The sequence below is a fragment of the Emys orbicularis genome, chromosome 10 (genome assembly GCF_028017835.1).
Source record: "Emys orbicularis isolate rEmyOrb1 chromosome 10, rEmyOrb1.hap1, whole genome shotgun sequence".
Classification (NCBI taxonomy): Eukaryota; Metazoa; Chordata; order Testudines; family Emydidae; genus Emys; species Emys orbicularis.
The window spans coordinates 64,906,727-65,050,905 of record NC_088692.1 but is presented as its reverse complement, the minus strand read 5'-3'; the positions used below and the strand labels follow the sequence as shown (position 1 = coordinate 65,050,905).

The 144,179-nt window shown below is 42.8% G+C and overlaps 2 protein-coding genes across 2 annotated transcripts; one reads left to right on the top strand and one right to left on the bottom strand.

The window, feature by feature from the left end:
• Positions 1 to 40,739: 40,739 nt before the first annotated feature.
• TEX9 (testis expressed 9) lies at positions 40,740 to 81,764 on the top strand. Its single transcript, XM_065412661.1, is given in 14 exon segments — positions 40,740 to 40,790; positions 40,793 to 40,838; positions 40,841 to 40,959; positions 41,449 to 41,540; positions 43,219 to 43,282; positions 47,286 to 47,362; positions 56,735 to 56,783; positions 58,196 to 58,278; positions 61,345 to 61,523; positions 65,304 to 65,386; positions 69,662 to 69,835; positions 77,449 to 77,583; positions 79,392 to 79,526; positions 81,687 to 81,764. Coding segments are annotated over 14 exon segments (1,365 nt in total).
• A 3,003-nt stretch (positions 81,765 to 84,767) lies between these two features.
• Positions 84,768 to 104,724, bottom strand: MNS1 (meiosis specific nuclear structural 1). Its single transcript, XM_065412500.1, is given in 12 exon segments — positions 84,768 to 84,866; positions 89,033 to 89,158; positions 91,236 to 91,493; positions 94,498 to 94,605; positions 94,696 to 94,912; positions 95,781 to 96,010; positions 98,319 to 98,421; positions 101,660 to 101,787; positions 103,926 to 104,153; positions 104,509 to 104,522; positions 104,525 to 104,576; positions 104,578 to 104,724. Coding segments are annotated over 12 exon segments (1,710 nt in total).
• Positions 104,725 to 144,179: the final 39,455 nt, after the last annotated feature.

Here is a 144,179-nt window from a genome sequence, read left to right as displayed (position 1 = left end):
ATAGGTGGCGTCAGCTTGCTGACAGAAGGCAAGAGTCGATGCTCCGGCTGCTGGAGCATCAAACTGATATGCTCCAGCGTATGGAAAGGCAGGAAAGGCAGCAGGAGCAGAGACCGCCGCTACAGCCCCTGTGTAACCAGCAGTCCTCCTCCCCAAGTTCCATAGCCTCCTCACCCAGACGCCCAAGAACGCGGTGGGGGGGCCTCCGGCTACCCAGCCACTCCACCCCAGATGATTGCCCAAGCATCAGAAGGCTGGCCTTCAATAAGTTTTAAAGTTTTAAACTGCAGTGTGTCCTTGTCCTTCACTCCTCCCCCACCCCTCCCGGGCTACCTTGGCAGTTATCCCCCTAGTTGTGTGATGAATTAATAAAGAATGCATGAATGTGAAGTAACAATGACTTTATTGCCTCTGTAAGCGGTGCTCGAAGAGGGGAGGGGAGGGTGGTTAGCTTACAGGGAAGTAGAGTGAACCGGGGGGGGGGGGGGGCGGGTTCATCAAGGAGAAACAAACAGAAGTTTCACACCATAGCCTGACCAGTCACAAAACTGGTTTTCAAAGCTTCTCTGATGCGCACCGCGCCCTGCTGTACTCTTCTAACCGCCCTGGTCTCTGGCTGCGCGTAATCAGCGGCCAGGTGATTTGCCTCAACCTCCCACCCTGCCATAAATGTCTCCCCCTTACTCTCACAGATATTGTGGAGCGCACAGCAAGCAGCAATAACAATTGGAATATTGGTTTCGCTGAGGTCTATCCAAGTCAGTAAACTGCGCCAGCGCGCTTTTAAACATCCAAATGCACATTCTACCACCATTTGGCACTTGCTCAGCCTATAGTTGAACAGGTCCTGACTACTGTCCAGGCTGCCTGTGTATGGCTTCATGAGCCATGGCATTAAGGGGTAGGCCGGGTTCCCAAGGATAACTATAGGGATTTCAACATCCCCAATGGTTATTTTCTGGTCCAGGAAGAAAGTCCCTTCCTCCAGCTTTTGAAACAGACCAGAGTTCCTGAAGACGCGAGCATCATGTACCTTTCCCAGCCATCCCACGCTGATGTTAGTGAAACGTCCCTTGTGATCCACCAGGGCTTGCAGCAGCATTGAAAAGTACCCTTTTCGGTTTATGTACTCGGTGGCTTGGTGCTCCGGTGACAAGATAGGGATATGGGTTCCATCTATCGCCCCACCACAGTTAGGGAATCCCATTGCAGCAAAGCCATCCACTATGACCTGCACGTTTCCTAGAGTCACTACCCTTGATATCAGCAGGTCTTTGATTGAGTTGGCTACTTGGATCACAGCAGCCCCCACAGTAGATTTGCCCACTCCAAATTGATTCCCGACTGACCGGTAGCTGTCTGGCGTTGCAAGCTTCCACAGGGCTATCGCCACTCGCTTCTCAACTGTGAGGGCTGCTCTCATCCTGGTATTCTGGCGCTTCAGGGCAGGGGAAAGCAAGTCACAAAGTTCCATGAAAGTGCCCTTATGCATGCGAAAGTTTCACAGCCACTGGGAATCGTCCCACACCTGCAACATGATGCGGTCCCACCAGTCTGTGCTTGTTTCCCGGGCCCAGAATCGGTGTTCCATGGCATGAATGTGTTACTGCCCCACTAACACCATGATTTGCACATTGCTGGGGCCTGTACTTTGTGAGAGGTCTATGTCCATGTCAATTTCTTTATCACTCTCGCCGCCACACTGCAATCGCCTCCTCGCCTGGTTTTGCTTTGGCATGTTCTGCTCTGCATATACTCCAGGACAATGCGTGTGGTGTTCATAGTGCTCATAATTGCCGCGGTGATCTGAGCGGGCTCCATGATCCCAGTACTATGGCGTCTGGGCTGAAAAAAGGCGCGAAACTATTGTCTGACGGAGGGAGGAAGAGAGGGGCGAGTGACGACATGGTTTACAGGGAATTAAAATCAACAAAGGTGGCTGTGCATCAGGGAGAAACACAAACAACTGTCACACAGAATGAACCCCGCAAAGATTGAACTCAAAACCCTGGGTTTAGCAGGCCGTTGATTTCACGGAGGGAGGGGGAAGCAAATGAATACAGAACAAATCTGGTCCATCTATCTTTTACATCTTAGGCTGGCAGCAGACGGTGCAGCATCACTGATAGCCATCGGCATCTTCTGGGTGCTTGGCAGAAGATGCTGCATTACGATTGCTAGCCATCATCGTTAAGATGGTGCAATAGGACTGCCGGCAGGACTGAGTCTCCAGGAGACAAAACATGTCTGCCCAGGTGCCTCTGACCGAACTCACTGAGGAATACGATGACGACGGATATCAGTCGTAATACAGCATCTGCTGCCAAAAGGCAAGGAGCTGCTGCTGTATAGCAATGCAGTCCCACGTCTGCCAGCACCCAGATAGCTGATGACGGCTACCAGTCATACTGCACCGTCTACTGCCAAAAGGCAATTAGCTGCTGCTGTGTAGCAATGCAGTACCACGTCTGCCGGCACCCAGATGACATATGGTGATGGTGAGCTGAGCTGAGCGGGCTCCATGCTTGCCGTGGTATGTCGTCTGCACAGGTAACCCAGGAAAAAAGGTGCGAAACGATTGTCTGCCGTTGCTCTCACGGGGGGGGGGGGAGGGGCCTGACGACATGTACCCAGAATCCCACGCAACACTGTTTTTGCCTCATCAGGCATTGGGATCTCAACCCAGAATTCCAATGGGCGGCGGAGACTGCGGGAACTGTGGGATAGCTACCCACAGTGCAACGCTCCAGAAGTTGACGCTAGCCTCGGTACTGTGGACGCGGTCCGCCGACTTAATGCACTTAGAGCATTTTATGTGGGGACACACACAATCGACTGTATAAAAACGATTTCTATAAAACCGGCTTCTATAAATTCGACCTAATTTCATAGTGTAGACATACCCTATGATTCTGAAAATAAGATTCAGCATAAACAATACAGTACTTTTATGATCAAATCCATGCCACCTATCCTGCATTAGGCTAAAATGCAGCTGCCAGCTGTCAAAGCAAAATGAATCGTTATGTCTACATTTGTTATACTAAGGATAGATGTTCAGGATATATAAATGGGCAGGGGGTGATCCCAGCATCCAATATTAATGAATATAGAATAAATACCATCTGTTTGTACATATAGATAGCAGTCTGGCGCATAATAAATTTATGGATATAACCTAACTCTGAAAGAGTAACTTACAGTATAACATAAGGCTCATCCTAGTAAATAGAAACATATAGGGCTTGATTGTGCCTGGCCTTAATGCAGGTATAGAATGGGGTGTGGAGGGCAAGGAGCCTTTCCCCAACATTGCAGCCCCTGGAAAAAGGCAAGCACAATCACAGGCCTTATGCCTGGAGAGGTACAAGGACTGCTTCCTCCTAGCATCCGCAGGGACGCAAGACACTCCCCTCCACTCTTACCTGTGGCGGGTAGGGGAACATTTCTCACTGCAGCCTCCTAAGGTATGTATGGGCTATGTTGCAAGTTTCTCCCCCCTGCCAGGCTGTTCCAAAGGGATTGTGCCTCTTGAGACATAACCCCTCCCAAATCTACCCATGGGCACGGAGGATCTCCACAGTCTCCAAAGCAGAGCTGTTGATAAGTAGCACAATCTTTAAGTTTAAGTGTTATTTATATTAACATACTGAAGAGCTTTGTATTTCCTGCCATTGCTAGCTACATGTTTTCTGGCAGTATATATATAGATCCATATATATAGTATATATATAGTATATATATAGACCCATTTAAATTCACATTAAAGTCAATGGAAAGATTATCTCATTGATGTCAGTACGAGTTGGATTGGGCCCTGTGCATAGAACAGCTACAGTATCAGGCTCTGACTGACTGTGACAGTGTTGGGAATATGTCTGTGTCAAATTGTGAACTTCATTTAGTGCTGTATCATTTATGACTGTAACCTGCACTGTACACTAGAACTCCCATTTTGTATTGATCATACTTTGTGTCCTGTGCTGACGGCCATTTGATTTGGTATACACATATCCTGTTTGTTATTAATAAAAAGGCTGGATAGGAGGAGGGGTTGTATCTCACCTTCTGAGCAGCAAACATAGGAAGAGTCATCCAGACAGCTCCCATGGACTTGTGGCTTTCTACATATTCTTCACCCCCCTACGAAACAAGGGTCTTGTGCATGTGAACCCAGCCTGATTGGAGCATGGGTTTTTATAGTGGAAGCTCATGACCAAGACTGTTTACAAGCAGGAGGTGTCCTGTGTGCGCACGGGGGGGGGGGGGGGGGGGGGGGAGGTTAGGTAAGACAGGTTCATGTAGACCAGTGGGTCTCAACCTGCAGCCCATTTGCTGCCCAATCAGCACACAGCTGTGGCGCATGTGATATCCCAAGGGCCATACGGGTAGTATATATATATTGTGTGGGTGTGGCCCACGTAACGCATAGAGCGCTGCATATGCGGCCCACAATGGTAAGTAGCTTGAGAACCACTGATGTAGACATTTGTGTTAAAAATCTTTTTCTTGTTATGATTTGATTCCTACTATTGCTCTGAGGTGATCAATCTGATACACACTGATTGGCCTTATTTGCTGAGGTCTTGAGCACCTGCAGCTCCCATTGACTTAAACGGGAGCTGTGGGTGCTCAGCACTTCTGAAAAGCAGGCCCAAGATGTTTTAAGTTGGTCATCCAAAAGTGGAGGCACCTAAAATCAGAGGTCATTAAGTCCTGCATTTTGTTGACCCCAAACTGCCATTAAACTCAGTGGGAATTTTGGGTATGCAAGAAATGCAGGACTGAGCCCTAATTGATATTAATAGCTGATACCTTAGTTATAATTTTGCTAATACTGATAAACATTATCAACATTTTGTTTGTATTGTATTGATATAAAGCCTGGTTGAATACGAGTGTCTCCAATGAAAATGTATGTATTTCATTAAGCCATTTTGGTGAATGAAAATTTAAAATAAAATAATATACATCTGTAGTCCATTTTGTTGTTCAGGATTTTAAAGTTCTTTACAAACATTACCATCTGGCTAGACATTTACATGGTTTCATTATCGTGGTTTATAGTCACACAAATCTATCAAAATCACTTCACACACCAATAAAATCCAGCAACTTCTGGCTCATCTTAAAGGAACAGCTCACAGTAAGATGAAGAGGTTTTTAAGGGCTGACTCACTCTGCTTTCCTTTGGTGTCCTTACTAATTTTTACTCAAAACTTTTAAGGATGAACTAAAAATTGAGGGTGCAATTCTGCCATCCTTAATTACGCCTGAGTAGTATCTTAGTCTGCGAGTAGTCCAACTGAAAGGTGATACTCAACATGAATGTGGGTTTACAGAATCACAGACGGGAAGGACCTCAGGATTCAGCCTCATTTGTTTTTAGTTTGGGTCTAGCTGAAGAACTGAAGATTTCTATTTACTGAGGTTAAATTCAGACACAATTTATGTTTAGTATGTCTGGTTTGCAAGCTTGCTAGGAATTTCCCTTAACACAGAGTTCAGAGAAGAATGAACATTACTTATATCTTACCAGAGTAAAATGCATCAAATCTGGGCCTACTCATTGCTGTTGCTTTCTGCTGCCACACAGAGGATCTGAATTCAAGTCCTGAACTTGGTGCTCTGTTTTCCAGACATGCAGGAGTTGAGTGCTTCATGGTCATGAATAAATCAACACAAGGAAAGGTAGGCTCAGGATGGAGTATCTCTCCTGTCTGCTAGACTGACAGCACAGGACCATTGGGGACTGGACTAGATGACCTCTCGAGGTCCCTTCCAGTCCTATGATTCTATGATTGTTTAGCCTGCAAGATGTGGTTCATTATCCATGGGGCTGAAGTCTTGCCCTCATCCCATCTAGGCACTGGATCCAGGGCCGGTGGAAGGATGTTTCGTGCCCTAGGCGTAACTTCCACCTTGCGCCCCCCCTGTCCCCGAGCCCTCGTCCTGAGGCCCCCCCCCCCCGCGGTAGCTCCCCCCTCCACCCTGAGGCACCCCCCGCGGCAGCTCCCCACCCCCCACCCTGAGGCACCCCCCCGCCCCAGCTCACCCCTGCCCCGCCTCCTCCCCGAGCACGCCGTCGCTGCTTCACTTCTCCTGCCTCCCAGGCTTGTGGCGCCAATCAGCTTAGGCGCCACAAGCCTGGGAGGCGGGAGATGTGAAGCAGCTATGGCGTGCTCAGGGAGGAGGCGGGGCAGGGGTGAGCTGGGGCGGGGAGTTCCCCTGCGTGCCGCCCCCCCCCCCCTTGCTGCAGGCAGCCCTCCTCGCGCTCCACTGCCCCAGCTCCCTCCACCTAAATGCTGGTGGCGACCGGGGCGGCCGAAGATCCGGCCGCCGTGGTCGCTGCCAAAGAAAATGGCGCCCCCCCAAATCCTAGCGCCCTAGGCGACCGCCTAGGTCGCCTAAATGGTTGCACCGGCCCTGACTGGATCCAGTTCAAAGCCAAAATTAGGCTTCCAAGAAAAAAACCAAGGTAATGGGGATGAATCCAGATGACAGTTGTGGGGAGCTGGCCTTCACTGACATTCTTGGGTTGGATCCTGATCCTACTGAAGTCACTTCCAAAACTCCCATCAGCTTCAACAGGAGCAGGATGATGGCCTTTATCCGAGACATTCCCAATGCATTCATGGTTTATAGCAAATCCCACTAATCAATACAAAAGTGACGGCAAGTTACAATATAACAGAGCCAACAAACTGGCTGCTATCCTATACTGAGGCCTCTTATTCTCTTCTTCAATGCTTAGCCAAACAATCGGCCGTAGCAATTGTTCGCCATTTGGTCCATTCCTGTGCGGCCCGAGAGTCCAACACTGTAAGAGACACAATGAACCAATGTAATAGGGATCTGCCTCTGGGCTGCATCCACCACTCGGTTGGTGGAATTTTATCCAGGATGTTACAAGCCACCCAGCGAATGCTGTTCACTGGAATGTCTTGTGGCATTTTCACGATTTGTCCGAAACATGTAAGACGCCATCTGTGGACAATGGCCCCAATAAACATCTGCATTATAAATGAAATCATTCCACTTTATGCCCAATATACGACATTGGCATTTTGTGTGGAAAGCCTCCAGCTTTGCCCAGTCTGAGCGGCATAGCGTCCATGTTTCGCAACCGTACAACAGTATGGAGAGGATACAGCTCGAATCGATCCTGCACTTGGTTGTTATGCTGAGATGATGTTGATTCCATATACGTTGTAAATGACCCATAGCTGATGCTGCGATGCCAATCCAATGGAGAACCTCCATGAGAGAGTTGGAGGAACTGGTGAGTATAGAACCCAAATAGCAAAAGCTGGAAACTGCTTCGACAGTTTAATTATTCAAGAGATTGGAGTCACAGGTGGCCCTGGTCCCAGATTTTGCAGCTTTGTCTTTGCAACCTTAGCTGAGTCCTCCTCCATTTGCTGGAGTGCCTCCCAAAAGCTGTTGGGGCTCTGTACTAAAAGAGCAACATCCTCAACATAGTCAAGGTCTGAGAGCGAGAGATCACTGATCTTAATGCTTAGATACCTGATGGAATGCTACATTATGAAATCCATAGCCTGACAAAAATATCACAGGGGCTAAGACACCGCCCTGCCTGACACCAGATACTGATGTAAAAGGTGCCGACATCTGATTCTCAAGACGTCCACGGGCAGTGGTTCCATTATGCAGCTCACAAAGCAAGTCCAGCAGAGTGGTTGGGACACCTACGCCCTTTGAGGACTTCCATAGCATGACTCAGTCAACTGAATCAAACGCAGCCTTAAGATCAACATACATCACGTGCAGAGGCTTCTTGAACTCACAGTGTATCTCTACCAACAAGCAAAGGAACAAAATGGCGTCTAATGTGAACCTGTTCCTCGTAAAACCTGACTGTTGGGGGTGATGCTTCCGATGTAGCAGGGGCTCCAAATGCGCCACCAGAACTTGCACACACACCTTCCCTGTCATGGACAACAAGGTGATCAGCCTGTAGCTCTTACATTCACGGTGCAGTCCATTGCCTTTGTAAAGTGAGATCACAATACCGTCCTTCCAGGCAGTTGGCAAGGTTCTAGTTCTCCACATTAGACGAAAGATGGCCAGAAGTGATTCTGTTATAGCAGGGGTGGGCAAACTACAGCCCGCGGGCCAGATCCGGCCCACGAGCCATTTTAAGCCGGCCCGCGAGCTTGGTCGGGAGTTCGGCCCCACTCCGGCGCTCCGGCCAGGGCGCTGGGTCGAGGGCCGGACCATGTGGTTCAGCCCCGCTCTGGCGCCCCCCCTGAGCCTCTCCCCATGCCCCAACCCCCTGCCCAGCCCTGATCCCCCTCCTACTCTCCAAACCCCTTGAACCCAGCCCTCTTGCACCCCAAACTGCTCATACCTAGCTCCACCCCAGAGCCTGCACTCCCAGCCAGAACCTGTACCCCTTCCCGCAACCCTGCCCCAGCCCTGATCCCCCTCCCGCCCTCCGAACCCCTTGGTCCCAGCACAGAGCACCCTCCTACACCCCAAACTCCTCATCCCTAACCCCACCCCAGAGCCCGCACCCCCTCCCGCACCCCAACCCCAATTTTGTGAGCATTCATGGCCCGCCATACAATTTCTATTCCCCAATGTGGCCCTCAGGCCAAAAAGTTTGCCCATCCTTGCGTTATAGGGCCAATAGCACATTTTAGCAGCTCTGGGGGGGATGCCGTCAGCACTGGCTGCGCATCTGTTTTTCAGTTTGCAGATGGCGCACTTCACTTCATCTAATGTTGGTGCATCAGTACAAGTGTCTGGGTCTGAAACCACAGTGGCTGCCAAATCATCCAGCTCTGAACAAGCGGCAGCTGGAGGGTGGTTCAGGGAGCCTCTAAGGCTACGTCTACACTACGGGGGAGGGGGATCGATTTCAGATACGCAAATTCAGCTACGGGAATAGCGTAGCTGAATTCGACGTATCTGATCCGACTTACCCCACTGTGAGGACGGTGGCAAATCGACCACCGTGGCTCCCCCGTCAACGGCGCTTACTCCTACCTGGGCTGGTGGAGTATGCGCGTCGATTCGGGGATCGATTATCGCGTCCCGAAGAGACGCGATAAATCGATCCCCGAGAGATCGATTTCTACCCGCCAATCCGGGCGGGTAGTGAAGACAAGCCCTAACTGAGGCCTCTAACTTTCCTTAAATAGCTGAGAAAGAAATTCAGCTATCAATCTCTACACTAGTCACCACCTTATGTTCTTCATCATTTTGTGCCTAGTGCATTTTCAACTGAATTGTTTTTTCATTAACTATTACATATAACATTTATGTAAGAGAATAACAGATACCAGTTTATGACCATGATGTGTTCTGAGTATAGGAGAGAACAGGGTAGAGTATAATGATACTGGCCTTTGCTCTGTGAGCTGTGGTTTGAAATGAGCTTTACTGTAGCAGTTCAGTTCATATCATAAAAACAAATACATGGTAGAAGAATTTGATGCATTATGCCATCTCAGAAGAGTCAAAGATAATAGTAAGTGTTCTCAATAATTATACAGTTCAAGGCAATTTTTGTGGGGTTTTAATATATTACAGCAAGAAATATCATTCCAATTCATTCTACAGACATAAGATTACACCTGGCATTATTAGAGTTGCGTGGGACCAGTGAATAAAGCAGATAAAGATAGGAGGGGAGCTCACCAGTTTTGGTGACTGTCATCACAGGGCTCAATGTTATATGCTGATGTGAATTGCATCATCTTCATAGAATCATAGGGCTGGAAGGGACCTTGAGAGGTCATCTAGTCCAGTCCCCTGCACTCATGGCAGGACTAAGTATTATCTCTAGATCATCCCTGACAGGTGTTTGTCTAACCTGCTCTTATACCTTCCCAAACTAAGGGCAGGACAGAGTAGCAAGACTTATGTATAAGAATACATGTTCAGCAAGCAACAGTCGTATAAAAAAAGAAGAGAGGAGATTCAAACAACTTGTTCAAAATCTGCTTCCTGTGTATATTTAGAGTTAGAACAACTTACTAGTTTGATTTCTATTAGCACTATAGATCTAACACAGGTGTGGGAGAGGGAGTTGGATCTTATTTGGTCTCACACAGCACTGGCAGAATTGTTCACTAAATTCCAATTGTAGGCCCAATTCTGTCTCATTTGTATCTGTGCAACCCAATGGCAGATGATACAGTTGCACAAGGATAGCTGAAGGCAAACTCTGGAGTGGAATGGTTGCAGAATCTTAACTGGTGATGTACAAGCCAGAAAGAAAACAGCTTGAGTCTCAGATGCCAAGGTGAATTTGCAGAGCAGGCAGTTAGAAAAAAAAAATCCTTTTACATATATACAGAGCATATGTGAGCTCAAGACATAGATGCAAACAGAGAACTCCATTATATTAATTTTTTTTAGAGAGTGAGCCTGCTCTGCTGACTTGTAATTGCTGCATTTATTTCAGATCTTCATGATATTCTGCTAATTTTTTGTTCCCTATGTTTTTTTTTTCTTTTTATGTATATATGTTTCTGGAAAAGTACACTCTACACTCATAATACATAGTTGTCTCTTGCTGGAGAATATTGCTATGTCAGTATCCTCTAACTATGCTTATAGCTATACAATTATGTATTGTAACATTAGTGACTGATGTGAAGTATTGCCAAAATGCTTCTCTGTCCATCCCCCACCTCCAAAAAAATTGTGGACCCGTTGACATAGTTCAATTTCTGAAAGTGTATGTGAATTCATGAAGAACTACCAGTCTAATAACGTCATGAAAAACAGTCCTCCCGATATTTGCATTATGCTGTTTCAGCTGGTGGTTTTGCTTTGCGAACATGGACCCATTCCTAGTGCAATTAATACCCTGAAGGTGAAATCATGGCCCCATTGAAGTCAATGAAAGTTTTGCCATTGACTTCAATAGGGCCAGGACTTTACCCTCAGTGTTTAGGCAGGTGATCTTACATACTGTATGCCAAAGAGGTTATTACATTACCACTTGTTATTGAAAGTCAAAACAGGGGTCAGGGAAAGGGCAGAGGAATCATGCTGAAACCTGTGATAGATGTTGTTGGATTGGAGATCAGAACAGAATGGCAGGCAGACCAAGTAGTGAGCCAACCAAGTAAGCATGTGTAGACATGAGCAAAGGGTTAGTGGACTGAAACAGATGTTTACTGTGTGCATTTTGTTATGCAAACAAAAGTAAACTACAAATAAAAGAGAAACACTTTTAAATTGCTTAATGCATTTATTTTCAAAAAATAGTACCTCTCTGCTTATGACAATTAAATCAGGTCCAGTTTTTAACCTCTTTTACTATAAACTAATCTTTGTTCCTTTGAGGTCACCTTTTTTAATGGCCTCTAAGGAAATCCTATTGGAAAGGAGCAGAGTAAGGGTGTGATCTTAACAGGTCCTGAATACCCATGACTGCAATTTAAATCAATAGCACGATGTGGTGTTCCATACAGCTTGCACCAGAAACGGGGGTGGGTGGAGGAAGAGGAGTGAAATAAGGATGGCTTTTGGGTTGTATTTCAAGCATGTGATATTGAGTTACACTGCAATCCCACTTTCATATCATCTAAGGCCCAAAGGGATCACTGTGATCATCTAGTCTGACCTCCTGTATAGCACAGGCCATCAAACTTCCCAAAAATAATTCCTAGAGCAGATCTTTTAGAAAAACATCCAATCTTGATTTTAAAATTTTCAGTGATGGAGAATCCACCATGACCCATAGTAAATTGTTCCAATGGTTAATTACTCTCAATGTTAAAAATTTATGGCTTATTTCCAGTTTAAATTTGTCTAGCTTCAACTTCCAGCCATTGGATCATATTTTACCTTTCTCTGCTAGATTAAAGAGCCCATTATTAAATATTTGTTCCCTATGTAGGTACTTACAGAATGTAATCAAGTCACTTCTTAACCTTCTCTTTGGCAAGCTAAATAGACTCAAGGAGTTCAGTCTACCAAGTCATGTTTTCTGATCCTTCAATCATTCTTGTGGATCTTCTCTGAATCCTCTCCAATTTATTAACATCCTTCTTGAATTGTGATCACCAGAACTGGGCACAGTTTTCCAGCAGCAGTCACACCAGTGCTAAATGCAGCAGTAAAATCATCTTTCTCCTACTCGAGATTCCCCTGTTTAGTCATTCCAGCATCGCATTAGCTCTTTTGGGAATTAATATTTAGCAGATTATTCACTATCACCCCCAAATCTTTTTCAGATCTCAACATGACTGAAGGTCAAACTCAAATTCAAAACTTCTAACACTTATTACCAACTTAATATTTTAATGCTAATAGAATTATCTTCTTACTGGGGGAGGGGCAGGCAATGGAAATGTACATGTGGCTTTAATATGGGTGACAGACCAAGGAGGTAAGTCAGGTTCTAGTTTCTTCAGTGCAAGCACATAACTGCTGCAACATCTGAAACCAAACCAGCATTTTCTTTACTGCAAAGGATGGTTCAGAACAAGTATGAAACCAAAAGTGACTGCCACATACGGGATGCTCGCGGGTTTCTGAGCAGAAGCATTGTCATAGTTGCTAGCCATGGAAAAGTATCTAAAAAAACCCCAACACATAACACAACTAATCTCTTAAAGAAGAGATTTGTAGCAGTTGCAGGCCCTGAAACATTAACACCTAATTTTCACATCTCTGCTTAGCTGGCATCACTAAATCCTTTGTCAGCTGGTGAAATAATTGAAAGCATCAGACCAAATTCTTCTTTTATTTACTTCAGTGTAAATCTTGATACCCACTTTGAGTTCAAAGGCAAAAATTCCATGGTTTTCTGTGGTTCAGGACTAAAAGACAAGTTTAATGGTATAAGCCCAAGCTATTTTTGAGTTTTAAAAGGATAAACTGAAAAAGAAGCCATGGGATTTTTTCCGCCATGCTAGCAAACCCAGACACAGCGGAACTGCCTTTTTTCAAATTCTCCAAAAAGATTAATTTTGGGCTGAGACTGAACAAGAGAGAAACAGGTGGATAAACACCTAATAGGAATTTTGACAGTATTATAAAGGGAGTGAAAACCATGTTTTCTAGGTGAATAACCACTTCTGACACTAGAGTGATAAGGTAGCAGACACCTCAGACATGATCATTGTTTAGACTATTAATTTCTTAGTGTATTTCTTGTTGGCTTCAAGAAATTCAGATGCCTTTTAAAAATGACAATAATTAGTTAATACTTTGTGTTTATATCAGAATCTTGGGAAATTATACATATTATAATTCACACAAAAATAGTGATCTTGTCCTACTTCTCAGCAAAGATCTGAATAGCAGATCCTTGTAGAGAGATCCCATACTAGTAGAACTCATTATTCCTACAGAATATTCAATAGTACGTTTACCTGTGAAATCATAAAAATCTACAATTTTCAAAAAAGGAGGGGATTCCTGAAAATCTGTTTGTTCACTCACTTGCTAATTTGCAAAATTTCCTAATTTTCAGTGGGTGCCTGTAGCAGGATTTCACCTTATCCAGCATTGGACCCTGCCACTGTCCGAGTCGACCCTGTCACAGTTTGCATTGGCTCAGTCACTCTGGCGCAAGCTGCAATGATGAAATTCCCCAGCACAGAAACAGCTTTTTGGCCTGGTCTCCAACACACTTTTCCCCGTAATGTCTCGCACTGCTTCAGCTCCACAAATGGTAACAAGTGTGGGAGTGCTAGTATGGACCAGTCACCAAGATTTCTACCACAATATCTGGATCCTGTTACACCATTGCTACCACAGTTGGTGCTACTCTAAAGAGAGATTTTATGAAAATGCTTGTGGATTCAAGACTATGGAAATCCATGGCCTGTTTTATTGGAAAGAACCTACAAGCAGTTAAACCAGCAGCCAGTTGAATAATCCTGAACTCTTCATGCCTCATCTTCCCCTGCAGAGTGGTCCGGGCTCCCCACTGTCTCCCTCTTTCTCACCAGGAATACATTTGCAGTTAATTTTAACATATGACAAAGGGTCTCCCAACATGCCTGGTGCACAGCATCCTAGGACTTGCTGCAACTTCATTTAATACAGAAAATTCCCATTTTTCTAGAAATTACAGGGAGAGGGAGGTTGGGAGTTGCATTGAAGGGGCTTGTTGGAGCGAAGGGGATTTGCTGACAATAGTAGTTAGTTAGTTAGTTAATGGAGATATCCCATCTCCTAGAACTGGAAGGGACCTTGAAAGGTCATCAAGTCCAGCTCCCTGCCTTCACTAGCAGGACCAAGTACTGATTTTGCCCCAGATCCCCAAGTGGCCCCCTCAAGGATTGAACTCACAACCCTGGGTTTAGCAGGCCAATGCTCAAACCACTGAGCTATCCCTCCCCCCCTATTTTATTAGAATAATAAAAGTTCTAATTAATATGAATTAGTTAAGTAGTTAACTTCTCTTTCAGATATGTTACAAGTAATGGAGGTAAACCTTCTTCAAATTCTCCTCAGTTGTTACTGTAGAACTAGATATTACATTCACTTAGCTATACACACTGTATACTGTTGTGTGTTGTGCAGTCAAATAACTGGAATCCATTAAAACTATGCTCCAGCTGTGCAATCACTGCCCCCGCAAAAATACAGTTTTACATGTGGTTAATGCCAAGAACAATCCACAGCTTCAATTATCAGAGCATCAAAATATGTTGTTTATTGCAGAATAAAGCATTTGCAGCAGTTTAAAATATCCAGTCAACAACACATAGCTAAATCTAGATAATAGAAATCCTGGAGAAATTTGAGCTAAATCTGTCTGGATTATAGTTGTGGGATTATCTGAATGCTAAATTACTGTATATGTTTTACTCACAAACATGAAACAAGATAGTACAGGAAGATGGATGACTATGCAGATCATAATAAAACCCACCCCTAACAGATTTCTTTACACACTGGGTAAACAATTCCTCTCAATTTATCAAGCATTCTGGATTGAATTAATGTTGTCATTTATTTTGTTGTTGTTCTGCTGAGGAATATGTTTTAGCTTGAATAGCTTTGTTAGTACCAGAAAAGCAACGAGGGCTTTGTTTGTGTGTCGTTGTTTACAATACACACAGACAACAGCATTAATTGGCTGCTTTATTAGTGTTACTGAATTAAAGAAAAATAACTATAGTTTTGTTTGTAATCAGAAAAACATACTACACATGATATTTCAATAAAAGATTAACTGTGACTGTCCCATTAAACATTCTTCTTCCCCTCCCCCCTTTATTTACACACAATTTTTTCTGGCTTTCTAAGGATGTACAGTGAATGAACCTGGATTGACCTGACACAAAGCATCTCTCAAACTTTCCCCTGGAATGATTCACAGATGTGTGAGCTGTGACTAAAAAAGCAAAAAGAGAAAATGCAGGGTACTGTAGAGACTGACTGAGTGAATTTTAAAGAGTGATATTATCTGAGTAAGTGTATCATTGCTAATGCATCCTTTCTCTGCCAGTGCATTGTTGCTACTTATTAGTATACATTTCCTTTTTGTTAGTTTATTTTTCTTTTACAATTATTGAGTAAGTGGTGTTGATAAAGGAATTACTTCCATTACTGGGCAATTTATTTGGACACTACATTTATTCCCTTTTTTTAAAAAAATTGCTGGTGAATTCAGCTATAAAGTAGTTTGTGTTCATCAGGAAGAAAGATGCAGGATATCAGGCTGATATCAGGATCATGAGCTCTTATTTTTTAATGTAAATAGCATATGTAAGTCTACATGCAAATTAAGGATGACCTTCAGGCTCCTGGCAAGTTGCCAACGCACAAGCTTTGGGCACCTCAGCCTCAACCAAAGTGTTTAGATGTGCCTGACTTTATAAGAAGTTTGTATCAGAAAACAAGTGGAGAATGGATGCAGAAACATTGCTTTTTAATGAAAAAAATTGAGCCATGTATGAACAGATATCATGGGAGATTTTTACTTGTATTTTTTCTAAAAAAATGGTTCTCAAGCTATGATTACAGAGCACCAGTGGTTTGCAGAGAAAGCCTTTGGTGGCGTTCTGTAGAAAGAAACTTTGTCTCTATCTACACCAGCCTTTTTCCCTTTCCACGTTGCTACTGCCAGTTTACCTCTACTGTAGTAGATGGGAGTGCTAGCACGGACACAGCTTAGACAGCTATTGGCATTTTAATCACCATATTTTCTTACCCTTCTCACAGTAGGTCTTAGATGACCCACTCCTTAAAATGCTGATAGCTGCCTGAACCTTTTGTACACTAGCAACACAGTTGCCAACAGGGATAGGGATGGTAGGAAATTTTAGGGATTAAAAGCTAGTGAAATCAAGGCTGTAGAGAAAAAAGTAGTAAAGGGTTGGGAGGAGAGGTGGGTTCATGAGACCAGTCATGTTGTATGTTGATGCCTCCTGCAATAGATTTTGAGAGAACTCAGTACCTTGCAGCATCAGGCCCAAAGAAAGGCTCTGACAAAATTATATGCAGAATGGAAAATCACATAAGGTAGATGAATGTTTGTTCACTAGCTGAATAGGGTGGATTGTTGTGGTCCCTTGTTTCATTTTTGCAATGCTTTCCAATTTCATGACTCAAACTCAGTTATGGGAGATAAGGGAGAAGTTACAAAATAGGGGAGAATTCTGAATCTAAGTCCTTTCTGTGCTGTCAGACATTGCATAGGGCAAAACAAGGCTCACTCATTCCTGTCTATCCTCTTTGCATGTCTTTTGTGTTAAATCCCATAAGTTTTTCCTCTCTGAGTACTGTTTGATGCAGGGATTTTTTCAGTGTGTCCCCTTTGTGTGTCCCTCCAGCTGCCCAATGGCACACCTGCTATGACAGATGCTCTGGTTTCATTCCTAACACCTCCCAGATATTTCCATCTTCTTTTCTGGATAGCTTTAGCAGTAAGGGGGGGTGTTGAATTCTCTGAAGAATCTCAGCATTTGTTATAAATTATTCCATTTAATATTAGGGCAGCAGTATAAAAACTAACATTTAAAAAAGTAAATCAATTCAAAAGAGCACAGGGGGAGGCAGCTTGGCCTGATACCTCATTACTGATGTAAAGGATGGATACTTTTGGGAGTAAAAATGTCATATGAAAACTCCAAGGAATTAGCATGAGGAAAGAAGAACTTGTCAACCTCTAACAGTACAGCATAGATACAGATTAAACTAATGTGATGTTTCGTATTACTCATAGGAATGCCAAAAATGTTTTCCTTCCCTATTTATTACTTATGGAATCTACTCCATTGCATCCCTTCTTGTCTGTGGATAATTTAAATAATTTAAATTATTCCCTCTGCAAAAGAAACAATCCTAAGGGAAAAAAGTAAAACCAACTAGCAACTCTTTTTTGGAAACAAAGGTATGTCATGGCTGGCATGAGCAATATCTCAGAAGCTGGAGTAGTACTTTGCCAAAAAGGAAATTAAATAAAATCAAACCAGATTCAGTAAAGAACCTAAGCACAAGCTTAACTTTAAGCATATCATTAGTCCAATTGAATTACTCATGTGCTTTAAATTAAGCACGTGCTTAAGTATCTTGCTGAATTAGGAGCTTGGTTGCACTATGAATCTTTCAACAAAAATCAGATTCCTCACTCAAATCTTTGTAAAGCAATTCACATGGAAAGCATCTTGCAGAGAGAGTAGCAAGGGCTCACATTTTATACATAGCTGCTGCTTGCTTTTGTGTAGGCCTGGGATATTTTTACAGGAATATCCACAGTTGTTGCTGTCATAGAGGTAGATTTGTACATCTTTATTGGCATGAATTCAAATATTCCATAAAAAGTTCAGCACTCAAACCCTAGCCAGGTTGGTAGTTATCCTCCGGTGGCTCTTCATTATGGTTGACTGAAATGGTGGTTTCATTTCAGTTCCTCTTGGACAACAAGGACATAACAAAAAACACAATCATAAATGGCACTAACTAGCTTTAATTTGCAGCCTTGTTGTTAATGTCAAACAGTGTAAAGGCTGAATGTAAAATGAACTATCAGCTCCTCCTTAGAGGCAGGCCTGGATTAACCATTTGTGGGCCCAGCACCAAACATATTTGTGGGCCCCCGTGGGTTGGGCCCTATCAAATTCGTGGCCATGAAAAATGTGTCACGGACTGTGAAATCTGGTCTTTTGTGTGCTTTTACCCTATATATACAGATTTCATGGGCCCAGACCTGCGTTTCTCAAATTGGGGGTCCTAACCCAAAAGGGAGTTGCGGGGGGGTGGGGAGGGGGTCGTAGTATTGCCACCCTTACTTTTGCGCTGCCTTCAGAGCTGGTTAGTCGGAGAGCAGCAGCTGTGGGCTGGGCACCCAGCTCTGAAGGCAGCGCCCCGCCAGCAGCAGTGCAGAAGTAAGGGTGGCAATACCATACCATGCCACCCTTACTTCTGCGCTTCTGCCTTCAGGACTGAGCGGCCAAAAAGTGGCAGCTGCTGACTGAGGGCTCAGCGCTGAAGTAAGGGTAGCAATACCATTCCATGCCATCCTTACTTCTGTGCTGCTGCTGGCGGCAGCTCTGCCTTCACAGCTGGGATCCTGGCCAGCAGCCGCTGCTCTCCAGCTGCCCAGTTCTGAAGGCAGTGCTGTCACCAGCAACAGCACAGAAGTAAGGGTGGCAATACCACAATCCTCCCTACAATAACCTTGCAACCCTCCCATAACTCCTTTTTGGGTCAGGACCCCTACAATTACAACACCATGAAATTTCAGATTTAAATAGCTGAAATAATGAAATTTATTATGTTTAAAATCCTATGACCATGAAATTGACCAAAATGGACCGTGAATTTGGTAGGGCCCTACCCATGGGACAGTACAGCAGGAGTTCCAGAACCTCCCCCACCCTGCCTCTTTCTCCCGAGACCCCACTCCTGCCCCGTCTCTTCCCCCCACGGCCTTGCCACTCACTGATCTCCCTCCGCTTCCTCCCCCCCCCCCGGGTTTAAGCAAAGTGAATGAAGTAATTGTATACTTTGCCTTTATATGTCCATATACTTCCTTTCTGACAAACAAGCAAAGTTGGTCACGTGGACCAACTATCCACTTCCAAGAAATGCAGGCACAAACATGCATGAAACTTTTCCCCATAGATGAGCTTAGTTTGGTCATTCATAACTCCATATAATTTTTGACCGCTCAGTGCATGGCACTTTCTAAAGCCAGACCTTAATTACATTTATTACTAAATGTCTTAATCTGATAAAAAAGAGTTGTTTTTAATTTCTTTGGCATCCAAAAATCAAAGATGTCAGGACATGGTAACAAACTCTACATAATAGTAAAATTATAAAACAAATATACCAGAGCAGGATTAGAATTAAATCCTTGAGATTTCAATATCTGCACAGGATAAAATGCACAACTTCCAGTAACAACAATAGAAAAGTAATGTCTAATGCTCATCTCATTGTGCTGAAGAGGGTGTTGTGGGGTTTTTTTTTGCCTTAATTTCTGGGGGACAGCCCAGGACTGGGCTGGCAGGGAGCTGTGGGTCGGGAGTGATGCGCACCAGCAGAGCTGGGGGGGAGCCCAGGGTTGGGCTATCAGGGGGCTGCGTGGGCCAATCCCTGGAGCAAGACATGGACCGGAGATAAGCACAGTGAGGTGTGGGGGTGCAGATAGGATCTTCCCGGGGCGGCGCGGAGCTGGTACTTCACCGCCGTAGCCGACTCCTTGGGAGCCAGTCTCTCTTGCCAGCCGAGCTGCAGCTCCTCCAGCTTTTCCCACCTAGCGGGGAGGCTGCCTGCAGTTACTCCTGTAACTGGACTTTTAGTGTCCGATCAGCACTCCTGATTGGACACTGCCAGGTCCTCTTTTCGGTTTCCGGTCGAAAACCGAATACCTGGCAACAGGGGCACTGGAACAGGAGCAACTGAGGGGCCATGGCCCCATCATTTTTTCCCTGCTTTAAGGGCAAGCGATGGGGTTTGGAGGGGGTGGAGAGGAGTGAGCGGTGGGCGGGGGAGACAGAGAGGAGCGAGCGGTGGGTGGGGCCTCAGGGGAAGAAGTGGAGTAGGGGCAGGGCCACGGTCCAGGTGCCGGTATGAGCCCTTTCTGAGTGTGGGCCCGGTGCCACGGAGCCATTGTAAACCTGATACTGAATGGAGGAAGTTTCCCCCATCCAGGCTCCTATTGCCCATTCTATACTGACTTCAAAGATAAATAGAAGGCTGAGTTTTCCAATGCAATTAACTTTTTAATCCTCCACAAACATAATTTTACAAGAATCTTTCCTATACTGAATATGCCGTCACATGCCGGATATCTGATAATGGTAAAGCAAAATCATAGTGCAGCAGAGGACAGGAAAACAGAAATGTTTGTGAGCAAAATGCCTATATTTGATATTATCTGAGTAGGCTACAAACCTCTACCAAGGATTATGTTTTAAGACAGAGATGTTTAAAGTACTTTTACCGTATTTAATATTGATTTAATATGATTACATTTTCAAACTATAAGTTACTCTTTTGATTATTAAACTATAATTAATTCAGGAGGCACACTAATTTACAGCCTAACACCAGCTCTCCATGGTCAATGTAACACATATTATGTAACTTTTCCGCAAGATGGACACTAAACAGCAAGTCTCAGGTGTATTAATTGTGGTTAAATACAATAAAACATTTAAGAATCAGAGCTGAGCAAATCAAATTCAAGAACAATTTCTACAGTGAATATAGCATCTTTTCTGGTTGTTCAGTACCATTTCTGATTTTTCAGTTATTTTGTTTCAGTGCATGTTTGTAAGTGCTAAATATCATATTTGATTTAGCTGTTCTTATGGTCTTTTGGGGAAGATAGGTAGGTGGGTGATCACACATATCACATCATAAAGGTCTGAGTTCTATTTCCTAGATGTAATGAGGAGGAAGTAAGGACTTTATGACAGCCTCAGCCCAGAGTTTCTTTGCTGTGAGTCTCAACCTCAATTTTACATTAATAAAAATTGTAAATTAAATATACAATGAATGAATCAAGTGAAACATTACAAAATATGTTTTTATTAACCAGAGCAACTATAGTGCAATTGTTTAATATGCTTATTTTCACATTTAAAGGGATGCATGTAAACTTTTTTTATATTTCCTTACTTGTGAGTAGCAGACTCTTTAAATTATTAAACAGAGAAGAAATTTTACAGTGAACCTAATGTGCTTTTCATACTCAGTGAACTTCACTTTGATAATGAACGTTCATTTTTGTCTCTGCATTTCACTTTCTGCTTCTCATGCAATAACAAGATCTTGTAATGTTTTGGTTGCAGACACCATAGGGAACTGTTCAACTCTAAATAAACAGAATACCCCTCTCTCTCTCCATGAACACATTTATTATCATAAGGTATTTTTTGCAGAAAATGTGGGAAATTAAGTACAACCTCCACTTTCAATTTAAACTTTTTGGGAATGCCCCTTTTATTCAGGTTGGCCAAAAGCATAAAAACTAATTTATTCGTGTTTCATATTAGATGTTTTTCTGTTCTCCACGCTTTGTTAACCAAAGGTTTAGGGCCTTATAACTCACAAGTTTTATTTAAAAGCACTGTTACATAAATTGTCTGACACTACCTTAAAAATGACTGCAGAGTTTTTTACCTGCCAATACACTGGTCCACCGTTTGTCCCACAACAACTGATGCAAGAAGTTCAGCTTGGGGGTGTGTGTGGAGAGAAGAGCAATAAGGCAGAAGGAAGTGGATTTTCAATTAATTTGAATGAAAATGCAACTATTTAATATCTTGATAGCTACACTTTTTTTACAATGATTTGAGATCTTAAATGTTATTTATTTTTCAAAAAGGCTATTCAGCTCATCTTTTGTTATCTGCTGTAGTTGGTTACTATAAGGGCAATGGCTGATTTTCATAGGTGAGGGGATTAATTTTCATAGGTGAGGTTGACCCATGGCTCTCATTGACTTTAAGTGTATTTGTGGGTGTGCAGCATGTTTAAAAATTAGGTCATTTATTTTTAGAAGCTATCTAATTTTTTGTTCACTATGAGCTGTTCAGCAGCCTATAATATGTGAGATAAGTTTGGTCTCTGGTTCTCAGAGGACAGGCGTTTGCATCAGCCACAAAAACACATCACAACTGAGATCAATTGACACCTTTGTTACCAGTCTGAGGCCTGGTCTATGTTAGAAAACTTGCAGTGGAGTAATTTAGTAGATTAAAATCAACCTAATTACTTTGGTGCAGCCCCCTAATAGAGATGCACTTAAACTGATATAAATTGACAATTTAGCTTAATGCACTAGCAGTTCCAGTGCATCTATATTAATGGTTTGCACAGATGTGTGTATGCATGTATGTTGATTTTCAGTTGATATTTTTACACCAGGGCAAGTTTCCTAATATAGATCAGCCCTTAGCAAGAAGACCAAAGACTAAATGGATGACGCAGACTGAATTGTCCTCTCCCTTCTAGAGACTGGCTGAATCTCTCATTGAGGAGCATATGATGGGTAATGTGTGAAAAAGCCGATGTGTATCTGTGTTAGGGCTATATTGAGGAGTTCAGTCTCCAGCACTATCAAACCAGCATCTTTCAAAATAAAAAAAAAAAAGTTAAGAACCTGTTTGTGTTTGTTATGTAATGTTAGTTTGCTCAATTTTGCTATTCTATATCAGCTGGGTAATAATTCAGGACCAATATATATCCTACTTTGTAATGAGGGGAAAATGAACAAAATATGTCAGTAGATGGTAAATGTTCAGATCTATTTTGGTGTTAGTGATAAACAGCGAAGTATTTTTAAAGATCCTATTTGTCACATACATTCATATTTGAAATATATCCTCAAATATACACTGAGGCAAATCCCACACAGTATAAAAGTGTGTTTTTCAGAGAATCTGTTTGATAAATAGCATGTATAGAACAGCTCTTCTAGAAGCAAGGAAGAATTGCATACAAATGATGATATACCTGCGCAAGTAAAATATTGATGAATAGGACCCAAAGGCTTTTTGGCTCTTTCCTTTTAGACTTTGGGGGTGTTTTTGGTACTGAGTACATGACCAGTTTTCTAACTGCTATCTGTATTGATTACGGAGATAAATGTGAGCCAATAACTAAGGATGTGGGAGAGGAGGAGGAGGAAAATTGTTGATAAATCAACATTGCAAATTTTATGTCTGGGCTCATGTTATAATGGTAGAGCCTTGTAAGAGGCTGACAGAGTTTGCTTGACAATTCCATCCTATTAGTAGGAAAGGATCCTGGTGGAAACTGTCAAGTGGATTTTGCTGGCTTGCTGTTATAGGTGGATCATTAACCCACCTTGATTTAAGAGATGTGGGAGAGACTCTTTCTCTATAAAAAAGATCTAGGGTTGTGGGCTAAGTAGTTCTCAAGAGAACTCTACTAGCTAATCCTAGGGAAAAGGCTGGGCCTGGATTTTGTATTGTTTTATTTGTGAGTGCTGGTATGAACAAAATGGAACCCCAGAAAGGGGATAGGTTTTGACTTGTTACAACTTGTGTGGACTATGCTTGGAGCAGGATGGGGAAGCCACCTACTCATATACCTGAACCACTTTATAACAAATGGAACTACAGGGGATTACATGTTCCAAAAGAGAAAACTGCCTGTCAAACAGACTGATTAGTGATTATGCACCCAAAATGACAGGCTTAATTTTGCTTTTAAAAAGATATATCCCCTGGAGTGTCCATTTCTGAAATATTATTCAGACACAAGTTAGTACAGGGAGAGTCCTCCTTTCAATAAAGTTAAGTATCACTTTATAATTTTGGTGATAGGCTGGAAATATAATGGCATAAACTAGAACAACAACTCAAGTGTAATCTAAGCTATAAAAACATTATATGCTTCATATATTTGGGAAGAGATTTTCATCTTTATGAAGGAGATCCCCCCACTTTGACATTGCCCTACTTTGAAATCCCTAACCACACAGTATTATAGGAATATACATGACAATGTTTTTATTAGATTTGCACTGAAGTGGGTTGTAGTTCTGAAATGTTACTTTCCCCTTCTAATTTTCTAAGACTACCAGACATCAGAACAACTGATAACCATGCAGTTTTCACAATAACCTGATAATATTACAATGGCCACTTTTAGAAGTGATCTGAAAAGTATTTGCCAAACCTTCTGATCCTTAGTAATCAGAACAGAAGTGCCCAAAATCCTGAGATTAAAGGATTATGCCTCAAGGAAGACTTGTGGTATTTCAAGAAAATGTGACTGATGCTCACCACTTATTTTTTAGTGCTGATGAGATTTAATGTTTAAGGTCCTTTTCTGTGCAGACATAAACGCTGCTGTAATCAGAGTATTATTAGGGAAAACTACTCTGGTTGTGGGATTCAATATGTTTAAATAGTTGAGCCAAGGTTATTGTTTGGATTAGGTTAGAAAGGATGACACTGAAATAAGTAAGCTCAGATAGTGAAACAAAAACAGAAAAACAAACAAACTGTTATGATTTTAGTATATTACAGTTATATATGTATATTGACAGTTTATGAAAAATAGAAAAACCTGGAAACTAGGTATACTGCATGTCTACATAGTTATTGTAAAACTATATAAATATTTCATTTGAACAATAAAAAAATCCATATGATAACAGAACTATAGAAATTAGAGATGGAAGAGACTTATTAGGGGATCTTGCCCATCCCCCCACAAATGTTGTTTTCCAAAATATAAGTGCTTTGGCCAGTTTAGTTTTAACCACACTTTTACCCATATATACTGTATTGCACATATATATGTACAATATTTTTACAAAAAGAAAACTTGTCACAGAAGCAGCTAACATTGATCACATATTCTACACAACAACAAATATAAGACAGTGGGATATATTGATGGTGAACCATTTTTAGGACATTGTACCTAAAGGACTAAAGAGATCTTGCAGATTGTGTTATGCAAACAGCTGGCCGCTGTTTTACAAAAAAATGAATGCCTATTATTTGATTTTCTTTATATTTTAGGAGACCTTGTCATATGAAAAAAATACCAGAACAAAATAGATGCTAGTGTAACCCCTGTGCGTAAGAGGGAAATATCTCTTTATGAGATCTATTGGGGTGGAGGGGATAGGAAAGACTTGGGTCTGGTTCATTGTTGCTAGGCAGATGCACAATTAGCTATCCACACTCAGAAGTTTCTGGAATTGGGTGTGATAGTTTGGGGTATGCTCAACAGGTTCCCTGTTGCTGGATTCAGACTCTATAAGGGCAAGTAGTTAGGGCAGCTGCTTTTCAAAAGGCCAGGTGCCCTGTGTGCGTTGGGAGAAGCTGAGCCCAGGAGCAGAAAGTAGGCTGTTTCCCTTAACTCTGAAGTATTTTGCAGCAGATTAGTGATATTGTTAACCCTCCAACAGGGGAGTCCTGACCGTTTTAATTATAGACAGGGGAAATTGGGAGGGGAAACTAATTTCTTTCATTTTAATTGTATACTTGGAATGTTGCTTGATTTTAGCCAAACTGTTTTAGTAAAATTATCTTAACCAGTATGATTTACCAATTCTCATCTTATATGAATAGGATGATGGGGAAAGAGTTATTTATATTTTGCTGTTCTCAGTTTTGTATTTTTCTTGTAACAGGCCTTTTTTTATCTATCCATACACTTAGCTGACTAATTAACCAACCACTCAGTTAACTAATTAAACTGAATGATTTCAGCAGAGATGGAGGCAGAGTCTGCATGGATTCGAGATGAAGATTTCTACAAGCCAGTGGAGGGAAGATGTTGTGGCAGTGCTTTTGACTCATCAGACTGTATAGAATTTGGAGATTAAAGACTGTAACTGAGACTCGGGTGAACTCAACATAAGCTTTTGGGAACTCTGAGTTTCTTCTCATTATGTTTCTGTGGCGATTGACCTGTTTAGTTTTAATTTGTTTTCTTGATGTATATGTATTACTGTGAAGATAATATATGTGGATTATAAAGTAGCCATGGTATGTTGTAGAAATTAAGTTGTAGCTATTCTTGTGCTTATTATTTTTTTTATCTTTATAAAGTTGGCCTTAAGAATTAATTTCATTCCTTTTGTTCTTTTTGGATTGGATAGTGGGGGTGGGAGTGGTGGTTGACCCTGTGCACTCCCTGCTGAAAATCCTCAGTGACTGATTTTTGGGTTTCCATGTACTTTTCTATGGGAGTTCTTTTTGGCACTAGGAGAAGGGCAGTAAAGTAAACTCTGTTCCACTCAAAGAATACATTTATCTTCAATTATACCAGTTTACATGCTTTCAAACACCACAAGATGATTATTACTGATTAGGAGAAAAAGTCTAATAGCTGTCTGGAGAATTCCTTCAATGTCTAGATTATTGATTTAATATCTACCCATTGTCTAGTTCCCATCATTTCACAAATGTTTAAATATGTTGTACAACGGGTTAATATTATTAGTGTATTTTCCTCCATCATTGCACATATACCTCAAATATTTTACTATAATTAGTTTGATTCTTCAGGCATGAGTTCAGCATTCATGGTCTTGGGCTGTTTAGCATGAAATTTAATTTGCACTAAAAGCTCAACATGATGGAAGCATGAAATATACCGGATGCAGCAGTTTTTTTTTCTAAATAAAAATGAGGTAGTTAGTCCCAAATATTTTTTAACATATTTCTTTTGACTTTTGGGAAATATGCTAAAGATGAAGTTTCACTTACATAACTACACAGTCTTGGGCATGATGCAAAGCTCATCTTTGATCCTCTAGGGAAATGGAAAAAGGAGGGAAAAATGAAGGGTGGGCAAATTATTCAGGGGTGGGCTGGCTTACTGGTGGTCTACCTAAAATTCTACTGCTACATTTACAAATACCTCAAGTTATGCCAATGGCACCTAGAACATGTGGATAGGTACGAGGGTTGCCAGATGTCCGTTTTTTGACTGGAACACCGGGTCAAAAAGGGACCCTGGCAGCTCCGGTCAGCACTTCTGACCGGGCTGTTAAAAGTCCGGTTGGTGGCGTGGGCAGGCTCCCTACCCAGCCCCGTGTGACTCTCTGGAAGCTGACAGCATCTCCCTCTGGCCTCCTAGGCGGAGGGACGACCAAGGGGGCTTTGCGTGCTGGTCCCGCTCCCAGTGTCAGCTCCGCTGCTCCTGTTGGCCAGGAGAGTCACATGGTCGTACCTCTGCTTAGGAGCCGGAGGGGGATGTCACATGGTCGTACCTCTGCTTAGGAGCCGGAGGGGGATGTCACTCCTTCCCGGGAGCTACCTAAGGTAAGCGCCACCCGGAGCCTGCACCCCGAAGCCCCTCCCGCAACCTGGCCCCAGCCCAGAGCCCCCTCCTGAACCCCAACCCCTGGCCCTACTCTACAGCCCACACCCCCAGCCAGAGCCCTCACACACCACTGCACCCCAACCCCCTGCCCCATCCCCCTCCTGCACCCCAAATTCCAGCCCCACCCCAGAGCCCGCACCCTCAGCCGGAGCTCTCCCCCCCCCCCCACCCCTGCCCCAGCCTGGAGTCCTCTCCTGCATCCTAAACCCCTCATCTCCAGCCCCACCCCACAGCCCCTACCCACAGCTGGAGTCCTCACCAGCTTCCCCCCCCCACCCCAACTCCCTTACCCAGCCCGGTGAAAATGAGCGAGTGAGTGAGGGTGGGGAAGAGCGAGCAACGGAGAGAGGGGGATGGAGTGAGCAGGGGTGTGGCCTTGGGAAAGGGGTGGGGCAAGGGTGTTCGGTTTTCTGCAAATAGAAAGTTGGCAACCCTAATAGGTACTCTTTTTAGCAATTTGACATATAAATAAATGTTTCATGGCACTATGGCCCATTGATATCAATGAGAGTTAGGGGTCTAAATACCTTTGAGAATCTGGCCCTAAATTCCTTGCTGTGAGCTGCAAAGCTGTATTAGCAGGCCTGTCTCTACTCTACTTCCTAGCATCCCTTTAACCTGATGTTGAGTAGCATGTGCATTGTGTTCCCCTTCACTACCACCATGGACACCCTGTTTGAGTGTGCAAATCTTTTGCTCTTAGCGAGGGCCTTAGGGGAAATGAGGGATGTAGTATAGACAAGCCTCTTCCTTGACTGGTTAGACCAAGCCAAGGTTTAGGAGACCGGATATGCAACACAAACTGTTAGGGAGTTAGAATACCAGTGAGAATGGCATGTTCTGTCTCTGTTGATTTGCCTCAATAAAGAATCCCCTTTATATTCATTAGAAGATTCCGTTCTCTTCTCCACTGTAGGAGATACTACAGGGAGAAACAGTCCCTGTAGCCTCTCTTTCCTCAACATAGATCAGAGGGCTGCTGGGAGGGAAGGGGAGGGATGTGGAGTGGAGACAGGAAAGCTTGTGAGTGAGAAGCTCAGCACTAAGTCATGGCTTCACTGTAACTGTCCCACTGAACAAGTTGGAAACAACCTCTGAGGCCCACCTCCTCTCCCATGTAGCCATTTATTGTTTCTCTCCACGCCCTATACTGCTTCAGATGCCAGGGGAGCACATGTATTGGTACAGGCTAAATTTTCTCCATACCCACACAACTCTCACTGATTTCATTAATTCCACTGCAGATACAAGGCAGTATGTAATCCTTAATATGATCTTTCATCTAAGAGTTGGTTGATGTACTTTTCACTTATATGATGAGTTTTACCTTAAAGTATTAATTTATTTGCTTAACGTGGGCAATTTTTTTTAAAGTAGTCCCCTTAGTTTCTGCTGCAAAATTCATTCATGTTCTTGTTGCTTGCACATAATGGGTACAATGTGCAGAAGAAGTGCATGTGCAATTTTGAAAATGTATCCTGATCTCAGCATTCTCTTGCAATGTATCCGTTTTGAGTAAACATACATTGCATGTGCTAGTTTACCCCTTATTGGTGTTTGCCATAAAACACCATCACACTTTGAATAATTTATAATTTCTGATTCAAACAGATAACTACTATACATATATATTCAACTCTTGTTTCCTTCCTGAAATATTGGCCACTGAGTATATCCAGCTCTGTAAGAAACTGGACCGCTAAATATCGCACTTGAAATGGAAAACACTCTGTGCACTGAATCCTGAGTTCCTTACTAAGCTCTAGATGTCAACAACAAATTTTGTCTGCATAAGAATTGTTGGGCTCAAGCCCTACATTAGTCCCAGGAATGATGTTAATTTATTACCAGAATTTCAGACATAGTCCAATTTATCCTACACCATATGAAATAGCTGTATCTGTAGGTACTGAAGCAGATGTTTATAATTCATCTAATTTACTGTTACACTTCTGGGATTAAAAATTATGAGCTGAAAATAACAAGTGTACATACATTATTAATGTTGCTTATGAGCCAAATGAAAATTTTTCCACAATAAGCTACTACATATTATTTCTTTAGCTAATGAATTAGACCACTACTGAACAAGTGTGATAAGTATGGTATAAACAGACAACAAACCACAAAAATAAACATCTTAAAATTACATGGGAATGACCTGTAATTGTAGTGGCAAATGCATAGCACTACATACACTTCTCTTGTTAAATATGAACATCACTGCATTGATAGATCACTGTGGGAAGGCTTAACAGAAGAAGTCTCTTTAAGAAGGCTTTTGAATAATGATAGGGTGGTTATAATAGAGCGGTTGGATCTAGGACTCTAATTAAGGTGCTGAACTTTAAGCATGTGCTTAAATAACATTAACTACAAGTTAAGCATCCACATAAGTGCTGTCCTGAATAGAGATGATTTCCTGAATTGGGGCCTTAGTTTACAAGTTCTTAGGGGCAGGGAATGTGTCAGTGTGTGAAGAGCTGGGTAAATTTGTGGTGCTACATACATGTTTTCAACTGCAAAAACACTGACGTAAGTGATCACTTTGTTCCTTTGCTATAGTAAAACACAGACAAAAAACTCCACCATGAATTTTCTTGGGGGTATTAAATATAAACCACATTTGTATACTGTACTGGAGTTCCTCCACTACTACAAGCATGTCTTTCCAGTTTCTGAAAATGTAGACCATGGGTAAGACAATTTTTTAATGATTACTGTGTCAATGAAGGGAATAAAGAGTAACCTCTTTATTTAGATGTTGCTGTCCTCTCAAGGGAGGCTGAAGTGAAGGATAGTCTCTAGCTGAAAAGGTAGCAGGGGTGCAAAAAGTGGATGGGGGGAACATTCATATAGCATATCAAGTGCTATACACACTGTAGAGGGTGCATAAAGTGCTGAAAGTTAAGTGCATATTTAAATATTTTGTTGAATCAGAGCATTAGGTTAGTTTCATCTCTAGCGATTGGTGATAGGTCAGAGGGAACCCAATTTGATTTTGAGATTCTAAGATGAGTTTTACCATTTTTAACTGCATATATTTACTTAGGAAGTCACGAGAATTCATTAAATATTCTGGTGTTCTATATCATCTTTACAATTACTTTTCAGAGAAGAACCACACTTCAAACTGAAAAGCCAAAACTCTGTCCACTGCATACGGCTTTCACATCTGATGGACATTCTGCTAATGGAAAATACATTATACAACAAATTAGTTTTTAAAAATGTACAAAGACTGACTTAATATGTGAATCTCAGGGTCTGCATATCTTTGTGAAGAAACCATTCAAATACCATGCTTGCAAAAGGAACAGGAAAATAAGCATCATAACATGTCACCAAAGTATGTTTTTCAGACTAATCAGAGACAAATGTATGCTTACACTCAGGTGTCTTCTACAGGAAACTATAATAATACCATGTCCTGTTTGCACACTTTTCTGACCAGAACATCCCCTGTTGGCTATATTGGTTGTGGTTATTTTTGTTGTCCTTTACATATATAATTACATTCTCCTTCTCTGCAAGAACAGAACACATGATGGGAACTATACAATTTGGAACTTATTCCTTTTTGTTAGAGCCATTTAATTTGAGGTTCTTCTCTCCCGCAAGAGAGACAAAACAATAATCAGAACATACCGAAACTGCAAAGTAATGACTATGGGATAAACTAATGGAAGGAAGATTGTAGAGATGGACCCAAACCAAAACCCTGGATCAGAACATTCACAGACTGAGCTGTTTGAAATCCAGATCTATTTTTATGGCTTAGAACAAACTCTAGAATATATAGCACTTGGATTTAAAGTAACAATTCCTTTTTAAATACACAAATATTTCTATTTTACAAATGTTTGATATTTGAGCCGGTTGGGTTTTTTTTTTTAAATTCTTGAATGGAAATGGGAGTCTGCTAACAAATGTTAGGTAAGTCTTGAGCTGGCAAGGTCTATTATTTTAAATGCTTCTTTCATGAAGATAAATATTGGGATGAATTGCCTTAGTTTCCTGTGTATCTTGCTATTGGCTGTTGGCTTTAATGTAAGCCTATTTTTTACCCAGTTACCAACTATGTATTATAGACTCACTCAACCACAACTGTTAAGGTCATTTCAGGTCATATTAAAAGTGACAAAGCCTTAATGGTATAACGGATCAAGAATTTAACACAATCTCCTATTTCTGTTTTCTACATGTCTCCAGACAAATACCATTAAAGTTCACTTAGAAATATGTATTTAAACACTTTCATCCTATCACATTATCTCAAAACATTGGTGGCTGTATTCTAAGCCTGCCCGAAACATTACTGAACAAATCCTTATAAGGTCCACAGCATGATTTATTTAGAGTATAACAAGAATGTAGAATCTACAGCACTATATATATTTCATTTATTGAAAGTTATTCTCTAAACAAAAGGAACAGTGAGAATATTTTTTTAAATCATTTATGATTGAATAGAGTAATTACCCATTTTTGCTCATTATCAGTCAGCTAAAGGATAGATAAAGCACCAAGGACTCCAATCTCTTCATACAGCACATATACATAACCCCTGCTGACACTGTTGCCTCAGCACCTAACCTTGAGTGAGATGTTACCAGACCTAGCTAACTTCATCTTTCTTTGGAATTTCTAACATCCCATCACCATATATCTAGACCTGTATAAGCCTTTGAAATAATAATTTCCTAAGAAATATTTCAATACTGTAGAAATAAATGATAGTTTTTCTTGTAAAAAAGACAAAAGAAGTATTATTTTATTTGAGCGTGGTCCTTCTTTGGGCTGTAGTCTGCCAACCTTCTCCCCATCCCTTGGATTCCGTCACCCCCACTTCCCTCCTACTCCTCTAGGAATTTCTATTCCAGCTCTAAAAACTTGACCTTGACCATGATCTTTTAATCTCTTACTGAATTAATCTCTTCATTCTTATCATCTGTTTCCCTCTGTCCATTTACTTAGGTTCTATCAACACCCTCTCCCTCTCTCATTCCACCAGCTTGAATTAATTGGTCGTGTCAAGTTCCCCTTCTCTTTTTTTGAAGCCTACTGTATGCTTCTGTTCTGTTCCTCTGCCAACAAATGGCTACAATCTACTAACTACTTGGGATGACCATACTCCTCCCCGCACCCTTTGTCAACCTAAATGACTGGTTCTTTTTCTTCCTTTCATCTCAATACCCAACTTTAATCCTAGGCAACTTTAGTTTCCATGTCCATGATCCATCTACTTCTGCGCCTTCTGCTATAACCTTGTTTGACCCTTCCCCCTTCATCCACTTTTGCCCCATGATCTCACATGTCTAATCTTCAAACTTGCCTCTCCTCCAAACATTTTCCCCCTTCTTCTCCAATGGAGCTGAGCACCTTTGGAGAAAGTCTCCAGATGTGCACTTTACGAAATCCACATTGCCCTCGTGCTTAGGGTCCTCATAGCTCCAATGTCTATTGTATAAAGCCTTCAATTAAAGTCTTTATATAACCTGCATGGTCCAGTACACGTATATATAGTACAATGAGTTGAATGAAAGGAATCAACAAGAAGCATTCAAGAGTATGAAAAGGCCCAGTTAAAGTCACCCAAACATCCTTAATTCTACTTGTGTAGTGCTACCAGCCTCCCTTTTTTCCTTTGTACCCATTTTGTAAAATTATTGTCTTTAGGGGCTCAAACAAGTGTGCAACCTATAATTGTGGACATCTTAAACCTTGAAAAGCCATTGTATGTACAGAGATGGCAATACCATCAATGTCTCTTCCTTTTTTTATTATGAGTTCTTTAAGAAGTTCATGGCTGATGGCTACAACCATATTACTTTTGGACAAAACACTGTTCTTGCATAGTTTGTAGATGAAGAATCATAAAGGCCACACTATTCTTCAATGGCTCACTCTCTCTGCCTCCTCCAAACCCCTGGAGTGGTTCATTCCTTCTGCTTTCTTCATAGTCTACTCCTGAGGGAATTCTGCACCACTCTGCAAGTAGCAGAATTCATGTTCCTCACAGAATAATACATTCTGCCTGGGGAGGCGCTGCAATTACACCCTTCACCCACCAGGGAATGCTATGGCACCAGAAAAGAGGGGAGCCAGCTCACAGCCAAAGCAGCCAGCTGTGGAGAGGAAGGGGTCAGAGACTGCATTCCTCATAGCGCCCTGCATGCAGCACCAGGTGAGGAGGCAAAGGATATGGGGGGACGGACAGAGCGGGGCACATGGGGCTGCTGAGGGGTCACATAGATTGGGGTTCAGAAGGGCTAGTGGGGTGTTAGCACTGAGCCAGGGGCTGAATGGGAGTGGAGGTGTAGGGCCACATGGTGACCTAAGCCCGGAGGTAAGTGGAGAAGTGGAATACCGGGAGGAAACACAAGGAGGAGGGTGCAACAGAGGAGGCCTCCTGATTCATATTAACAAAGTAGGGCAATCGGCTAGTTATCTTAGGTGCCTGTACACGAACACAAGAAGCCTGGGAAACAAGCAGGAAGAATTGGAAGTCCTGGCACAGTCAAGGAACTATAATGTGATTGGAATAACAGAGACTTGGTGGGGTAACTCACATGACTGGAGCACTGTCGTGCATGGGTATAAACTGTTCAGGAAGGACAGGTGGGGCAGAAAAGATGGAGGAGTTGCACTGTATGTAAGGGAGCAGTATGATTGCTCAGAGCTCCAATATGAAACTGGAGAAAAGCCTGTTGAGAGTCTTTGGGTTAAGTTTAGAGGCGAGAGCAACAAGGGTGATGTCGTGGTGGGCATCTGCTATAGACCACCACACCATGCGGATGAGGTAGACGAGGCTTTCTTCGGACAACTAACAGAAGTTTCCACATCACAGGTCCTGGTTCTCATGGGGGACTTCAATCACCCTGACAAGTGCTGTGAGAGCAATACAGCAGAGCACAGACAATCCAGGAAGTTTTTGGAGAGTGTTGGGGACAACTTCCTGGTGTAAGTCCTGGAAGAACCAACTAGGGACTGTGCTCCTCTTGACCTGCTGCTCACAAACAGGGAGGAATTGGTAGGGGAAGTAGAAGTGGATGGCAACCTGGGCAGCAATGACCATGAGATGATCGAGTTCAGGATCCTGACAAAAAGAAGAATGGAGAGCAGCAGAATATGGACCCTGGACTTCAGAAAAGCAGACTTTGACTCCCAATTGGAGTTGCAGCTAGCAAGGGATGTGAAGGGTAACAAGAAGGGTTTCTACAGGTATGTTAGCAACAAGAAAATCAGGGAAAGTGTGGGACCCTTACTGAATGGGGGAGGCAACCTAGTGACAGATGATATGGAAAAAGCTGAAGTAATCAATGCTTTTTTTGCCTTGGTCTTCACAGACATGGTCAGCTCCCAGACTCCTGCACTGGGCATCACAGTATGGGGAGGAGGTGAGAAGCCCTCAGTGGTGAAAAAACAGGTTAAGGACTATTTAGAAAAGCTGGACATGCACAAGTCCATGGAGCCGGATCTAATGCATCCGAGTGTTTTGAGGGAGTTGGCTGATGTGATTGAAAACTCGTGGCGATTGGTGGAGGTCCTGGACGACTGGAAAAAAGCAAACATAATGCCCATTTTTAAAAAAGGGAAGAAGGAAACTTCGGGGTGTGACAAGTTGGATCACAGAAACCCCGTTGGGGCTGCCAACTGATGTGCCAAGATTACTTCTGCCCTTGCTTTCCCTGCCAGCTTGGGACTCCAGCACCCTTTCTTGTTGAGCCAGACACGCCAGTCTGCTCCAACACAGACCCAGGGTCTGAACCATGTGCCCCAAAGCTGCAGACTTAACTGAAAGCAACTTAAGAAGTGTTCCTGTCTTTAACACTCAGATGTGCAACTCCCAATGGAGTCTAAACCCCAAATAAATCCATTTTACCCTGTATAAAGCTTATACAGGGTAAACTCATAAATTGTTCACCCTCTATAACACTGATAGAGAGATATGCACAGCTGTTTGCCCCCCCAGGTATTAATACATATTCTGGGTTAATTAATAAGTAAAAAGTGATTTTATTAAATAGAGAAAGTAGGATTTAAGTGGTTCCAAGTAGTGACAGACAGAACAACGTGAATTACCAAGCAAAATAAAATAAAACACGCAAGTCTAAGCCTAGTACAGTAATAAAACTGAATACAGATAAAATCTCACCCTCAGAGAAGTTTCAATAAGTTTCTTTCACAGACTGGACGCCTTCCTAGTCTGGGCACAATCCTTTCCCCTGGTATGGCCCTTGTTCCAGCTCAGGTGGTAGCTAGGGGATTTCTCATGATGGCCATGCCTTTTGTTCTGTTCCACCCCTTCCACCCCTTTATATAGCTTTGGCACAAGGCAGGAATCTTTTGTCTCTTTGGGTCCCCCCCCTTCTAAATGGAAAAGCAACAGGTTAAAGATGGATTCCAGTTCAGGTGACATGATCACATGTCACTGTAAGACTTAATTACCCACTTACCAGCACACATGTATACAGGAAGACTTACAAGTATAACACAGCCATCTACAGACAATTGTCCTGGTTAATGGGAGCCATCAAGATTCCAAACCACCATTAATGGCCCACACTTTGCATAATTACAATAGGCCCTCAGAGTTATATTTCATATTTTTAGTTTCAGATACAAGAATGATACATTCATACAAATAAGATGAACACACTCAGTAGATTATAAGCTTTGTAATGATACCTTATGAGACCTTTTGCATGAAGCATATTCCAGTTACATTATATTCACACTCATTAGCATATTTTCATAAAAATCATAGAGTGCAACGTCACACGGGGAACTACAGACCAGTCAGCCTCACCTCAGTCTCTGGAAAAATCATGGAGCAGGTGCTCCATTTTGAAACACTTGGAGGAGAGGAAGGTGATCAGGAACAGTCAACATGGATTCACCAAGGGCAAGTAATGCCTGACCAACCTGATTACCTTCTATGATGAGATAACTGGCCCTGTGGATCTGGGGAAAGCACTGGACTTGATATGGCTTGACTTTAGCAAAGCTTTTGATACGGTCTCCCACAGTATTCTTGCCAGCAAGTTAAAAAAGTATGGATTGGATGACTGGACTATAAGGTGGATAGAAAGCTGGCTAGATCGTCGGGCTCAAAAGGTAGTGATCGACTTGATGTCTAGTTGGCAGCCAGTATCAAGCAGAGTGCCCCACGGGTCTGTCTTGGGGCCGATTTTGTTCAACATCTTCATTAATTATCTGGATGCTGGGATGGATTGCACCCTCAGCAAGTTCATGGATGACACTAAGCTTGGGGAACAGGTAGATACACTGGAGGGTAGGGATAGGGTCCAGAGTGACTTAGACAAATTGGAGGATTGGGATAAAAGAAATCTGATGAGGTTCAACATGGACAAGTGCAGAGTCCTGCACTCGGGACAGAAGAATCCCAGGCACTACTACAGGCTGGGGTCCGACTAGCTAAGCAGGAGTTCTGCAGAAAAGGACTTGGGGATTACAGTGGACGAGAAGCTGGATATGAGTCAACAGTGTGCCCTTGTTGCCAAGAAGGCTAATGGCATATTAGGCTGCATTAGTAGGAGCATTGCCAACAGATCAAGGGAAGTGATTATTCCCCTCTATTCGGCACTGGTGAGGCCACATCTGGAGGTCTCTTCCACCCTAACTTTCTACGATACTATGACAGAGGAAGATGTGCCTAACTGAATAGGAGAGTCTAGGGGTCAGCCAGGGTCTGCATGAGGAAGCCTCCCCAACTCCCTAACAATTCCTGCCCCCAAGAAAAAACCTGTTCCATACTTCTCTCACCCACACCCAACAACCCCCAGGTTTGCTCCCAGGATCCTTCCCAGCAATTACTTCTTTCTCCCTCAGCTCCTCCATTACCCCGACTACCCCAAGCCTTTGCACTGCTTCTGAGGGGTGTGGGAAATATGTTTCTGTATTGTAGTTTAAATGAATTATGACTCAAAGTTCTGTATTAATATGCCAAGTAAGGAATCTATTTGTCAAAAAAACATATCTTGAATCTTTTTTGTCTGTATATACAGAAATACTTGCTGCCAGGTATTTTGAAATAAATTACCAAAATAATTGAAACTGGGGAGATTATATTGTTATTTAGACAAATAAAATAAGCAGATTTTTATAGAACTTCAAAATTTTATGTGCAGAATTTTTAATTTTTTGGTGCAGAATTCCCTCAGGAGTAATAATCCTTCACTCCAAAGGCTCCTTCCTAACCTTTTCCCCAGAACTTTATCCACTCAGCACCACCCTCTACCAGCTAATTTTCTCCATGGCCCTCAAACCTCTACCCCATACTTCTCCACATGCCCCTCTCCAAACTACCCACTAGCAGCTCTTACTCTACTTAGTCCTCAGCCCTTCACTGTGGTGGCTACTCTTCCACCAAAATCTGCATCCCTGGCAGCTCCTCCTCTACCTGATCCCCACCTTCAGGCTTGGCTGTTCCCCAATCTATTGCTTTTCTGGCTCCTCCTCACAACTCAATGGAAGTGTGTGTGAAAGTGAAAAATGGAGTGACTATAAGGAAGAGGAAGAGACTCAATGAATGAGTGTGTGAGTGGGAGAATGAATGATATGTGAAAGGATGAATGAGTGAATGTAAGGATGTGGCAAAGAATCAATGAATGAACATGAGTGGGAGAATGAATGATATGTGAAAGAAGGAATGAATGAATAAGCGGATGATTGATTTTTCACTGTCTCTCTCTTTCACAATCAGTGTGTGGGTGAGAGAGAATGAGGTAGAAAGAATGGGGAAATTCAAAAACAAAGCAGAGGACAATGTAGGAAAAAAGATAAAAGTATAGAACAGAATTGAGAACAGAATACCCAGGCAGAGGAAGATGACAGAGGAGAAAAGCAGAAAACAAGGTAGGACTGGAAAAGCTGTGATAAATAGCTGAGCAGAACTTTCAGGAACTAGTACAAAATAGAGTCGAGGAACTAGAAATAGGAGAAAACAGTAGAAAGGGCAGAGGACACAAAAGTTTTTGTCCATTTCACCATTTACTGTAGTTCATATCCTTCAAATGTCAGGAAGGGGGAAGGGACACAATAGGCATTAGCCCACACTCCTATCTTGCCTCCAGCTTTTAAAAAAAAAAAGTATATGGCTATGTCTATACAGTAGACAAGCACCTACAAGATCTCTATCAAGCATTCTTAAAACTACAATACCCACCTGCTGAAGTAAAAAAACAGATTGACAGAGCCAGACGAGTACCCAGAAGTCACCTCCTACAAGACAGGGCCAACAAAGAAAATAACAGAACACCACTAGCTGTCACCTTCAGCCCCCAACTAAAACCTCTCCAGCGCATCATCAGAGATCTACAACCTATCCTGAAAGATGATCCTTTACTCTCACAGATCTTGGGAGACAGACCTGTCCTCGCTTACAGACAACCCCCCAACCTAAAGCAAATACTCACCAGCAACCACACATCACTGAACAAAAACACTGACCCAGGAACCTATCCTTGTAACAAAGCCCGATGCCAACTCTGTCCACATATCTATTCAAGTGACATCATCATAGGGCCTAATCACATCAGCCATACCATCAGGGGCTCGTTCACCTGCACATCTACCAATGTGATATATGCCATCATGTGCCAGCAATGCCCCTCTGCCATGTACATTGGCCAAACCGGACAGTCTCTACGCAAAAGAATTAATGGACACAAATCTGACATCAGGAATCATAATACTCAAAAACCAGTGGGAGAACACTTTAACCTGTCTGGCCATTCTATGACAGACCTGCGGGTGGCTATCTTAAAACAGAAAAACTTCAAAAACAGACTCCAACGAGAGACTGCTGAGCTGGAATTGATATGCAAACTAGACACAATCAACTCAGGATTAAATAAGGACTGGGAATGGCTGAGCCATTACAAACATTGAATCTATCTCCCCTTGTAAGTATTTTCACACTTGCTTCTTATCAAACTGTCTGTACTGAGCTATCTTGATTATCACTTCAGAAGTTTTTTTTCTCTTACTTAATTGGCCTCTCAGAGTTGGTAAGACAACTCCCACCTGTTCATGCTCTCTGTATGTGTGTATATATATATCTCCTCAATATATGTTTCACTCTATATGCATCCGAAGAAGTGGGTTGTAGCCCACGAAAGCTTATGCTCTAATAAATTTGTTAGTCTCTAAGGTGCCACAAGTACTCCTGTTCTTTTTGCGGATACAGACTAACACGGCTGCTACTCTGAAACTAGGAACCAATTACTGGTATAGGAATACAGTATACTATACTGGCAAAGACCCTCTCCTAGTGTGGATACAGTTATGCTGGCAAAGTGCACTTTGGTTTAGTTAAACCAACCCCTATGTGTACAACAGGCTATACTGGTAAAAGTGCAGTTTTGCCATTATAACTGCATCTATACTAGTGTCTTTTGATGGCACAGCTATGTCAGTCATGGATCACACTTCTTCACCCCCCTGACTGATGTATGGTGGCAGAAGTCTGTAGTGTAGGCCTATGTGCACTTCCATGACTCCCACTGAAACCATGCACTACCCAAGACAGATGTCCCTGATTTTCATTAAAAATTTCATTCATCCTAATCACATATCCAGCATCAAAACTGCACTAAGGTCTTGAGTGACCTCTTCATGGCCTCATCCAGGGGCCTTTACTCCATTCTCAGCCTTTCTGAGTCTCTTTGCTAACTCCCTCTCCTTCACATCAGACACAAGCCCCTTAGCTTTGTCTTTAAGGTTCTTCACCATTTAGCCTTGTTGCATCAATTCTTAACATTGCAAACCATTGACCCCTGCGCCTTTGCTCTGCCACTCATGTCAGCCTTAATTTCCTGCCTTCCACTTCTTCCTCATCCATCTCCACATTTTCTCCTATGTCACCCCTCACACATGGGAAAAACTCCTTGTCAAAATTTCTAAATTCATCCTAGCATCCTTAACACCTGTCCCTGCCAAATCACTACCAGCTGGCAGCAGTGAGGCAAGTGACAAGCCATCACTTTCCCCCCTAAATTCTGTTCATTTTAGCACCTGATCTCCCCCCCTCCCCATCATTGCATTTGGACGCTGGTCACATCCTGACAACCAGACTGGAAGCATTCTGGGCAGGGATCGCTTGATGGGCTATTTGTGTCCATCCAGCACCTAGCCCAGCAGGGCTGTGCTCCTGGAGGAGGGGTTGCTAGGAGGGGCAGTGAGAGCTGGCACCAGACTGTATTCGGGCCTCCACGCCAAGCACCTGGAAAAGGGAAAAGACAAAATCTGCCCAGCTGCCCATGTCGGAGATGGTGGCAGTTGGGTTCACGGGTGGGGTCACAAGGGCACCCCACTGCCCTCCTAAGGAGCAGAGCCCGGAACCAAACCCTTCCACCGGGGGGGCGGGGGAAGACATCCAAGAATTAACCCCTCCTCCCCCGGTAGGCGCCAGGAACCAACCCCACGGAGTGAGGATGAGCTCCACGGACCCGCCCTCCTGCGATGTGGAACGGTCAGGCCGCCCAGCCCCTCTCGCCAGGCCCCGACACGCGACGATTTAACGCCCCTTCCCGCGCGGGGTGGGTCCGGTTGCCTAGTGACAGCGACGCTACTCAGCGGCCCCTCAGCAGGGACAAAATGGCGGCGGGCTGCGGCGGCGGGGCCCGGCGAGGCGCGGGCTGCGGTTCAGCTGGGGTGAGGCGTGAGGGAAATTTGGGGTGCTGGCTGCTAGGGGAGGCCCCTGAGGCTGGTTCCGATGCCGGGGGCGGGGAGGCTGTGGTGGGGCCCATCCCGGAGGGGCTGGGTGAATGCGGTTATTGGGTGGGGGTCTAACCGGAGTTGCCCAGACGAAAAGGAGGCGGGGGGAGTTGATCGGATTAAGGGTTGGGGGAGGGGGGTGTCTAGGCGGCCTAGGGGATCAGACCCGGGGGAGGCGATCAGAGTGTGTGGTAGTGTCTGGGGTAGTTGGGGGCCAGACTTGGGGGAGGGGACGTCGATCAGGGTTGTGGCGGGGTGTCTGGGTGCTTAGGGGTTCAGACCCAGGGATGTCTGGGGAGTCGACTGGGGTTTTGGGGGGTGGGACTGGGCAGATTAGGGGTCAGACGGGGTGGGGAGAGTATCCAGGGGGTGAGGTGTGATCCAGTATGCTAAGGAGGGATGCCTCACCTGTCCTGCTCTCTACAGGTGCGGAAATCCCACAGGATCCTGCCCCATCCTGCCATGCCAAAGAAGACTTTGATGCATGGAGACTTCCTGGCTAAGGAGGAGGAGTACAAGTAAGAACAGAACTGTGATGCAAGGAGGAGAGATGCTCCCTTGACCCTATTTTGATACCAGTAAAATACTGTGTTCAGAATGGATTGATCAAATTGGACAAGGCAAATGCTCCAGCACTTTCAGGATCGTTACTGGGTTTTTAGGGTACCCCAGCACGGTTCTTCTTTGTTGGATGGCCTCTCTGGCTCTTAACAGACCCACATTCAATTCAGAGCTACCCAAATCCACAGGCCCAACTGTCCTTACCAAACAGTTATGGCCAGAAGTATTAAGAGTACCGTTTTCATCAGGATATCTGGTCATGGAAGAAATGATGATTCTTGCTAACTAGTGCTCTGACACCTCCCCTCTCCCTATTGGCATCTTACACAAAAGCTACAGCTTAAACATTTTCACTGTACTAGGCCTCAGTGTAGGTAGGTTAGTTTAGGAGTTTGATTCCCCCCCTCCCCCCCTTTTTTTAAAGCTGCATCTTGAACTCACCATTGTTAAAAAGATGCGATGACTTTAGAATATGAAAGTTCCTTTAAAGTGCTCAAAACTTTGTTTTAAAAAGTTAAAAATTGCTGTTAACTTTTTAAATCTAAGACATTTCTAGCTGAAGGGCAGAACCCACCCTCTTTCAATAAACTCCCCTCCTAGGTGTCTGCTCTCTCTCTCTCTCTCCCTATTATCTGTTAGGGATATGTGATGATACATCTGGTAAGACAACTTTATATTACATTAAAAAAAAGCCCTCCGTACATTAAAATAATGTTAAGGTTTCAAAAGTTAAGCACTCAAAAGTTAGGTAATGTTGGAACTAAGGTTGCCCATGAAACCTTAATTCACCCTTTCTCCCCCTTGTGCATATGTGTAATGATACAGTCTTCAATTATATAATCACATAATACTATTTCCACAGAATGCCAGCGTCATTTCTCATGCTTGCTGTCAGCTCTACCTATGTAGATTTTAATTAAAAATGTTTATAAGTGTTGAGCGACATAAAGTATAATAAAAAGTGGTGTCTGAAAAAGCAGAGATGTGTCTTCTCCACACATTTTGATTGTACTGACTTGTTCTAATACATGATTGTGTTGTATTTTCTGGCTTTGGGTTGCAACTTGAATAGCTTTTTCACTCTGCTGCAACAATTAATGTAATAATTAGTCTTATTCTAAAAGGAAAATCTAGTAGCACAATGGAATAGAAATTTTGCATTGTGTATTTGGGTTTTTTTAAGGGGAGAAGGACAATTTAAGATAATCCGTTTAACTTGTGCCCAACAGAGCATTACATTTTCTAATGCAGAAAAGTTCAACTGACTGGAATAAAAGCACTGCAAAAGCTTTTTTCCTTTAGATGTGTAAAAGTGAAATAAGTTGAACTTAAAAAATAATTAGCTATTTTACTTTTATTGTAGGAAAGTATTACCCTGGGTGGGGTTTAGGGAATTAAAATACATATGTATCTAAAAGGCAGACTGCATATATGACATCAGTCTGTTAACACAGAAATAGGTAAGATGTTACTACTTCCCACTATAAAGGAACCTGTAAGTATTTGATACTGCTTTGTAGACGTGAGTGATTATTCAATGTTTGTGTACTGCCAGACTGCAGAGATTCCATTTAAAATTTATTTCCTTTAAACTCTTCAGGTAAACTTAATAACAAAGCTATCTTATTGTCTCAGGCGACTGAATGCAGAATTAGAGGCAAAAACAGCAGAGTTGGTGCGTCAGGCTGAAGAAGTAATAGTGAGTAAATTTAGGCTATATTACATAATGCAAACGTAGTTCACGTGCACAAAGTGTCAATTCTTGAAAAAATTCTCTGGCTACAGGAGGTAGGAAGCTTTCATGGGCAAGTTGGACATAAGTCATCTATTTCTGCAGAACTTAAGCTTTTTTATTTAAAAAAATCTTTCTTAATACAAGTTGAATATGAACTTTTGCAGTGCTAGCTTCTGAGTCTGCAGGAGCTGGAGTGCCTTTGTGGTTGCTTAAAATGTTCCCAAGCTACAGCAAAGCAAAATTAAAGGGATACTTGAATTTGGCCCAAATTTACTTTTTTAAAAACAAAGAAACAAAAACAACCCCAAACTAGGGTTGTCGATTAATCACAGTTAACTCACATGATTAACTCAAAAAAATTATTTGCGATTAATCGCAGTTTTAATCGCACTGTTAAATTTCAATTGGTATTCTATTGTTTATTAAATATTTTGGATGTTTTTCTATATTTTCATATATTGTAATCTTCTGTGTAATCGAAATCAAAGTGTATATTATTTTTGATTACAAATATTTGCACTATAAAAATGATAAACAAAAGAAATAGTATTTTTCAATTCACCTCATACAAATATTGTAGTGCTAAACATTTGTATGCCCCTTCGTGCTTCGGCCATCATTCCAGAGGACATTCTTCCATGCTGACAATGCTTGTTTAAAAAAAAAAAAAAAGTGTTCATTAAATTTGTGACTGAACTCCTTGGGGGAGAATTGTATGTCCCCGGCTTTGTTTTACCTTCATTCTGCCATATATTTCATGTTATAGCTGTCTTGGATGATGACCCAGCACATATTGTTCATTTTAAGAACACTTTCACTGCAGATTTGACAAAACGCAAAGACGGTACCAATGTGAGATTTCTAAAGAAAGCTATAGCACTCGACCCAAGGTTTAAGAATGTGAAGTGCCTTCGAAAATCTGAGAAGGATGAGGTGTGGAGCATGCATTCAGAAGTCTTAAAAGAGCAACGCTCCGATGTGGAAACTACAGAACCCGAAGCATCTAAAAAGAAAATCAACCTTCTGCTGGTAGCTTCTGACTCAGATAATGAAAATGAACATGCGTTTGTCCGCACTGTTTTGGATTGTTATCGAGCAGAACCCATCATCAGCATGGACGCATGTCCCCTGGAATGGTGGCTGAAGCATGAAGGGACATATGAATCTTTAGTGCATCTGGCATGTAAATATCTTGCGACGCCAGCTACAACTGTGCCATGAGAATGCCTGTTCTCACTTTCAGATGACATTGTAAACAAGAAGCGGGCAGCATTATTTCCTGCAAATGTAAACCAACTTGTTTGTCTGAGCGATTGGCTGAACAAGAAGTAGGACTGAGAGGACTTGTAGGCTCTAAAATTTTACATTGTTTTATTTTTGAATGCAGTTTTTTTTTTACATAATTCTACATTTGTAAGTCCAACTTTTATGATAGAGATTGCACTACAGTACTTGTATTAGGTGAATTGAAAAATACTTTTTTTTTTTTTACAGTGCAAATACTTTCAATCAAAAATAAATATAAAGTAAGCACTGTACGCTTTGTATTGTGTTGTAATTGAAATCAATATATTTGAAAACGTAGAAAACATCCAAAAGTATTTAAATAAATGGTATTCTATTATTGTTTAACCGTGCGATTAATCACACGATTAATCTTTTTAATCACTTGACAGCCCTACCCCAAGCCAACAGAAGCATATCCACACCATTCTTCGGGAGGGGGAAATCCACATCTTAAATAAACATTACATTTCAATGTTTGAAACCTAGCCATTGCAGCAGTGATACCTTACAGTGAAATTAATTATAAATAAGTGAAACTGACTTGATTGATTTGCATTGTCCAAGTTGAGAGAAATACAAACAGTAAATAGCATAATTAGTAATAGTGTTGTTAATAACAAAGGAACTTGTTTAAAGCAAAAAGTATTCCTTTAATAAGGCAGTCAACAGGATCTGGACCAGGCAGACTGAAGACTGGCAACAGACAATATTCTTATTTGCATCAAAAGAGAATCATAAAATCTCAACCTTAAGAAACAAATCAGGCTTGTTCAAGCAGTAACTTAGACAGCAAATAGGCATATTCCCCCAATTACTTACAGTATTGCAATCCATATCAAAAAGAGAAAAAGCTAAAGTCATATGCAGAAGTCCATAGTTCTTGAAGCCACTGCACAATTATTGCAATCACCAATCTTCATACCCACTAGGTATCACCTATTCCAGTAGCTCACCTGGACACTGACAAACTGAGCCTAGCTATCTGGTTTCTGAAAAGAAGCAGCTGAAAGAGGCATTCAAAGTGCCATCTGTTTTTCTTTCTTCAAAAAATAAATCTGCCAACTGGCTGTATTTCCTTATGTGGCATAAGATCAAAAACCGTGTGGGTAAAACTCAACCAGACCAAAGCTGACTACAATATCTCGTGTTGTAGAATTTCTCCAAGATAGCTAGATTTAAGACCCAGGAAAAGAAAGAATATGGACATCAAAAGACTCCTCAGAGCAGCAGAAATTAGAAGGTCTCCTCTGGTGCTCAGGTTCCCCCTTGGGACCTAAATCCAAGCCTGGAAGTGTGAGTAAGCATCCTTTTAAACCATTACATAGTTCTCTGTATCTATAAAGGTGGCATTTAGTGGCCATCATATCCGGCGGAAGAATCAGAGTTAGGAGCACTATCAATTGATCAGTTTTCCATGTTTTAAGGCACAATGATCCTAAGAACATATGTAGCCTTTGGTCCAAAGGCAAACAGTTGTGCAGGGCTCAAGTGATAGCTTGCCTCCTTTTTGTGTGAAGCCATCTCTCCCAAAGGAGAAATTGTGGCAGGAGGGCTCTGAAGAACCAAAAAGTTAAGGAAAACTTAGTCCCTGTATCATCTAGTAGTTTGGGGGCAAGAAAGCCTTCAAATCCATCACCTTCAACAAAGCTTTCAAGTCCATTCCTTCTCCCCTTCAAATATTGAAGCCCACCCACCGAGATCAAAGTAGCATCATGGTCCCAAAAATCTCATGCCCTACAAAGAAATCTGTAAAATTAGCTACATGCTCTTCAATACATACATTTTCCAAGTGCTAAACATCAGATGTGCAAGTGTCCACAGAAACCTCCTTGGTGGAAGGAAGCTGTGTTGCCTCAGTAATCTAACACTGCTTTTGACTAGTAAGTTTTCTGTATATAGTTCAATCTCCCCTTATGAATATTGCTTAAAACAATGACAACAACAACAATTCCATAGATGTGCAAACTTGCAGGTAACATTTCCCCCAGTAGTTAAGACACTTAAAGCAAGAATAAAAATAAATAAGGGATGAAAATACCACATGGCTTGTACTGGCATGTTGGGGTGTGTGTGTGTGTGTGTGTAAGAACCCAGTGTTTGTTTGAAAGAAGCAGATATTGGATGTTTTTCATGGACTCAGTATTCCAGCCAACAGTCTAGAAACTTCAAAGAAAAATGATTTACAAGTTCTGAATGTCTCTGGCTAAACTGATGTCTTAAAAAAAACGTGTCAGTGTTTTATTTATTTGGATAGAATTGGGAGAATGTAAATATTTTAAATTAGAAAGACTGGTTATTTCTTTTGCATAATCTGGAAAATAGGAAGTTTGTTCATTGACTGTGCATTATTGTATGTTCTACAACATGTGCATAGGACGCAAAGGTACACCTACAGTTTCCCCAGGTTATTTTAATATAGGTAGAAAGATTTCACATGAGCAAAAGCTAAATACCTGCTTTGCAGTGGAAGAACACTTGAGGCTGTCAGTGATATTTTAGGCTTAACCTTTCCTCTCTGGATTTGAGAGGGATAAGTTATCCTACCTACTACCCTCTTTGTTTCTGTCTCTCAAGTGTGGAAAGCAACAGTACTTTTGATTTTTGTGATGCTTGCTAATTATTGATTGTATGGTACCAACAGTATTTTCCTGTAATGGAAAACTTTCTTTCCTTATTAAAGAGAGATCAACAAGAGATACTATCAATACCAGTTTCAACACAGGTTAAATTGTGTGAAGATGATGACAAGCAACTGAGGTAAATGCTTTGAAATTCCAAAATATTATTGGCTGTCTGTAATGGGTATGGAGTCTTTGGATTTGATTCTGCAAACCCTGACTTGCATGAGTAATTCACTTGACTTCCATGGGCCTGCTTGTAGAAATAAGGAGCACTAATGTAAATAAGAGCAGGGTTTCTAAAACAGGGGTCGCCGCTTGTGTAGGGAAAGCCCCCGGTGGGCCGGGCTGGTTTGTTTACCTGCCCCGTCTGCAGGTCCGGCCGATCGCGGCTCCCGCTGGCCGCGGTTTGCTGCTCCGGGCCAATGGGAGCTGCTGGAAGCGGCGCGGGCTGAGGGACTCGGCAGGTAAACAAACCGGCCCAGCCCGCCAGGGCCTTTCCCTACACAAGCGGCGACCCCTGTTTGAGAAACCCTGAATAAGAGTTTGCAGGGTCAGGTTCCTATATTGCACGTAGTCTTTGAACAGTAAGCTTCAGAGAGTAATTTTGTCAGGTTGCTCAGCAGCTATCCCTCTAGCTTATTAAGTAGCGGTATTGCTGGCCTCTAAAGGACTTCTGCTTTGTTCTTTATTTGAACAAAAAGATGGCTCAATCTAGAGCAAAGTAGGGATGCAGTGCTTCATCACTATGAGGATGAGGAGGGACCAAACATAAGCCATGCCTGATAAAGTGAAATAGCAATAGCCATTTCATTATGCAGAATGCCAGATTTAGAAAGAATTTTAGGATACCCTCTGTAGGAGGGTGAGGGAGGAGTGACATGTCTCCTCCCTGCCTGACCTCAGCACCTACCCTCCTGGAAGGATCTGGGGAGGCAGTTTCCTTCAAAAAAGAGAGTCCAAGAAGCTTTATGAAAGCTTGTCTCACTAACACACAGCCTGTTCAGGCTCATGTTGGGGGGGGGGGGGGAGGGGTCCTTAAACAAACTTAAAAAGGGAAATTCTCAGTTCCAAAAATCTGTTCCAGGGCATGGCTCTTTTGTCAGAGCCTGGGGGAGGGAAACGTGTTTCTTCAGTCTCTCATCAGTTTACAGTTGCCCTGCCCAAGCTGTCTCCATTGTGGCTTCAGAGTCAGTCCCATTCCCTCTCCTTGGAACTGCTTCATCTCCTGCTTCCCCCCGCACCAGGTCTCTCTGGTTGGCTCATTTAGCAAGCCTGCTCTAGGCTTCAAGTCTCCTGCAGGGCAGCTCCCTCTCACTCCTTTGCTCTTTCACACACTCCCCCACTGACTCTCTGGAGTTTAGAAGTATGGGGGTAGGAGAGCTACTTTCAGTGACAGACAGCACACTGATAATTGAGCAATATAATGCTCTTCTTTGGGTGCTAAAGGAGCAACTTAGTGCTGTTGAAAGTGTTATAGCTAAACTGCTGGGCACCGTGGTGATTGATGTGTATAAGAACATAACTCGAGTTAACACATACCAAAGAAATTCATAACTGTAAAGATTTAGCCTGTTCTCAGCCAATTACATCAACAAAGGCATGATCTAGAAGCCTCTAGGACTGGAAATGCTTATGCCAGAGACCTAAACAGAGAGACATCCAGCTGGCACCCTGTGGAATGTGTGTCATTACATTATAACAGCAGGCATTATATTCTACTACAGCATATGTTTGGGCTCCATATGTGTACACCAGCTAACTCCAGAGTTTACAATTAACTATGCTGTTTATTTAGTCAGATGTATGTTACATAGGAGTGTCATTAGAAATAGTGGTTAGATTGAAGAGGTATTGGAGATGGTTTATCAACTCACCTCCCCAAACTGATAAAATTTCAAGTTTATGTTGCTGCTGATCTTGAAAGGATAGTGAAAATGCAGTGTCAAACTGCTTCAAATGTTGAGCTCTGATTGGGAAATTAGTTTGCCAGAGATTTTGATTTGATTGCTACTCATGACCATATAGCTCTAAATCAGAGAAGTGAATAAGGGAGGCACTTAGTCCTTGTTTATACCCGAAGGGGTTTGCTGGAATAGAGGTACTGGTAGAGATATAGTGGCAAACCACACACACAGACACACACACAGACACACACACACACACCTTATCGTGGAAAAATAATTCTTTTTTGCCAGCATCACTGTGTCTATGCTAAGAGTTGTGTTGACATACCTATGTTGGTTGCTTGTGTGGGGTGTGGCTTAGATAAGTAGAGTAAAGCTACACCTGAAGTTTGTGGGTATGTGTGTGAGTACATACCTCTGTGTTCTCTACTTGCCTAAGCCATGCACTGCTATTTTTAGCAGCATAGTGTCCCGCTGCCTCTCTGCTGCTGTAGCCTTTCCCGACTACAAAAAAAACTTTCCCCAGCAAGGAAAGGTTCTGGCAGTGGGGAGGCATTGAGAAAAGACTCCATTAGCTCCCTGTCGCTGGAGCCATTTGCCCGCTTCAGTGAAAGGCTCTGGCAGTGGATATCTGCTGAAGGCTTTGCTCACTGCCTCCCCTCTGCCAGAGTGTTTTACTGACATTTAGCTGTACAATGCAGCGTGGATGCAGCCTGCTTTTCATAGCTACATGTACTCTACATGCTGCTGCCAGTGGTATGTAGTCTAGACATAGCCTAAAAGGGGTTGGGGAAAGAGGAGGAACTCTGGCTAGGAATCTCTAAGATACAGTTGACCTGTCAATTACATAAGTAATTGAAAAGCTTTTAAGGCAACCACTGTTTGTATGTCCAGTGAACTTTTAGCTGAAAAAGAGAAAACTCCAGACTGTAGTGAAAAAATTATAAGCTATTGATAGCCATTAGAAGATGGAAGTTATAAAAACTAGGTAGTTGGACACACTGATTACCCTAGGATGAGCATCCATTGCCCTTCAAAAGGGGTTGTCTTTAACTCACAGTGTATTTCTCTGTACCAAATTATTTCAGTGTGTGGCTTTTTGGGGGTGGGGGGGAAACAAGAGGGGTACATATTATAATTCGAAAAATGGAGTTAACAAATGGTAAAAGGAGGCAGACAGCACTAGTTAGGCATTTGAGAGAGGCTGTGTTCTTTTCTGTATTTTTTTTTTCTAGTGGTCATTCTTAGTCTTTTGACAGATACAGAATCCAGGAGAAAAAACAGGTTAAGGATGGAATGCAATTAAATAATGGGCAGAGGAGTTTAATGAAAAAGATACTGAAGCAAAAAATCCTTGCTTTTTTAAAGCAAATGTTTTATTAAGTTAAAGGGACACTAAAGTGAGGCTAGGTGCATTTCTTTAAATCTACCTCAAGATGATTCTGAAGTATTTTATAGCATAGTCTCTTTTCCTCCAAGTTATTAATATTTTACATTGAGAAACAAAGCAACTATGGTGTTTACTCTAAAGGACCAGCTTTTGTTTACACTTTCACTCTTCAGGGCATGGCCAGGCACGCAGGGGTGGGCACTGGGTGTGCGCGCATGGCTAGGCATACTATAGGCTTTGAATAGGATTAGCGAACACAAAGGATTCGCTCATGCACGCGCACCTCACGTTTATGTGCAGGAAAGCGATTGTAAACATTTGCTGCTATTTTGATGTGACCACCAGCCTAGGTACTTATTTGTGAACCTTTTCAGGCTTAACACTTTAATTTCACATCTCAAATGACTTATACAATCTTCATTTCTTAAGGATTAAAAAACAAACAAACAAACGAACAGGGTGGCAGGCAAACATGGGGAAATGAACAGTGCCTTTAAAATTAAATAGATTTGAACACTTTAGCAAACAAATTGAATTTTAGGTCAGAATGCCTAAGTACAGAGGTGTTAGGAACAAATTCACATGCTGATGAAAGGGATGCTCTTGTTTTCCCAAGAATAGAAGTGTTGCATTTTAATATTTCTGTAAGCAATATGTAATGGAATATTTTGTCAGCAGCTGTGGAGGAGGGCATGAATCCTACCCTTCCCTCAGTGATTGTAGCTAGCCAATAGGATGGGAATAGGAGGAAAACTGGGTAGGAAGACTATCTGTTCTCTGTGTCTGTTGCCACCCGCAAAAGAGATCCCCAGTCTGTAATCATATGATACTAGCAGCACGAATAGCCCCCTGAGGTATCTAGATCACAACTGTAAAAAAACAAACAAACAAAAATCTTAGTCAGAAAACATGTTTGGAAGGACTTTCCAGTTCCTTGGATTAACAGTATCTAGAGCATTGTGCAGATAACACTTGTGTTTGTGAATAGGGAGGTTTGAATATGAGTGTAGTTCCCAATGTTAGTGTAGGGTGAGCATAGAGATCTGTTTCTGTCTGGATTAGAGGTAACCAAATGGAGGTAGAGGTGGTAAGAACTGACCTGAACCTTTATCCAAACCGAGGTGTTTTCTAAACCTCAAAATATAAAATTAAGGGAGTGCAGTTAACTTTGGTGTAAAATTTAAGTATTATGAAAATAAATTTTTATAAGCCTGCAGTTGAACTATTCACTTGTTTGTTTAAAAATGACTTTATCAATGTTTTAATCTACTCCAGTGGCTGAAATGCAAATATTGCAGCACTAAGAACCTGGAAGTAAAACTGATTTAGTGGATTTTCATTAGCCATGTGGAGATAAATGGAAAAAATAAGAAGCATAAGTAGTGAAAAGTAAAGTGGATTTTTTTTACTTTAAGATGTAATTAGTAACAATTATAACACATATTAAGCTTAGTGTTTACTTTCTTCAAAATTTGCATTTAATGTGTGTCTACACTATACCAGATGACTCATGACCCAGAAAAGAATCCATTTTCTTTTTCCAAAGCTGCATTTCTCCTGTATTTAAGAAGAATAGTAAGATGTTGATTTGTCAATAAAATAAGCAGATATAATTCTGAACACAAGGAGCAGATATGTTGTGCAAAATATTTTCATAGTCCTATTCTGGCCACACTTTAATCTTTCTGAGTCTGTTTCTCTGGCTATAAAATGGGTATAACAACTGTATAGGTTTTTGTTTTCTGACAATTATTTTCAGCTCTACTGATGAAAGACACTATAAAAAGGATTGGTATGTAATAGCACAGGGGTGGGTAAACTTTTTGGCCCGACGGCCACATCGGGGAACATAAATTGTATGGCAGGCCATGAATGCTCACAAAATTGGGGTTTGGGGTGTGGGCTCTGGGGTGGGGCTGGGGATGAGGAGTTTGGGGTGTAGGAGGGTGCTCTGGGCTGGGACCGAGGGGTTTGGAGGGTGCGGGATAAGGGCTGGGGCAGGGGTGCGGGAAGGGGTGCAGGTTCCGGCTGGGAGTGTGGGCTCTGGGGTGGGGCTGAGAGGTTTGGGGTGCAGGAGAGCGCTCCGGGCTGGGATTGAGGGGTTTGGAGAGCGGGAGGGGGATCAGAGCTGGGGCAGGGGGTTGGGGCATGGGGAGAGGCTCAGGGGGCACAGGTTCTGTGCGGCGCTTACCTCAAGCAGCTCCCGGAAGCAATGGCATGTTCCTTCTCCAGCTCCTATGCGGAGGCGCGGCCAGGCGGCTCTGTACCCTGCCCCATCCACAGACACTGCCCCTGCAGCTCCCATTGGAGCGTGTAGGAGCCGGAGTGGGGCCATGCCACAGCTTCTGAGAGCTGCGTGGTGTGGCCCCTGACCATGCGCACCAGCTGGAACGCCAGAGCGAGGCAGAGACACGTGGTTCGGCCCCCAACCCAGCGCCCTGGCCGGAGCGGGGCCGAGCCGCGTGGTCCTGCCCCCGACCCAGCGCCCTGGCTGGAGCGCCGGAGTGGGGCCGAGCCGCGTGGTCTGGCCCCAGCCGGGTGCCAGAGCGGGGCCGAACTGTGTGGTGTGGCCCCCGACCCAGCGCCCCGGCCGGAGCGGGGCCGAGCCGCATGGCGCGGCTTGCAGGCCGGCTTAAAACAGCTCATGGGCTGTAGTTTGCCCACATTCCTGTGCCACAAGAATAAAAGTATTGGACTCTGAGACAGAGTGCTCAAAGTTTAGGATCCTGCTAAAAATTGCAGTTTACTGTAGTTGACATTGATCTCGCTGGCATACCAAATCCTGTAGAGTAAACGGGGTATAACAGAGGGGTTTCATAAACAGCAGACAGATTGTATATTAAAAAAGTTCTTTTCTTGGGGGGGAAATAAAGATCTTATTTCCTTCTAAAATGTGTAAATTGGACACCAATCTTTTGCTTACAGAATCCTGCTGTGTTCCTACAGCTCTGATTACTATTTGTTCAATTGCACTATGTTTTTACTGATAAGTAGTACAGCATGAGACATGACCCTCCTCTGTTTGATACTGCTTCAGGTAGAAGATAAATGGTTTTTGTGAAGAGAATAGCTGCATCTCAACATGGACCATTTATCTGCAACAATCATGTATTTAGAGCAAAAAACAAAATACCAAACAACATGCACCCACAAACTTATACATTTTTTTTTGTTACAGATATTCTCAGCAGTAACCTACAGGATATTGCCTTTTTCTTGAACATCTATGAGTGGTCTTTGAGCGTGACAGGTGTCCTTGATCAGCCACAGCTTGGTGCTCTTAAACAGAGTATCTACTGTTAGGAAAGTTTGGCTTAGGACAGGGGTCGGCAACGTTTGGCACGCGGCTCGCCAGGGTAAGCACCCTGGCGGGCCGGGCCAGTTTTATTTACCTGCTGACGTGGCAGGTTCGGCCGATCGCAGCCCCCACTGGCTGCGGTTCGCCGTCCCGGGCCAATGGGGGTGGCGAGAAGCCGCGGCCAGCACATCGCTCGCCCGCGCCGCTTCCCGCCGCCCCCATTGGGCCGGGACGGCGAACCGCGGCCAGTGGGGGCCGCGATCGGCCGAACCTGCCGCGTCAGCAGGTAAATAAAACTGGCCCGGCCCGCCAGGGTGCTTACCCTGGCGAGCTGCGTGCCAAACGTTGCCGACCCCTGGCTTAGGAGAAGCCTAAGCTTCTCCTAGAAGAAGAGTCAGTGGCACATGCATGTTGAAATTTCAGGAGAGAGCATAAGGCAAGCACCCTTAGTCAGTCACAGGGGAGAAATCTGTTACATGCTTAAGTCCAAAATGGTATTTGGTAGTACACCTCTGACAGCCCTTACAGGTACAGGTGTGACAGCTGGTTTAGAGTGGAATAAAAGGAGTAAAAAGATGCAGAGGGAAGAAAATTTCTCTAATTTTTAATACCAAGTAATAGGTGGCAGATGTGTCTGAAAACAATTTAAAAAAAAAAAAGCATTTTACGGCCAGCACACTCTCCTTTTTTTTTAACCTATTTAATTTGTAACCTAATTTTCAGCTCTCAATATCTGGTCAAATAGTTTGGGGTTCTCTGTTTCTGCCTGTAACAGTCAGGGAGCATCTTTAAGAGCAGGTGCTATGTCTCCAAGCATAATTTAGGGTTTGTCCATTTAAGACCAGGAACACTGGAAATGTCTGCAGGAGGGATTGTTTGGAGTTGTATGACTGAGGGAGTCAGGCAACCAGCCAAGACTATAAAAGAAAAAGCCTGTGGTTCGCTGGAAAGATGGGGAGTGGAAGAATGGCCTAGGGTTGGACTTGTCACAGCAGAAGGAAAGAGAGCTGGGAAAATAGTCAGAGGCTGGTGGAATAGAGATAGGAAGAGGCCTGTTAGAGATTTAGGAACAGGGCAGAGAAGGAGTCCAGGAAGGGGTATTACCATAAGGAAGTAGCAAGGGCAAAACAGTGTGGATGGCCATTCATATCTGATCATTTTACCCAGTTGGAAGCCAAGGGGGATATCTGCGTCAGCGTTCCTACTCTGGGTTCATCCACTTTCTTCCTTTGGTGGTCCTCTGACTCAGCAGTGTTGGATCCCTGATATGATTTAGCCCTTTGGCTAAGTCATGCAATTCCTCCACCACTTCTGGACGGGCCAGAACAAGTTTAAAATCATCTTCCGGCCTTCCTTAGAACACACAGTTCTTCCCATGATTGCTTAGGGTCCACCTTCACAGGGCCACACAATGTCTTCAGTCAAGGTGGACTGCACTTCCTTTTCTAGACCCCTACTAGGATCAGCAATCCTTTTGCCCTGTTGGTAGAGGGCTGTAGAAGGAGATGGGGGCTTTTCCCCACCTTTGCTGAAATCCCAGTTCGCTAAGTGAAAGTGTTAACTTCCCGCCATGCTATTTTGTCCAGGTTATTTTCTTCTGATTGTACCATCCTCAGGGTCTTTTGATGTCCTGGCCCTATGCACCTCCTAGGCTTTTTCACAGTTCTGTTCAACCAGGTTTCCTGACTGTCTTATCAAGTTTGTTACCATAGAAAGACCAACTGTAGGTGATACCTCCACTCCCTACCTAGCCCACTGAGCCACAGACTTTTAAAATATGGTCTTGGAAAGTCACATGGAACACCACAAGTCACATGATCATCACCAATCCCCACATAGCACTCCCTCCTCCCCTGTTTAGTTAGTAGTGTTGTTTACTAACAGACCTCTTGAGTAGAGGCTGAGAATAGCATCACCACATTTTTTGTTATTTATGCAAACAATGACCTTTAAATAGATGTACCATACCAAGAGCATCCTGTGTAAGTGAGATATATGGGGGAATAAAACCTATGTCCCTGTGTGTGGGATCAGTCAGGACTACAATTCTATCCCTTTATGATCAGCAGTGAAGGAGGCTTAAGAAATGGGTAAGAAATCACATAAATAAGTTATTTGCAGGTTTTTTTTTTATTTGCTTCCACAGAGATGCATTGGGAATTTAATTCATCTCAGCCTATCACATGGTAAACTATTTAAACTTTCTTTCACTGATCAGCCCTTAGTCTTGATCTTCTTTTATTCTTTATCATTGAAGACACTGAATTCCCAAACCAACTGGATTTATTGGATTAAAATAATTTTAGTAAAAAAAGCAGTTGGTACATTTTCTCCAATTTTACGTTCACTTTTACTGTTTTGGTCTGATGTATGTAAAATGTCAGAACCAGCAGAATAAAACGCACAATTCATTTTGGAAAAAGCAACAGAGGGTCCTGTGGCACCTTTAAGACTAACAGAAGTATTGGGAGCATAAGCTTTCGTGGGTAAGAACCTCACTTCTTCAGATGCAAGTAATGGAAATCTCCAGAGGCAGGTATAAATCAGTATGGAGATAACGAGGTTAGTTCAATCAGGGAGGGTGAGGTGCTCTGCTAGCAGTTGAGACAACTGCTAGCAGAGCACCTCACCCTCCCTGATTGAACTAACCTCGTTATCTCCATACTGATTTATACCTGCCTCTGGAGATTTCCATTACTTGCATCTGAAGAAGTGAGGTTCTTACCCACGAAAGCTTATGCTCCCAATACTTCTGTTAGTCTTAAAGGTGCCACAGGACCCTCTGTTGCTTTTTACAGATTCAGACTAACACGGCTACCCCTCTGATACAATTCATTTTGGAATATTTTTTCTTTAAGTATTTGTTTTATTATGAGTTTACAAAACAATTTACTTTCGTTTTATTTTTCTTTTCAGAGATGTGCTTTCTCCTGAACTGCCAATCCTTACACTTTCGCATATTAAGGTACTGAAATCCGCAAACTTTGCTCTTTAATGGAATTACCAGATCAGATATGTCTACCATGCTAGAAACTGTACTAAGTGGTGAAAATCTATGGGGTGTTTAAAGCAGAAGTCTGGGAGATAGGACTCCTGGGTTCTATTTTTGCAAATTGCTGTGCTACTGACTTGCTAGGTCACCTTACACTAGTCACTTAGGCCTGGTCTACGCTAGAACATTGTCAGCTTACCTATGCCACTCGGATGTGAAAAATCCACACCCCCAGAGCAGCATAGTTCAACTGACCTGACCTTCAGTGTAGACAGTGCTAGCTCAACATAGTTACTGCCTCTCGGGGAGGTGGATTACCTATTGACAGGAGAACCCCTCCTGTCAGCATAGTTAGTGTCTACACTGAAGTGCTATAGCGATGCAGCTGTGCTGCTGTAGCATTTCAAGTGTAGACAAGCTCTTAGGAGTAAAATATGGCCCAGAAACTATGTAAAATGGAGCTATTATTTCAGTATGTATAGCATTTTGAGATCCTTAGATTAAAAGTGACACGTAAAATTTTATAATACTGCCTTTTTCTTAGACAACATTTCTGTGTATTTCTTCTCTTGTCAGTGTAATGTTAATGGCAATACTATTATTTTTCAATTAAAGTCCTCTTAAAGAAGTTAACGAGCAAAATAACTGGATATTATGAGAAGAAAATAATGGATAAACAAGGCCAGGAACAAATGCAAAGACTCACTAGCCTCTTAAGCTTTAGCTACATTGCATCCTTTAGGGATTCAGCTAAAGTTTCCACAGTGTTTCCTTTAAGAAAGACCGTAGCAAAGAAAGCTGATTCTTGGCGACTCTTAATTTGGGAGTAAGCTCAGAAAGTTACTCAGTAACTTTACTGCAGAAGAAAGATATAGCAAGACTAAAAATATGTTAATTCCATTGGTGACTTAGAAGGGGTGGCAAACGCTGTCAACAGCAATGTCTGTTAACTTGAGATTGTACTCATGAGCCAAGTGTATGATGGATTCAGCTTGGTGTCTAGGTGGAATAATCTTGCTTATTTAGTTGTAGTACATTAGAAGTGTTTGTACATTAATGGCTCAGTAACAGTTGTGTACCTTATTTGTGCATACTCATGACTGCACATGCAAGTCAGTTTTGAGTGTGCAAATAAATAGGTGTTTAGTCACTTGTACATGCAGATAACAAGTCTGCACATGCAGTAGCAGTAAAAACATTTGCAAATTAGGCAAAAAGAGTTTTAGTTTCTTGGGTGTCTCAGGCTTTGAAAATCAGACTGTTTAAAATATTCCTTTTGACTGTCATAGTTTGACTACAGGAAAATGGAAAAATAGTTGTGCTAGAAAAAGTGTCATGGTTTCAGTAGTCAGGATCATATTTATGATAATACCTTTTTCCCCTAGCAACCAAACAAGAAATCTGGTTCCATGTCCACAGCTCAGAACAGACCACACTCTGGCAGTAAGGGAAAGAGAACAACTTCAAGGTACATTAATTGTACACTGCATTTATTTAAAATTTATACTCTGGTAATGAAACGAGAATAGTTTTAGTTGATTTTTTTTATATTGATACACATTTATACAAATATACTTTGTGTCTGAAATGTCTTACAGTTTACTTAATCCTATTTCTGCTCTATGCTCGCCTACATAAAGCAGCTGGAAATCTTTAATGAGTAGCCATGGTTAACACTACAGCAATGAAACTGTGGCTTATCACAAATTTAAAACAAAGGACTTGTCAAGGCTGTGATTTAAACTTCGTCTCAATGAAAGAGGAATAAGCAGATCTCTACCTATTGGTCCTGGTTTGGAAAGCATTCTACTAGAGGCACCTGGAATGAATGCGCTTGAGCACAGCAGTTCAGAGTCATTGCAGCTGAAAAAGGGGAAGAGTAAGGCCCATAGGTCCCAAAGGCATCTATCTACATATTTTAGTGTGCCCATTACAGTGGTATCTGAGCTCAAGATTCACCAAGATGACAGACAAGAGGCAAAGATAGGGGCAAAATTTGTAGGGTACTTTAATATTGTGAGAAGTTTTGATTGATGGGGGTAGGGAGAAAATTAATCTACTAGCCCTAATCTCTTTATAAAGTGCTTTTGATATGGTATAAAACTTAGAAAGGGAGTGTAGTAGGGTTCACTAGGGGCTAGCAGGCCTAGGGGTCAGGCCCATGGCTCAACAGTCTGAGTCTTGGGATGGCCTTGCCAAGCAATATGAAGGCCTAGTGGTCGAGTTACAGTTCTCCCATCCCCTGGTGCTCCCTGGGTTCCCCTGGTCAGGTGGAGGGGGAAGGGTTGGGGACCCCAGGCCCTACCACTCCACAAGGTCCCAGCCCAAGTAGTGAGGAGAGTCTCAGTTCCCTCTGGTTGGTACAAAAAACTAACCTCCTCAGGGCTACCTCTTTTTCCTCCTGTTCTCGCTTCAGTTTGTAGCATGGTCATGGTGCTTTGCTACCCTCTCAGCAGAGGATTGCTCTCACAGTCTCAATAGTTCAAATAGTCTGTGGGGTGTTCCTAGCTCATTTTCCAGTGTTCACTTGTTCCTCCTTGTCAGGGAGAAGTGGGGAAGAGGCAAGAAAAAGGGAGTCAAGCCCTTCGCTGCTCAGTTGGGTCTTACCCAGAGTCCAGATTCTTCCCCTGTAGATGGATCTCTCTGTCCCAGAAGCTACAGCCTGGCTACTTGCCTGCAGCCAGTCTCTCCTTCACTTTTCCCCTCCTTCCCTATCCGTCTCCTTTTAAGCAGGCCATCCATTTGGAGCATGCTCTGAAACTGCTGAAGGGCGGGGCCTTCTTATCCCAGTACTGCTTCTTTAGTCTTAGTGAGGGGTCTGTAAACCCCATCAGAGGGAGACAGTTGACATTTCAAGTAGCAGGAGAGGGACAAATAGCATTTTTGATAGAATGGAGGTGGGAGCAGAGTAAGGGGAATATCTCAGTAATCAAGGGATGAGATGGTAAATTTTAGCATATGTATAACAGAGAGAGGGGTGGGCTTCAGTAGAATTAGATGAAACAGCAAGAGTCACTGGCTGTGAGGGGGAAAGAGTAAGAAGTCAAAGACGACACCAAGGTTGTGCACTTGAGATGGAGGATAGCAGAATTGTCAGGAATAGGAGAGCAGAGAGGGATTAATAAAAGAGATTAGCAGCTCAGTCTTGGGGGTGAGTGAATTTGATACAGTAGATGTGAAATAGGACAGGAAGCTGAAATCAGGACAAGCAAAATGGATTTGGAAATCTGAATTTAGAACAGATGAAGGTCACCAAAGAAGAAATAGTGAATGAGTATGACAGAATTCTGAAGGATGCCATTGCCAACTGATAGTGAGAGGGGAGTACATGGAGTGGCCATAGGAGATACCAGAGAAGAGGTCAGAAAGGTTGGAGGGGAAGCAGAAGAAGACAGAGTTGCAGAAGCCAAGAGAGGGGAGAATGATCAACAGTGTCTATGGCAGAAGACCAATGTAGATAGATTATCTTAATCAAAAGGAACACTTATGTTGTAATTTTAAATATCTTAATAAAGCCTTCCCTTTCCAGGCTAAATAATCATTGCTATTGCAGCCTCCTGTCACTAAGAAGATGAGTTTCTCTGCACACAATATGGCTATCACACAGAATTTGAATCAAAGGGTTTTATTTCTTCCTTCTACAGCAGGGGTGGGCAAACAACGGCCCAGGGGCCGCATCCGGCCCTCCAGACGTTTTAATCTGGCCCTCGATCTCCCGCTGGAGAGCGGGATCTGGGGCTTGCCCCGCTCTGGCACTCCAGCCGGGGAGTGGGGTCGGGGGCTTGCCCCGCTCTGCAACGCTCCCAGAAGCAGTGGCATGTCTCCCCTCTGACTCCTATGCGTAGGGGCAGCCAAGGGGCTCCGCATGCTGCCCCCGCCCCTGCAGCTCCCATTGGCCAGGAACCACAGCCAATGAGAGCTGCAGGGGCGGCGCCTGCGGACAAGGCAGCGCTCAGAGCTGCGTGGCTGTGCCTTCGCATAGGAGCTGTAGTGGGGACATGCTGCTGCTTCTGGGAGCTGCTTGAGGTAAGCGCTGCCCGGAGCCTGCACCCCTGACCCCAACTCCCTGCCCCAGCCCTGATTCCCCCCTCCCGCCCTCCAAACCCTTCGGTCCCAGCCCGGAGCACCCTCCTACACCCCCAACCCCTCATCCCCAGCCCCACCCCAGAGCCTGCATCCCAACACCCAATTTCGTGAGCATTTATGGCCCATCATACAATTTCCATACCCAGATGTGGCCCTTGGGCCAAAAAGTTTGCCCATCCCTGTTCTACAGTGACTTGGGCGTGAAGGCCAGTAGATGATACTTGTTGCTACCAGTTTGAACCTAATTTGAATGTAGGAAAGATTTTTTGGTAAACGGAACAAACTTGGCATTATATCTTTTTTACTAATGTAAAAGATGAAGGTAATAGCAGACTGCACATAGCTAAATGGTTTTGTACAATTATAAATGACTGCCATTTAAGTATTTTTGTAGCTTATTTGGAATATCATAACTTCAGTCTAGAAATTTCTTATTATGGAATTTTAGTGCAAAACTAAGAAGCATTGATATAAAAGCTGCTGATGATGTTGCCGTCCTGGAGGACTTCACAGATTTTTCTCTTGCAAAGACAATTAGCAAAATTGAAGGAAAACTGGAGGAAGGAGACTTGCTTGAAAGTCTAGATGATGATATTATTCCAAGTGTAGGAAATGAAATTGGAACAGGTAGGTTCCTATAGCTATGCATTTTCTTATCCTTGGTTCCTTACTGTTAGGATCTTCTGAAAAACCCTATATTTTATCATTTCTGTATAGATTATAGGAGAAAGTTCTATAACTCTTAAATTATGTTCAGATTACTGCTCTGGGGAGTGAATGAGGGGAACAAGACGGACTTTTTTCTGTGTGGATTCCCAGGACATACAAATCAACATGGAAAGAATGGGTTGGTGTCCCCACTCCACTGGAAACCTAGCTTACCTTTGTTCTTTAGCAATGCATCAGCCTCTTCTGGAAGGAGGTCATGTGAGTTACTTGGGACAAAATTGTGACTTTAGATCAGTGCATAACTTTTTATAACTTCATTGGGAGTTGCAAATATGTATCCGAGGACAGGATTTGGTTTTAAGGCTGTATTTCCATAAGATAAAAATCCTTTCACAGCCTTTGTCTTTAGAGCTAAATCCTTTCAGCAGATCCATGCTGTGGATCTTGGGTAAGTAGCTTATGAAGTAATGTTTTAGCTACAATGCTTCAATGACGAACCTTTGGATCTTTCTCACTCCAAATGGTGTTTTTACACTTGGCGTAGAAATAACTAGAATGTGAGAAGGGATTGTAGCATTTTGTCAGTGAAGCTAAAGGCATGATGCACACTTGCCTTTTTGGCTGTGGTAAGACAAGCTGGTAGAGTTATGAACAGGGCCGGCTCTACTGTTTTTGCTGCCCCAAGCAGCGCGCCGAATTGCCACCTCAGATGGCGGGGGCAGTCCATGTGCTGTTAGGGCGGCGGCGGCAATTCGGCGGCAGCTTCTGTCTTCAGCTGGAAGACATAAGCTGCTGCCGAATTGCCGCTGAACATAGAATGGCAGCTGAACATAGAAGCTGCCACCAAATTGCCGCCGCCGCGGAAACGCGCGTGCCACCCTAACGGCACATGGACTGCCCCCGCCGTCCACGGCGGCAATTCGGCGCGCTGCTTGGGGTGGCAAAAACACACAGACTGCCGCCCCTTGCAGATTGCCGCCCCAAGCACCTGCTTGGAATGCTGGTGCCTGGAGCCGGCCCTGGTTATGAAATGGTTTATGTGGTTTCTGTGACAGGGTGCACTCACCTCTCATGGGCACCTCCTGTCAGCGGTGTGTGATCCTGCACTTTTTCCTGGTGCCACCTGTAAGTTGTTGACCTTTGCAGGCACATCTTTGGAGGGCTGACCCACTGGCTAAGTCACACACAGTCTGAAATGGACTAATCCCTTCCGGGGTGACAAAGGTCCAACAAGGACTATCGCTGTGCCCTTTTTGGTGTCTCTGAGCAGTTCTCAGCCCCTTCTGGGCTAGCTTTAAGCCTGTCTCTGCCCTGTTCTGGAGCACTACCCCCAGGGCTTTCTCCCTGGAGACTCTGTGTCCTCAACAGTTGTCTAGCGTCCCAGCTGTCCAGCCAGGTCACTCCTTAACTTCAGTCCCCTTCTGGGGGTGGGTGGTAACAAAGAGTTCACCAGACAATGTGTCTGCCCTTATCAGGGTCTTCAGCCCTGTTCCTGAACCCTTTAAATTCCAGCCCTTTGCTTGGGCTGTAAACGAAACTTGTCCCCTTCTTGAGGATTTGGCCACTTCACTAGTGGCCGGTGGGGGAACCCGGGCTTGTTTACTGTTCTGGGTCCCAATCCAGGGAGCTTATAAACAGTAGCCACATACCACTGCCTCTTGTTCACTGCTGCTATTCCCTGAGCCTCTTCCCACATAGCCCCTTTCTCTTCACCCTTACCTCGGGGCTGAAGTTCTCAACTCCTCTTCTTTCACATTAAATACCAGTGCCACCAGAACCCATTTTCTGGTTCTCCCGTGAGCTCCAGAAAAGAGCACCCTTCCTTGCTCCTCTGGTCACAGTAAGGCACTGACGTGCTTAGGCCCTACAGCTACTTTTAACTGAGCCTGCTGCACTCTGATTGGCTACTTCTCTGCAATTTTTCTAGGCAGGCCTAAGGGATCCATCTTTGCTGCTCCTTTCCTGGCAGGGCCGGCTCCAGGGTTTTGGCCGCCCCAAGCAGCCAAAAAAAAAAAAAAAAAAGCTGCGATCACGATCTGCGGCGGCAATTCGGCGAGAGATCCTTCGCTCCGAGCCGGAGTGAGGCACCATCCGCCGAATTGCCGCCAAATAGCTGGACGTGCTGCCCCTCTCCGGAGAGGCCGCCCCAAGCGCCTGCTTGACAAGCTGGTGCCTGGAGCCAGCCCTGTTTCCTGGGGTGGGGTGTGGTAGAACCAGGAGGCTTCAGCTGGAGGCCTCAAAGGGCCCAATACACCCCGTCACATAGACCCATAGTGAGAAAGGAAGCGTTAAGTTAGAGGCTTATTACATTGTCAAAATGCTATGATGTTGGTGTCTAACTGCATGGTGATAACAATCAGTACTTGACAGAGGATTCAAGGTAGGAGTTGCTTGATCTTCGGCCTTCTGTGATTTGTATGAGACACTTTGGGAATACCTATCAAGGAGAATCTATGTGAATCTCTCATATTATTTATTTTGTGACCCTGAGTTCTCAACTAAAATATAAGTGTGCTATGGAGAATATTAGAACCATCTGCTATATAAATTCAGGATGGAGAAAGGGATTAATTTAGTGTCTGGCAATGGGAACAAGGCATCTTGAACTAACACCACATGGTTATCTAGCCTGAAAGAGTTACTGATTGAACTCTATGTTTGAGCATTGGAGACTGTTTCCATAACCAGATCTGGAAGCTGAAAAAGACCTTGGACTGATTTCCGCTTCTCAGAGCATCCACAGACAGTTGGAATACATGCCTGAATGTCTCCTGGACACCAGAATTTAGCAGTTAATGTTCTAAATAGGCCAATACAGATGGAATCATTGGTGACAGACAGAGAGGTTACTGGGTTCACAATAAATGGATTATCCACTGGCCCAAAAATCTCATGTAAATAACCTAGAGAGGTAATGGTCTGTTCCATTCTGCTAGAATAGTGGCTTGCCTGTGGTTTGAGGTGTCAGTTCCATCCACCCAGCCCCCACAAAGTTACCTCCACAAAAGCCAGTTACTCAAGCTTTAAGCAGGGATGGGTGAATTTCACTGTAACTGAACAAAACCCCCCAGCACTTACTGCTTGAAAGCTAGATGGCTCAAGAGTAATGTAACATAGAGCCATTTGCGTATTTAAAATCCAGCCAAAATTGATATTAGTAACTATCCGACAGCTATTGCACTGACCTATGTGAAATGATTTGGTGATCCCAGTTCAGTTCCCTGTCACAGATACCACCCTCATAGTAGACATTCTTAATGGCAGTCAGTCACAGCAGAGGGGCTTTGGGCTGAATCTGCATGAAGACTGCACTACCTTCTCACTTTTAGGTGTGGTTCCTTGAGGCACATTGTCATGACAGTTTTGGGGAAGCTTGCACTTCCTATCCAATCTCTACCTGTGCTGTGGATCAGCATAGAGATGCCATTTCCACAATTATCATTTTTTTACGTTTTAAGAGTGCTGAATTTAGTAAGTCTTTAAAAATAAAAAATAAAAAAACGCTATCCACAACTTGGTCTAAGAACAAGCAAATTACATGAAAAATTTATTTGGAAATCAGTTTTTTGCATAATTGCATTAAACAGTATGTATGGTGTATTTTGTAAACAAGTCTGCAGTTGACAACAATTTGTTCCTAACGTGAGCCAGTTTGAATCAAAGCAAATAAAAATCAGTCATATTTCATAGAAGTATTTATAAGTTAAGGGTATTAAATGTGACTATTTAAATTCACAGAAGCCCAGATCAGATTTCTTAAGGCAAAGCTGCGTGTTATGCAGGAGGAGCTGGATAGTATAGTACGTGAATGTAGTAAAAAGGTAAGAATTGAGTGTTCTTATTCAGTAGAGACTGAATATGTTCCCCTTCCATTTAACGCTGTTGTTAATTCGGCTATATTAGGATACATAGTGGGATGCTATAGCTTCAGTTATTAGACAGTGAGGGTTCTACATAACTATTTTTCCTCTTTATGAATCCAGAGCCTAGAATATCGTTTTCTGTGTTGCATACATATTTAATCTTTAGTCTAAAGATTTAAAAGTATAATTTAAAAAAATTCATAGGATGTTTTAAACCATATTCTGTGTGATCCAATTTATAGGCAAGGAGCAGTTTTCAAAACAGAGTATATTACACTTGTACTGCGTGATCTATACTGACTGACTGCCTATTTCTGGTGCTATTTAAGGTGTTAGAAGGTGCAAAACCCTAAATGGTTTGGGGCTAGTTTACCTTAGAGATCACCTCTCTCCCAGTGCAATTCTGTGATAGCTGTGATAACTAAGATTCTTCTTCAATTGGTTGTAGACAAATATTGCACTCAGATGCATGCATGCCAAGTGTACTGAAGCGGAGAACTTTGCTTAGCAGTACCTGTCAGGGCGGTGGTTGCATTATCTGGCCCTCATAGCAGCCCCTCCTATGGCTATATAAGGTCAGTGGCACTCCGACCCCCCTCGGTTCCTTCTCACCGCCCACAGCTTGTGTTGGAGATTCCCGTGCAGATTTTACATCACACTTTCTAATGACAACAGTGAGATTATCTGTAAATCGTTAATTAGTAGTATCCTTGTAGCTATTAGTGTAGGAATTACTTCCATTTATAATGTTACATGATGCTGTGCCCTCACCAGGATTTAAGCACTGTCTTTTGTATGGGGTGGCTATCCCCCAAAGTGATCCTCCACATGTAATGTTTACTCTGTCTAGGAGAGGGGCATGTTAAGGAAAAGTTCTCCATTTGTTGCTTCTTTAAGGAAAGAATTCAGGTTGCTCAGGACTTATGTTTAAAATAGCACCGCATGGAACATGCCATGAAGTCAGTTTTGGCCCTGGGGCCCTTTGCAGATCATCAGGGCTGTCAGTCTTTTGAGCTGGTGCGGACCCCTGATAGGCTGCCAGATCCAGATTCTTCTCCTTGGAGAAGACGACACTGGTCCCCTTCCCCTGGTGCCCTGAGGAGTAGAACTCATAAAAACTAATCAGAGTCATTCCAATGCTCAGAGAGACTCTTTCTTCTCTTCTTGGAGGAGTGCTATTCTGGCCATCCTCATTGGTCCTCTTTGAGCCATTAGCAACTTGATCCATTGTCTCTCCTTTCCTAAAAGACAGTCGTTCTTGTTGCTATAACTTCCACAAGAAGAGTCAGTGAAATGCAGGCCCTTATGGCAAAGCCTCCCATACACAGTCTTCTAAGACAAAGTTTTCTTGAGGCTACATGCAAAGTTTTTGTCCAGAGTAGTTTCACCTTAACCAGGTTATTTATTTACCTGTATTTCCTAAGCCGCACTCAAATGCAGATGAACAACGGCTTCATATGTTAGATGTGAGGTGGTGCCTGGTGTTCTATCAGGAAAAGACCAAATCATTTATTCATCAAGTTGACTTTTTGTCTCTTATGTGGATGGGATGGAAGGGCAGGTGGTCTCTGTGCAGACAGTTGCCAGGTGGATAACTTCCTGTATTACTACAGCTTATGAAGTAGCTCAGACCATGCCCCCACAGATGTTATAGGGTCATTTGACAAGGCCTCAGGCCAAATTGATAGCATTTGTCAGCAATGTTTCAATATTGGATGTTTGTAGGGCTGCACCATGGTCTTCTGTACATACTTTTGAGAAACATTATGCAATTACTATGGCATCAAGTCAGATACAAACTTTGGGAAGGCAGTTCTGCAGTCACTATTTCAGTAAACTCTGAGCCCCACTTCGTACTAGTGAAATACATGTCTGCAACCACTAAAAGGAAAAAAATATACTGTTACTGTTCTTCAAGATGTGGGTGAAGACTGTATTCCATGAACCACCCTCTGTCCCCTCTGCATCAGTTTCCCATCTTAGAGTCCAGTGCGAAGGAATTGATGGGGGTTGGGGCGGTACCACCCTTATATTGCTCTGGGTGGGGCTATAAGGGCCAGAGAATCACACCAACACTAGGAAGAGATAAGTCTACTTGACTGGGGACTCCTTACTAAGAAAAACAGGTGGGCTTTTCACCAGAGCTGATCCAGAAAATATAAGGGTGTGCTATCTGCCGGGAGCTAAGACATGGGCTGTGGACCCGAAGCTGAAGAGAATCCTAATGGGAGCAGGAAAGAATCCACTGATCCTCCTTCTGAAGAATAAATGATACTGCTAGATTCTCTCTGAGACACATCAAGGAAGACTATGCCAGGCTGGGGAAGATGCTTAAAGAAATGGAGGCTCGGGTGACCTTCATCATGATTCTACCCCTCCTTAGAGGAAGAGAATGAAGGAGAGACAATATGATGATCAACAGATGGTTCAGGCAATGGCTCTATAAGGGAAGGCTCTGGGATGTTTGACCACTGGGAGGCATTCGTGGACTGAGGATTGTTCTCATGGGATGGTCTCCACCTGAGCAGAGAGAGAAATAGGCTCCTGCTCCTAGCCTCAGCTCCTAGCTGAGTCTCCTGCTCCCGGCCCCAGCCTCAGCCCCTGGCCGCGGGCTCTGGAAGGGAATTTGGGTGCGGTAGGGGGCTCGGGGCTGGGGTATGGGCTCTGGGAGGGAGTTGGAGTGCACGAGGGGGTTCTGACCTGGGGCAGGGGGTTGGGGTGGGGGTGCAGGGTCTGGGAGCAAGTTAGGGTGTGGGAGGGGGTTCCAACCTGGGGCAGAGAGTTCAGGGTGTGGGCTCTGGCCAGGCGGGTTCCGATCGGCAGTGCAGCGGGACTGAGGCAGACTCCCTGCCTGCCCTGGCTCCGTGCTGCTCCCAGAAATAGCTGGCATGTCCAGCCCCTAGGTGGAGGAATGGCCAGGCGGTTCTGAATAGTGCACGCTGCCCGTGCCTGCAGGCGCTGCCCCTGCAGCTCCCATTGGCTGTGGTTCGGCAGGGACATGCCGTACGCTTCCATGAGCTGCGCGGAGCTAGGGCAGGCAGGGAGCCTGCCTTAGTCCCGCTGCGCCGCCGACCAGACTTTTAACGGCCCAGTCAGCATTGCTGACCGGAGTCTCTAGGGTCCCTTTTACACTGGGCGTTCTGGTCGTAAATCGGACGCGTGGCAACCCTATGTATAAGTAGCATACAGGATATCATAACATGTATAATTTTTACTGTTTGTTGAAGTTTGGGATATAGCAGAAGGCCGATTTCCTCTCAAGGAGGTTCATGTTAGTATGTTTGTTTGTTTTTTTCAGGGGTATGGGGCAGGTTTGTTCTCTTAAAAGTTGAAGAAACTTTCTCCTCAAACACTTTTGGATGTGGCTTGATTTTTTCCCCCCAAGTCTTTTGACTTGTCTGTATTAACACTGATTTATAAGACAATATTCAAGATATTTCATACTCTAAAGGAAAAAATGATTTCTAAGTCATAACATTATTTAAAATAGGGATGTAATTTGGTAAATAGGACATGAAAATTCAGCTGTTGCTGTATACCACTTGATTTTAAAATAAACATGAATTTGGGTACTTGAGGTATCCAAGAATATGAGCTGTGATTGTAACTCAAAAATCAGTGATCTCACTAAAAGTTGGGAACTGATTACTTTTTTGTAATTGTGATGAAAATTCAGAGTATCCACCCTTTAATTCTCTTAGTGAGATTTTTTTTTTAAACATTTGTTTATATACATTCTCACAAATATGTTACTATTCTCAATTTACTTTGTAGAACATCTACATGGCTTTACTATACACGTTATTCTATAACTAAAGATGGCTATCACAGTATTGTGCTGTGATCTTCTGTGCCTTGAACCTTAAATTACTGAAGTTTTATTTAAAGCATATATCTAATTTGGCATATTGTTCAAATAAGACTAGACAAAATTTGGTAGAAAATTAAAATTTACTGAAGTGTTGACTAAGAGCAAAATTTAAGATTATTATAATTTTTTTGTTTTGTTAACCAAACTTGATTGTGAACTCCACTGTGAGTTATCAGGTATTGCTTATGAGAGAAATAATTTTTAAAAAGTTTTTAAAACAACAAGACACCAGTGATCACAACAATATCTGCAAAAAACATGTACTAATGACTCCATATTAAGTTGTAGAAAAATGCTTTCTCATCCTAACACGTTCTTAAAACATTCATTGATTTCTAAATTTACGAATTATTGACTGACAGGATGATGAGAATCGGAATTTAAACTCTCGGGTTAAAGAAACTGAGGAAGAACATGCTAGACTCCAGCGAACAGTCAGTACTCAACAGTTTCAAATTGAAAAGTACAAAATGCTGTCAGAGGAAGCTAACAGGAAAAGTGAAGGATTACAGCAACAGCTCACTGCAGTAGAAAAGGTAATGCAGCCATTCATTTCATTTCCTTAGCCTTAGTTGAAGGAAAAAATATATAATTGCCACAAGTACATCCTTTACCTGAATTGCTTTACAGCAGGGCCAGCCTTAGGGAAAATGGCACCCTCGGCAAACTTGTATTTTGCCCCCCTCATCACTCCTGGCCCCCATGGGCTCCCTGGGCTTCCCCTCTGGGCCTGGCTGCCTCCCCCAGTGTTTAATTTGTATTGAAAGAGATGCCAGAGGCTAGAGCTCAGCCCTGGCACAAATTAAGCACTGGCAGGGCGGCCTGATACTGGCGGGTGCTGGCACCCAGCTCTGAAGGCAACGCCATCACCAGTAGCAGCAGCACAGAAGTAAGGGTTGCATGGTATATGGTGTATTGCCACCTTTCTGCGCTGCTGCTGTGGCTTGTGGTGCCTGATGCTCAGCGTGTGGCTCAAGGCGGGCTTCGCGCTGTCACATGGGGGCTGCATCTTGCCAGAGCCCATGGCCCTCCTGGCTCACCCAGGGTGCCATTACAGATTTGGGGTGGGGGAGGAAACTTTAATCATGATTCCAGGGACTACTGAGGCACCTGAAAACTCTAAGGTTTTTTGCAGATAACTTAGGAATTAGCTGACCGGAGCACTGCATCTAATTGTTATATAAATTAAAATATATATATATATATATATATATATATACACAAACTCCAATTAAAGCCACGTTTAAAGTTTATATGTAAATTTAGAACAATCAGGAGATAATACAGCAAGATATTCCCAATCCCAAGCCTTGAGGTATCAGTTCTAGAACTTCAACACAGATATCAGAAACAAACATTTGATACTTTGTACACTATCTTTATTAGAGATACATAAAAATAAATAAAATCTGCTTAAAATCTGTGTTAATTCCATTATCTGCTCTATTTCAGTCAATTGTTTTTCACTAAAAACATAATTTTAACATATGTTATTAAGGTTTTTTCCTCTTTTATTAAGAAAAGGAATTTATTTTTCTAATTATTTTGGCATTTATGTTTACCGATCACAATTATGTATGTGACTCACTAACATTTGACTCCATCATTGCAATTGGTATCATAGCTGGAACTGCATTTATTTTCATGCAGATTTTAAGTTTTTTTTACAGATATAACTAAAAATACAATTCGAAAATAAGCAACCTTCATTTGCCCAGTATCTAAAGTTATGTGTTTAGCTAATGTTTTTTAAACTGTCACTGCTAAGGTTACCTTTTAGAAGGACACTATTATTTGATTGTACCACTTTAAATAATGAATGACAAAGCACAAATGATGATAAAAGTAATAATGATAATTACTCCAGCCAGGAGAGGTTAGGCATTTTAGAACTCACTACTCAAAGAATTAAATGTAAGCATGAGAGAGAAATAAAATTATGAAATGCACAGACCAGTCAAAAAAATAAAATAACAGCACTTTGAAAGAATAAAATTACAGAGAACATACATGCATTGCAGGAAGTACCAACAAGTAACAACAACAATATAAGTATGTGTTGGGGGGATGAGTGTGAAACAGACAGCATGTGTGAGCTGGGGCACTGTGTGAGACCGCACGCTGCCCCTTTAAGAGCTGCACTCACCAGCCTGAAGGAAAGCTCTTTCAGATACAGCAGCAGCCGCCAGCAGCTCCCTCCCTCTCTTGGTGAGCCCTCCTTACACACACCCCCCCACACACCCCCCGCTCTGCGGAGATGGGGTACATAGGCAGGGAACACCCTGACATCAGCACCCTTCTCCCTCCCTCCCCCGTACAGCAAACGGGAAGCTCCCAGGAGCAGTTTGCCAGGGGCAGCTCCAAAGCAGGGGGCAGAGCCCTGGGGCTGCAGATGCCAGCAGAGCAGCAAGGGGGAGGTGCACCCCTGGTCCAGAGGCGCCCCGTTTATAACAGCATCTCTGGGCTTTCGCCCAGTTCGCCCCTGTGTAAGGCCGGCCCTGCTTTACAGTCAAATCTGCAGTTAACATACTGACTTCTGCTTATACTGATGCTGTACATTTTGATTTAAAGATAGTGTCCAGTCAGCCAATTTTTTAAAAAAAGATTGAATAGTTTTAGATTTTCTCCCAGAGTCCCCCAACGGTTTTAAGGTTTTACGATCACATTTTCCTATATTTAATTTTTTCCCCTCATTCTTGTGTAGAACATCCCTAGAGACAGGTGACACTGACTATACACAAAGTGCAGTCAAGTTCACAAAGGAGGAAACAAAAAGTAGGAGAAATATTTAATTTCTCTAATTATTTTAGTTATAGCAACCTTGTTGTAATAATAGTAGATTTAAAATAAAACACCATTCAACATAGGGGTGGTTTTTTGGTGGTGGTGGGTGGGTACATGGGGGTGGAAGGGTGTATGTGTGTGTGCACTTGCTTTGTTTTTATTTTTTGGTAAATTGACTGTGTCCCTTTAAAATAATCACACTCCGATTTTAAGGAATCAAAACCAAACCAACCTGGCTCCAAGTACAAGCCACATATGCAAAGTTGTGAAGTGCCTGGTTATACCAGATGGCCCACATACACAGCTTTGTTTGTTTGGAACTTAAGCTAAGAGCAGCATGTGTTTTTTTTCTTTAATTATTCAGAGCTGGAGAGGTCGATTTTAAAATCCAACATATCTGAACAACCTAGAGAAAATTATCTAAAAAAATGATTAAATGAAAACTGAACACATAACTTGGAGCCTAAACCACGTGTCCTTGGTATAAAACTACACTGTAGCAATGATTAAACATGCTTTCATTTTATTCTTATATGTTTAATAAAATGATGTAGCATTGGCATTTTTAAACTACTAAGTGGAGAATTTGAAAAAAACCTGTTTTGTGCAAGTACTTCAAACCAAACCAAACCAAAAACAGTTATGGGTTTTGCAGGTAAATTGAATAAGGGTCCAGTCATCCTGACTATCGGTTTTGTCAGGAATGAGAATATTCCGTTTTTGGAGGAAAATAGTAATGTGTAATAGCAATAGTTGTCTACAGGATTGAGGAGCCAGAGAAGAAGAAATCAAAAATGTGTATACTGTATAAGTAGTTATCTAGTTAGTAGTAAAGTTCTCTTTAATTTACAAGTATGATTTTCAATGTTCTAGGGAATTAGCATTTATATTTTTAATCATAAACTTAGTTTTAACTACCAGTAAACATGGATTTAAAAAATCATTCTTGTTTTTAAATGGTTAAATCTCTTACAGACTTGATCTTTTGGTTTTGAAAGCTATTTGTTCTTTGGCAAAGTTTGTAATACATTATTCAAGACTAATTAATATTTAATTAAAGAGAGATGAATGGTAGATATGTTTCAGAAAATTTGGCTGAATATCATAAGCTGAGTCTGCACTACGTTGATCACAGATATTGAAGACTGACATCTTTGGAGTCTAGAGAGTCTGTATATGTGGGTTGGGATAGCATGAGTTTTAACCTCTGTTTTATTTTTGTGCCTTTGGCTTCATTTCTCTAACGTAAAACTTTTCTTTTAATTTGTAATCTTCTCTGCACCCTTAGCAAGTGAAGAGCTTAACTTCTAAAGAAGTATATTATTATACTATAGTATATTCTTGTTTTTGTCTCTGTTTCAATGTCCCAAACTTATCGTATTCATATGTGTGTACAGTGGATGACACTTGACATTGATTGTCCGGATGAATTTTAAAAGCTACTTTAAAATCCAAGTAATCTTTGTATGGTTGGTAATATTTAAGCCATACAGAAATGAGGTTGTGATGGATATTTTCTTGATCCTGCTTAGCTCCCCAGCAACTTTTGAGGTTTCTTTGCTTCCTCAGCTGCTCTTCTGTGTGTATGTAGACAGAGACTCACCAGCTGGCTTCCATCCTCTGTGCTGCTATACCTCACCTAAAATAATTTTAGCAATCTTCTTGTTTGTTCTGTTCTAGAGAGGGATGGTATCAAACTTCAAGGGGATGCTACCTCCTTCCCTGGAACAGGCACTACAATTGAATTCTGCTACTCCCCAAACCCTCTGCAAATGTCACTTCCTCCCATTCTCTTTCACTCATTAATTCTTGATGAGTGAACTCTGTACTCTCAGGGAGAATGAGTGGTATGGATACAGGGGATGGGAGACAGAAACTTCTGAGTTCTGACTCCTTTAATTTCCTTTGGGCAAGTCACTTTACTCTGCCTCTGTAAAGGAGTTGATAATGCTTGTATGCCTCTCAGGGCTGTGGTGAGGATTAACTGTTTGCAAAGCACTCTGAAGATAAATTTTTGTAAGTGTTTATTGTTATCTGCCTAGTGGGGAGAGAATTCATGAGCAGTGTAGCCATTGAATCATTGGCACTAAATACCTCCTTGCACTTGTTCACATTTATCGAATTTAGGGGCCACAAAATACACCAGGACAGTGAAGAAAAGGAAGAAATGTTAGACCCTTAATTTGCCAACACAGTGAGTTGTACTGCAGGAAAACTAGAATTACTGGTCTCAAATAATGGAGTACTGCTGGCAGCACTTCACAGTGCAGTTTGTCTACACCAGCAGTCCCCAAACTTTTGAGGGTCATGCCCTCCCTTACACCTGTCTGCACCCCCTCCAACTCCCACTGGAGCTGGGGCCGGGAGTGGAGCTACAGCTCCAGGGATGGGGGTGGGGAATGAGGACAGGGGCAAGGGTGCCAAGGTTGGGGTCGCAGCTGGAGGTGGGTCTGGGACTGGGAGCGGGGCCAAGTCTAGGGGCGGAGCCACACCCAGGTTGCGGTAGGGACAGGCAGCCAGGTGTGGCTCTGCTCCCGGCCTTATCCCCCAGCCTCAACCCCAGTCCAGGAACGGAGCTGTGGGCGAGGCTGAGGGCTGATGCAGGGCCGGGAGCAGAGCCGTGCTAATGCTGGGGACAGGGACAGGCATGGGGCTTGGAGCCGGGGATGTGGGTGGGGGTGGGACCAGAGCAGAGCTGGGGGTGGGGTGGGACTGGGTGGCGCTCACTCCCTGCCCCCTTGAGGGCTGGCCCAGGCCCTGCATGCTCCCCGGATGTTCCTCCACATCCCCCTAGGGGGGCACGCCCCACACTTTGGGGGCCTCTGGTCTACACAAACACACACACAGAGGTCTGAATGACTAGAACCCCAGACACAAATTGTGCACTTGCCTTAAGAAGGCGAAAATTGACTCAAGAACAATCTAATGAACAGTGGAGATAAGCAGGGTGATTTGGTCCTTGATCTCACTTTAGCCAAACCCCAAAAATTCAGTGGACTTCAGATTCTACTTCTAACCCACTGCTGTTGAACTTCAGAGTGTGATATGCCTTCATATGAAACAGACTTTGCAAGTTTATTCCACCAGAAACACCTCTGGGATGCATGTTACTCATAAGACACATTCCTGGATCTAAGTTTTTGTGCCCTTCCCCCTCCCTCCCCCCCCCCCCCCCCGAATTTCTGTTCTGGCTGTTGTGAATATTGATATCTAAGGCCTCTGCATTGTCCCTTTTGCGACTGCTCTTCTGCTGAGTAGTTTTAAAACCATTATCTGGCAAGTATCCCCTATGCTTTTACCTTAGTGGTTTTTGAGCATGCTCAGCTGATTGTCTTTCAACATTATTTTTGGCCACCTATAGTTGTAAGAGCAAATGGAGAGATTGAACTCTTTTGTTAAAGTAACTGTAGAGGGGCAGTGGAAAGCAATTTTTTTTAAAATTAAACTAAATTAGGCTATGCTAAACAAAAATATTTAAGAAAAAAATCTGAAAAGACCTGATGCAGTAATTCCCCCCCCCCCCTCCAGATACTTAATTGGGAAACAGAATTCAGTAGTTAAAAATCATTTATGAAGGATTTGCAGAAATCTTGGTTACTTAAAAAATAAAGTTCTATTTATTTTTGTAGCATTAGCTGACAAGATATGAAAATACAATACAACCTTACTGAAAGATCTGCAAAAATCCCACTGCATTCTATTACTCTCTGGAGTCAATGTCAAACAGAGCATTCAAAGAGCATTTAACCATCCTTTTGTTACATCATTAGGTTAGCTGATAGCTTACATACTGTGCAAGTGATATACAGGCAGTCTTTGGACTTACGACGCAATTGGTTCCTGAAAATTGCATCGTAAGTCAAAATGTCGTAACTCGGAACTGCAATCCACTCCATTGCAGGACTGAGCGTCATAAACTCGAAACCAGTGTCGTAAGTCGACTCAGGGTGTCAATTCAGAAACGTCGTAAGTGCCATTTGTCGTAAGTTGAACATCTTAAAGTCGAGGACTGCCTATATCCTTTTATGCTGCCAGGTTCTGAAATGCTCTACTCCAAAAGTTAGAATTTCACTTTAATGTGAAGTGGAGTATATGGCACTGAAGACTGAAACAAGCAATTGACCTTATTCAGAGCTCTGCCATCTTAACATAAGAGAAGAGATGGTGATGCTATGAAGAGGAGCAGACTGTGTTGTTTGTTTACTGCCTGAATATATATTTCCAAGTTATCTTACCTGAAAATGTGTGTACGTTCTAGAGGTAAAAAAAGTGAATCCTACCTCAGTCTTGTATATGACCTGTTCACTGACACAACGTAGTGTAGCAAAGCCACTCTATTTGTCCAAAATCTTGGGGGAAGGAAATTCGGCAGTAGAATCTAGGTGGTTTAGTCAGACACACATTTTTTTTCTAGATTTCACATCTTCCTGTTCTCTGGGTCCAGCTTGGAGAAGTCAAGGATCCTTTCACTATCCATATGATCCAGTGTTAGTTTGCCACAATGCTTTTCTATACAGATTTGTCATTCAGACACTTACATAATCAAGTCATTCATCCTATAGAGCTTCATTAAGGATAGCTTTCTAACACAAATGGCACACATTTAAAAAAACCACCACCACAACCTGTTGGCCTCAGCAGGGTTGATATCAGAAGTATGAAAAAGTGGGGCAATGTCCCAAAAAGACACAAATTCAGGGAGAAGACAATATTTAAAAGACATTACTCTCTTTTATCTTTTGGTTAAATGATTTAGCCTTTCTCTAGTTATTACTTTACAAAACCTGACTCTGCTTTTGTAGAGACATCTCATCTTTCACGTGAATAACAAGAGTTGCCATTTCTGCCAGGCTACCATATGTTCTTGTCTCCTTCTGCTTTGTCTTAGTCTGTTAGTTTCATCCTTTGATCTCTATCTTTTACTCTGCTCTACATATCACCACCTTTGCCTCATCCCCTCACCTTCTCCCCAATCACAGCACTATCAAATAGTAGCATCAGAAGGAGAGGCCGTTCTAGTTCTGTCTTCCAGACTAGACAGCACACCAAGTTGTCTCAAGGGGATTTAAGTGTTGCAACATTGATTCAGTGTCACTGGCCCATGGTGCATTCCTCTGGTCTCACTGATCCCTGTCTTAGTATTCAGATAGAAGAATTTCTAGGGGGGGGGGGAGGGGGGAAGAAAGCGAGGTAGGAGTCAGAACTATTCTAGCACTATAAAAGTAGGAGATGTGAAGTCCGATTCTACTGCAGGGCCAAACAAGATCAAACAGGCTTTCTGCCATGTCTCTTGCTCTAACTGTGTTGCTTATAGGGGGATTCATTGATTTACCATTATTCAACACACTTTTTTAAATTTATTTAGGAACTAGAGAATCTAAAGCGCATACAAAAGCAGGCTTCTACCAGTCAGAGTGCTACAGAAGTTCGCTTAAATAGGGCTCTTGAGGAAGCAGAAAGGTATAAAATGGAGCTGAATAAACTGAAGCAAAGCAATAAGGTACAGTAGTGGTTTAAAAAAATTAACTGATTTAAAAGTATAACCCCCTGTTGAAAAATGCTTTAAAAATCACCAAAGGGCTTGATCATGTAATAAGTGAGCACTCTCAAATCATGGATGGCAATAAGAGTTTTGAGGGTTTTTTGTCTTTCATAGACAATCCAAAGCTGGAAGAAGTTATTCAGGCAATTAGAATACTGTAACAAATCAGTTGAGTATCTGGACAAGCGTTCTAGCTGTATAGAGAATATTGCAACCCCTGTTGAAAAATGTCATATTGGTTATATAAAGTGTATTGCTGGAGTTTCTCTCTCCTCCCTCCCCACCGCCCCAATCTGCTTGATTAGATTAGATTCTACATGATTAGAAATGGAAGGGGACAAATATTATATTTCACTTATAAGTGAAATAATTCATGTTGGCAAAATTTGGCCATGTAACTGCAAAGCAGTTTATTTCTTTTGAATATCTATGTTGTCTTATATCTAGAAAAAACATAGCTAGGGAGTGTCTCTCTCTACTGCACTGGACTGCCAGACGTTGGCATGTGGTGGGAAGACATGTTTAACTATTTGGAAATCCATCTCTACAACACACAAATTCTGGTTGATCTTATGGAATTACGAAATGTTACTATGAAAAACAACTGTATCATGAATGCCTTTATGTCTGTCCAGCATTACTGACAGGCCAGGCACCAGGTACACTCCAGCGTGAGGAAAGGTACTTAAGGATAATGACAGTGCTTTGACCACACAAAAGTTATGAGAGAGTAACTGCATCCCTGAGGGAGGGTTATTTTGGAGCAGTGGAAGGTTATCAAGAAATGAAATAAAGGAAGGCAGGCATTGGAAAGGGGCATATAAAATAGGGAGTCGCACGAGGAAGTGCTGGGAAGGTGAGAGAAAGGTCTCTCAAGCTGGGGAAGGTGAGATTCCATGACATGAGCGAGAAGCTACCCAACATGAGGCAGGGGAAACCATGCCTTCCTGGACACAGATCCACTCCCCCCACCCCAACTCCTAAGGAAGAAGTAACCTAGTGAAGAAAAATGCATGCAGGGTTTATTTTCTATATGATCTGTATTTATGTGCTTTATATGATTAAGTAAAAGAGCAATAATGCATTGGATTTGTGCAAAGCATTGTGTGCGTTATATGCTTCACAATTATGATGAGCCTTGAGAAGGAGTTGAACTGTAAACCAGAAGATTCACACCTTTGAGGTGGAAGTTCTGGGAGAGGGTGTGTTGTTAGGTATGAGCAAGTGTCAAGAGTCACCCTAGCACCCATGCGCTAGGCAGCTGAACAGTGGGTTCCTTCTCTCAGAAGGGGGTGCCAGCTATTCTGCACCCCAAGTGTGCCTACAGTTCCCAAGATTGGGGCAGTGGCCTGACTCCATTCAGGCATTGGAGGCTTAAATCAGGGGATCCAGGGATCCAGAGGCTTGAATTCCCCTCACAGCAGTTTAGTGGGGGGCTGAAAGGGGGCACCCAAACAGATCTCTGACAGCTTGAAAGAAGAGATACCTATGTCCACATAGGTATGGATTACAACTCATCATGCATGCCTAAGACACACAGAAGCAATGCACATTGTGGTACCAGTATAAATTCTGCTGCCTTAGTAGCACAGAAGAGAGTTATCAGCTAGATGTGGGGTTGTGTTTGTTTGTTAAGGGTAGAAGTCAAAAGCTTTGGTAAAAGAATAGTTTTGATGTCTCTTTTTCTCCTTTTGAAATATCACAGATTGCTGGTATGTTTTCTTTTGTGCCCATTCTACAGATAACAGGTTGTTTTTGTCCTCTAGGACATAGCCAACCAAGAGCACAAAAAATTTGAAGAACTAAAAATAGCAAACAAGAGACTGGAGAAACAAAAAGGAGAGCTAATGACAGGTTTCAAGAAACAGCTAAAGTTAATTGATATTCTGAAGAGACAAAAGGTTAGTCTATTAACCTAAAAGGTTAACAACATTCACTTTTATATATTGATAGAGTTGCACACTACAGGTTGCAAATGCTAATTGTCAAGATTACCATCAGTATTTTTCTGGCAGTAACATGTGAACTAACAGATCTGCATCCCCACAGTTTCCAATAAGTGGTATGTTTAGGCAATGTGGGTGTTTAGGCTTGCTGCTGTTATGGGGGTACAAGTAACACTGCTGGCTTTCTCCTTTTACCAAGAAATCATGAAAACTGGACAAGTCATCTCTTGAATTGATTGTCTTGGCTTTTTGTCCCTGAATTGGAATGTGTTTAGTGCTGCTGAAAGCTGTATTGAGCAGTCCTGAGATCAATAGCCTCTTCCTTCGCTGAGCAAATACAGCTTAGATAGGAGCAGCTTCCCCATGCTGTCCTGACAATGCAGGGAATACCTCTTAAATTGGGAATTATGTAAAATAAAGCTTAGACATGTCAGCACCATGGCCTTTCAGTACTAACATGTTACCTTAATGCAACAATGTTCTGTCCTACATGAGCTATTTCAGAAATTGTGGGTCTTCTACAGATAACTTTGATTATGTTTAGCCTCCTAATCTATGACAAGAACTTCAATAAGCTTAGGCAAAATAAACTTGATGTATTGCACTCACAGGGAAAGATAGGTTGGATCATTCGTACTATATTCGTATGCCAAATTTGGAAGGGTACAATAGGTGGAAGTAGCCTGCAGGTCAGGAAGTGCGACCACCTTAGGAGTGAGAGAGAAGACATAAATGAAGCTAAATACTATCTGGAAAGAAGGGAGTTGCAATCTGCAGCAGTCAGCTTGCTTGGTGTTCAAAATGATTGCCTCACTTGATTTAGAGGACAAGCTCCCAGAGGAGAATATTTTGGAAAAGGCCTTATTTATAAAAAAGGATACAGGTGGAACATCCCTTCAGCTCTCCAGAGCTGGAGGCTGGTGTATTATAGGAGTTATAGCTGTCTTTTGTTTCGAATTGATATGTTTATAGATTAAAATTTCAAATCCCTTTTGGACATCAGCTGCTTCTTGTGCTTAATGTTTACCACATCAGACTAATTCCCTAAGAACACAGTTATACTGAAGAAAACTTTTCTGCCAGCAGAAAAAAAAAATTTCAATGGGACATTAATTTTGCAACCTTCAAAAATTAAAATCTAGGACAGATTGTAATTTTCTACTTTAAAAAAAAACAATTTAAAGCGTAGGGATGATAAAAATATTAACCTCTGAAATATGATCTGAAGCTTGCTCTCATCATGGCATTTTTAAGGGGCTTTTACAGGCTTCAATAGCTGCTGCCTATTTGAGTGGTAGGTTGTGTCAGGATGGAGTGTGAAAAAGCAAGGTCCTTATTTTTATGTGTTTACCACCATTTTCCCCCTCTCAACCACCCTGCTAGGAGTTTAAGTAACTATGCTTATTGGTCATGAGAAGACAGCATTTCTGTAAACTATTGAGATTTTGGTAGTTTATGTAATATACTTTATTATGCCATACTTATGGTCTAGTACAGTATCTTAAGTTAATTGTAGAACTGAAACTGCAGAGACAGACAGAACCTCTTCAATAGCTCGAAAAGTCATGAAGGCACTAAATCTTGTTTAGTAACCAGTATTGGGCTCCAACTGTCTCTAAGGCAGTCTGCTTTAGTAACTGCTTTTTTAAAAAAGAAAACTGATATGCACAGATAGAATAGCAGCAGATTCTTCTGTTCTGAATAGTTCCTGTAGTAATCTTAACTGATAAGTATTTTTAGACTGCTCAGAAGAAACGTTTGTCATCTTAAACATGAATTTAAAAGGTTCCTAGAATACAAAGCAGAGTTGAATGTTATGTTTTTGAAAGACCATGATTCTCTTATAAAAGCATCTCAGGTGTAGAGAAGTACATATAAGGAAAGGACCACTGCTTAATTTGTAATGAAAGACAGAAAAAGCCAAACTTCCATCAATGGTGCAACACATACAAAAAGAGAAATCACAATTTTTCTTTTTTTTAAAAAACCTATTTCATATTCCACTTGTATTTGCATTAAGCTATCTAGGCTACTAATATCTTGATGTAGCAAATGTAAAATCATCTTCTCTTATACACCTAATTGTTTAACAAAATTAATTTTAATCTTTTATAGATGCATATTGAAGCAGCTAAAATGCTTTCTTTTACTGAAGAAGAGTTCATGAAAGCTCTTGAGTGGGGAAATCCCTGATGCAGTGTTCAATGCCTCGATTTGAAAATCAGTTCTGATTGTATGCTGTTTTGAAAATATATAATGTTTTCACCTCTCAGCTCACTACTTACCACAAATGTCCACGTAGATAGTTTTAGATTAATCCTGGTAAAATTGATAAACTTTTAAGAGTTATAATAGGATAAACATTTTAATGTTTGATTGTAAATAGTTTTGTGTTGCAACATACCTTGAAATGGTGTTGTTCATCCAACAATTTAGCTAAGTGGCTAAATGCTCTATATCCTCACTGACTGTAATGGGTAAGGCAAGCAGTACGGAGAGAAGAACACATTATATACACATCTGTTTTAGTTACCAATTTTCTGTTTTCATACTGATTGGTTGAAACTGTAGTTGAGATAAGATGAAAAACACTGCTGTCCAAATAAAAGGTAATGTTTATATATCTCAGAAAACTAAGGTGATAGTTCAAAAACCTCATTAATGGGGAGGAAAATTTTGTAACTTGGACATAAAAACATAAATTTTATTGTAAAAATAAAGGTTTGGGAACTACATAGGGACAATGTTTGTTGTCCATTCCACCTTCGTAGATCTTCACAGTCTTAGCTGGGTTGGAACATTAAATACATTAGTGGATGCTGGTTGTATTAATTTACAGAAAAGTTGATAACTTGCCATAGCAATTAAATCTTGATGTCCAATAAAGCATACAAAAATTAGTTTGCTAACATGGAAGTATTGTTTAAAATTGCTTCTGATGACTAGAGGCTAGATCAGCTGCCATACCTTTATTTTTAAAAGTGATAAATATTGGTGTCAATGTAAAATGAAAATCTCTCAATTTTCAGCAATATTTAATAAGTTAAAACATGTCTACTGAAATATTTGAAGTTGAATATTTTCTTGACCCCATCCATTTTCCTAAGTCCTCCTAACATCATATACGGTTCTCAGTCCCATTTGGTTCCTATAATGTTAACTTTTTACATATTAAATGCACATGGCTGTGTAAACGTTTGATGAAAGTAATGATCATTCTTAGCATCATTCATTTAGTGTTCTGTACATTACAGTCAAACCTAAAGGGCACAATCAGGAGTGCAGACCCCACTGTGCTAGGCGGTATACAGAGATGTGATGATTTTGTAATCCTATTACAATAATCAAGAATAAATGGACAAAACTGACTATAGGTGAATCAGCTATTCTATGTATGTTCAGAATAATGACAGGTACACAGTAAGTTTGTGCTGTTTCTAAGTGGTTTCTCCTGCAGCAGATGAAGCTGTCAGAGGGAAACAGGAAATGAAACAATGGCAAAGATCAGTTACTGTCTGAGAGAATACAGGTTCTTGAGGAAACAATGGGGAAGTATTAATTGGGGAATACCCCTATCTGACTCAAGCGAAGCTGCCATGGTTCACTTTTCCCAAACCAATACCTAAGATATCAAAGAGGATATTAAAACCTAAAATGCTGGCCTAGGGAAAAATGGGGGTGGGGATTGTCTGCAGCTGTCTATGGGAAAGATGCTGACGGACTCCCTGTGAAGACAGACTGGCCCAAGCAGCCTGTCTCTCCCAACCCAGCAATAGAGAACACTGTTCTGAAGTTTCCAAGAAAAGATATGGTATAGTTAAGACCAATCCATATAAGCTTTTATTTTAACCCTTTGTTCTGTGTTGTTGTTTATGTTTGGGTGACTAAACAATGCTTTGTTTTGAAGAAACTGCTTTTGATTCACTTTAATCAGCTGCTATAAGAAGGGTTTTACAGGTTCCAAAGTGAATTAAGCTAAATTAAGGCCATTTTAAGTCTGAATGAGTGTCGACAAAGGGATAACTAATCACTTCAAATTCACACCTTTAGTTAATTCAGATTAATTTTCCTGTGTGGACAAAGCCCAACTACGGATAAGACTGCATCGTACCACACAGAGAGGAGTGAAAGTAGTGAAACCTGTCCCCAGGTGCACTCTTGGAAATAAAAGTTGTCCTTGTCCTGTGATTGTGACAATACTCTTTCATAAGCTAAGACATTTCCTAATGTAACTGGAATTCCTATCATCTGTCCATGAATCAGTTTCTAAAGTGACAGGTTTCAGAGTACCAGCTGTGTTACATCTACCACTGTGATATATGCCATCATGTGCCACCACTGCCCCTCTGCCATGTACATTGGCCAAATCGAACAGTCTCTACGAAAAGAATAAATGGACACAAATCTGACATCAGCAATCATAACATTCAAAAACCAGTAGGAGAACATTTCAACCTCTCTGGTCACTCAGTAACAGACTTAAAGGTGGCAATCTTGCAACAGAAAAGCTTCAGAAATAGACTCCAACGTGAAACCGCTGAACTTGAATTAATATGCAAACTAGATACCATCAATTTAGGCTTGAATAGAGACTGAGAATGGCTGAGCCATTACACACATTGAATCTATTTCCCCATGTTAATTATCCTCACACCTTCTTGTCAAACTGTCTGAAATGGGTCATCTTGATTATCACTTCAAAAGTTTTTTTTCTCCTGCTGATAATTACTCATCTTAATTAGCTTCTTAGAGTTGGTAGGGCAACTCCCACCTTTTCATGTTCTGTGTGTGTGTGTGTGTGTGTGTATATATATATATATATCCATCCTTACTATATGTTCCATTCTATGCATCCGATGAAGTGGGCTGTAGCCCACGAAAGCTTATGCTCAAATAAATTTGTTCGTCTCTAAGGTGCCACACGTACTCCCGTTCTTTCTAAAGTGAACTCCCTTAGCAAGTCCATTTTATTATGCATGCATTGTTTGAGACATACTGTAATAGCAAAATTTATTGATCCAAACTAACTACAACACTGACTTAAAAACTGTAGCTCTTGTAACCATTTAGAAAAAGCTCAGAACTAAACCAAGACCCTTTCTCATAACATTAAACAGGAATTTCTCACTATTAACAGCAGCATGTAGAAATAAGATGACATCTAGTGGTATGCAACAAAACAAATTCAGGGGAATTTCAGTTATCTTCTGAATACACATCCTCTTTTCTCTTCTGATAAGCCTTCCTAAACTCCTCACCAAGCATATTAACATCATCTTCATCTTTGAGTATTCCCTGCAATTAAGGAGAAAGGGGAATAAACAGTGTGCATGTTATTTAGCTCCTGTATATTTGGCCCAAGAATACATAAATTATTCTTGACTATACCTTAGGTATGTATATGCAAGGCACTGTAGTACAGTGCCTGTGGTACTATTATGAAATTTGAAAATAAAGAATGAGTGGGTAGGCTGTTTCTTTTGTAAAGAAGCACAATTGTTTTGGAGGTTGAGTTAATAAGGAGGCTAGAAGTTACCAAAAATCTTGCCTAATTGTTTTAGTTCTCAGTGGGGATGTGAAGTCAGTAAGGATAATGGCTTCTGACATCACATAATAGGGCAAAGTATTATTTGTTTGTGAGAGCTCATCACCAATGCAAGTGAGGATATGTACATAGCAAAAGTTCTGCATGCACTAGCTTACTTTGAATCCAGCTAACAGAGGTAACAATAGCAGTGAAGACATCACAGCATGGGCTAATGAAATGATAAGATGTCCAGGATCCATGTAAGGCTTGTACTATCAGCACTGAAGGCCACACTGTGCTGTCTTTATTATGATTATTACCTGAGCTAGTGCTGGATTCAATCTAGCTTGGGTAGGCTAGCCTATACACAGCTTTTGCTGTGTAAACATACTGGGTGTCTCTTGTAAGGGCCACAGCACAGAACCAACCTCCCAGATTTATAAAAATCTAGGAACTGCATTAATGAGACTTTAGTCAGGTCACATCTGACCACAAACTTAAGTTCTGGAGTAGCAGCCGTGTTAGTCTGTATCCGCAAAAATAACAGGAGTACTTGTGGCACCTTAGAGACTAACAAATTTATTAGAGCATAAGCTTTCGTGGGCTACAACCCACTTCTTCGGATGCATATAGAGTGAACCATATATTGAGGAGATATATATACACACACATACAGAGAGCATGAACAGGTGGGAGTTGTCTTACCAACTCTGAGAGGCCAATTAAGTAAGAGAAAAAAAACTTTTGAAGTGATAATCAAGATGGTTCAGTACAGACAGTTTGATAAGAAGCAAGTGTGAAAATACTTACAAGGGGAGATAGATTCAATGTTTGTAATGGCTCAGCCATTCCCAATCCCTATTTAGCCCTGAGTTGATTGTGTCTAGTTTGCATATCAATTCCAGCTCAGCAGTCTCTCGTTGGAGTCTGTTTTTGAAGTTTTTCTGTTTTAAGATAGCCACCCGCAGGTCTGTCAAAGAATGGCCAGACAGGTTAAAGATTCACTGGTTTTTGAGTATTATGATTCCTGATGTCAGATTTGTGGATCAAAAACAGACTCCAACGAGAGACTGCTGAGCTGGAATTGATATGCAAACTAGACACAATCAACTCAGGGCTAAATAGGGATTGGGAATGGCTGAGCCATTACAAACATTGAATCTATCTCCCCTTGTAAGTATTTTCACACTTGCTTCTTATCAAACTGTCTGTACTGAACCATCTTGATTATCACTTCAAAAGTTTTTTTTCTCTTACTTAATTGGCCTCTCAGAGTTGGTAAGACAACTCCCACCTGTTCATGCTCTCTGTATGTGTGTGTATATATATCTCCTCAATATATGGTTCACTCTATATGCATCCGAAGAAGTGGGTTGTAGCCCACGAAAGCTTATGCTCTAATAAATTTGTTAGTCTCTAAGGTGCCACAAGTACTCCTGTTATTTAAACTTAAGTTCTGTTAAAGTCAGTTATTACACAAAATAAAAGCCATAATTGGAATTTGAAAAAAAAAAATTCACTTTAACTATTTGCAATCCCAAATGGCGAACCATTATGCTAGTGCAAGACGACCTGAAAGTAAAACAAACAAAAAACCCCTTTAATGTCCTGTGCCCATGCTGAAAGAATTATGTCTTATATTCTGACAGGTTTCAGAGTAGCAGCCGTGTTAGTCTGTATCCGCACAAAGAACAAGAGTACTTGTGGCACCTTATAGACTTATGCTCAAATAAATTTGTTAGTCTCTAAGGTGCCAAAAGTACTCCTGTTCTTTTTGTGTTATATTCTAGTACTTACAACTAACACCTGCATTTTATCAGCTTAATGCAGTTTAATTTTTTTTTTATTTCCTTATGCGTTCTCCTAAGGTGCACAACTGGCAAGTAAAACAATCCCTGCTGCAATTATTTCTAGAAATTTTTTTTGGGGGGGGAAAGAGGAGGAAACATTCCACTTATCTTAATGTCCGAAAGTTAAACATTAAGACATCTTCCTTTCATAATAACTCACTTCAGGAGTAAACAGCATGTGTAAACAATACAATAGGTAAAGCTAAACCAGAGGTGGGCAAACTACGGCCCGTGGGACCCTCCTGCTGGCCCCTGAGCCCCTGGCCCCGCAGGCTAGCTCCCGGTCCCTCCCCTGCTGTCCCCCCTCCCCCGCAGCCTCAGCTCACTGCACCGATAGCGCAATGCTCTGGGCGGCAGAGCTGCAAGCTCCTGGGACAGTGCAGCTGCAGAGCCTCGGCCTGACCTGGTGCTCTGTGCTGCGCGGTGGTGTGGCTGGCTCCAGCCGGGCGCTGCGGCTGCCTGTCCTGGTGCTCTGGGCAGCACGGCTGTAGCGCTGCCAGCCACCAGTGCTCCAGGCAGCGCAGTAAGGGGGGTTGGATAGAGGGCACGGGAGTTCAGGGTGGTGGTCAGGGGATGGGGGTGTGGATAGGGGTCGGGGTGGTCAGAGGGCAGGGAACAGGGGTTGAATGGGGGCAAAGGTTCTGGGGGCGGTCAGGGAGAAGGGGTGGTTGGATGGGGCAGGGGTCCCGGGGGGGTAGTTAGGATGGGGCGGTGAGGGGAAGTCAGGGGCGGAGGGTCCAGGGGCGGTCAGGGGACAGGGAGAGATGGATGGAGCAGGGGTCCCGGGGGGGGGCCATCAGGGAGCGAGAAGCAGGGGGAGTTAGATAGGAGGTGGGGGCCATGCCGTGCCTGGCTGTTTGAGGAGGCACAGCCTCCCCTAACCAGCCCTCCATACAATTTCGGAAACCTCATGTGGCCCTCAGGCCAAAAAGTTTGCCCACCCCCGAGCTAAACCAACAAACCCAAAGAATGAAGGAAAGGAACAAATTAAGGAATGGGTGCGGACAGGAGATGTGCCTTCAACACCATGAGAAACACACAAATTCCTGTCAGTTAATTCAAAAACCAAACCAAAAAAAGGCCCATCTGGTATATCTTGATGTAAATATTCCCGCTCTGTAAGAACAACCACATTAGCAAAGGGTTAGGTGGAATTTGGAAATTCAACCTTCTAAGGGTTACAAATTCACACCTGGGTGCTCTGAATTAGAATACAATTAATGAATAAATGTTAGGCGTCATATTTAACAGGATATCTGCATATTTAGAAATATTACTGTAAATCCTATTTCGTCAAGTATCTGATTAACCCTTCTCTGTTGTAGTTACAATGTCTTGTGTTCATACTGAATGCAAGCTCTTTGATCATCTGTGTAGTCTAAGACACTCATTATAATTATACTTATTTTCAGCTACATTTCACAGTTTATTAATGTGAAGCAGTCCCTCCTTATCTTTTGAACTTTCAAACTGCTAGAATGAGCAGAATGAGGTTTGAGTTTCCTCTAAATACCCGAGTAATTTATTTTACTGCCACAGATAAAGGGCTAGGTATCACGGAGACAGGGCCAGATTCACTGTTGAGATCCATTCCCTGTACACCTTCCAGCAGCAGAAAGCTAATGGAAACTGCAACTGGAAAATACCATAAGTTAAGGAGGACTTTCTGGCTGGCATAGAGCTGATGTATAAGCCTCCAACTCCAGCCCTCCTCTTCCTGCCATAGGGGATATGTTGGAGGAGGGAGAAACATGGCTGAATGTTCTGCACTTCAGCAATTCTCTGCTTCCCAGGACTCAGATCATGAGAAGCAGAGTGTCGGTTAGCACAGCCTTCAGCCTGCCTTTGCTTATGCTAAGAGCTGGGCAGCCCCCGCAACTTACGCCCAACTACAGAAAGCCAAAATGGGTTTTTGCTCTGTGTACCCCTCACACAGGCCTGCACTGAGTGCAGGAATGTAGCCACAATATATTTTTAAAAAATTACATTAGTTATAGAAATTATCCTTGAGGTAAAATAGTTAAGAGAAAACAGATTTACGGGATGAACATTTCAAGTATTAGGGGAAAATATAATTCACTTACTCTAGGAAGATACCCCAATAATTTAGTTGCATGTTCTTTAAGAAGTTTCTGTCTCTCTTCTTCAACAATTGCATGAATATTTCCTTGTCTTCTCTCTTCCAATTGCCTTTCTTCAAGTTCACGCTCCTACAGAAAACATGTCTTCGTTACCCTTCTATTTCTGTTTTATGAAAATTAATTTCAACCACATATATAAACTAGTAAAGAAGGACTCTGCCAGTAGAGCAAACCAAGGGCTTCCACTTAATTGCTCAGCTTTTGCATCATCTTGCAAGAAAGTAACAAGTTTTTTGTTATGATTGTTGCTGAAACAACACAAATTCAACATTTAAACAGGATGAGAAAGTGGCTGTGAAGGAGCAAATTATTGTTTAAATACATAATTTTAATAATTAGAAAACTTGAGAAGAGAAATTATAAGCCTCTGAAAGATAAGAGAGTTGACGTTACTTTGCTGCTTACATGTTTACAAAAGTCCCTCTTTAAAAACTGATATATGAAGATATGATTCCCTGTGACCTAAAAGTATTTTCAGACAAGATAAAGTGTGTCCAGCAAAAGAAACTCAAAAAGAAAATAGACATGTTCTTCAGGCCAAACTGAATCCTCAGTAACATCCATGCAACCCTGATTATCTTTAACAGGCTTGCACAGGTGTAGCTGATTTGAAATTTAGTAAACAATTCTATTGATGTATAAAAAGGAACAGAACAGTACTAATGTGCAAAAAGCAAGAAACTCATTTTTGTTAATACAGCGAGCAAATGATACTGAATACACACAAGAAACAGATCCACTGAATAAGAAAGTCATTTATACATAATCACTTTCAAAGTAAAATTGAACTAGTTAGACACTGCTTAGCACCTTTGGCTATATCATTTTTTTAAACATTCAGATGAGGGAATCTCAGATGGCTACTGCAGGTGATATGTAATTGGATTTGTTTCATATATACAATGTGTGAGCAATTTATCTGTCAATTAAATCCTTTAATTCCTAAAAATTTAAATGCAAAGTATTATTTCCCTTTAAGGAAATGTACATTCAATATTGGTTTAAAGTCTAAATTGTAGTATGCTACACAGCCATGTACCCTGCAGTATTTAAAATAGTGTAATGGCCTTTGATATATCAAAACTATGATGAAGTGCTAAGATTCTGGAGCGAACATATTTAAATATTCTTTTCAATGGATTGATTTTGTGCTTGTCACTTTTTGCAACGAGAGCCATTAATCTGGTACCGAGTCTGTTTTAATTCATATAGTAATGCGATTTTAAATATTAAACAACTGTTTTACATTTAGTAATGATTTTGTATCTCTACCTACCTATATAAAAGTATTTGAATATGTGTTTTAAGTTGAAGGAGAATGTTAAAATATCCAAGATAAGAAAGGTCCTTTTTGACTCCAAAGCTAATATACTGCTATTTAGTTGGATTAACATGTGATATGTCATCTACTTTAAACAGATATGGAAAATTTTCACACATTCTATGTGAGTATAAATTAGAGTAATAACTTTCTCCCTTATATTTTACCCTACTATAGAAATAAAAGATTCAGTGAATCAGTTCACATAGTTTTACTCCTAATTTTGTTTATAAAACATCTAGACTGATTACATTCCCCTTTTTGAGTTTGAGCCTAGTAGGTGAATGTTAACATGAATCTGCTTCCTTTCCTGTGCCATGATTCCTTTGGAAAGAGATGCTTAAATCTCAAAAGGGAATTTCGTGATTTAAACTTTTAAAATAAATTCTTTGGACTAAACCATCATTTTAAGACAACAGCATGTTCAATTTTTAAATGAATATTTTCTACAATGATGCTGAATAAGTGACCTAAAACAGCACACTAAACCCCTGTTGTGGCATGTATATATGCTAGGATAGACCCCTGCAGAGTCTGTTGACTTCAACAGAGTTCCCTGTCCATAGAGGTCCAGGATAGTGGATCTACTTGCTGGATCAGGACCTAAATTAATACATTCATTGTAAGTTTAGCCAAAATTAGCCATGAAGTGACTTCTCCATGCAAAATAAAAAACAAAAAGAATTCCCCATTCCTTGATTAAGGATATGGAAAGGAAAGCAGCAATCCTAACAAACTGCTGCAAATATTGTCTTATAATTTTAATAAGCTTTAGCTCATATTGAAATCTAGAGGGGGGGAAAAAAAAAAAGAGAATCCTCTTACTTTGTCTGCAAGGAACTGTTTGTGACGCTCCTCAATAAGTTTTTCCACTGCCTTTCTGTGCTCAAGCTGTTTCATTCTTCGTTTCTGAGCATTCATCTGTTCAATGCGATCATCCTCTGCAAACTTGGCTAACATCTTCTGTCTGAAGGCCTCTTCTTCTTCTTGCAAAGCCTGCAGTACTATCTTCTTGAAGGCTAATTGTGCTTCATATGTTTGCCTTAACTCTAGACGCTGCCTAATTCTCTTCTCCATTTCTGCCTATAGAGAAAAGCCAACAAAATGCTAATACACTGCAAACACTGTGTACCATATCTACCTGTACTCACATCCTTGTGTCCTTGCATCCAGTTAAATACTGTCAACCAGTCTATGCTTAAACCCATAAGGAGGGGCTCAGATAAGTATGTGAATTGAAATAAATAGTATATTACTGGGGACCTACAAGATTCTCCCATCCTTCAAAAAGATTTTTACACTAGGATTTGCACTTGTTTATTGGGGCTATCATTCCTAAAACCAGCAAAGATGGTATTTGGGAAAAAGTGTATAGCGTAACTATACAGTGCAGGATAAGTGCCATAAAATGCTGACCCTTCTAATGCCTTCTTATTTAGCCATAGTAAACATGACTTAATGGAGGATCAAGCAAAGAAGTTGATATCTTTTGCTATTTTGTCATGTGACATTTTAAAAACATCTGGGATAATCTTCTCTGGAAAATCTTTTGGATTATTTATTGTAACTGTGGTATTCCGGAATAAATAAGTGCACTTCAAAATTATGTGGACATGGTAGACATTCCATAGTTAAGACTACAATGGTATTTCTATTATAATTCTAGTATTGTCATATGCTCTCTCTAAATCCACAAAAGAATCTAAAACTGGTAGGTTAAGTCTGGGGCAAATGTAAAATTTTTCTACAAAAACTGAACAAGCTACTCCTGAATGGCATCTAAAAAAATTTATGTTAAGAACTCAAAGTCTGATTTTTTTTTTTGGCACCACCATGTAAAAGAAGGCTAGTAGCATGCACCAGACTCATCTATTTGTGATCTAGGGCACAAGTCCAATGTCTAGTTGATTAAACTTGAATTTTAAAGTTACTGACATTTCAAACAGAACGGATCATTAGCTCCAACAAATTGTCATAAGCAGGGCCGGCTCCAGGCACCAGCGTAGCAAGCAGGTGCCTGGGGCGGCCAATGAAGAGGGGGGCAGCACGTCCGGCTGCAATTCGGTGGCGGGGCCGTCACTCCCTCTCGGAGGGAAGGACCTGCCGCCAAATTGCCGCCGTAGAATGAAGCGGCGGTAGAGCTGCCGCCGATCGCGATGGTTTGCTTTTTTTTTTTTTTGGATGCTTGGGGCGGCAAAAACGCTAGAGCTGGCCCTGGTCTTAAGAATGTCTGAGACCTAAACTTTCATTTTTAAAAAATAGTCTCCAGCTCTTTTCCATGAAAAAGTAAACCTCAAAATGTAAACCAATTGCCAAAGAGGCTTGTCAATGGCAAAAATATTCCCCCGCCCCCGCCACCACCAAAACTGAAGTCAGTTGAACAAGCTGTTTGTAACGTCAGACACATTTTTAAAAAAAGGCAATAGCCACCACAGTTAGAAACTAACTTTTTTTGGGGGGGGGGGGGGGGAGATCCTAGTTTGATAATGGAAAGGGGATACAATTTAAATTAAGTTTATCCAATGCATCTCACCCTAATCCCCCAATTCTTCAAGATTCAGGATGCTTGTTGGGGCACCTCAGAAACCACAACGGACTCACTGAAGTCCCTCACAAATACCCCCAAACTACCAGCCTTATTAGAGTTAGCAGATCCAAACAAGCTTAAATAGGGATGTCAGCCCATGAACAATTCTAAAGGGGAATTGTTGAGGGAGAATTATACTAGGTGGGCGGTAGGAGGGTGATACTTGGCTCCAGAAGAGCATTCGAAGACTCTCAGGAAGCGGTAAAGAGACCTGCTCACAAGCTTCATAGGGTATGTCTACACTGCAGCTGGGAGTGAGCCTTCCAGCCCAAGCCAGCATGAGTTTCTTTACCCAGGCTGGGAGACTCACTCACAGCTGAATGCAGACATACCCAGAGAGCTCTCCAGAGGCATCACCCAGATGGAGCATTACTCCAGGCATTTCCCAAGGCGTACAGGGAGTGGTCCTGCAGAAGCATTGCAGGAAAGGAAAAAAGGAATGCCTCGAGATGTACTGTCTTCCACATCCATCTTACTCTCCCCATTATCCCCTGCACCTCAGTTTCCACAGCAGTGGAATTCTCTTCCTGTGCATATCAGGAGGGGAGCAAGAGTGAGGCTCCATTTCTGCAGACTTCCAAGTCAGCTTGCCTTTCCTCTTCCTGCTCTCCCCAGTGTCACATTAGGATTATATCAAATATTAATACATGTTCATACAAATAACTTTTAAGTTCATGCGACTGGGAGTACTTATCAATAGCTTAAGGATAAAATCCTTACAAGAACACTGATCAAATAAACCATTAAAAAGTCAAGAAATTCAGCATTATAATTAAACATGAAAGAAACTTAAAACCCTTGAAAGTATGGAAATTCATATTAAAGGTAGCCAAACTGCTTTAAGTACTTGTTACCGTATTAAACTTAGAACCCAACTTTCAAATGCAATAAGCATTAACCTATATATAAGTCATGTTGTTTGCGAGATAGCAGCTGCCAAAGTCATGTCAGAATTGATGGTGTAGAAAAATGCAAGATGGTAACCAGAATATCATTTTTAAGTTCGATATTTTACAAATGCTAGAGCTAGCACCTTGATGGATGCTGTTCAAATTCTTTCAGGATCAAACTTTTCTAAGCACCGGTCCTGCACCAGTGATCAAAAGGAGTAAAACAACCTCAATTACAGGGTTGGCTAACTGAGCTTAGCTAGTGCTGTAAATACTTTGTAAGATACTTTATTATTGTATATACACTACTAAATCTAAATATTTTTTTCTGTACTTCTTTGAGACTATTATTTCCCCCATTATTTCTCTCAATCTTCTGCAAGAAGTATGACAACATCATTATCTTTTGCCTCCTATCCACACAGGTTTATCTGTGCCTGAAATATTAAGGTAACACAAAGCACCACTTAAAGGAGCCCACTGCATGAAGGGCCAAATTCTCACATTAGATACTTGTGGAAGACCCATGTGCATATCTAACAGGAAAATTTGGTCCAGGGAAAAATATTATACTTTATACTTATTGCTTTAACCACTAGCAAACACCTACCATCTCTCTTTTTCTATCTGCCTCAGCTTGTTCCTCAAGATATAGCTCTTGTCGCACTTGTTCCAGATCTTCACGCTCCTGTTGCTCTCTTTCCAGATTCTGCACAATCTAAAACATGAGTAAGAAACATTTTTAAATGACATATCAGACATCAGACATTTTATAAGATTTCGAAGTTTTTGGTAGCTATTCTAATACCATGTTCTGGAGCTTTTGTTTTCTTTCCTCACTCGCTTGAGCTTTAGCCATCCGATCTTCTTCTCTTTCCTGCTGCATGTTGGCAAACTCCATGATTTTCCTATTTTCTTCTTCCATTTCTTCACGCTTCTTTCTCCTCCAAATAGCCTGTTCGTTTTTAAATTCTTCTATGTATCTCTGAGTTGCTCTCATTTTCTCTAACTTGAGTTGTCTTTCCCTATATGATGGTACAAAAATGTAAATACCAAAATAATTATTCTAAAAATTATACTTTGATCTTTATTATTAATATGCTCTCACTCTTTGTAAATAATATATCCCCGTAGGGAAAAAAAAGCAGGTGCCTAGTGTCCCAAAGACCCTCCCTATTGCTGTACTTAGTCTAAAAGACGATCCCATGCCATAAATACGTTTCTTCAGGTGGTTTAAGGCTATACATAGCTACTCTACAGAACTTGGCATTATGTCCAGGCATATGCCAACAGAGACCAGGTCATGTGGCACAGTTTAATATCACTGGCTGAGCTTTATTTTGGAGTTGTACGCTCCAGAAGAAATACTTTAAGAGCAGAAATGTTTCAGAAAGCAGAAACTCAGTTGTCTTTCTGATTAACTTACATCAGCCACCCAGAATAAAACCGCCTTCCCCTACCCATCCCCATGAGCCCAAGCTGCCACATACAACAGTCTGGCTGGATAGAAGTGTCTGTGTCAGGTAGGCATGTGCGACCATGAAAAGTTGAAATCTGTGTTATGTAGCCATTTCTGGGGTAAAGAAAATCAAGGAAGTACTCCTTGAAATAAGCTGCAGACTTCACAGCTGGTCAACAAAAGCACAACCTGAGCTAGATGACAAAAGTACTTATGCCCAAATCAGGAAAACACATGCTTCAATCCATTCCTATTCAGGAAAATACTTAAGGATGTGCTTAACTTAAAGCATGTGCTTAAGCACCTTTCCTGAATAGGGATGCTTTCCTGAATCAGGGCCACATTTTGTGAAATAAACATGCACGAATTGGTTCATCTTATATGTGATCACATGAACTTTTTTGGTAAAAAATACAAAACCAAAAACAACTAACATTTGGTCTTCCTCATAGATCTTCCTTACGATTTCATCAATCATGAGTTTTTCTTTTAGGAACTCCTCATAAGCATCCTGCTTCTTTTTTTCTTGTTCCTCAAGCTGTTTCTCCAGTTCTTGCTGATAAAGTATTTTCTCCTTATTTCGCCTCAGTTCTGCAGAACTCTCTTCCATTATCACCCTTTCCTGCTCTTCCTTCATCTTTTGTGATATTTCAGCATCACGTTTCTGTTGTTAAAAACATTGTAAGATTTTTCCCTCCTCTCTTACGAGTATAATCTGGAATGAAAAACTATAACGTATATACAAGCAATCTTATAGCATCTTATTGTACCATAAAAATGAAGCGAATGTTTTCATCCTGAAAGATGACCTACAAATGTAATTACCAATGTGTGCTGAATTAACAGATAAGGTCTGAGCACATATTACCCCAGCACCTAAAAGAAGATATGTATGTAACACTATGTAGAAGGCCTCTCACAGCCTAGCTATTGATGAATTCTGAAAAGTCTCTGGAATATGGTGGCTTAGCTCTGCAGACCATCTTTAATAAAAATGTTTTCTTTCTAGCAAAATAAATCAAAAGAATAAGGTACTTATTTAGAATGATGACATAATCAAAGTTACCTGCCTGTTTGTCAGCATTATCACACACATTAACAGCATCCACGATTGTTTTCTGAAATTCTTTAAATATACATTTAATAGCAATAAAATTTCCACCAGTGTATTTCTAAAATCAGCACACTAACCACGCACTGTAAAAATGCACTGCTGCTGTTTGCTATAGCTTAATTCTGGGAAGGGACCACATTGCAAAAGAAGAGACTCTGTTAAACATTTAAAATAATTTGATATTATATTTAACCATGCAATTTAATTAACTATTGCTCTGATTGTTGCTATAAACTAAGCTTCTTTGCTATGGTCATATACTATCAACTAATTAGCCTTTCATAACAAAAATCAGATCTACAACAAATTATTAGACCCTTAACTCGAATGACATTTTAGATAAATCAGCTTCACAATTAGGCTAACTTTAAGGAAGACACTTTCAGCATAGTTGCTTATTTTCAGCTGTTGCTGAGAATGAGGAGGATGAACCTGCTCCTACTTAAGTGAAAAGCAAAACAGGCTGATTTCAATGACAGCTGGATCAGTCTCTTACTTTCCATGCACCACAATGATTATTCAGCTTATTAACCCAATTTTGAATTTGTATACAGTGGTAAATACTTACAAGCCTGCATATTTAACTTGCTGGCTAATTAGCAGCCATAAAAGATAGGAATGAAAACTTTATCATATACAAAAAGGTTTAAATTCTAGTTGTTACAGTAACTAGTCTAGAAATCAAAATAATTCCCATCATTATGTAAAACTAAACAAATATTTTAGTCATTGGTATTTATGCTATCAAAAGTCAACAGCATAGTTCCTACCAAAGGGCTCTCTTCCAGTCATCTCTAATTCACATCATGGCTTCTGCCAGGGAGTCTCTGTAAGCCTTCTGGACTGCACAGTCATGGAAGCAGTACTCTTTTTAAGGCATAGAATCATCATACCAAACCATGAGAAAATGCCACATAATGTCAAAGTTGGCACTACATCCGGGCTGCTCTTCTTCACACAGAGACATACTTTCATATGGGAATCAGGCTCTTGGGAATAACTTAAGGAAATATACTGAACAAGCTAGGTGTGTTCCCTTATGCCCTAGCATGGGGTGGATGAATCAGCCAGGCTATTTTAACTGACAATTTTAATGGAGGAGACAGACTGAGGGAGTTTCCTGGACTTGAATCAGAGTGCTATCTGTAACAGATGGCAGAAGCCCCCCTCCTCATTTCTAGCCACTAAGATGGGAGAGGTACTACTCAATCCTGGCAGGTAATTCCTCCTCTTCCCCACAATATCGTAATATCTCCTCACCCAACAAGGCTAGCAATTAAGTTAGTGACTAGAATAACTCCAGCAGGGTGGAAAGAAATAGAAAATATGATTCAAGACATGGAGTTGGAGTGTGCAGGCAATGTGGAACTGAGTTAAATCCCAATACACTACTGCCAACCCAGAGCAGCTCTACAACCCCCAGGAGCATATAAGAATTTGCAGGTTGTCCCGATGCAGAGCACTGTGACTCCTGAATACATCCACCATCAAGCAGCAGACAGCTCAGGCTGCGAAGAGGGCAAAAAAGCTTTGTAAGACTTCAATTCAGGAAAGTGTCCCTACTCAAAAGTGCACTTAAACACAGACTTATGTCCCATTGACTTTAGGGGAACTTACGCACGTACTTTAAAGAGAGACTTTCCGGAATTGGGACCTATGAGTTTTCTAAGACATTTGAACATACAATTCCTCTTTACTGGAATTCAATTAGTTTTCTTCAGGAAATCATTTCACATTTTTATTATAATAGACCAAAAATCAGAAGTCTTTAATACTATTCCATTTTTTCCCTAGGATCTGAGGTTATTTAACACAGTAAATGGACCTTTGTTTAGTGAAAGTCAGAAAAACAAATTACCATTTTCTCATATCTTATAGCTTCTTTTTCAGCAATCTGGGCAGCCCTTTCTTTATTCATGTAAGCAGATTTCAGTTTCTTCTCTAATTCTCGAAGTTCAAGACTGCAAAAACAATTTTTTTTGTCAATGAGAATGAAAAAAATTGAAGTTAATTGAGTTGCAGGAACTGCGTGAAAAATTCAGCCCATTACATAATACTTAAATCGGAGGCCAGATCAACTGTGTTGGAGAGCTGAGATGACATAAGCACTGGACATGAAGTCAGAAATGGACCAGCAGCTGAACTCAAATTAAAACTGAAATATGGGTATAGAATGGTTTTGAAATGAAAAAAAATTTACAGTTCTCAATTTAGTTTTAATATTTATGACAACCTACAACAGTTTGCAGATGGTGAGCTACTAAAGCAACTGCTGCTTCACTTTATTATTGCTGTTTCCACATTATTTAACTGTACTAAGTGTCAAGTATTAAAGGACACCAGCATTAATTAAGAACCAACTAAGAACTGTAAAAAGAAATCATGCAGTTGGGCACCTGTTTAGATGTGCATGATAGTTTACAGATATTTAGTTAAAATTAGAAAAAATAATTAAAATAGGTACGTTTCACATGTAAAAAGAATAGTATAGAAAGAGAATGTTTAAGAAACATAGGCAAGATAGAAAAGAAGACGGAGAATTGATGAGAAATACTTTAAGACTTTTCCAGGAAAGATGGAAGATTCCTATGCTAGATGGTGGAATGAAAAGGAAAGAAAAGAGACAAAAGATTTGTGTGGAGGATTTTTAAAAACAAGGGGTGAAATCCTGGCCCCGTCTAAGTCAATGGCAAAATTTCCACTGACTTCAGCTGGACCAGGATTTCACTCATGGAATGCAAATTTAAAGTGAAGCTTGAAATGAAGACAAATTATTTGAGGGTGGAGTTATGCTTCTTTGTACATACTGGAGTCTGGAGAGGTAGGATTTGAAGAGCCATAGAGATACCACAGTCAAACAAGACAGATGGAAAGCATAATGAGGAGCTGATATCAATGGTCTTTTGCTTACCGCAAAGTTATAAAAGGCTATTCCAAAACCTTTTTCATAGAGGCCAACTTGAAGTGATCACTGACAGAACAATCACTAAGCTTCTTTCCCTAACTAACATATTCAAGGATTAACCAGGATTCCTACTTAGCTTGACTTTAAATTGCTGCATAAACTGGTAGTATCTTTTTAATTCTATCTGATCTCCCATAATGTCAATGTCATTTAATAATCTACTGCCATGATATCCACTTGCTACATTGTATTTTGTAACTAGCAGCTGTAAAAATCATTAATGCTCTGTCCTCGTCATTTAAATAGCTAGCCATTGTTCCTCATCATAATTCTGATGTAGCCTAGAAGTGAGCTGGTGAACAGAGAAGACGGTGCATGCTTGGACTATTATTGGAGATATGTAATTCAAGCATTGCACTACATGACCAACAGCCACTTTTGAAGTTACATGGGAAATTGTACTAATTCTTAAAAAAACCCAACAAGCTTTGGTATTCCATGTCATTCTGTCCTTAATTTTATCAAGCATACCCCCCCAAAAAAGAAAAACCACTTTTCTTGGAAAAGGTTTTGTGAAAGGTATCATTGAATGAGAGGGAAAGTATTCATTCAGTAAGGTTTTAACTGGTTCTTATTTTAACCATATTGACATTCTTAGGCACATGAGTTACACTAGTAATTAAAAAAATCATTTAAACACTGTGTTTCTAAAACTGATGTGGCTATTCCATTTTAAAAGGAAACTTATCCCTCTGTTAAAGGAGTAGAAAAACTAAACTAATTTTAAGGGACAAAATCCTTCCCCTAGTATGCATGTGCAACTCTTATTGATGTCAATGCGTATTTGTATACTCATGTCTGAGAGCAAAATTTGGCCCTAAAAATCTTCAGTTTATAACAAATCAGAATATTTAAAAAATATCTTTCTTACTAACTTTTTAAATCGATGTTAATATGACTTAAAATTTTTGCTTTAAATGCTTAAAATTTATTTTAAAAAATTGGCACTGCTGAAACCACACACAGAATTTTGTCTAGTCTGTTAACACCAATAGTATGTTAATAAGGAGTTAATGTTACAGTCAGGGCTTGTAGTTTTCCATGATTCCATAGCGGTGCCAGAGCATGACACAGATTTCAGGACTGATCATAGGAAAACATTGAAAACCGTCAGTTGTCAAACCTCTTCCCCCACTCCACTTGCCTCTTTTTCTTTGAGCGGGGGGGAGCAATTACCTTTAAAAAGATTTTTAAAATAGGCCAAAGAGGAGTAGCCGTGAAAGAGACAGAAAAAATAGACAAGAGGGAGTGAGAGGGAAAGAAATAGAAACTTTATTCAAATTGACCAGTGTTGTAAATAATGAAATTCTGTCACCCTGCTATCCTGACTGATTTCTCATTCCAGATTAGATTTAAACTCCTTGCCTGCTAGACTCCACCAAATTCTATCTTGCCTCCATCTCATATTGTCTCTTGCCACTGTTACTCAGGATCTCTGATTCTCTAATTCTGCTTCCTTCTTTGTCCTCTTTGTATCCTCCCCACACACAACTGTTTTCTCTCCCTTCCACCTGTGTCTGAAATATCCTCCCCAATTTTGTATGCTTTGCAATCTTCCTAATTTTTTAATCCCTCCTCAAAACGCACCTCCTTTCCAGTTTCTCCAATAATGAACCACCCTCCCTTACTGATCTAACATACATACATTAGTCTTAAAAAAAAGGAACCAGGCATGAGGTCCCTTTCAAAAACTAACAGGCTCATAATCTTAGGGTGCGACTACACGAGCCACATTAAAGCACTGCCGTGGCAGCGCTTTAACATGGCTTGTGTAGCCGCGGCACAGCACTGGGAGATAGCTCTCCCAGCGCTCTAAAAAACCCACCTCCACGAAGGGCGTGCTCCCAGTGCTGGTGCACTGTTTACACTGGCAAATTACAGAGCTGAAATTTGCAGCGCTCAGGGGGGTGTTTTTTCACACCCCTGAGCGAAGAAATTGCAGCCCTGTAAGTCCCAGTGTAGACAAGCCCTTAGTTTATTTAAACTTCCCTCTCTCCCTCCCTTGCCTGAGGGCACCTCTCACTGCATCCTATCCTGTGGCATCTGAATTAGGGGTCAACCCCAGCTGTAAAACAAAACAAAATAATAAATGGAAATTATTCCATTACTTCAATATAAATAAATATGTTTTGAAATATAATTTTCAGAATTCAGCATGAATCAGTTTACAGTACTGGAATATTATTTATGAATTAAAAATGAGATTACTGTATTTGTTCTATATATAAAAATACCTGTTCTCTCTTATTTGCTGCCTCATTTTTTCATCTTTAAGTTTTTCATAGTTTAATCTTGCCAACTCAGTTGCCAGTCTTTCTTCCTGCTCCAGCTGCAGCTCTTTCAGTTTTTTGTTTTCTTCTGCCTGGCCAGAGCAAATAATTTCTGTAACAATTTCCCCCCCAGACATTTCATACACTCATTCTCTTAAACGGATTGATAATAAGAATATTCAATTATAATAGTCAATTAAAAAACAAGATTTGGATAGGACATAAATGCTCACACTTTGGAGCATAAGCCAACCTCTAACTATTGAAGTTGGGAGAAAACTTTCCCTTGGGACAAGTTACACCATAACTGCCTACTTGCAGGGTTTCTTCCTCTGAAATAACTAGGGCTGGAAAATGTCTGAGACAGGATGATGGACCCTGGTTTGATCCACCACAGCAATTTGCATCAAGCTGTACTTGTTTTTCAATTAACAAACCATGTTCTTTCCTCATGTGCTGTTACTGTGCTAGAATGCGATCCATACGAATTTAAATATAATGCATGTTGTACAGCATAGCGTGGGTGCATTAAGATATATTGAGGATCTGGGACATGCCATAAAACCTATAGTAATAGTCAGTAGATTACTGTTTTGGAGGTAGACAGTGCAAACATAATAGAAATTTCTTATAAATATGGGACAGGTAAGGAATAAAGCAAATTAATCTAGACATTTGGAAAAGAAAGAACCATTTGAAAATGGAATAGTTTACTTTCCTCGGGGATCTATCACTGCAATTACTCTGGAACAAGTTAAATAATGCTTCTGGTCACAATCTATTACAGTTAAACATGATATATTGTGTTAATGTACAACTGTAAATACAGTAGCCCCTCACTTAACATTGTAATTATGTTCTTGAAAAATGTGACTTTAAGGGCTGGTCTACACTAGGGGAGGGGATCGATCTAAGATACGCAACTTCAGCTACAAGAATAGCGTAGCTGAAGTCGACGTATCTTAGATCGACTTACCTCGCATCCTCATGGCGCGGGATCAACGGCCGCAGCTCCCCCGTCAACTCCGCTTCCGCCTCTCGCTCTGGTGGAGTTCCGGAGTCGACGGGGACCGCGTTCGGGGATCGATTTATTGCGTCTAGACGAGATGTGATAAATCAATCCCCGATAGATCGATTACTACCCGCCGATCCGGGTAGTAATGAAACGATGTTAAGTGAATCCAATTTCCCCATAAGAATTAATGTAAATGGGGGGGGGGGGGTTTAGGTTCCAGGGCAGCTTCCCCTACTCTGCAAGCACCAGGGGCGGGGGGCTCAACCCTCAGCCCGCCCACTCCACCCCTTCCCTCAAGCCCCCACCCTTGACCCGCCTCTTCTCCCCCTCACCTCCTCCCCCTTTACTTTGCATGCTGCGTCCTGGCTCCTCCCCCCTCCCTCCCCTCCTCCCTTCTAAACACCAGCAGCCAGCTGATTGCCGCATTGGGGAGGGAGGGGGAGCCTGCGTGCCAAGTCCTCACTCCTCCCCCCCACCTCCAAAACGCTGCAAGCCAGCTGATCGCTGTGGGCAGGAGGCGGGGGGAGGAGAGGGAAGGTGCTGATCTACGGGGTCTGCCGGCGGGAAGTAGGCACGGCGGGGGGGGGGGGTGGCGGGGCGGGCATAGGGAGGCTGCCAGCTGTGGAGAAAGCAGGCAGCCAAACAACGTAAGAGTGGAGCATTGCACAACTTTAAATGAGTATGTTCCCTAATTGATCAGCAACGTAACAATGAAACAACGTTAAGCGGGACGACTTTAAGTGAGGAGTTACTGTATATACATACACATGCTCTGGATGGCTATAGTCTATGATATTTATTTATAATGTACAGCTTTCAAGAATACATTTCTCTAGACTAAAAATGGTATGCTCATATATATCTTTTGTCTTCAATGAACAAAATTACACTATGATATTCATATAGCCTGTTATTCTGTCCATGTTTCCATTTTGTAATTCTTATTTATAAATGCAATGAAAACGATAAGAAGCCCTGCAAATTACTTGCTCTGCTATGTTGCCTGTAAGATTAGCTAAATAATATTAGGTTTGGGGACATTTAGACATTGATTATTTTACGCATGTGTTTTATCCTTCACTCCCACCCTTTATATGTTGCATGTCATCTTAGGTTGTGAATTTTCCCAAGCCGGAACTGTATCTTCATATGTGTATGTGTGAACAGTAACTAGCACATGTGATAGACACCACCGGAACACAAATAAGTACTCACTTTTTGAATAGCTTCCTCCATCTGCCTTTCATACTCTTCATCTTTCAGCAATCTTGTGAGTCGCTTCTGATCAACCCGTTCCTCAGCTTCCCACATCACCTCCAATTGCCTGATTTTCTCCACCTTTTTTTCATGTGCCAATTGGAGTAGATCTTTGTGATACAACTCCCTCATCTTTTTCTGATTCAGCTGGGCAGCATTCAGCTGCGGAGGCCTTCTCATCGACTCCTGCGTGGGGGGGAGGAACAATTTTATAATGGAGCAGAGCCACAATGCTGCAGGGATGCAAAGTGACAGGAATTGAGCCAAGGGCGCCCTCTGGAGATTCATGAGAGAATAATCCAGGTTCAAATTCTCCTTCACTTACCGCACACTCTGATTTATCGCAATATTTATAGACACAGCCCGCCCCATAATTACCTCAAATGCCATCGCCGTGAGTGAATGAGGTAGGACCAAGCAATATACACAATGCAGCAGGTCTGAACCGACAGGCCTTCCACCCCACCCCGCTTCCCCCAGGGCCTCGCCGCTTCCCCCCTACCGCTCCTCCACATACGGCTCGCTGCCGCTGCTAACTCACCATCCTCTCGCAAAGAGACCGCCCGGCGAGGAGCAACCGCTAACGGACTTTAGCGCCCTACGGCCTGGGGCGCGGCCTCTCCCCTCCCCCAAACCTGTAGTGCCCGCGCGCTGTTTGGGAACCGAAACCGTTGCCCTGGTAACAAGCGGCGGCTCCAGCTTCCGGGTCGACGCAGGCGGAGCGCAGGGGCCACCTGCTGGGAATCCGCGCTCCCATTGGCCAAGCGGGCGGCCCAATGCCGCTCAGCCTTCTAGACACAGACTGCGCTGTCGCTAAGCAACCGCCCTTTCCGGTATTGGGAATCAGGCAATAGGATCGTTCGGGCTGGGGCGTGAGCAAGGGTCTTGTCCAGTGCAAGCGACTTCGCAGCGAGGCGCCTGCGCCACAAAATTCTACAGCAAGTGGTCGGAGGTTGATCCTCACCGCATCGGCCTCTATAGAAAATGGGGGAAGGGCCGACCACAGGGCCTAGCAGAGTAGGGCCTTGATTTCTGATGAGGCCTCTAGCCCTGGCGGCACTACAAATACCGAATAGAAAATGGGGGCTGGCCCCGCCCGGGCAGCAGTAGGAGCTGGGCCTGTCACGGATGCTCCTGCAGACAGGTGGGGGCAGACTGTTATTGAGGGTCTGTGTCCTAGACCAGTGGTGCGCAAACGGGGGGGGCGTGAAGAAACTTGGGCCTTTCCCCCTTTTGAAAAACAAACGTACAAATCAAAGAACAGGCTGGGGTTATTTTAAACAATTTTTATAACTACAGTAGTCCTATTATGCCTTTAAAATTAATTTGGAATCTCACTAATTTAAACTCGTTTAATGATTAATTAATATTAAAAAAACAAAAATAAATTGGCAACATATATAATAATGGCAGAGAGCCCAAGATGTCTCAAATCTGTCGCTTCTAACACTAAACTGAATGAATAGTCTTATCTCTGTGTTTCCACTCCACCTTCCAGTTTCAGATTACAGGTAATGCAAAAAAAAAAAAAAAAAAACAGTTTCCGATTACAAATAATGGAAGGGGAGATGACTGGAAAAGTTTGCGCACCACTGTCCTAGCCAGCAAGGGAACATCGCTCTGTTAATGCGCATGAAGGAGGCTAATTGCAGCCATAAACATTCATAATAACCATCAGATTTACTAAGGACCCCTCTATTTTGACAAACATTTGTGCAACAATGAATAAAAAATATCCAATTGCCTCCTATTCAACAATTACCAGCGTGATTACCACTGAGGTCAGCTCTTTCTGTCTAGTAAAGGCATGGCCCTAACTGTCAACAAAAAAGAATGTTTTAGCTCTGTCCTCATAAAAGTCACCTGCCCCAGTATTTTCAGTGAGGGCATAGGGTGGTTTTCTACAATATCTATCTTCTAGCATCTTTAGAATTTAGCATCTATGGAACACTTGTTGCACACCTGTACTTATGCAACTCTCATGTAGTCCCCAAAAATCACATTCAGGACTCATGATACAGATGGGAGGAGGTTTTAGATACATCATGAGGACATTTCCTTGCTGCGATTTTTTCCAGATTATAGATATTTAGCTCATAGGCTTTACTACACTGAGGAAATGTCTCCCAAAATTCAAATAAACTCATAGAAGCAGTAGTGTAGACAAGGCAAAAATGAACAGACCCATTTTTAAAACCAGTTTAGTTAAATCTGCTGAAGTGTAGTAGAAGCCACAATATGAGGAACAGAAGTAGTACAGAAAGAAGACAGTTTGTAAGATGGGAAATAGATGTCAGAGTTAGGACACAACAGTTCCAACTCAAAATCCAAATTCCAAAATCATATTGTATTAAGGTAGGGTTACCATCCGTCCGTATTTCCCCGGACATGTCCGGCTTTTGCGTCTCTAAATAGCCGTCCGGGAGGAATTGGTAACAAGGTTAAAATTTCCGGGATTTTTCCCCTCCCCTCCCTCCCTCCCTCCCTTCCATGCAGAGTGCGGCTGCTGATTGGGCGGCTGGGCCTGATTGAGCCGCTCCCATTGGCCTCCAGCAGCCAGAGCCCTCCCCTGCTCCCCCCTGCTGCCTGCAGCGTGTTTTGCCTACATGTGGACATGGGCATGGTAAGGGGAGTCCCGGGGGGGCATTCAGGGAGCAGGGGGAGGGTTGGATGGGTCCCCGGCCTCCACCTGCCACCCCCCCGCCACGCATCCCCCCCGTGGGTCCCCCCCATCCCTGCCTGCCTCTCCCTTGCCTGCTTGTACTGCCAGAGCTGGCAGCAATTGCTGTCTGCTGCCCCCGGGTCCTAGTGCCCCCCATCCACTAATGGCAAGACAGGCTGCCCTTACCCTGCCCTTCCACCCTAGCCCCGAGCCTCTCCAATGCCCCAAACCCCTCATCCCCAGCCCTCATCCCCCTGCACCCTAATCCTCTGCCCCAGCCCTGAGCCCCCTCCTGCATCATGAACCCCTCATCCTCAGCCCCACAGCCCTCACCCTTGCACCCCCTCCTATCCCCAAACTCCTCCCAAACCCCCTCCCCCTTCCCACACACCCCCTCCTGCCCTCAAACTCCCTCCCAAAGCCTGCACCCTCTCCCTTTGCACCACCTCCCACCCCCAAACTCCATCCCAGAGTCTGCACCCTGTTACCGCAAGGGGAAGAAGGTAACGCTTCAAAGGAAATACTAGAGAGATGGAAAAGGGAAGATATAACAGGGAAAGCCCCTTTTCTCAGAAGCTGCAGACTCGGCTCCCTTCCGTGTCTGTCACCGGTGGATTTAGCTACCCATAAAATATAATAAAATAAAGAAAAGACAAGATAATATGGTGCAAATGAAGGTAAGTGTATTAGGGATAAAAGGTACAGAAAAACTAGGGGGGGGGGGGAGAAATACAAGAATAACACTGTGAAACAGCAAAACCATGAATCAGTAAAATAGTGGATCAGTGACTGACTCTGAGAGCTTGGAGCTCAGGCCCATAAACCCTCCCGTGGGATTCTACAAAACAATAAACAATACCCCAACACGGAAACCTTTCTCCTATTGCTCTGATGCAGCAGATGTCACGTACAGGCGTGATGCCCAGGACCTACAACTCTTGGACTGATTTAGAGTCCTTGAGGAGGAACACTGGGGAGTCCAGACGACTGATGGTTCTCGTCGCTGGCGAGGAGACCCTCTGGGATGATGGACACCAGGAAATGCAGGATATAGGAATGACGATGACAGGACTCCTCTTCCTCAAACACACTACGGGATAGATGTTGTTCTTCGATCTCAGCTCTGGAGCTCTGCGAAGACCCAACCGTGTATGAACTGTCGCTGGAATGGACAGCCCCGCGCAGATGCTGAACAAGACCTTATAAAGCCTTTTTGGCGGGAAGAGTTCTGAGGTGATGGAACGCTTCTGAGGTGATGGAACACTGAGGGTTGGACTTGGCGGGAAAAAACGGTTCTGACTGGTTTAAGCTAGAGTCTGTATAGTAAATAAGTCCCCTCTCAAAGATGGAGTTCAAAGTCAGAGTTCATGTACTCCATTTTGGATTTCAGTTTAAAGTCAGTGATTCACTTCAGTATTTTAAAAACATCTTATTAATAGCTAATTGAAACAGTACATTCCATCTAACAACCCCTCACCCCCTCCTGCACACCCACCTCCTACCCCAGCCCGGAGCCTGCACCGAGCACCCAAACTCTATCGCAGAGCCTGCACCCCTCCTGCACCCTAATCCCCAGCCCAGGACCTGCACCCCAGACCTCCTCCCCCCACCCAACCCCCCTCCCAGAGCCTTAGGCAGGTGGGGGGGGGCGGGTTCTGGGCACCACCAAAATTTCTACAACCCTGCCACCCATGCGAGTGGATAAGGGTCGGGGCAGTCAGGGGACAGGTAGGGTCCTAGGGGGGCAGTTAGGGTGGGGGGTTCTCAGCAGGGGGCAGTCAGGGGACAAGAAGCGTGGGGGGTTGGGGGTTCTGAGGGGGGCAGTCAGGGGGTGGGAAGTGGGAGGGAGTGGATGGGCCGGGGGCGGGGCTAGGGCGGGGCTCCCCCCCCGTGTCCTCTCTTTTGATTGTGGAAATATGGTAACCCTAATTAAGGAAAAATATTATTTGTAATTTAAGCATTTTTACACTCCATTGCTATGGTGCAGTGTGTCTGAGAATCAAAACAACAATAACAACAAAGCAGAAACAGGTAGGCTAAATACAGTAGGATAGTAAGGAAATGGTTTCCATAGAAACAATACTCCCAGAATATTCTGCTGCTCATGTGACAGTGGTTTGGAAAGGAGGAGAGCAAAAGTGGATTGTACCTCCTTATCTTTAATGAACTCTGGTGAAAAAAAGAAAGTTGAAGGCTCATTTATGAAAATACTTCATCCCAGTTTCCTGTCTTTTCAGTCTTATTAGTATATTTAGATTTATAAGAACACTTTAAAAAAAGGGCACTCATCCACAGGGCCATCTTTAGGATTTATGGGGCCCTACGCAGTATTATTAAACTGGTGCCCCTATGCCCGACAGCAGCCCAGGCTCGCAGCCCAGGGGGGCGGATGGAACGAGGCAGCAAAGGATACTGAGCTGCCCAGCCTGCCTCATGGCGGCAGAGAGTCACAGTTCCCCGCAGACACCCCCACACCCTTTCCCTCACGCAGAATGCACGGCGCCGACGCATTTGGCTCTGTGAATACCACCCCTGCATAAGGAGACTGCAGTGCGCACTGAGTGTGTGGGAGCCAACCCTCTTACTTGCTGTCATGGGCGATGGGTGAAGCTGCTGCTTTGGGAGGCTAGCTCCCCAGCCCACCTGTGGCCCTGCTCATACCCCACCCCTGCTCTGCCCCAGGTCCCGCCCCCACTCTGCCCAGGCCCCACCCTCTCCCCACTCTATCCTTCCTCTCTTCCCTTCCCTGATCACCCCCTTCCAGCCAAATCCCTGAACCCAAATGAAGCAAATAACATTTGAAAAAAAACTCTTCTGCAATTTCTTTCTAAAGAAAATGGAGCATGTTTTCGACTGCATGCCAGGAGGTGAAGACTGGATATGCAGAAGGTACCTAATTAAAAGCACTAAACTTGAGAATAAAAAATGTCAGTCATGGGTTTTTTGATGTACCCTGAAGTTTGTCAGAGATTTATTTGCAAAAACTTTGTAGTAAGGGAAAGTCAGCTGTTCTGCTGAATACAACATTAAATATTATGGAATACATGATGCAGGTCTTCTCTGTTTTACATTTTCTTAATCAGTATTTCTAAGCTGATTTTATATTTTAAATGTACTCTTAAGCCTTCATAAAGTAATCAATCCAGATTACTACATATTTAACTCACTGAAACAAAGACATTTTAAATTAATCAGTCACAGAGATTTAGTGTGTTCATAACAATATTCATTGCTTTTAGAAAAAGGGAACACTAATTTACTTTGTGTGTGATCTCCATAACAATAGACATGTTTATGAAATTTCACCAATTTAAAAAAATATGTTTCCAAAGATTTTAGGCATAACAAAGGATTTTATATCTTACTAAGGTACTGATTTTGCTAGCGGGTTCTCTTAAAACTAGTTAATCAAATAGTCAGAAGTAAAGAAAGGGAAACTCGTTTGTCCAGCTGTCAGGAAAGGGACGTTGTCCCTTTAAGGGCTCTCTTCAACAGGGGGTGAAGGGAGAAAGGACAGGAAGACTTTGGAAGCAAATTTTTTGTACTATAGTAATTACAATTAAAATGTGTATTTTAGATAAGGGTGGTCCTTTGAAGGATTTATTTTAAAAACTGTATGTTTGAAGATCCAAGCATTTAAGGCTAAAGATGAATACTCAGATTGTGCATCTAAAAATCTATGCAAAGATTTTTTAGAGATGTGATTTTATCATCTTCAGCAACACACTAATGAAATATTTTAAAGCAAATTTTAAACTAAGGTCCAGTAGACTAACATATTCTGAGTAAATATTACAGTAATGCACCACTGTTTTTGTCAGTATATTCAGAAACTGACTATATACCTGGGGATTGGAAAATGCCTGTTAAATGGCTTCATTACCACTTGAATGGCTCTTTAACAGCTTCAGTGTTGTGCTAATAGGTCTGGCAGGCTGGGAAGGCTTTTTCACTTTTAAGATCCCCTCCGGAGTAAGAGTCACCAGGCTGCAGTAGCCAGCTGTGGGAGCCTGCAGGAAGGGTCAGAACAGGGATAGGAAGAGGCGGGTGGGTGGACACTAAGACCCAGGAATGCCCCAAATGTTCGGGTGCCCTATGCAGCCGCATATGCTGCCTATGCCTAAGGATGGCCCTGCTCATCCAATATCTCTGTATCTTGTCACTACTTAATACAGTGTTGCTAAAAGTGTAGGGGGTGTCCCCCTGAGGGATAGAAAGGCCTGGTTGGCGTGGAGGAGCATGGAAGATGTATAGGCCTATGGAGGGGCAATGTATTTCATTTTCCTGAGTAGCAGATAGGCACGCAGATAGTAGTGTAGTAGTTGTCCCATAAATGCCTGGAACAAAATAGTTATGGGGGAGCAGAAAGTGAGACTTCTGATTAAATTTGTCTTGAAGGTAAGAGACAGTGGAGTTGAGAGAACTATTTTTCCTACACCAGATGTTCTTAAATCCATCCTGCTCTGCTCTCAGACAAATTCTTTTGGATAGATACAGCACTCCTTTCCTGATAAGCAAAACCTTGAACAAACAGAGTTTAGGAAAATTTTAGTTGCCCAAAAAGATTTTAGATTATTTCCTAAATTATTGCTGTTTTCAGTTGCACCAAGGTCACTGTTCCTATTTACCTCACTTGTTTGTAACTTAAAAGTCTAGCTGAGGCAGGGCCGGCTCCAGGCACCAGGCAACCAAGCTGGTGCTTGGGGCGGCACCTGGAGGGGGGCGGCGCGGCGCTCTGGCCGCCGGGGGGAGAGCCTAGCCCCAGCCGGGGCTCGCCGCCCTCTCGCCGCCCTGCCCCCGGCGCTCTGGCCGCCAGGGGGAGAGCCAAGCCTCCGCCGAGGCTCGCCGCCCTGCCCCCGCCGGGGCTCGCCGCCCTGCCCCCAGCGCTCTGGCCGCCAGGGGGAGAGCCGAGCCCCCGCCGGGACTCGCCGCCCTCCTCCCAGGGCTCCGGCCACCCTCCCCTCCGGCGCCCTCCCCCCGGCCGCCGGGGGGAGAGCGGAGCCCCCGCCGGGGCTCGCCACCCTCGCCCCGGGGCTCCGGCCGGCCTCCCTCCGGCGGTAGAGCGGAGCCCCCGCCGGGGCTCGCCGCCCCCCCCGGGCTCCGCCCCCCCCCCCGGGGGGGGGGGCGGCGGAGGCTTTTTTGCCTGGGGCGGCAAAAAAGCCAGAGCCGGCCCTGAGCTGAGGGCATTTAATTGTGAATTTCTCTCCCCCTTTATGACCATTTTGCTGAAGCTCAACTCCACACAAGTGAAAGGGATATGCTCAGGTGAGGTAGGTGAAAGAGTTGAGGAATATTCACAATGCACACATTAGCCTTGAAATCCATCAGAACTTGTAATTCATTTCTCATTGTGTCAGTAAAGTTTGCTTTATATCTAATACAAAACCTAAAAAGCAAATACATTAAACATTAACCCCCGGGCCAAGCACCGCCGGCCCCCAGCCGAGCAGCACCGGCCCCGGCCCGGCCCCCAGCCGAGTACCGCCAGCCCCGGCCCGGCCCCCGGGCCAAGCACCGCCAACCCCCAGCCGAGCACCGCCGGCCCCCGGCCCCGGCCCGACCCCCGGCCGAGCACCGCCGGACCCCGTCCCTGCACCGCCGGCCCCCAGGCCAAGCACCGCCGGCCCCGTCCCGGCCCCCGGGCCGAGCACCGCCGGCCCCCGGCCCCGTCCCGGCCCCCGGGCCGAGCACCGCCGGCCCCCGGCCGAGCACCGCCGGTCCCGCACCACCGGCTCCAGCTCCGGCCGAGCACCGCCGGCTCCGGCTCCGGCCCTGCACCGCCGGCCCCCGGCCCCAGCACCGCCGGCTCCCGGCCCGAGCACCGCCGGCCCCACACCGGCGGCTCCGGCCCCCGGCCGAGCACCGCCGGTCCCTCCCTCCCTCCCTATTTTCCCGGACATGTCCAGCTTTTTGGGATTTCCTCCCGGACGGGGATTTGAGGCCCCAAAAGCCGGACATGTCCGGGAAAATCCGGATGTATGGTAACCCTATTCAAACCTGGCATTGTCACAATCATGAAAATGTCTCCTTTGGTTTGCAACAGCTACATCCTAAAAATACATAGAGAAAACATTAATATGAAACATATGCTAGACCAGTCTTGAGGTAAAGCAACAAATTCAGATAGTTTCATTTCTGTTTTTGAAAAACACACATATATGAAGAAAAACACAGATAATTCAGTTAAAATATTTTTATAATAAAAATTAAACTGTATTTGAGCAGAAGTACAGTACATCTGAGTTGTCTCAGTCTCCTGAGAGGGGCAGCACATCAGAGAAATATCCAACAGCACTCTCTAAAGGAAAATATTTTCAAGGCTGCCAATCCTTGGTGTCTCATTATTTTGTCATTTTCCATACATTTCAAACTGGTAGCAGTTTATAATGCAATAAATAAGTAAATAAATAAATATACATTTTTATTTTATATTTTGCAATTAGGGATTTCTTTTATCCCCACACCTTCTGGCACTGTGTGTTCAGAAACTTTTACTTTTAATGTCCTCCTAGTTTTATTAATATACATTAAACCACAGGTACGTTTCAGCAAACATAATACACATGCAGATTCACAAGGAGAGTAAAGTAACCTTCCATCTTATGCAGTCAGCAAGTGTATCTCCAGAAATAATATTAGTGCTAGCCATATACTGTGTAAGGAGAAAGAGAGAGTTAAGCAAAGGTCACTTCAGAAATGAATGAGAGCTGTGTCTTTCAAAATCTCTGAACTGTATTCAACAAACATACACATTCTCATCCATGGATCTGTCAAGTTTCTCCCATTTATTATTTGTTGTTTTTTTTTAAAAAGAGGCCTTTGAATTAAGAGTTGAATGGATAACATGCATCAAGGGAGAATTCTGCTTCCCCTCCGTTGTCTCCCTCTACCCACTGAATTAAATATTTTAATTTAATAAGGGAACAAACGTTTTTCCTAATTCAGGTAATACCATCTGTAGCATCACTTCTTTCTTCAAATATTCCAAATTAATCCCTAAGATAACTCCTCTGAAGCAAGCAACATTACCCCAGGGATGAATTTGGCCAAGTCTCTAGGACCAGTCACAACAGACCAGCAGTAACAGTTACCACCTTGGTCGTGCAATATTGGAGTCAGGAGCTGTCATGTTGTAGGACAAAAAGAAGATACTCCAAGCTGTGGGATTCTGTGTTAGAGGAACTTAATGGAAAATAAAGAAAAGTTCCTTCAAAGCCCAGGCAGGCTTTGAGCTCTGGGAGTCAGGGAGCAGAGTGCAGAGAAGAGTCACTATATACCATCATGGGGAGACCATCCTTGGGGCCACCTCCAACTGTCTGTACTCTATCCATGAGGGCAATGGGCACTTGCTTTCTTCTCTTGCTTTGTCTTTACTAGATGTCCACATTCAGTTGAAGAGTAGTACTTGCTTTTGCTATTCCTCCCACCTCTGCTGCCCAAAGAAATTACTTGTGCTGCCTACCCCTAATGGTGGCCCTGTTGATGGGCTGATCCTGAAGTTGGCCACCGCATGATATATCTTTGAAATATGTTTCGCTCTATGTGAAATGAGGTAGGCCTTAACAGACAACAGGCATCCACCGTACAAAAGTCACTTTCCCAATTGGTACTAGTTTCTCCTCTATCCCTTTTTGATAGTCTCCGCAAAAAGCCTAAGGTTTAGTGTAATTTCTGACCCAGTCTCTGTGTGTATGTGTGGTTCCCATTAACAGTCAAACCAATGGCAGAACTTGGCCCATAATAGGCTTGGAGTTTGAGCTACTATTTCAACCCAAAGATAGTTGTTTCAGGTTAAGATTAAGGTACATTGGCTGGATAGTATGAGGAAGCCCATGCTACAGTTTCTTTGTGGATAAACAGACATAAATCTCCAGGGCTGTCCATCTAGCATCTTTCATGCTAACTTCACTAAGACATTACAAAACTATATTTATATATAAGGGCGTGGTTTGTTGATCTGATGACTTATCTTTTCAACAATTTAAAATATTTCTTCCATAATTCTCTGTCTGCAACCCATTTAGAACAATTTACTTAATGTTTCTTTGTTTTATTTTTGTCTCTTACTTAAAGGGTCATAAGTATTGCATAGTAGTACAAACCCCCTAAAAACAACACTTTCTCCTACACTGTCTCTGTTCGAGAACAGCCCCAGAAATGGAATATTATTTTCCTAACAATTGTTTTCATTCTAGGTTGGTGTGTTGAGGTTGTTCCCTTGTGCCTAAAGGCTACCTTTGACATGCTTATAATAGATGGATAGAATAAATAGTTCAGGTGCCAGTGCTTACAGCTCTTTGACTGAGGGCCACTTTGGGTTGCCAAGATCCCCTGTAGCTGTAGAAAATAATCTACTGTAGGCTACTTTAAGGCTTTGCTCAGTTTTCCCTCAAGATCTGTTTGATCCTACAATGTCTGAATATATTATTTGGAAATTGTTGTCCTAGTGTGGTTTCTACCACACACTGTGTACAATGCATATACAACCAACATATATATCAAATATAAAAATTTGCATCTGATTCTACAAATACTTAAAACTAGGTGTAAATGCTTACTGCCATTAATAGTTCCACTGCAGAATTTGTATTTGCAGAATTATGCCCATGGTCCTTTCAAAATAGTTGTTATCAATGTCTTTTTTTCTACTAGAAAGAACACTATATATAAAATGTTAATAAAATCTGTAAGTTATGAGATATATCGGTCAAGATGGAAAGGTCAAGTAGTCTGAAAGAGACATTATCAGGTCAAATTTGGCCCCAAATGTAGGTTTTATAAAAATCAGCTTAGTCTTAGGTAATTAGTGTAGCTTCCATGTTTCCAATAATATTTTAAATTCCAATTGAAACAATTTCTTAAACATATAGTGCAAAGTTACAGGATTCTTATTTGAGGAAAATGCCCATAAATTGGAAATGGACCTAACTCTATTCTTTATGTCCAAAAGATGGACATAATTATGTAGAAACCTAGGTAAGGAAATATCAACTGAACAGCAGAATCTACTTTACAATAGATTTTAAAAGAAGAATCCCAAATACATAGCAACCACCAGATGCGACCTCTGGCTTCTTTTAGCATCAAATCCCAGAGCAGCCTGTCTGGTTAAGGGTCATGGTCACTGACCTACTTTTTATTCCTTTTTCCTAAGGTAGCGTTAATCACTCCCAGAGCCTGAAAACAACAAACATGTAACTATGGTAATGTTTTGTAACAAACAGCTAATTGCAGAGACATCTGTAACTATAAATAAGGTAAATCCCAGCAGTTCTTTCTCAGAGATAAATTGGCATATTAGGTTATTCAGTTTTCATTCTCCACACCACTATTGATGAGTTCACTCCAGTATAATACATTAACTAGCTAATGATGATGACTGCTAGGGAAATTAAGATTTTTGCCAAAGGAAAAAATATGACGAAACAAGGGTTAAAAAGGAAAATAACATCTACTCTAGCAGTTAAAGACAGTGACAACTGAGAACAGGAAAGAAATGGTTATCAAATGGAAGGGTTGACACAATGTTGCAGCCTTACCTTGTTTCCAGGCTGTTTTAAAAGAGGATCATAATGCACGACAGTGACAAATGTATTACAGCTAAGATATGTGGGTCACCCTGAGTTTGCAACATTGTAAACCACTATTGGGAATAACATGGCTTCTCCATGAGATAATTTACCTTCTTTGAATGAAAAGATAAATGTGAATTAACAAGGAAGAATCTGAAACATTTGAACAGGGTTATTGATCTACTAAGGACCTAGATAAGTCATAGAGAAGGTAATGCCTGTTTTGCTCAATGTCAGTGATGGATGGGGAAGCAGATTTAATAGCTAAGGGACCATCACTATCAAAAGAATCCTTAGAACTAAGACAGAATAAAAAACCCTTAATTATTCTGTGGAAGTGGGGAAAATAATGTTCCATGATAGAAATGGTTTTTTACTTATGAAGTCACAGACTCTAGACAAACATATTGTAAGGAACAGGAATACTGAATGTTTCAAAATTTGTTCCACAAAAATGCAGCTGTTTCTGATGAGAAAAATGTGGTTTTAATAAATACCTAGCGACAGTACTGAGTTTTCCAGCTCCCTTGTGATGTTGCAGTAATACTTTCAATTTGTCTGCAAGCCAGCTTTTCCCCCACACTGGACAGAAACAGTGCAAGGAACAAAGTAAGATGGAGTAGGCAAAATTACATTTTCTTTTTAACAGATGTTAAAATTAACATATGTTGGTTTTGTAAATATTTCTGCTCAATTTAACCCCACATCATGGGGCTAGGTCTACACTACCCGCCTGAATCGGCGGGTAGAAATCGATCTCTCGGGGATCGAATTATCGGGTCTCGTCAGGACACGACAATCAATCCCCGAATCGACGCGCTTACTCCACCAGCGGAGGTAGGAGTAAGCGCCGTCGACGGGGAGCCGCGGAGGTCAATTTTGCCGCCGTCCTCACAGCGGGGTAAGTCGGCTCCGATACGTCGAATTCAGCTACGCTATTCGCGTAGCTGAATTTGCGTATCTTAAATCGACCCCCCCCCTGTAGTGAAGACTTGCCCTTAGATGGACTTTGCAGGCTTTCAATAAAGGCTGGTGATATCCCTGAGATCAGTAAAACACAAAGATCTATATTTAGAACAGGTCATCAGTGTAATCTGATATATCGCTCTCAAAAGAAGGCAGGAATATTTCTGCAGCACTTTCTTGCTGACAATCTTCAATTGCTCCTCAGGATTCCTGAATCTAAAGGCCATTGCAGGGAGTCTTCTGATCACAAACTTTCTCACATACAAATAATGGTGAAAATGTTCTACAGATTTAACCATTGCCAGAAGTTCCTTTCAGGTAGTACAACCATGTTTCTCCAGAAAATTTAGACTTCTGCTGTAATAAGCTGCCACCCTCTCAAATGCTTTGTGTTCTTGTGTCAGTACTGCTCCCAAATCGTAAGCACTAGCATCCATGTCCAATATGAATGGGGTTTTGAAATACAGGAAGACTAAGACAGCAGTAGTCACAAGAGACTTTTACAATTCTGAAAATGTTAAATCCCTTTCTCACGCAACCTACGCAATGGGTTTGTAATATTGGCAAATCCATGAATAAGCCTTCTATAGTAGGAGCAGAATCCTCAATTTCCTTTTTGTCATTGAAAACTCTCACTGATTGGGTGCCCAGGGTAAATTATCTCTTTTTGAAATAACTCACACTTTGGGCTCAGTTTCATACTGACAACCTTCATCTCATCACAGACTATTTTTAAATGTATTGGTTCACAGTCAAAGGTCTTAGCATGCACCAGGATATTATCAAGGTATATTGAGAGAGCCATATTGTGCAGTACCCTCTCCATAAACCTCTCAAATGTGGCAAGTGCATGGCACAACCCAAAAGCCTTCACTTTAAATTGCTACAAGCATTGTCCTATTACGAAAGCAGTCTTTTCCCAGTCATTTGGATCCACTTCCACCTGCCAATAGCTACTTTTAAGATCCAACATAGAAAACCAGATTGAACCTGCCAACAGCATCCAGGATATAATCTAATCATGGTAATGGATAAGAACCCTTTAAAGTTACTTCATTTAGTTTTTAGAGTCTACACAGAATCTGGTGCTGTCATCTTTTTTCTTAACAAGAACTATGGAATAGCTGAAGGATCAATTATGCCTTCCTGATACATTTCCTCAATGACCTGTAAGGCCTCTTCTCTCTTTGGTAGGAGTAAACAGTGAGGAGGTTGATCAACAGATCAGTTTCCTCCAGTATCAATCTAGTGCTGGACTAGTGCAGTACAACCTATATCTTTGCTGGATCAGAAGGACAAGTCCTAATTCCTAACCAGAAAGTCTGTTAGACCATTCTGCTGCTCCTCTGTAAGTGTACAGCACTGCACTGAAACAAATCCAGTTAAAACTCTGAAGTTCACCTTGACCTCTTTCCTCTTGTAGTTTTCTTCTATACCAGCATTTACTAAATCCATTGGTTCACATTTTGCAGCTGTATTTCCCTTTGTTACTATTTGCTGCTTGTCAGAAACATTCAGCAAATGAACAAGAATCCATTCGTACTTCAGATCCACAAGACCTTTTGCAGCTAAGGTTTTCCTAAAACTATGGGTGTCAAAACAGATTTCAACCACTCCCCAACTTTCCTTTGCTGGAAAGATACCACAGCATGTGGCTGTTATTGTGGTTATTGCAAACCGATTGTCTACAACTCATTTGCTTCACTTGGCCATGTTTTTAAAGAGAATTTCTACAGGCTAAATTTGTAAGACTCCTATTCTGGCATTTATCACACAGTTATTAGTCAAAGAAATCCAAACCAATTATTAGATCATCCATTATCTTGGCTATTCAGACTTTGTGATCAAATTCCAGGGGTCCAATTTTCAAACCTAGTTTTCCTAATTTTTGGTCAGGTGAACAGTGCCCAGTGGGGCTCATCCTTGTACCTACAAACTTTGCCCCATCAGCTTGGTGAACCCCCATTTCCCAAACTGGGAGAGAGGCGTTCACTAGACACTTGTGAAACTTGGTCCTCAACTGCCTTATGTTTATACACCATTCAAGTGAGTGGTACTTTATTCCATGACTACTCACAAAGTAAGGGTCTACTCAGCATGAGTGAGGATGGCAGAATCTTGTCCTACGTTTGAGATGAGCCCAAACCAGAATACCAAACCCAGTCTTCTCAGAACTTTGAGAAAGGTCAGATCTATATCCAAACTTTGTGCCTCAGGATTCTCTTTGTATCTTGGTAAAACTTCATCAGAAGCAGAGTTAACCCAATGGTGAGCACTTCTGAAAATCCCACATTACTGCACTAATCACCCGAAGTCAGGAAAGCTGCCCATCTCAGATTCCTGTATTCATTTCTGCTCCACAACACAGCGAACACAGCACTTGGAGCCATGGACTATTGCAGAATTCTGAAAACTTTAATTTTCAGGTGTCTGGTTGCCTGGTATGTTTAATTTGTGCTCATAGAATTAACTTCAGTCTTAAATCTGAGTGTGTCACATGCAGATGTTTCCTGCTTTTTTTTTCTATTTTATTCATGACTAGGTGGAAAAGGGCACATTACAGCTGTTTAATAACCGTAAAATGGAAAACCATGGGTAATATTAGTCTACCAGAGTCAGGTGTAGAATGTATAGATCTTTAAACTTTAATTGAAGTGCACAAGTTAGCAGCAAGAAAATTGCTTAGAAATGAGTGGAAGTAAAACCTGTAAAATTTGAGAGTGTAGCTAGAGAATATTTAATAAACAAATCTGTAATTGTATCCCCAAGCTACAAAGTAGGTTTTCCCACTAAACTGAAGGAAGAGGTAATTCAAAGGCTGTATTAAAAAAGCATATAAATCGCTCACTTCCAGCAATGGCTGAGAGTCACGTGGAAGTAAAGCTATTGGCTAAGTCCTTCCCTTACAGATCTCAGCCTGGACCTGCCAGTCAGCCATGGGACAGCCCAGCAGCAAAACCCTGGTCTGGTAAATGACGTGTTACCCAGCTCTGCATTAAGACCTTTGGAGAATTCCCCGAGCAGGCTTAGTACAGTCCCTTGATGTTTTATGCAAGAGCCTCTGGCAACAATGCAGAATGTTTAATGATGCATCATTCCATGGCTGCTAAGAGTCTTTAACCTGAAGTACTGTGAATTGCCTCTGCAGCTGCTGAGATCAATTTTAACTGGATCAAGCCCAGCTAGGCCTGATTGATTAAGAATCTTAGCCTCATCAGAGACATTATTTACCTGATTATTTCTTCCCAAAAACTATACTCATGCATCCCCATTCACAGATGATTGGAGAAATAACATATTGATATTATTTAATATTCATACTACGTTAGTGCCTACAGGCCTCAGTCAGGATCTGAATGCAAACACATTTAAAGACCTGGTCCCTGCCCCAAAGACATATACCAAACTATGTTTTCAGGGTCACACTCTACAGTCAAAATTACCTAACTTGCTGAATCTAGCTTCTGCAGGTTTCCTTTTACATTCTGTATAAAGAATGGGTGCCAGGCTACAAATAGTCCATGTAGGGATCTTTGAGGCAGTGTGTCAGCTTTTCTAAAATAGATACTTATACCTTTACTAGGGCACAGCAACCACTTGTGGAAGTTTGTCTCACTGAATCTACACCTGCCTCCAAAGGGGAGTAGGGCCTGTATCAGGGGTCGGCAACGTTCGGCACGTGGCTCGCCAGGGTAAGCACCCTGGCGGGCCGGGCCAGTTTTATTTACCTGCTGACGCGGCAGGTTCGGCCGATTGCAGCCCCCACTGGCTGCGGTTCGCCGTCCCGGGCCAATGGGGGCAGCGAGAAGCTGCGGCCAGCACATCGCTCGCCCGCGCCGCTTCTCGCCGCCCCCATTGGGCCGGGACGGCGAACCGCGGCCAGTGGGGGCCGCGATCGGCCGAACCTGCCGCGTCAGCAGGTAAATAAAACTGGCCCGGCCCGCCAGGGTGCTTACCCTGGCGAGCCGCATGCCAAACGTTGCCGACCCCTGCTCTAGTACAAAGGAAAGTAGAAAATATATATTGTAACCTCACACAAGTATCTACTCTAAATAAAACTCAAACTTTTTGTTGATAACAGTTGAAGGGTAAAAAAAGTGAATTACTTAAGTACTTTCTATACATAATTCCTTATAGCTATTGACTTCATAACCCTTAATGTACAAATTGGAATACCTTCAAAGATGCACACACAATCAATGAAGGTGGCTTGACCCTTTGTAAAGCTTTCCTTTGTACTAGAGCAGGGGTCGGCAACGTTTGGCATGCGGCTCGCCAGGGTAAGCACCCTGGCGGGCCGGGCCAGTTTTATTTACCTGCTGACGCGGCAGGTTCGGCCGATCGCGGCCCCCACTGGCCGCGGTTCGCCGTCCCGGGCCAATGGGGGCGACGGGAAGCGGCGCGGGTGAGCAATGTGATGTCTGCGGCTTCCCGCCGCCCCCATTGGCCGCCCGCGCCGCTTCCCGCCGCCCCCATTGGCCCGGGACGGCGAACCGCGGCCAGTGGGGGCCGCGATCGGCCGAACCTGCCGCGTCAGCAGGTAAATAAAACTGGCCCGGCCCATCAGGGTGCTTACCCTGGCGAGCCGCGTGCCGAACGTTGCCGACCCCTGGCCTGTATGTATGACATCTAGTCCTGAACATTTTAAAAACAGATGAATAACTGGTTTGACCGACATCTCTCAAATGGTTAAGAATGGGGTGGATTTGTGACAATATTCCCACACACAACATCTCTTCCTATATTTGACCTATCTATTCTGCATTATTTCTTATTTAGTTACATGGCACAGTCTATCAGTTGGAGTTTTTTCAGTCTGTATGTTGGAATTTTATTTTATTCTTTTGCTGTGCTCACATAGTTGCTGATTTTACAAGGCAGCAACAATACAACCCTTATGCTCCAAGAACAGGACTGAGGCCCAAAGATGTGCAAGAGCAAGTTAATCTTAACCAAATGCCTTCATTATGGAACACTTCATTTGTCCTGCCTTTTCCCTCCAAATGTCACTCATCTTCCAGAATATGAGCCAAATTCAAACCTGGTATAAGCTGGTGCAACTCCATTACACAATTGCACATATATCCAGCTGAATTTGTTCCTATGACTAGACTCAAGGCCTTACCATAGTAAACAGTGACTAATTTGTGTGTGCGGGGGAGGGAAGTGTTGCCTAGGAATGGACAGAAATCCCATCTGTTTCACTGTAGATTTAATGTTATCATGCAAAACTTTAAAAAGTAAAAGGGCATGATAGGAGAGCAGTAAAGGGGCTTTCTCCAGTAAGAAATCATTCATTTCCCAACTGACTGATGTGTTAAGACATGTTGCCTACATGAACTAAGAAAAGCCACATACATGTATTTACTATAATAGGTAACTATATAATTTGTGCTTATTGCTTGTACAAGAAGTAAAATGTTAATACTTTGTAAAATAATTACACTGAAATGATATTTCTATGATTTAGACATTAAACCAAACCTAATCTAATTTGCTACAGCTGGACACCACCTGCAGAGTACTGTTTAAGTACTCTGAACATTACACACTTATCTTTTAAATATTGATAATGCCATTTTTCATTAATGTGACATGAAGTCCCACAGGGAATAATTATGCTAATAAGCCTTAATGATTCTTGCAAATAAATGATCAAACAAAATTGCTACTGTTGATTTATATTAATGGATGCCTTTAGGAGGAGATTTGTCAGGATGTGCTGCTTCTTGAATCCCAATTCATCTTATTTAGCAGAAGAATGTACATAGTTTGTTAAACAGATTAAGTGTTTAAAATATAATGTGTTCATGGAGTTTCTGCAGTTCATAATGTTCAGGCATTATCATCTTGCCTTATGGCAAATCTGCATGAAATGGTTTCTTTGTATATAACTTTTCTTCAGTCCTTTTATTTCCCTCTTTCTATCCCATGTGGCTAAAACAAAAAGTCAAAATTCCCTTTTTAAAGCTTTCTTTCTGTTTGTGTTCCTGAGAGCCATCGACAATGCCCTAATGGCTCATGTGTGATCTAGGTAAGAAATCAGTGAACTGAAGCATAGTTTTCTTCACTGTTTTACTGGGTGAACAGGTGCATTGCTGTCAACAATGGTGTTACAAGCCACGTGTCTAGAGGAACTTTTGGTGCTTTTACCAAAGTGAAATATTTGTAGTTTGGTGACCCAGGGATTTTTACAGTTTATATGCAGGTGGACTAGGTCAGTTTCCACTCCTTTCTGATATATTGGAGAATGACACGGCTCTGTTTAGACATGCAAAATTCTAACCAGGTTTGCTCACAAAATTCCCTTTCATATAGTTAATGCCTTTATGTTGTAGGTAGGGTGACCAGATCACAACACTAAAATATGGGAACCTATTGGCGTGCCACCAGCCCCCGACTCCTCCCAGGCTCCGCACCCACTCTGCCCTAGGTCCCCCTCCACCGCACCCTTCCTCATCCTCCAGCCCCCTGCTGGCTTGCTGCGTCCCTCCTCAGTCCCCCACCCACCGCTTGCCTCCTCACCCCTGCCCGCCCACCGGCCACTCACTCGCCTCTTCACCCTCCCCGCCCACCACTTGCCTCTTCACCTCACCTCCCACCCCCACCTACCACTCGCCCCTACGGCGCCGACTTCCCCTCTGCCGGGTGGGTGCTTGTCCACCCCCCCGCCTCTTCCCGCCCAAACACCCGCCCTCGCTCTGCCCCCATTCCATCCCCTTCCCCCAAGTCCCTGCCCTCCTCTTCTCCACCTCCTCCTCTGAGTGAGCCATGTCCCCGCTCCTCCCCCCTGGAAAGCGCTATGGGCTGCCAAACAGCTGTTAGGTGGTGGGAAGCACTGGGGGGGAGGAGTGGGGACGCGGCGCGCTGTGGGGAGGGGGGAGAAGGAGGCGAGAAGGGGGGAGCTTGACTACAATTTTTCCCCGTGGGTGCTCCATGGAGTCGGCGCCTCCCTCCCGCTCACCTCCTTACCTGAATATCGGGACAAATGGCATCCCAATTGCACATTGATCGGGATGCTGGACAAAGGGTTAAGTATTGGGACAGTCCTGATTTTATCGGGACATCCGGTCACCCTAGTTGTAAGTAGTAAGAATCCAATATCAGCACGGTACCTTTGCTCCCCAGGGCAGTACAGATGTGATATGGCCAGTTTCTCTGGAGAGGGGGTTGAGAAGAAACACATCTAAGTTTAGACACAGGATAAACTTTAAGGTCATGCATCTCTAATCAGAGTAGAGCTGGAGAGAGATGGGAGTTAAACATGTGCTTCAGTCTGTCCAAATTCAGCGAAGTGCTTATGCAATTTCGTATCGGCTCGATAGCATCGTCAGACTCCTCACTCTCACTGTCACTTTGGATCTTAAGGAATAGTTCGACGGCCAAACGTGACATGCTGGCGAGACTCGTCAGCATACACCTCAGCAGTTCGGGCTCCATTTCCCGCAGACAGATTGCGCTGCACAGAAACCATTGAAAGATGGCGCCAAAGGTGGACGGAAACAAAGGGATTTCTGGGATGCGAAGCGATGCATCACGGGGCGTTGGGACAGGACCCAGAATCCCCCGCACCCACGCCCCCTTCCCACAACCCACGGCGCCAGAATGGGAAGAGGATAGCTGCCCATAATGCACTGCTCCCAATGGCGCTGCAATTGCCGCAAATGTGGCCACGACAGTGCGCTGGCAGTTGTCAATGTGGACAGACTGCAGCGCTTTCCCTACTCAGCTGTACGAAGTCAGGTTTAACTCACAGCGTTGTACAGCTGCAAGTGTAGCCAAGGCCTGGGTCTCTATTCTCCTCTCTCCTTCAATTTCTGTTCTTTCAATTAGAGGCCTGTGCAGATACAAAATTTGTATCCGCATCCGATCCGCAAACATGGTCCACAGATATCTGCAGATTTGCAGGACTCTACTTTCAATAAATCTCCAAGCAACTAATCAGTGAATGCTTTCAGAGACATAATTACGTTTTGTACAATGTGTTGTGCATAGGCACTGTGCAACTAGAGGGATGACCAAAGGGGTGAGAGTCAGGTGCTCCTACATTCTAATTCTGACTCGGCCACTAACACTCACTGTGTGGCCTTGGGCAAGTCATTTCAGCTCACTGCCTCTGTTCAGTGGGGATAGTGATACTTGCCATACCTACCTCAGAGGAGTAATGTATCGATTAGTCAGTTAATGTCTGTACAGCTCTTTGAACATGTAAATTGCTATATATTAAATGTTTCAGAGTAGCAGCCGTGTTAGTCTGTATCCGCAAAAAGAACAGGAGTACTTGTGGCACCTTAGAGACTAACAAATTTATTAGAGCAGAAGTGGGTTGTAGCCCACGAAAGCTTATGCTCTAATAAATTTGTTAGTCTCTAAGGTGCCACAAGTACTCCTGTTCTTTTTATATATTAAATGTTAAGTGTCTGCTGTCTTGCCTACACTTAATGGACCTGTCAAGACATGCACATCAGCATTCCCCTTCTGTCCTCCCCTTATTATCTCTTGATGGCCTTCACTTGTGGCTGCATGTCTAGTTTAGATGCAAGCTTCTAGAGCACAGACAGTCCATGACTTGTTTTTGTGAGACACCTAGTGAATTTCTAGGTACTCAGACAATAAAGAGGTGGTGTGGTTAGGGCACCAGACTAAGTGAGGAGATCTATTCCTGGCTCTTCCAATGGCTCTCTGTATGTTACCTCAAGCAAGTCACTTCACTGTTCTGTGCCTCAGTTTCCCTATCTGTAAAATGGGGATAGTAATGCTTACTCACCTTTGCACAGTGCTTTTGAATCTACTGGTGAAAAGAGGTGTGTGGGGGTGTGTAAAAAAGAGAGAACTTTTTATATATAACTTGTTATTTCTTATACTGAATAAACTTCATAGATATCTTAAGATTCACTCCCTGTTTCTTGCATTCGAATAACTCATATTTAACACACCAATGAGTGCCGGTGCACCCTGGGTGAAATCCTGCCCCCAATGGGTTGCCATTGACTTTAATGGAGCCAGCTTTTCACCCCCTGAACCTACCTTTAATTAGTATACCTCTTTGGTACTTTTTAATCTCAAAATATTACCTGCTCCTTTAATTTCTCCACAGTATTTTACACTCCTCAAATCTACACAGCTGTATATTGCAGAAAGCAGATACCATTGTAGATCACAATAACTCAGTTTACCAGGCTTTTCACAAACAGGAGGATTTAAATCCATTTTCTCTTTTCTTTTCCAGCTTACCAGTTTGATGTTTCCTCTTGTTTTCCCAAGTTCCTAGTCTGGTATCCTTGGTTCCTGGCCAAGTTTTTTTCTTGGTCTGAAGATTCCTTCAGCACTGCTTCACTTCATTTACACCTGAGGATGCTTCTGCCTGTTCCTTGCTATGTACTGACTGATTTGGTCTCTATGTCTGCACAACACCTAGCACAATGGGGTTTGGGTCCATGACTGGGGCTCCTATGTGCTACAATAATATAATCAAGAAAATAAAATATCCTTGTGATTCAGATAAAGGACACCCATCAGGTTCCTTCTTATTCTGAGATCCCTCTGGGGTCTTCTTCACTCTTGTGTATACTTTCATTTTTCACTCATTCTGAACATTGTAGTTCCCTTGGTTACTGGAAAGTACCCCAGTGTCTCCTGTAGACTACAGTTCTAGAAGCAGCTTGTCTCTATTTAATTGTGACTCTAACCCTCGTTTATCCTTATGCCACAAGGGGCACCTCTCTCCAGTATGTTTGGACATTGGTGTTTGGCTTGAGTTCATCTTTGGGGTGATAAGTCATCCTACTTTAATCAGAATTTGGGGTCCAGCTTTGTCCAGGCAGCCTGGATCAGCTTCAGTCTCTAGTCCTCCTTTGCACCAGTTTCTCTCAGAGTAGAATTACAGCCCTTAATAGCCTCCTTTCTTCTTTCCACACTGAAACTGAAAATGCAGCAGCTAGCCACATGCCTGGATGTGCAGCCCTCTGTCCCCCTTATGACCTAGCACAGCTTCTAGAAGCTTCATGTCCTTGACATGCAATCCCTTCTTATTCATTCTTTATGTGGACTTCCAGTCACACCATCAGATCAGTTCTATGTGCTTTTACTATTCTGCAGGTTTTCATTCTGTGTTGCCCTTGCATTGACCTTTCCAGGGCCGGCTCCAGGCACCAGCCCACCAAGCTTGTGCTTGGGGCGGCACCTGGAGGGGGGCGGCGCGGCGCTCCGGCCGCCGGGGAGAGCGGGGCCACAGCCGGGCTCGCTGCCCTCCCCCCCGGCGCTCTGTCCGCCCTCCCCCCCGGCACCCTCCCCCCGGCCACTGGGGGGAGAGCAGCGAGCCCCATCTGGGGCTCGCCGCCCTCTCGCCGCACTGCCCCCTGCGCTCTGGCCGCCGGGGGGAGAGCCGAGCCCCCGCCGGAGCTCGCCGCCCTCCCCCCCCCCCCTGCTGGGGGGTGGGGCCGGAGGCTTTTTTGCCTGGGGCGGCAAAAAAGCCAGAGCCGGCCCTGGACCTTTCACACTCAACGTAGATAATGTGATGTTAGCTTAGCAACAGTTTATATATTATTTGCATAAAATTTTGATAAGGAAATACCTTTTGTTTTTTAAATGCACATAAACCATGATGTCAAACGTGTATTGGCTAAAAATTAATATTGGTTGCTTATCATTTACAGAGTGAATTGTGGCTGTTTTTAATGTCCAAATCCTTTTATCCTGACCCTTCTAATGAAGTCATACTCTGGACATCAATTCTTATATTACTTTACTTTTGACACCTGACTGTTCACTGCCAGCTACACAAAAACAAATTACTACTCTCTAGACTGCAAGAGTCACCCTTTTTTTCTTTTTAATACTGCAGCTGATTTCTAAGGAATGACTTAATAGAAAAGGCACTTCCCTAACCCCTGACAAAACAGAGCTGCTCTGTCCTGCACTAGTCTTCTTGAAAGCCTAAAAATTTGTATTTCTGAATTTCATAGCCAGAGCAGCAGTATGTCAGGACAGAGTGACTGTTAAGGCAATACACAGAATATACCAGATTGTGTTTTGGCTGAAAACTGAAACATTTAACTTCAGCCAGTGAGAGCAAAACTGGATAAAACAGAAATGTGTTGACATTTCTTTCATAAATAATATTTTTAGGAATTTATACCACAGCCATAAAATAGGCCATGAGTTTCCAGGCAAGGGAGATACCAGTAAAACAGAGACACCCACTGGAAAGCTAATTCTTGTCACATTGTAGAGCCAGGGTTTTCAGCCTGGAGTTATAACTAGAGATGGTTGAAATTTTAATAAATTTCAACATAGATCGTGGCAGATTTACATTTTTTGAACAGCTCTAATCACATGCCCAGCAAGGGTCAATGGTGTTTTCTGAGCACTTCAAAAATTTCTACAGAATTTAAGCTTTCATTTAAAGAAAAACAGTTTCTAGCCGTTTGGTTTTGAAGGTAACCTTCTAAATGTAAATGACTGCAGTAATTAGGGTGCTTAAACATATAGAAGTGGGATAACATGCAATCAAGGACATTTTCAGTAAGACTATACAATATAGAGTTTTCCGGTGTGATATTTTCAAATGCCCTGAGTGTAAATGACAACATTGGTCATATATACTGAATAAACTTAATAAAACGAACATATTTATAATATCATTTTTGTGGATGAAACAGATGGAATCTTAACCCCTTCAAAACTAAGAGCAAAAATTGTGGAAAACGGATAATCAAAATACAAAATGAGAAAGCTAAAGGACAGTGGGGGAATCCATTTACCACTCAGTCTATTTTAATATAATAATATTGTCAGGCTTTATCAGGAGAGTGAAATCCCCATTTTAAACGGATTGGAAATCTTGTATTGATGCTGGCCAATGTGGTTACACCACCTTAATGTAAACAATACAGATCTACAAGGGATCAGGCATCCTCTCATCTCGTATCAAGCCCCCTTTCTAAAAACGTATAAAAAAATAATCATTCCTTCCCCTTACAGATCACTTTTCATCCATAGATCTCCAAGCACATAGGTGTACTATAATGCAGTGTTGCAAGCCCATTGCTGGTTGAAAGAGCCCAATACAGAAAGAAAAGTGAATGCTCTCTGAATAGCTTACTTTAAGAGTATAAAAAATGTCAAGTCTGATCTTCTCTCGTTTTGTTGGACGACTTCCTGGATGCCTCAGGATTTCTATATTGTGAGGTCTCACCTTCATGAAAAGGACAGGGATGTTGCAGTAAATCTCAAAAATGTCCTTTCTCCACAATTTGTCTGTCCTTGAATCCAAATAGACATTAGCCAAGAGTTTTAAACAATCTGACTAAAAACCTTTTCCCCTCTCAATAGTTCATCTTTCACTCTCTTTACTCTTGTACTGTCATTTCACCAGTTGTCCACTCACAGTCTTCCAACATTTCTATTATAACAAGCATGACAGTATCACATGGTTACATGGGTTTGCAATGTGCACAGCTTGAGGTTCTGAATCATTAAAATGTTTCACTTTTTAATTATTAAAAAAATTCCTTATCACACCATATTCCCTGGGCTCCCTTAGCATTTGCCCAATCCCCGGGAAAAAGTGATCGTGAGTTTTCAGCCCATTACTTTTTAGTTATTTTATTTAATTTGTTTCTCCCTTCCATAAAGACTCCAAGCATCCCACAACTTACCTTTATTCATTCCTTTAAAAATGTATATCAGTGTAAACTACCCCCCCGCCATGTTCCCCTCAGGTGATGGACCCCTCTTTATATAAGGCACCTCCCACCCAGGGTTTCTCCCCACATGGGGTTAAGAGGCCAGCAGCCAGGACCATATGGCTTCTTCCAATCCCTCTACTGCTGCAAAAGACATCAGGTGAGGTCGCTGTGGGTGTTAGGTTTAATAGGCCAGAAAGGCATTAATCAGCCAACAAAGAAGAAGGTGCCACCAGGTGCCTACCCCTTACCCAACTCCCTACTTTGTTATTCTATCCAAATCTCCCACCCTCAAAAGTTACACTCTCATCCCCACAAAAAAGCTCAGACGGGAACAGCTGACAATGTGAGGGTTCCTCAGACCATGAAGGCCATGGGACTGCTGGAAGAGAAGGCTGCTCAGGCCACGTGACCCATAGTTCTAGCTCCACTGGGATTGAGGAGGTGCTGAGCTAGTTCCCAACCCTCCCCAGTAATAAAGAGTAAGGCAATACCAAAGAGGCTGACAGGGAAAAAAACAAAAACAAAAAAACCCATAAACATGCATGATGTTTTTCTTTTAACATTTCTCAAAGACAAGCTTTGGGAAGAGGCCCTCAAGGGAAAGGAGATGATAGCATTCAGGTGATAGCATAAAAGCACTTTGCTATCAATACTTTGTATATAGCGGTGGTGGGGCCTAGCTTGGCAAATTAGTTAGTGGCTAGGTCAGTTTGCTGTAAAGCACAAGGCTTGGCTGCAGTGAAGAATGCTTCTCTTCCCGAAACCTAGGGCTAATCAAGACTGCTAAAGGAAAGATTTGTTCTTCTCAAAAAAGCCCAATATTTACAACACTAGAGGGAGCCAAGGTTTTTAATTTTCTGGAAATGTACAGCTAACACTACAGCCAGTCTTTTGTTTACAGGATTTTTAAATGTGTTGATCCTGGAGTTTGGAAAGTACTCAGTACTCTGGATTCTAGAGTGTGAATGAATCTCTATTTAAATAATAGGATTTCTCAAACGCCTTGACGTTTAGGACTTGATCCTGAATCTGTAATGCAGGGCATAGTGCTTATTATCCTGAGCAATCCCCTTGAGTTCAACATGACTACTCACAGCAGAAAACACTATGCCCACTATATACCCAGTCACTGGACCGGGCCAAAGTGCTCTAGTTCTGGTAAATAATGCCTACTATAGAGCTTCAGAAGTGCTAAATTTAGATCTTTAGTGTCCAGCCTTTCAGTATGAGAACTGAACATATTTCATAAAAGGTGGGAACAGTCACAAGGGTGAAATGCTTGCAAGATGAATGGAAACTTTTTAAAAGCACCATAATAGAGGCTCAAAGTAAACGTATACCCCCCAAATATACTCCTGAGGAAATTTTGTGTTAAAAAACAAAAATTCTGCACACAATATTTTAAAATTCTGCAAATTGTATTTGTCAATGAATAAGTGTGGAGGCTCCAGCATGGCAGTGGGGAGTGCAGGCCACTGGCTGCACGGAGGTGGGAGACCATCCTGCAGCCCCTCACCTCTGGACACAGACTTCACAGTGAGGCTGCTCCTGACCCTGACACGGCACAAGGGCTGGCCTACCCAGAAACATCCTAGGGCCTTGCCTCTCCGTGTCAGCCACCAAGTGTAGGCAGGCAGGCTCAGCCCAGCAGGATTCAAATGTATACGGATCCAGGTGTGGGGTGAGAGGGTTCTGTGTGGGGGAATCTGGGTGTGGGTGGCTCATGGGGGGTCCAGGTGCAGGGGCAATGGCACTCTGCAGGGGGGTCCACGTGAAGGTGGTTGGGGCTCAGGGGAGGGGAGGGTCTGGGTCCTAGGGGAGTGAGGCTTGGTAGGGTTGGGGTTTGGGTGCAGCTAGTTGGGGCTCAGTGGTGTGGAGGTCTGGGGGGCTCATCAGGGTGTTCCAGGTGAAGAGGGATTGGGCTTATTGGCATGGGAGTTTGAGTGTGGGTGATGGTCCGGGTGCAGGGGTTGGGGATCAGCAGGGGGGTCTAGGTGTAGGGGGATCCAAGTGCAGGGGTGAGGTTTGGTGGGGTTGGGTTTTGGTTGGGGGGAGGGTCTGAGAGGGTCCAGATGTATGGGGGTTGGGCTGACGGGAGCAGCTCCCTGTACAGTGACCCTTCCTCCCACAGGTAAGGAGTGATGGGGGCAGGGAGCAGGGTGAGGGGTGGAGCTTCCGGTAGCCGGGCGAGGTTTCTGGGGGTGGGTCTGACCTGGCCCTGGACGCTCCTTGCAGAAAAAGAGGAAGACCAGTCCTCCATACCCCGAGGACAGCTGGGACTAGCAGCTGAGCCCAGCTCAGAGTAAGAGCCACTGGCTGGGGTGTCCTCAGCCCCTCCCCCCATGGTGATTTACTATCTGCCAGCTGCTCTGGGCATGTGAAAGCACATGCCCGAGCTGCTGGGAAGGAATGTGTGACTGCTCTTGCGGCTTCCTTTTGCTTCCCTGTCAGAAGTCATTTTTCTGCAGGGAAAGCAAAGAAATCTGTGGGGGACATGAATTCTGTGCATGCACAGTGGCACAGAATTCCCCCTGGAGTAAAACTAATGCACAGTGGAAAAAATAATCCCAACTATACATACGAAATTATGGGTTCTAAATGAGCTGTTATCACTCAAGAAAGAGTCATTGTGGATAATGGTCTGACATCTGCTCAATGTGCAGCAACAGTCAAAAAAGCTAACAATGTTAGGAAAGGGATAGATAAGAAGACAAAAATATCATAATGCCACTATATAAATCCATGGTATGCCCATACTTTGAATAGTGTGTGCAGTTTTGGACAGCCCATCTCAAAAGATATATAGAGTTGGAAAAGGTACAGAGAAGGGCAAGAAAAATGATTAGGGGTATGGAACAGCTTCCATATGACAATAAGTTATAAAGACTGGCACTGTTCATCTTAGAAAAGAGAGACAGCTAAAAGGAGATATGATAGAGGTCTATAAAATCATGAATGATGTGGAGAAACTAAATAAGAAAGTGTTATTTACCTCTTCACATAACACAAGAACTATGGGTCATCAAATTAAATTAATAGCAACAGGTTTAAAAAAACATAAGGAAGTACTTCTTCACACAATGCAGAGTCAACCTTTGGAACTCATTACCAGTGGATATTGTGAAAGCCAGAGGATGTTGTATAAGAGGGTTTTAAAAAGAATTAGCTAAGTTCATGAAGATGGTTGAGAATGCAACCCCATGCTCTGGTGTCCCTAAATTTCTAACTGCCAAAAGACTGGAGAACAGGAGATGGATTTCTTGCTAACGGCCTTGTTCTGTTCATTCCCTCTGAAGCATCTGGCACCTGCCACTGTTGGAATACAGGATACTGGGCTAGATGGACAATTGGTCTAACCCAGTATGGCCATTCTTATGTTCTTATGCTGCTTCTCTCCCTGTTCTTGCACCGCTAAGGCAGCTCTAATCAGCTATGGGGCTGGAGTAGAGAATCAGGGAGCTGTTCCTGGTTGTTGGTTCCCAGCTTCTCCACTTTTTCCTCATCTCTTGGCATAGCTTGGATGGCTGTGTGACTTGGGAGGAGACCTATCCCTTGCTAGATGCTCCCCTAAAGTCAGGCAGAGCCAGTTCAGTGCCTGTCCTGCACTCCCGGGGGCTCCCACATCCTGGCAGGGAAGAAGAAAATGGAGCAACCAGAGCTGCTACTGTCATCCCTCCTCTAATGCACCAGGCAGCTAGCACCATAACTGCAGAGTAGCTGCAGCAGGGAAGGGACAGCAGTTGCTTAGAACACTTCTCACTGACACCAGAACTCCTCTGGGTAAAATGGTAGGAGGCAGTACTCCAGCTCTCCTCCTTAGAGCAACAGGGCTGCTTGAAACACTTAAGTTTAGTTCCCACAGAGCATCGCTCAGGGAGCACATTTTCAATTAATTAATAAATACTAATTTTCTTTTTAACTTAATGGCCCTCAAGTGCCACAAATGACTTCTGGACCACAGGCTGTACACCACTGGAGTGCCAGCTAAATCAGGATGCTCCCAAATTGTGACCCACACATCGTTTGCAGGTGGTCTGCAGTGAGTTTGTTGGTCACATCACACTGACTCCACCACCTTATTTGCAGTGGCAAAAATACATTAAAATATATTCTATATTTTTCAACTACCACTTTTCCATGGCTATAATTGCTGTAGCTGCTCAAGGATATTAAGGTATCCTGAATGGGAGGGGATATGTGCACAAGACAATTTCTGTGTTAATGTGTGGTCCACACTGTGAAAAAATTTGAGGGCCCCTGACCTGAACTATCTTGTAGCATCCATTGCATTATTAAGTGCATTATAGTAATTAACTCAATGTATTTTCTTCATGCATTTATTAAAACTAATCTGTATTACTCTTATGTTGCACATTATAAATTAACAGGATGTTTTAATCCGGTCATTAGGAAAAAGCCTCCTCTAGTTCTAAAGCCCACTTTAATGATCATGCTTATTACCTTCTATTGAGACAGTTCGGAGCGAACAGGCCTGTAATCTATTTAGCTTCAGGAGCATGTCTCTCTCAGTCATGTGGCTCTGCTAATAGACCATTTATCAGGATGAAGGGTGCTCTCTGGAGAGAGCAGACAGCAGGACAACCCAAGCTTGAGTGACAGTCTGTCCAGCAGAGATTGACTTTAATGAAGCATAGAATAAATAGGAAGATTAAGAGGGTGCAAAAATCAGTGACAAGTTTTGGGTTCACCTCACTGTAGGAAACGGGTGACTCACTATGTAGTTTAAATCTATCTTTGGATTATAAATGCTGTATGTCTGTTTTGTTGTTAATGATCACCTACAATACAAATAAACATTACAAGAGAAAACGTGCTCCATGATTCGCACACTTGAATCGTCACTATATACATTGCTTTAATCCCAGGAATACAAATATTTTTCATCCAAGTAATTCATTTCGAGAAGATGATCTTTGTGGATTTTTCAGGAAAAGAGAAGTCTTTAAATTCACTATGGAGTTGCTTCCCTCTGCATTCCTCTTAAACAATGAAACATCATGGTAACTATCTAGACATGCAAAGTTCAGGACGCTTAACTCTGAAGCTTGGCCTGGGTCTTCCTTGCTGTTGGTAAACTTTACCTCTCAAACTTACACCATCGCTCATTTACCTACAGAGTGTCTCTACAGTATGTTCTATATCTGTTTCACATGCAAGATTTCTGCCCATATCAATAAGAATTCTATGTCCAAAAAGAGTGGCCAGGGAAGCCAATATTCTCTCCATATCAAGTCACTTTATTTATGCATTTAGTATAGTATCCCATCTAGTACAGTATCCCATCTCTAACCAACCAGTACCAGTTGCTTTAGAGGAAGAAGCCCTTCAGTAAGATAAGAGTGTTTGGAAAGAAGTTTGCCCTACATATGAAAAGAGCCAAGTTAGCGGAAAGAAGTTCTGTTACCAAACCACCTCCAGTGACCTGGCAGAATCTGGTACAATTTGCCAGACTGTGATAGAGTTCTCAGTGGGGTTAGGTGGCTGGCCTTCCTAGTGCCACTGCCCTGTGGGTGGGTCTTGCAGTCCAGACTCTCATTTAATCAGAGGTGCAGTGAGGTAGGCAGTGGTAGGGGAAGCCTGGGCCCTGACCAACAATCCTAACAGGGTCAACAGTGTCTACTCCCCAAAGGTGCCCTCTAAGTTACCTTCCCTGGGTCACTTCCTACCATCTGCTGTTCTCCCCCAGCTTCCAGGCCAAATATAAGGTGAAAAGTAAAAGAAAAGGCAATTAAACCATCAGCCCCAACTGGGCTCAGCATACAGCCTTAGTCCCTCAGGGAGGCTTCTCTGGAGCCTTTGGGTTAGATCTGTCCTTCTCCCCCACCTCCCCATTTCTGAGCTGGGTTGCTCCCTTTTCAATCTTTCCTCCAGTTGGCACATGCTCTACAGGGCTGGAGGGGCAGGGCTCCCTGGGCCCAGTACTGTCCTTTAACCCCTTCCAGCCCAGTGTGAGGCTAGTACACCCCATCACACAGACACAAGGACTGTGTAGTATAGAACTAAGATTAATATTAGATTCTTCTTCTTCCTTGCCTCTTTCCTTCGCTTGTTAAAATATACTTTGCTGGCAAGGCATTAAAGAAACTCATGCAGTATTTCCTATTGTAGATATAGATACTTGAGCAAAACTTAAAGAGTATACAGGATAGGGTTTTCAAAAGTGGTCAGTATCAGACTCTCTCTGCTCCCATTTAAGTCACTTGGTGTTTTACCATCGATTTCCATGACAGCAGAATTAGGTCAGTACTTTTGAAAACCTGTATACGTGTGTCAAGCTATGTCTTCACTGCCAAAAAACGGGGGGTGGGGGGAGGAGAGCGAAGGAGAGATTTACATCAAGATAACTAACATGACTGCTCTCTTGCTGTAAAATCCTAGTGGAGACAAGGCACCTGTAGCTAGGTGAGGCCAGCATTATACCTCTTGCCTGTGGTTGATATTGTAAAACTACACTGCCTTGTCTCCACAAGAATTTTGTAGCAGAATAGCTAATGTATGTTAACCCATAGTAAAACCTCCCACCTTTTTATTTATAGCAGTGAAGACTTAGAGAGAGATTGGTTAAGGTGAGGCAATGCAATCCAATACACCCACCCACCCCCTTTGACCATCTACCACCATGATTCTAACCACACACACATCTCTTCTGTAATTTAGCATCTGTCCTCCTCCTTCCTCACCCCACTGGCTTCCATTTGGTCCATTTCCCCATCCTTATTATCCTTACCCCTCTACAGCTCCTCTCCCCCCCATCTACATCCCAAAAATCTCTCACCAACGCAAATCCAGATCCCACATCCATACCCTCCTCTTTCTTCCTCTCCTCCTCAGCTTTGTTAACTTTTGATACAACCCTGTCCCTCTCTCCATCCTCACCCTCCACAACCATTCACACTGCCACCTTCACCCTTCTTGTGCCACCATTCCTAACCTCACGTCCATCCCCTTCCTTCCCTTCTCCTGCTGTCTCTGAAACACCCACTCCATCTCTAAAGATCTCGGTCATCCATGACCTCTTCATATCACTCCCTCCAGTTCCTGTCCCTCAGAGACCTGGAACCTTCCTCTGCAGCTGCTCTCTCTTAGAGAGGCCTTTCTTTCTCATATACTCCCTGCTGTGGATCAGACCACAGTGGGGGAGTTAGGCATTTCCTCTCCCATTCCTGCCACTTCCAAGCCCTCCTGTCTCCTCCTTCCCACTCTCTGTCCTATTTGAACAGCACTGCTTCCAACTCTTCTCTCCTCTCCCCTACTCCTCAGGGTTTATGTCACTTACCATCCACCAAATTCCTCCCCATCAGCCTTCCTCTCTCATTTCAACTCCTGGCTCGCTCTCTCCGTCTCCTCACAATCTCCCACAGCCACCCTCAGTGATGACTTCTTTCATGTTGATGACTTATCCCACCCCTTAGCTCCATGTTTCCTTGCCCTCACCTCTTCATTTGACCTGCAGCCCTTGTTCCACTTTCCCACTCATCGCAAGGGTTGTTCACTTGACTTGATCTTCAACTGATCTCTTATCTCCAAGAGAGTTCCCCCTTCTCTGACTATGATTTGGTCTCCCTCAGCATTGCCCATCAGCCCCCCATCTTATGCCCAGTCACTTGACCTTTCCATGTCTTCCAATCCATCAGTGTTTATGATCTTTCATCTCTCTGTCCTATCCTCTCTGTCCCTATCATCCCTTTCTTCCATTGACATGGTTTTTGATGCTCGACATGTTTCATTCTCCTCCATCCTTGACTCTTTTGCTCCTCTCCCCCATCACAAGGTCTGTCCTGCCAACTCCTATCCCTTGCTCACCCCCAATATTTGCTTCCTTTGACCCCACTCTCATGCTACAGAGTCTCTTTGGCAGAAATCTCATGACCAGTCTGACTTTCTCCACTACAAATTGTTCTTTCCTTCTCCACTACTGCCATCTGCTAAACAACTGTATTTCTTCAAACTTAATTTAAATCTCACACCTGCAATTCCAGCTGCCTTTTCTACATCTTTGACTCACTCCTTAAACCCTCCTCTCCTCCTGCCTCCATTTCTCTCTCAGCACAGGATCTTGCAAATTTCTTCCCAGAGAGAATTGACAAAATACCTTGACACCTTGTCTCTCAGCTCTGCTCACCTCCCTTCCCTCTTCCCCCTCCCAATCACACAGCCCTAATGACTTCATCCCATTCCATCTCCTGATCGCCTTGGATCCTAATAGGATCATCCCCTCCTTTACTGTTTTCCTTAAAATTCTCACTCTTCTCTGGCTTTCCCCTCACAAAACAAGCATGCTTTAGTCTCTCCCATCTTAAAAAAAGCAAAAAACACTCTTGACCCATGTAATGGGGTTTAGACTCACCACCGCTGGCGCCTCCTGCTGGTTGCTCCAGGAATTAGCTCTTGTCAGCTGTGGAGCACCCTCTGCGCATGGTGTCTCACCCGTTGTCTGCTCTGCTGATTTGGGAACCGCCTTGCTCCCCGTTCGACGGTATCCACTTCAGGACACTGGCCTCCAGCAGCACCCACTACTCCATTCTCACCCGCTTCCGGGGGGAGAGGGGGAGTTAACAACAGTCCTTCGGCTTGCACCTGCCTCAGTGGTGAACCACAACCCCAAAGTCTAGCCCCTCACCTCAGGGCAAGTTGCAGTCTGTCTCGGCCACACTCCTCTGTGGCAGTGCAAGAGGGAGAAGGGAGGAACCCAGGCCCACCCGCTACTCTGGGTCCTGACCCAAGGACCCTCTAGCAGCAGCCTCTCTCTGCCCTCCTTCTCTCCCCTCTTGTCCACCTATCTTCCCTGGGCCACTTCCCCTTTGGCCCCATCCACCTTCTTGACCCTTTTTAGCAGGGGCCACAACCTGGCAGGTAACTGGGCCAGAGCTCTTCTCTGCTCCCCTGAGCCTGCCCAGCACTGCTCTGTCCAAGATGCTACCTCCTTACCTCAGAAACCAGTCCTCCTCCCTTGCTTGTCAGGAGAGACTACCCTCTCCTTTGCTAGGAAGCCGTTATATAGGGCCCAGCCCGGCCCTGATTGGCTGCCTCTTTCTTTGCCCTGATTGGCTCTCCACAGGCCTTTGCTGATTGGCTGCTGGTCTGCGCAGCCTCTCTGACCTGTTCCAGCCCTTTTTCTCATGGAGTGGGGCAGCCGCCCCACTACAACCCCCCACTTGTCTCTCCAACTATTGACCCCCAGCTCTAAACTCGGTTAATTCACTGCCTACAATTGCTGTCTGGAGTTGCTCTCCTCCAATTCCATCGTAAAACCTCTCCACATTTGCTTCTGCCCCTTATATGCAATTGAAACCACTCTCCTCGAAGTCTCTAATGACCTCTTCTTTGCCAAATCTCTGAACCAGTACTCCATCCTCATCCTCCTTGACATGTCAGCCTCCTTTGACAGAGTTGACCATGTTCTTCTTGAAATCTTGTCCACTCTTGGCTTCTGTGACTCTGTCCTCTCCTGGTTCTTCTCATACCTCTCTAATCATTCCTTCAGAGTGTCTTTTAGAGGATCCTCCTCATCCCTCTTCCAGCTTTCTGGGAGGGTTCCTCAGGGCTCTGTCCTTGGTCCTCTTCCCTTCTCTCTCTCTACATCTTATCTTTGGGTAATATCATCCACAAATACAAATTCAACTACCATATCTATGCTGATGATTCAGAAATCTACTTCTCTACTCTGGAACTCTCTCCTGCCAAATTAAAAGCTCAGCCTGGCTCTCTGACATCTCCTCATGGATATCTAGTCATTGGCTCAAGCCCACTATGGCTAGAACAGAGCTCCTAATCTTTGCTCCACAAACCCTCCTTGCTTTCTCCTTTCTCAAACATTGTGGACACCACCATCATCTTGCCTATGTCTGAGGCTAGTAACTTGAGGGCCATCTTCAACTCGGACCTTTCTCTAAGTCCTCACAGCTAGGCTATATCTAAGTTTTGCAGATTCTTCTGAATACATCTCTAAGATATGACCTTTCCTCCATCCACACAGCTAAAATTCTCATCCACTCATTAAAAATTCTCATTATCTCATGTCTTGATTACTACAACATCCTCTTCTCTGGCCTTGACAAATGCAATTTTGACCCACCCATATCCAATCAGAATGCTGCGACAAAGGTCATTTTCCTAGCCCATCATTTTGACCATGTCACTCTTTTTTTTGCATCCCTCCATTGGCTCCCCCTTCTCTAGTACATCAAACATAAGCTACTTTTCTTCACAACCTATCCCCGCGTTATCTCTCATTTGCTATCCAGTTGTCAACTCCTGCTTATGATTAGGCCACAATGCCAGCCTTCATCACCCACTTATTATATTTTCAACTGAGCACCTTGCGTTTTCTCCCAGACTGCCCATTGCACTTGGGGGTATTCCTGTAAATATCCACAAACTAATTCATTATCATCCTTCAAATATCTCCTTAAAACTCTCCTATGCCTTGAAGCCTGCCTACCAACCAACCAATCAAACAAAAACCCCAAACAACAAAAAAACTTAACATTTAGGTTACTGGTATGCTGAAACCACCCCTCTGTCATGCTGACCAATATTGTCTCATTGTTGCCTTGTGTTTTTCCACTGGTCTTTCTTTATCTATATATGTTGTCTCTTGTCCTATATTTATATTGGAAGTTCTTTGAGGCAGGAGCTGCCTTTTTGTTCTGTATTTGTACAGTGCCTAGGCACATTGTGGCCCTGGTGTACGATTGGGGCTCACAGAAACTATGGTAATACAAATTAATAATAATGAGGGGACGGGGACGTTATATATTAAGCAGACAGGAATCATCATAAAGAGTGGAATCTTTCTCATGTTAAGATCTGGAAACCAGGAGCTTGTGTTGCAATTCTGCATTCTCAACAGTGGATGGCACCAGAATTCAATATAAGAGTGAATACTTCCAATTTACTATGCATACCTTGTGATAACAGACAGTGCTTGAGTAAGCACATATAAGCAGATGTACTGAGATTTATTCTATTTAATTCTGTACAAAATACACAATACATTAGGTAAAGGTCAGGACGTTCTCTGTTAAATAAACTATCACCTCATTTTTCCATGTCTTGGGCCCAAATTCTTAATTATGTTAAAACAATTACTTTTTAATTCAAAGAGTGTGCACAGCAAAATGACAGACCCTGGATCTAGAACTTATTGTGATAGCTGCTGTAGATACAGATTTACATTTTACACCACTGAGTCATCATGCTACCAATTGTTGCCACTATCCTGTAACGAGCTGCGTGCTGAGAAAGGGTCCTCCATGGAACTCATTGCAGGTTCAAGGCTGCAAACAGATTGAATATGGCAATATTGAGATCCTGTCAACTACTCATTAGCTGTATTCTTGAACAAATACAATGCCAGCTATTAACACTTTTAAAAATAACTTCCCCCCAATAAGCCCTAGTAGGTGCTTTCATAAGCTTCTTGCTTTATCTTTGTTCATCTCCTTAGATTAAACACAGACAATTGGCTAGCATAGGAATAGTTACCTGGTATGTAAATATTCATTAATGAATTTTAACAGCAGACATGTATTTGGGATCCTATGGCTTCTCAAGTATAATGTTGTTGCTGTTTCTTTAATTTATATTTAGGACATGTCATTTAAGATATGATACCCTCACTAGCAATAGTATTTTTAATGCAGATTTATAGCTTAAAACAGAAAGGAGGAGAGTATTTTAAATAATTCAGCAGAAACTGTATTAAACAAACATTTAGGCCTAAAGTATTGTAAATTGTTAATGGAAACTATATTGCTTAATTTACAAAAAGTGTTTTTCATTCACCATATGTTACTAGAACTATCATTAAAATTGTAATTTATTATGGGGATGAGCCTGGAAAATATTATGCTGAGGCCCCAGGATCATGTCTTGGAACCAGTGGTTGGGTCAGCATTTTGTTTCTGGTTTTAAACTGTGATATGCCTGGGGCAGGAAAAAAGAAGTCCATTAATTTTTGAAGTTCCTAGAAAACAAATACTGCATTTTAAAAAGCATAGATAAGGCTGAATTCTACAGGCCAGAATACTACTATTGGCAACAGTTCTCAGTAGGTATCATTGTGGACAGTATGAACCCAAACATTGGCCAAGGTAATTAAAACTCAAAAACATTAACGACAGAATATAAAGGGTAAAAGATTTTGCAGTGCCAATAAGCCATTGCCAAGAAGTTCAAGTTGGAATTTGAAGGCTTAACCTGTACCTTACCTGTTTGGAAATCACTGTAAAAGTAATTTGTATAAGCTGTCCACTCATTCACTTGGGCTTTTTCACTTTCTTATATGACTGTCATTTTTTGACAGATAGTAATGAAGGTATTAACTGCTGTTTTGCTCTGCTTTCTACATTTTACATACTTTTTTATTAAAAAAAGCTTTGAAGCCTGAGAAAAAGACAACATATTCTTTATGTTTGATGCCCAAGTAACTTCATTATACTAGTGTGTATCTGCTGGAAGACAGCAAAGGTTTTGACTGTTAGATACAGTACATTCGCTCTTGTTTGCTTTTAAGGTGTAGCAGAAAAATGCTTTGAAAAGGTCACATGCAATTTTTCTCATAAGAAAATGCACATTTGGTGAGCCTTCAGAATTTCACATCTGTACAAAATATTTAGTGCAAAATTAAAACACACTCAAAATTTACCTCCAATTTTGCAGGGTTTCACACAAAGTATGTTGTATGATCTTGTCACATCCGTGAAATTGGTATTGAAGTTCATCAAGCATTTTGCTCTATCTGGATGACCATGGACATGCTGAGACAGCTTTTCTCTGTGTGTTTTGAATTTTAAACTGAGATTGGTTAGATGGTTGGAGTGGAAGGCACTAGAGTAGGGCTTGGGAAAGACTCAGTTCCCAGTTCTGCTACAGACCTTTGTGCCTTATTGTATTATTTGTATTGCAGTACTGCTTAGGAGCTCACATCATGGACCAGATCACTTTTGTGCTAGGTGCAGTATAAACACAGAAGAAAAAGATATTAGATCCCTATCTGTAATAATCCTTCCTTTCTAACCTTCCACTCTTTTTCTCTCTCATTTATTTAGAACTGTCTCCTATGTACATAAGATACTTAACACAGATCTGGGTTAGGACCTCTAGGTGATGCTGTAATGCAAACAACTAACAATAATGGTGAGAGGCAAATGGTTGAAGTCACATGCTATTTCTTCTGGTCCTCTAATTGGTTGAGAGTATCCAGTATGACCAGAAAGGTCAGCGCAAACCACCTGAACACATTTGCTCAGGTGGAATAGATGAATTTTGTGTCTTCTTTCACACTATTTTTTTTTCTACCTGAGCAGTTCTTATTTTCCCCAGAGCCTGTGCTCTGGCTATTCCCAAAGTCTTATGTGGTATTCTCTAGCCTCTGTCCCCTGGGGACAGCAGCAGCCGGCGCAGCTCTATGGGAATGGTAAAGGGCCACTGATTGCCCTGACCCCCAGATCATCCTAGATGATGAAGCCATGACCCTGCTTGCTGGCCTCCCTCTAGGTACTGGAGTGAGGAGTGAGCCTGCATAAACCAAAGATATTGGATGGGAACATTAGGCACCTAGTCCTTCCTTTCAGCCAAGTATACAGCACTAGGTGATAAGTGATGCCACAGGGTAGTTTTTTATGGAGTGGTGGCTTGAATAGTCTTTTCTAGATTAGTATTAAACCACTTTTCCCCACCCTTTAGTACTATGAGGGGAAATAAAAATAAGGCAATTCCTTGCTCCCTACTAGACTTAACTTGACCAGCTCAGTATGTTTTCAAAGCACATGCATAGGGTTGTCCCCCGTCTGGGTTTTACCCATACAATCCAGTTTTTGGCTTCTGTGTCCGGGTGCCATTTAGGGTTGCCAGATGCCCAGTTTTTGACTAGAAAGTCTTGTCGAAAAGGGGAACTGGCAACCCTGAATGGCACTCGAATCAAAAGTCCGGTTACTGTGGAGCAGGGGGAGGCTCCGTGTCATTAATCCATACCAGCCCCTGTTTAATTGGGGCCACCTTCTACCTGCATCACTGAAACTATCCAGTGAGGGATGGGGGTGAGGGGAGCAGTGGAACGAGTGACGGGGTGGATCCTCAAGGGAAGAGGCGGAGAAGGGGGTGAGGCCTTGAGGGAAGGGGTGGAGGAGGGGGTGGGGCCTTGGGGAAAGAGGCGGGGCAGGGCTTCAGGGCATCCGGTTACCAGCATTAGAAAGATGGCAACCCTACACATGTACCTTGCTTAGATTAGACTTTTAGTGAGCATGTGTTAGCTAACCGCACATGTTAAATCCTAGTCTGCACAAGGCCTATGATGGCA